The 144,179-nt window shown below is 39.4% G+C and overlaps 1 protein-coding gene across 1 annotated transcript; it reads left to right on the forward strand.

Moving 5' to 3' along the window:
• The first annotated feature begins 19,870 nt into the window (after nt 1-19,870).
• On the forward strand, nt 19,871-87,393 carry WIF1 (WNT inhibitory factor 1). Its single transcript, XM_027595839.2, has 10 exons — nt 19,871-20,402; nt 20,894-21,033; nt 60,830-60,938; nt 69,490-69,630; nt 70,558-70,653; nt 71,639-71,734; nt 75,706-75,801; nt 82,518-82,613; nt 83,327-83,422; nt 86,526-87,393. The coding sequence occupies exons 1-10, from the start codon at nt 20,255-20,257 to the stop codon at nt 86,645-86,647; spliced, it is 1,140 nt and encodes a 379-aa protein (XP_027451640.1). The 5' UTR covers nt 19,871-20,254; the 3' UTR covers nt 86,648-87,393.
• The last annotated feature ends 56,786 nt before the right edge of the window (nt 87,394-144,179 follow it).

The following is a 144,179-nucleotide window of genomic DNA, read 5'->3' on the forward strand; positions in this document are numbered from 1 at the left end:
CTGGCAGGGTTTTGAACAGAGGAGTAAATGACATATTCTGATTGAGACTGTAAGAGGATCCCTGCTTGAAAACATATGCCATCCAGTCATATTCAATTTATCTTTTAAACCACTTTAAAATCTCTCTCGGGGTGTCTGGCTGGCCCAGTCGGTAGAGCATGCGACTCTTGGTCGTAAGTTTGAGCCCCGTGTTGGGTGTAGAGATTACTTTAAAATAAAATCTTTAAAAAATAAATTAATTAATAAAATAAAATCTCTCTTGGCATAGTCACAAATTTATAGTCATAAATTTTACTTATAAAGTAAAACAAATAAAACTGTCTTAGTGTTCATAAAAGTACCTGGCTTTTATAGTAGTTGCCAAATAACATTAGTGTATTACCATGGGTAAGGTTTTGTGTAGTTTCAAAAAAATATAGGATATCAACATTATAACAAAAAATGCTGTATGTTTAAAGTGGTATAGTTGGTAAAATTCTGTTTAATATTATCCTTCAGTTTCTATGGAAATTTATTGAATGTTATCTAATGAATTAGAGAAGAATATGCATAGACATATTTTTCTGACTTCTGAAGATCAGAATAATGGCTTAAATTAATATGACTTATCTACAAAACCTTGTCTGAGATTGGAAATAATACCTATCTGTGATAAACTGTATGAAAGTCTTATATGGGTGGTAAATAACAGAGAAGATGGAAGTTAAATGACAGTATCTTTTCTATACTGGGATCATGCCATTTATAGTAATTCTTTGTGAAACGTTTTATTATCATGTAAAATATATGACATTTTCAATATGACAGTTTTCTGATTGCTTCCCTTTTTGCAAAAAAAAAGAAAAGAAAAATATTCTGTGAATAATGAAAAACATTCTTTTCTATTCTGGAGTATTTGGAAAAACTAGCTATAAACGTGAAGTGCAGTACAGTGTTTCAAAAATGCAGTAACTCTGGGAACTCTATAAAACTGAAATCCACCCACTGCCTTCCAGAACCTAATATCTGCATTCATCAGGGGAATCATTAACCTTTTGTAATACCTCTAGGTATCATTATTCCAAAAATGTAGTATTATAATCATTATAAGAGATTTTTAGAATAATAGAAAAGGAAAAGAGAAGATCTGTATAGCATGAGGTTGATAATGCAAATCCACAGCAAAAGCTATTTTGTTTCAAAATGGGTGACAAATAAATGATGGGTATATTTAATCTACACAGAAAAAAATTGTTTTAACATAGTTCTCCTTTTTCAACTTTTAATGTTTTGTTATGAAAATGTCAATTATATACATAAGTAGAGAGAATAATATAATGAACTGCCATACATCTATCACCCAGCTTCAACAATTATCTCTGCTAATACTCCTTGTCCTGAAGTCAATTTTCTTTGGTATTAATAGAGCCTCTCCAGCTTTCTTATGAACAGTGTTTCCTTGGCATATATTTTTATCCATCTTTTTACTTTTAAACTACCCAAGTCTTCATATTTAAACCTTTTTATTTTTGGAGGTGGCTTTGCTGAGTCTTTCTTCTTTAAATTCAATCTGATAATCTCTGCTATTTAAATAGAGTATTTAGACATTTATAATTAATGTAATTAAAGATATGGTTAGTTTTAAGTCTACCATTTTGCTATTTATTTTCTACTTGTTACATCTGTTCCAGATTCTTCTTCCCCTCTTTTAGGTTATTTTTTAGTATTCTACTTGATCTCCATTATTAGTTTATTAAGTATACCTCTTTATTTTATATTTTAGTGTTTTTTCTAGGATTTACAACATTTATCTTCAACTTAGCACAGTCTACTTTCAAATAGCATTTTGCCAATTTACATATAATGAAGAACCTTACATACATACTACTTCTGTTCCCTCCCTCTCATTTTTTGTGTTATTGTTGTTATACCTTTTACTTTTACATATTATAAACTTCACTATGCATTGTTATTTTGGCTTTAAAGAGTCTGTTATTTTTAAGGAGATTTTTAAAAAAGAAAAGATTATTTTATATTTATCCATATATTTAGCACTTCTGATTTTCATCTGGTATAATCTTCCTCTCATATTTCTTATAATGCAGGTCTTCTAGTGACAAATTTTTCAAATTTTGTTTAAAAAGTTTTCATTTTAAGTTATTGATGGATGTTTTCAACGAATATAGAATTCTATATTCTGTTTTGTTTTTTTTTCAGCACTGAAAATCCATTTCTTTCTAGCTTGAATTGTTTCTAAAAAGAAGTCTCAAACTTATTCCTCTGTAAGTAATGTATCCTCTACTCTCTGCCTGCTTTAAAGATTTTTCTCTTTGGGACACCTGGGTGACTCAGTCATTAAGTGTCTGCCTTCGGCTCAGGTCATGATCCCAGAGTCCTGGGATCGAGCCCCGCATCGGGCTCTTTGCTCCGCGGGAAGCCTGCTTCTCCCTCTCCCACTCCCCCTGCTTGTGTTCCCTCTCTCGCTGTGTCTCTCTCTGTCAAATAAAAAAAAAAAATCTTAACTAAAAAATAAATAAAGATTTCTCTCTTTGTCGTCTGTTTTCAGCAGTTTGGTTGAGATGGGCTTTGGTATAGTTTTATCTCTATCTTACCTGGGGTTTGTTGAGGCTCTTAGATCTATGAGTTTATGGTTTTCATCTAATTTGGAAATATTTCAAACATTTTTTTTCAAATATTTTTTCTTCCTCCTCTTTCTCCCTCTGTTTGGAACTCCACTTACATATACATAAATATGCTTGATACTGTTCCACAGATTGCTGAGACTGTTTTTTTTTTTCCAGATCTTTTTTTCTTCTCGGAGTTTCAGTTAATTTCTAATTCTGTCTTCAAGTTTATTGATCTTTTCTTCTATAATAAACTATTTTCTCTTAAGCCCATTCAGTTAATTTTTTATTTCAGATATTGTACTCTTTAGTGTGCAAGTTCCAATTGTATCCTTTTTATAACTCCCATCTATCTCTTTATTATATTCATGTTTTCCTTTAAATGCTTGAGCATATTTAAAATAGGTGCTTGAAAGTTTTTTTCTGTGAATTCCACCATTTCTATCATTTCTTGATCTTTTTCTATTGACTCATTTGCCTTATAGTTTGTGTATAACCTTTTCCTGCTTCTTCACATGCCTAGTAATTTTTTATTAGATGCTAAACATTATGGATCCTAGGTTTTGAATGCCAGATTTTTAATTTTTTCTCTAAAGAGTGTTGGATATTGTTTTGAAGGGAGTTAACTTACTTGTAGATTAGCTTGAGTCTTTTGAATCCTGCTTTTTAGCTTTGTTAGGGTGAATCTAAGGTGCTCTTTAGAGCTAGTTTAACCCAATCATTAAAGGAATATCCTTCTGTGGTCCCTACCAAGTACCTCAGGTGTTCAGTGAGGTCTCTTCATTTTTTTGGTTAGAACTCAAATGTCTTCTTACTCTGGGTGAGCTCTGGAAATTTTTCAGTTTATAGCTTCCCAGGAGTTCTTTAATCAGCCTTATAAAATAATTTCCCCCTATGAATTTTCAGCTGAGTATTCACAACAGACTCAAGGGGACTTCTATGAAGATATATGTGTATATACATGCATGTATATATATGTACATATACACAGATGTAAATGTACATATATATGTATTTATCTGAACATTAGAACTGAGTGTGAATTCAAATGATTTAAAAATAAAAAAACTAAAATGTATTTTATTGACTGTAAGCTGAACCATGGATATGAAGGCGAGATGAATATATTGATGCCCACACTGCACATTCTAGCATCTGTGGCCCACGGTTAACCTTCAGGTGGTACTTCTATTACATATATAATCTCTCTTCTAAGTCCTTTGCTTCACAAATTCCATCTGCTTCAGTGCCCCCAATCTCTGCCTTTTCAGAGACTACTTTGCTTTACTTGGATTCCCTCTCCCTGCTCCATAATCATGAAAGTGCCTTCAGAAAAAAAGCCAGAGTGATCATTGAGCTTCAGTTAAATTTAACTGAATTTTTTTTAGGGTTTACATACTTGTGCTTCCTGCTGTTCAGTATCTTAAGACAGATGTTTCTTAATTTTGTCCAATTTTCTAGTTGTATGCACCGGGAGGATCAGTCCAGTATGAGTTACACCATCGTAGCTTGCAGAGGAAGTTTCTGTTTCAATAACTATCCACTCATAGCCACTCTTATTTCCTCATACTTCTACCTCTAATTCCACCCCTCCTAGATATGTTCTAGAAACTACCGACTTTAAACTGATGGTGGAGGGGATGATTGCAAACCTAACTATGAGTGACTGAAATAGTAGTATCGCTTGAAGGCTGACTGTGTGCCACAGACGCTAGCACGTACAATGTGGGCATCAATACCTTCATCTTGCCTTTAAATCCGTGGTTCAGCTTACAGTCAATAAAGTACATTTTTAAAATTATTGAATCATCTGAATTCACAGTCAATTCTAATTTTATCATGAAGCAAATTTATTAAGTGACAATTATTTGGTTCTTCTTTTATAAAGCAATCATACTGAATTTGAATGACAGATTCTTAGCAAAGGTATTAATTAATGATTAAATGTTATTATATTCTTGTTACTGATTCATGTAGCTTAATTGGCTGAATGGATGTTAGGCAAGAAAATTTTTGAAGAGCTAATAATGCATCATTTTGACACCTATTATTTGGATGTGATCCAAATTAAGGCATTTATTAGGTAATGTTCTTCCTTTAACCATTTTAATCCCCTACAATAAGTGAGCTAAACATTTCTACACGTTAAAATTTCCCCAAGCAGTTTCAGAAGGCTGCAGAATAAATACTATAAATGGCAAAAAACATTTAACACCCTAGCCCAAACACTGACCTATTGTAAACACCTTATACAAAACACAAGAGACTTGTATTTTCTGTCAACAGAAGTGATATTACAGTACACTTTTCTTCTAGGAATGTGAGTGGTGATGTTATTAAGAAAATGATTAATTGTATTTTATTTTTGCTTTCTTAGTAAAGTCAGGTGGTAATATAATGTGAATACTGGTATTTTATTTTATTTTACTGTAGAGGTGTAATGCTGGCTATGAATGGAAAAACTTAAGAATTCACAGTATTCTTCCTTTTTAGCATAAACTAGGGAGGCAGTGTGGTGTAGTAAATGATCACTAGAATGAAGTGGCTAGGTTTTAATCCTAACTGATAATAACTTGCAGGCTTTTGTTGAGGTATAATTTGTGCACCGTCATGAATTCTATAAAAAGGATTTTTTTTTCTCTCCACATATCTGAGAATAAGAATGAACAGTTCACTCATGAGAGGTAGGAACTGTACTATGGAGGCATGAATGTCATCAGAGATTTCCATGGCTTACTTCAGTGATTCTCAACACTGGAAACCAATGCTACCATTTTGATTGTTTTATTTTCTGTTTTATTTGTGTTTTCTTCCCACCACTGCCCCCCCCCGCCGCCCCATTTTTAAACATTTCACAATTTATATACAGTAAAGCTCACTTTTGGGGGCGTATATTTCCATAAATTCTGACAAATGCAAACAGTTATGTAATCATTACCACAGTCAAGATTCAGAACAGTTAGGATGCAGGGGTGGCTCAGTCAGTTAAGCATCTGACTCTTGATTTCAGCTCAGGTCATGATCTCAGCATCCTGAGGTTGAGCCCTGCCTTGGGCTCCATGTTGGGCATGAGTCCTGCTTGAGATTCTCTCTCCCTCTCGCTCTGCACTGATTCATGTAGCTTAATTGGCACCTGGGCTCTAGGAATGTAAGTGGCGCTCTCTCTCCCTCTCTCTCTCAAAAAAAAAAGAAAAAGAAAAAGATTCTGAACAGTTACCATTGCCCCTCAAAAAAAATTCCCTCATGCAGCCCCTTTGTCATTAAACCTTCCTGGGAACCCCTAGAGCCTGGCAACCTTTGATGTGGTCCCTGTTTATAGCGATTTTCTAGAATGTCACATAAACGGAATCACACAGTAGATAGTCTTTATAGACTGACCCAGAGCTGCCGTCTTATAATAGATATTCTGTTATTTCTCCTTTTCTATCCTCAAATAGAATACAAGGTAAGATTATCTACTCTGACACATATAATTCCAAATAATAAATATAATGTTCTAACATATGGACAAAGCAAAAAGTCAATTCGAACATAAAATGTATTTAAAATGGAAATAATTGAGCACAACTATTCTAGACCTAATGAAGTAATCAGATGCTTGCATCTACCTTATGAAGGAGTTTGGTTTTATGGGAAGTAGGAAAATCAGAAGCTATTATGTATAAAAAGTACAGGAGAATGAAAAAAAGCAGAGGTATGATGCGATTTTTCCAAAATGTGAATAATTCTTGATAAAGATCCAAACAAAACCAAGCACAATCTTACTTTTCACAGAATCTTACTATTCCCATAGTTGCATTTCTGGAAAATTCATTGTGTATTTAAAACTGCGTTTATATGTAGGGGCGCCTGGGTAGTTCAGCTGGTTAAGCATCTGACTCTTGATCTCAACTCAGGTCTCAATGTCAGGGTTGTGAGGTCAAGTCCCACGTGGAGCCTTCTTAAAAACAAAAAACAAAAAAACTGTGTTTATATGTAAAGTGGAACTAGATTCCTAGCTTCAGATAATTATAAAAGTTTTCATTATATTATATTCATACTTATAAGGTTTTCATCTACATGAATCTCCATTGGGGTAATCAAAAAATGTGTAGGCTGTGGCACAATTCACATGTGGCCCTGTCTCATGCATAACAGGAAAAATATTGTCCCTGGCTTATACCCAGTAGGAGCCCAAAGTACACACCAGTCATTGTAACAACCAGAAATATCCCCACAAATTTCTAAAATGACTCCTACTGGGTGGCAGTTAAGATTCACTGGCCAAGATGAAGTATCTCTCATACATCCAATACTCTCATCTGGGATCAACCTTCACCAACCTTTTCATTACCAATGGAATTTTGCGGGTAGCTTCATGTTAGGAAAGGAATGTCTTAGACTGCTAACTTTTGTATTCTAGTCTCCAGAAATATACTCCACATACTAGAGGTTAATAAATTATCATTTTGATTGATCCCAGTTCTGAGTGTGTTTAGCCTGAAACAGTCTCTGAGATCCTGATTAACTTGGAAATAAAAAAATTGAGATTTGTCTACACAAAATTAACTTTCAATTTTGTGATGACTATGCCAACTTTTTATCCCCTCAATAGGTCTTACATTCACAATTAGCTAATCTCCTTTGAAATTTTAAATGTGTCTTTTTAAAAATTCACAAGTGTGGTGCCTGGGTGGCTCAGTTGGTTAAGCGTCTGCCTTTGGTTCATGTCATGATCCCAGGGTCTTGGGATGGAGCTCTGCTTTGGGCTCCCTGCTCAGCAGGGGAGTCTGCTTCTCCCTCTCCTTCTGCCCCTCCTTCTGCCCCTCCCCCTACTAGTGTTCTTTCTCTTGCTCACTCTCTCCCAAATAAATAAATAAAATCTTTAAAAAAATAAAAATAAAATTCACAAGTCAACATTTTTCAAGATTACTACAAATGCTATTTGGTATTTTACCTAAAGGAAGACAGTCACACAATCTGGCATTGTTTGATTTTGATTATTCCCATGAGTAGAAAGAAAATGTATCACATTCAGGTGGTCCAGGGAAAGATACCTCAGGAACCTTGAGAATTCTCATGAATGAGTACAAGATAGGAGAACTCAAGTCTTATTGTGGTTATTGGTTATCAATGAGGTAATTTCCACAATATATCTTATGAAATCCTCGGTTTTTAAACAATAAGTTTTTAAATTATGGATATAATTTTTTTATATGGGAAAGGTTTTTAGAGTCACAATGCTCTCTAAGATCATATGCAATGCTGCTAAGCTTGCATGGATGATGAAATAAGACTTATGTCCTCATTGTCCATTAATGGTAGTTTTTATTGCAATATCCAAAGAGCAGAGTAAAATTTGCTCCTTGGGAATAAGTTATATGACTCCATATAAATTAGTAATAGATATCCAAGGTATTCATGCTATTAGAACAGCCTGAGTTAAGAGTAAATTTGTGTGGGCTCTCTGAAGTAACTTAGAAGAAGCTAGTAACTTATAAGAAGGAACCAACCATAACTGTTTGGATCCAAATACTGCATTAAATCTTTCAATGTATACTTAACAGACACTCACAAAGTACCTATTATATTTCAGACACTTTAAAGCAGCAGTATTTCTTTTTAAAAAAATTTAAATTCAATTAATTAACATATATTGTATTATTAGTTTCAGAAGTAGAGTTCAGTGATTCATCAGTTTTATATAATATCAAGTGCCCATTACATCACATGCCCTATTTAATGTCCATCACCCAGTTACCCCATCTTCCTTTGCCCCTCCCCTCCAGCAACCCTCAGTTTGTTTCCTATGATTAAGTCTCTTACGGTTTATCTCCCTCTCTGATTTTGCCTTGTTTTATTTTTCCCTCCCTTCCCCTATGATCCTCTGTTTTGTGTCTTAAATTCTACATATGAGTGAGATCATATGATGCTTTTCTTTCTCTGATTGACTTATCTCGCTTAGCATGATATCCTCTAGTTCCATCCACATTATTGCAAATAGCAAGATTTTGGTTTTTTTAAGGCTGGGTAATATTTCATTTTATATATATATATATATATATATACCACATCTTCTTTATCCATTCATCTGTCGGTGGACCTCTGGGCTCTTTCTATAGTTTGGCTATAGTGGATATTGCTACTATAAACAGTGGGGTGCAGGTGCCCCTTCGCATCACTACATTTGTATCTTTGGGGTAAATATCTAGTAGTACAATTGCTGGGTCGTAGGGAGCTCTATTTTCAACTTTTTGAGGAATCTCCAGACTGTTTTCCAGAGTGATTGCCCCAGCTTGCATTCCCACAAACAGTGTAAGAAGGTCCCCCTTTATCCACCTCCTTGCCAACATTTGTTATTTCCTGACTTGTTAAATTTAGCCATTCTGAACAGTGTGAGGTGGTATCTCATTGTGGTTTTCACAATGGTTTGTATTTCCCTGATGCCAAGTGATGTGGAGCATTTTTTCATGGGTCTGTTGGCCATTTGGATGTCTTCTTTGGAGAAATGTCTGTTCATATCTTCTGCCCATTTCTTGATTGGATTATTTGTATATTGGGTGTTGAGTTTGGTAAGTTCTTTATAGATTTTGGATACTTACCTAATAAGACTCTTGCAAATGTTTTTTCCCATTTTTCCCATTCCGTAGGTTGCCCTTTTTGTTTTGTCGACTGTTTCCTTTGCTGTGCAAAACTTTATATCTTGATGAAGTCCCAATAGTTCATTTTTGCTTTTGTTTATTTTGCCTTTGGGGACATGTCTAGCAAGAAGTTGCTGCGACCAAGGTCAAAGATGTTGCTGCTTGCGAAGCACATTCTTGTTCATATACATTTTATGCATTTCTAATTATCTCATAAATTCTCAGAAGTAAAAATTCTTAAAGCATTTGCCTATCTAAAATGCTGATACAAGATAATATATTACTCTTTGGAAAGACTGTACCAATTCCTACTCTCAACAACAGTGAATGCTATGAATTATTTACATCTTTGTTCTGGTGAAAGGTAAAAGAGAGTATCTCATTATTTGCATCTCTGTAATAACTAGTGAAGTTGGATATCCTTTAAAATATTAAATGACCATAGTTTTTCATTTATTTGCATGTGTATGTCAATTGCCTGGAGATCTGCCCATTTTTCCACTGGGATATTCATCTCCCTCACCTAAATTTTGGTAAGAACTGACTTATATTAAAGATTTTAACCTAACATTTTCCCTTCAAGATATCATTTATGTATCAATGTTGTTTCTTGTATCACTAAGCATATAGATATATAGATACACATATAGATATGTATCTACATGTATACAGAAGCCATATAAATGTATTTGGCTGAAGAGATAGAAATATATATATCTTTGGTACATATATACAATATATGGATATCCTATATATCTTTGATGTTTTTGTTTAGAAAGATTGTCAAATGATCACCTAAATTTTTTTCTAGAATGTTTATTAACTGTCACACTTTTCCCCCAAGGTATACAAATAGATGTCTTAACCCCACCCCTTGAGGCTCACCAGACAAAAAAAGGACTCAGGAAGGAAGGAGTGAGGATTACTTGGTGGTGGTAGCAGTCACATCCCTACTGATCCCAAACAACCCTGTCAAAAGGGTGGGTGAGAAGGGTGTGATTGCTCCTACTCTGGACAAAATGGCCTCATCAAAGCTGTGTGTCAAAATCATCTTGCTTGCTACCTTTTAAGGCTCATTCTGAAATAAAATCCTTTATATAGTATTTCTGTTACTCATGGAACTTTCCATTGCTTCAGCTATCTATATTCTAGGATGTCTATGTCTGTAATAACTGGCTGGGTGTGGGAATGAGTGAAGGACTAGAATTCAGATTAGCATAAAAATCACACCATCAAGAGTAATGTGGGAGGAAGGTTCATAATGCTCTAGAGACTTCAGAGATCAGTGATCACAACAAAAAAACCCTCCCTCTCCTCTGCCCTGAGGGTGGCCTCGGATGTATAGGTGAGCAAGCAGCTCTATACCCAGGTCTTGAGTCTTAGCTATTCACTTAGATCACTATGACTAGAACTCATGAAATACCAGCTACTAGTGGGGCTTTGCAGTTTACGGTATGCTTTCACATGACTTATGTGGTTATTATTGAAACAACATTTCTCGTTAACATATCAGGGCATTTTTTTATTATGTTTTGTGTGTTTATGTTGCACGTAATATATTACACAGAAACACGGTTCTCTTGGGCTTTTTTCACTTGAAACAATATTTTCAGCCATTGAAAAGTATTTGAAAATGTCATTTATAAACATTTCTTAGAGTCTTATTTTTGAAAATGGAAAAGCAAAGAGAAAAAATTTTAAAAGGCTTATAATCACATTACCTTAGTCATTTCTATTAACATTTCAAAAGGTAGAACTCAACTATTATATGTCTAAAAAATATCAAATGATAGAGAAAAGAAATACAATAGAAAAAGCCTCTTTCCCCCAAATCTAACTAACCAGTAGTTCCCTTCTCTAAAGGAAACCGGCATCAAGTTTGCTATGCATGAGAAACTTATGGTGTGTGTGTGTGCGTGTGTGTGTGTGCGTGTGTGTGCCTATGTGAGCATGCTACTGTGTCTTTTTTGTGTATACATGTGCATCTGTGTTTAAATGTTTGTGTGTATATTTTCATGTACATTAAGGAACACATACTATATACACTGCTTTGTATCTTGCTTTCATAATGAATCTTGAGAATTTTCATAATCAGCACATACAGAGCTTCCTTTCTCTGGCTAAAAGCTGCCTGATATCCCACTCCATACATGTACTGTAATTTGTTTGACCAATTTCCTATTAATGCGTATTTAGATTGTCTCAAGTTTTTTGTTTCTTTGTCTTTGCTATTACAAGCAACAATACAAAGGATATCTTTGTAAATGTATTTTGGTGTTTTTTTCATGTATATTTGTGGAATAAATTCTCAACAGTGGAATTAGTGAGTCAAAGGGTATATGCATTTTGAATTTTTGATGCATATTGGGAAATTAGAAATTGTTCTCCAAAAAGGATGAGTCAACTTACACCTTCATCAATATGAGAGTTATCTCTTCCTACATCCTTGACAATACTTTATATTTAGTTATTTTTAAATGTGTCTAATTTTTAATTTATTTAATTTTAATATCTATCAATATTTTATATTTATTGTTTGGATTTACACTTCTTTCATTATAATTATAAGCACCGCTTAGCCTTTTGTACTTCTGTTTCTGTAAAACAGAATTCTATAGTCTTGTCCATTTTTCTACTAGATGACATGCTTGCTGGTAAGCATAAGCATTTTGGAAATTAAAGAAGTTGTTCCTTTGTCTCTCATATGTTTGCAGACTTTTTCCCAGTGTATTGTTTATGGTGTAGCTATTTTTATTTTAATTCCTACATAGACTACTTAATATACTTTTTAAAAAACACTTTCCTAAGTCAAATTTATTTATTTATTTATTTATTTATTTATTTATTTATTTATTTTATTTGACAGAGAGAGACACAGCAAGAGAGGGAACACAGGAAGGGGGAGTGGGAGAGGGAGAAGCAGGCTTCTCACTGAACAGTGAGCCCGATGCGGGACTCGATCCAGGACCCTGGGATCATGACCTGAGCTGAAGGCAGATGCTTAATGACTGACCCACCCAGGTGCCCCTTAAGTCAAATTTATATATCTTTTCTTTTATAGCTTTCAAGTATCTGCTCATAAAGGTCTTCCTGCTCATAAAGGTCTTCTCCATTTTAAGCTTATAAACACATTCATCTATGTGCTCTACTCGATCTTTTATGATTTTGTTTTTTTATATGGTATAACAATTTTTAATTAAGATTTTATTAAAACATAATGCACATTAAAAAGCGCACAATCATAAGTGTGCAACTTAATGAGTTTTCACCAAATAAACATTCCCATGTAGCTAACATCCGGATCAAGAAACAAAAACATTATCAGCATGTCAAAGCCCCCTTTATACCCCCTTCCAATCATTACCACCCTCCAAAGGTAATCCCTTCACCCTCTTGACTTCTAATATCATGCATTAGTTTTTCTTATTCTTGAATTTTTAGTAAATGGAATCATCCAGTATGTGCCCTTTTGGATCATTTAGCTCAACATGATGTCTGTGAGATTTATCCGTGCTCTGTGTAATTGTAGTTTGTATATTTTCATTCCATGTACAAATAATAATTTATTAACTCATTCCACTGCCAATAGATAAATTTGAGTTGTTTCCATTTGGGGGCCAAGATAAATAGCGCTGTTATAGTCTTTGGATATATTTATACACTTTTTTTTTTTTTTTGGCTAGGCTTATTTCTAGGAGTGGAATTGCTAAGTTGAGCTTTTGTAGTTATTTCCAAATGGTTTTCCAAAATGATTGTACCAATTTATTCTTTTGCCAGCAGTGTATGCTTTACATCCTAACCAACTTTATATAACCTTTTTTTCATTTTAAGCATTCTGAGGGGTGTGAATTGCTTTCCCACTGTGGTTTTAATTCACATTTCTCTGATGGCTAGTAATGTTGAGTAGCTTTTCATGTGTTAATTGGCCATGTAAGCATGCTTGTTTGTGAAGTGCCTGTTCAGGTCTTTTGCCCATTTTCTACTGGATTGTTTATCCTTTTTCTTATGGATTTATAGAAATTCTTTATATATTCTGGATAAGAATCCTGTACATCCAAGTATCTTCTCCCACTCTGTGGCTTGTCTTTTCACTCTCCATGCTATCTTTTGATAAAAGAAATTCTTAATTTTAATATTGTTCGATTTACCAATTTTTTTCTCATTGCTAGTGTCTTTCGTATCCTGGTGAAACATTAATATTTTTTTATTTCTTTAGAAATTTTTAAGGAGATTAATGAAATTTAGTTGATATAATAAACTGCACATATTTAAAGTGTATGATTTTTAAACTTTGGCAGTGATGGGTAATGTACATTATCTAGATTATGGTGATAGTTTCATGATTGAACATACATGTCACAACATCGATTTTAATGCTTCAATAATATTTCATCCTATGAAAGTGTTCTAATTTGTTTCTCATTCCTCTAATATTGGGCAGTAAAATTGTTTTCCTCTTTTCCCCTATCATAAAAAATAATAGCCGTTAAATGTCATAGAGATGAAACAGCATGTATGAACAGGAAATAATGGATATGGTTTGTGGAAGGCAAGATGTGCTAGGTTGCTTGGCAATGCCATTATGTGAGGGAAGAAGAGCAAGAGTGTTGCATGGGATGACAAGGAATGCTCAAGCTGTGCTGTGCTTCAGTAATGAGCTGTCATGTGTAGTGATGTACAGTTCTGAAGTGATAAAGTATGCAAGCAGCATAGCAAGAAGTGCTGGCCTAGCGTGGTGACAGCTGCCTACTTTCGGAGAAACTGACTGAAGCAGGAAAGAAAAGACCTTTCTCCCTTCTTAAAAATGGTTTTAATTACAAGAGCATTTGCTCATTTTTTTAAAATCAGGGAATATTTGTGCATCAAGTGACAATCATGCCCCAGACCCAGTTCCACTCCCTATCGACAACCCCTGGAAGTATTTGGTATGTAACCAAAATACTTTTTTTTTTTTTTTTTTTTGCGCCTGACGTGTACCAGTTCTATGACTAGGACTGTGTCTATATTGGAAAATTGTGAATCTGGTGGACGATGGATGTACACACAGCTGGTAACACAGGTAACACTTGTCTCATGCAAGGATGGAGCTATAACACGCAGGGGAGACACCAAAGCAGAGAGGGACAGAGTCATCAGACTCTGCTAAGGGGTGGCAACAAGGTGACCTTCATAGGTGGGGAGGATTAGGATGGACATCAAAGGGGAAGCAGAGGACAACATGAGGAACAGCGTCGGCGTGACGGGCAAGGTGCGTCTTGGAGCATGGTATGGTTCTGCCATGAGCAGGGAGGACAGCCGCCATGGGAGATGGTTCTGGAAGAGTAGGTGGGACCAAGACAGAGGAAGGTCCAAAGTACAGGAATAGGCAAATCATTAAGAGTGTTTCAGATGTGATTTGGGTACCAACTTTTATAAATCCAGGGATTTCATGAGCAAATCTGGGTTCTCATGAAAGCCTGGAAGGTCTGGTATCTTGAAACCTTGGCTCTCTTGTGACCACATTTACTTATGACTGGGTGGTGGCTGCCCCTCACCAGGACAAGCATTCTCCTGTCTGCCCCGGTCCTCACCACTCCCTACCGTGTGGCCCTTTGTCCGCATCCCTCCCGTGCGACCTGCCTGCCGTCCATGGGAGGAGAGGCCAGTGGAGTGTGGGGGATTACCACCGAATGTGTTTAGGAAAGTCTGTTGAGGCCAGCGAGGAGAAGTCTGTAGCCTGGAGTCAGTGAGGGGGTTCCTGAAAGAGTCCATGGAGAGGGCAGGGCACGAACGGGGGCAGAAGCAGGAGAATGGGAGGAAGGGCTGACCGGGAGCGAGGGAGTGAGGAGGTACGTGCAGGACCCAGGATCCAGGATGGCAGGTGGAGTAAGTCAGGAGGCAGAGGAGAGGATGGTGAGCTCTGCTGGGGTGTCTGTGGAGTTTGAGGTGCTGGGGCAGGGGCAGCCCGGTGAAAACGCATGGCAGACATTTTCTGTGAATAGTTTTAAACACATACAAACATGTACATATATACACATTTTTTTCAGACATTTTCTGTGAATAGTTTTAAACACATACAAAACATGTACATATATACACATAAACATTGTTTTTTTTAAAAACAGGACTGCTAATAAAAATAATGCTTGGCAACTTGCTCTATTCACTTACTATCTTGTGGTTCCCTTTCCATACCAGGGTGCTACAGGTGTGCCTGCTCCCCTCCTTCTCCAAACACAGCTCAGGATGCAGCTGGTAGGCCCCGGTCTCAGTGCCAACACCTGGAGCTCTGGTTGAGCGAGCCCACGAGGCAGAGTGAGCAGCAGAAAGACAGCTTGCCTGGCAAGTGGGTGGCTGGGTACCGACAAGAACCTTCTTTTCGGCGGGTTTTGCCCCTTTCCCACACAACCGCACTGCTAGGATGAGTGCTGGTTTCAGCCCCCTCAGGCACCTTCCCCCTCTTTGTCCCATTGCCTCTCCTCTAGTCCAAGAGTAACAAACTCAGAAGCCTACAGAAGCCCAGCAAGTTAAGTAAATGAGTGAAGCAGGCTCAGTAGAAGAGTGTTAGAACTGTCAGAAGTGGAGCCCTGTTTGAATGGCAGCCACTACTCACACCACCACTCACACACATCCCCTTGTAAGGGGGGAATATTGCCAGATCTCTAAATTTTCCTTGAAGAAGTCATGAGAAGCCAGGAAAAGTCTTAAGAAGCTAGAAATCCAAATTTTATGAGAAATCTTTTGATTTTCAAAAGTCAGCCAGCCAAATGTTTTGGGATGTACTTAGGTCTTTACCTTTTCTTTTTAAAATAAACTTTATTTTTTAGAAAAGTTTTAGACTTACAGAAAAATGGCAGATAGTTTAGAGAGTTCTTGTCTACCCTTATACCCACATTTTCCTAATACTGGTACAGTAGATTGTCACAATTAAGGAGCCAATATTGATACATTAATATTAATAATTTATTCAGATTTCCTTAATTTTATCTAATGCCCTTTTTCTGTTCCAGGATCCCATCTGGGATACCACATTACATTTAGTAGTCGTGTATCCTTAGTCTCCTTTTGACTGGAACAGTATCTCAGATTTTCCTTGGTTTTGATGACCTTGACAGTTTTGAGGATTATTGTTCAGGTATTTTGCAAAACGTCCCTCAGCTTGGTTTTTCTGATGTTTTTCTCATGATTAAACAGAGGTTATGGGTTTTCAGGAGAAGGCCACAGAGATAAAGTACCATTCTCAAAACATACCAAAGGTACATATTACCAACATGACATATCCTGGTTGATGCTGACCTTGGTCACCCAGATGAGGTAATGTTAGGTCTCTCAACTGTAAATGCACTCTCCACCCCCCCTTTTTGTACTGAACTCTATGAAAGGAAGTCACTACTCACAGCCCACACTTAAGGAGTAAGGAGTTGTGCTCCGCCTCCTTGAGGATGGTGTTTCTCCATAAGTTACTTGGAATTCTTCTCAGCACAGTCTTGCATAACCAACTTCTACCTACCTTTCTGGCTTCATCCGGCTGCTCCTTCTCTCCCCCAGTCCAAGCTCTCTCATGCTACAAACCTGTACTTGCAGGTGCTGGGTAGTACCATTCTTTCTCTCATCTTTGTTCTTGCTATGGCCACTCTCTGGGCAGAGATGTCCCATGGCTTCCTCCCCCTGCATGTTCAATTCTCTTTTAACCTTCAAGATTGCTCAAATACCCAGCACTCCAAGAAGTCTTTCCGGAACCCAGTCTATATTAGGGGACTTTCCTCTGTGTCCCCAAATACCCAGTGCATGTCTCCATCCTGGCATTCATCCATCGCTATGGTTCATTCTTTATATCGTCTCCCTATTAGACCAATATTTTGAGAGCAGGAGGTGTCTTTTTACTTTACTTTGACTTGTCTTTCTATCCCCTGTGCGTATGCAGTCCATACATCAGACACCAGTGTTTTTTGAAGGAATGAAATAAAAAATTTACTGAATTCCAGATTAAGATTTCTTCTTTGAATTCCCAGTCCTTCTGTCAACACCCACCATATTTTGCATTGCATTATGATTACTTGGGTGCTTGTCTTATTCATTTTAATATCTCCAATACTCTTCAAGGGCTGAGATCATGTTTTGTTTTTCACACGGTTTCATGATTTTTTTTTTTTTGCTGCTGTTGTCTTTTCTGTAATTTTTTTAGGACAGTGTCTTGCACAAAATAGGTATTTAATAAATCTTTGTGGAATGGCTGAATGAGTTAATGAACAAATAAATGAATCTGCCTAGGAATGTAGCTGATGAGAATGGATTACACAAGGAAAGGCAAAATAACAGTCTCGAAAATGAGTGATAGAATTTTTCAAAAAAGAGATTTTTATTTTGAAGTAATCTCTACACCCCACATGGGGTTCAAACTTATAACACCGTGATCAAGAGTGGCATGCTCTACCCACTGAGCCAGCCAATAAATGGTAGAACTTTCATACCGAATGAGGTTGATTTGTAATACCACCTAGCACATTATTTCCAAATTTTTATCACGTGAAAATAAATATTACCTTTAATACAGAAATTTGAAACATGACTGTATTCTAAATGAAAAAGCCATTTTGCTCCTTAACAACAGAGAGTCAAGCCTGATTTAAGTCTTAGGTGGCCCTTCCCCCCAAAATAAGATACACCCTGTTACTCTTGGAAATAGCTGACTGGTGTATACCATTATGTTCTTTCCTTCCCTTTAAAATCCAAGGAACTCAAATCCAAGATTTTTTTTTAAATAACATGTTTTTCTAACTGTAATTAAATCTAATTCTTTCTAAGTGTCCACTGCTAAGGAGACGTGAATAGAGGGGGCCTCACTCAGAGGAAGTTGAATGGGGAGGGAATTTAGCCCCTCTTTTTCTCTACCCAAAAGTACACTTTATGAATATTTCCTACTTAGTATTTGATTATAACAGCCTGTAGAGGGCCTCCTTGCACCAAGAGCCATAAGGGGTTTGAGCACTGCTAAGGAAAAAAAAGTTTCAATTATGACCACACTTTCAGGAATCAAAGAAAATGTCTATTGTGTTTTGAAATTATCTTTAATTGAGAGACAATTGGTATTAAAATGTTAAAGGGCTCTAAAGATTGCCTAACGTATGTGAATACACTATATAAAGGAATAATTACTGAAATGAAATCAAAACTAATAAAATGTTTGAAAAGAGGTAAATATTTTCATTTTAAAGGAAGAATGGCTGTGAGACTTGGGACCTAATTATGATTTACTTATCAGTACGAGGTATAGTGGGTAAAAGAATGGGCTCTTCAATCAAAGTTCCTGGGGTTTGAACCCTGATTCTGCCCCTTACCAGCTGGGTCACCACAGGCAACTTACTGGGCCTTTTGGAACCCTGCTTCCCAACAGTAAAATGGAAATAATAACAGTACCTACTTAAAAGAGTTGAGGATTAAGTAAGCCTTTAAAGTACTTATAAAGTTTGACATTTCAAGAACTATGTCAAGTTCTTGACATAGACAAGTTTGAACTTGTCTAATTACTTTTAAAGATCAACAGTTGTAAAGTCGAAAATATTTCATAATTGGAAATACATATTTTGTTCTTTTTAGTAACTTCTCGTGACCTAACATTTATTTAACTAAATGCATGCACAAGTTCGGCTTCTCTTCTGTTGTTTGTTTGTTTTCCCCTCTTGAGGTGTCCACTACTCTACAAAGGACTGAGTGAAACACCACACCCTAGACACTTGATCCTTGGGCATTTGTCGCAGCATCTGGGTGCTAAAGAACAAAGAGAAGTAAACAACCCTTTTCTGAGTCTGAAATCTAAGGTTTTTTGAGGTTTTGTGGTTTTTTTGTTTTGGTTTTTTTTTTTTTTTTTTTGAACCTTTTGCTTCCGTTTTCTTTGCGCAGCCAAGGGATTAGGCAGGGGGCAAGTTAAATCCCTTCTGCTGGGGTCGGGTGGCTATGTTCGGCTGTAGCCCACTGCCAGCCCACTACTCTTCGCATAGACAAGGCCAGAGCTTTGGTCCTGCCTCCAAGCGCCTGTGATTTCAGTACCACCGCGCGTGCCTCCAAGTTTCTGGAAACCTCAGCAAATTTAAGAGCCCCCACAGGGTCAGGTACGCCTGTCATCCAGCGTCCAGGGAACTCTTCCTGGCGCCGCCGGGTGGGCATGGAGAAGAGCCTCCCCAACTGTGAAAGCACCCTCTTTGCCGCCTGACAAGTGCGGAGTGGAAGCCCTGCGCGCCGAGCCAGGCCCAGCGCCTGCCATCAAGGGCACCCCTGGACCGCGGGTCGGGTTTTACACGGATGGCAACGCGCCAAGTTATCAGCGTCGAGCGGCTCAGAGAGGAATGGTAGCGGCGGGAAGGGAGAAGTGGAGGAATATGCGCCTTCCTTCGGCACCGGCATAGGGATGGAAGTCGTCGTTATCCTCATTATCATCCCTGTCCTCCGCGCTTAATCAAGCCGTGCGCGTCAGCCCTCCGCGTTTCCCTCAGGCCCTGCCTCGCCAAGCAGGAGGCAGAGGCGAGGGACGTCCCAGGGGCCCCTCCCGACGCCCCTCTTCGCAACCGCGTACACCACGCGCCCCCTTCGCTCGCGCTCGCACCCGCGCCCCGCGGCGTGGACGCGGCCTCCGAGGGTCCCGCGCCGCCCGCGCGCGCCCCCTAGCGCCCCCCAGTGGCGGCCACCTGCGCCTCGCCACTCCTTGCTCGCACCTCATTCGCGCGCCCTCCCTTCCCGCTCTTCCTCTCGGGCGGTATTTAACCCTGGGGCTGTTGGCCTCGCCGTGCGTGCTGGCATCTCCTGCTTTGCCAGTCTTGCGTCTCCGCCGCCCCTCTCCCTCCCGCGCCCCCTCCGCCTCCCCGCCGGCGCCCGCTTTCCCCTCCCACCTCCTCTGGCTCTCGCGGGCTCTCTCGCACCAGAGCCTGGAGGCGGCACGCCCGGCCGTCTAAGCGGGCACAGCTTTGGCTGAGGGACGACTTACCGGCCGCAGGTTGGGTAGGTGAGGCAGAAGGAGGTTCAGCGGCGAGAGCCACCGGGAGGGCGGTCCTGAGGAGCATGGCCCCGAGAAGCGCCTTCCCTGGCGCCGCGCTCCGGCTGTGGAGCATCCTCCAGTGCCTGCTGGCGCTGCGGGCGGAGGTCGGGCAGCCGCGGGAGGAAAGCCTGTACCTCTGGATCGATGCTCACCAGGCGAGAGTGCTCATAGGTAAGGCTCCCGCGCCCACTACCTTCCCCTACCTGTGTCTTCGCTCTCTGCAGCGCTTCTGTTAAAGGAGAGATGCATGCATTTAAGTATGTTTTTACAACTTAATTTCCAGGGAAGGTTGCTCCCCTCCACCTTTTAATCAGCTATTTTCCACCTGAAAGCGTATGAACTTCTGTCTCCAGAAACCTAAGCTGATCTAGTGTTCTGATCATGCCTTTGCTAGTTTCTACAACCTTATGTTTTAGGGTGAACCCAGCGCTTGTTAGCACCCGGTGACTCCCTGTCCACTCCCTTTCCTGAAAGTATGTACCTGTTGGCGCTGTTCTTATCACATACAGAGGAAAATTAGTTGGTACCCAGACAGGTGCTCTGTGTATAGAAATGGCCCATACCAATTCTTTAGTGTTCTTTTTGCGTGCGTTTTCTGGTTTGGATTCTTTTAAGTTTGCCTAGTTTGACGGGTTTTTTTGTTTATTTATTTTTTTAAACAGGATTTGAAGAAGATATCTTGATTGTTTCCGAGGGGAAAATGGCCCCTTTTACACATGATTTCAGAAAAGCACAACAGAGAATGCCAGCTATTCCTGTCAGTATCCATTCCATGAATTTCACCTGGCAAGCTGCAGGGCAGGTAAGTACTGATAACCAAAAAGGGTGGAGAAAATTACCTTTTAATATTTCCACCGCCTGATGGCAGGTAGAAGTAATACTGTGTAGTGTGTGGGCTGGTACATTTTTACAACTTTGAAGAGTGATTTCTCATGTGATTTCCAAAGCAAATAAAGAATTAACTCCTGTTTATTTAAACGTGTCACATAAACTAAAGATTCCCAAAAGAAAAAGGTAAGCAGTGTCCCTAAGCTTGCTATTTTGATATGACTCCGTGTCTTCAGGCTGCTAGAGACAAATGCCAACATCACTTCTTTCTATGATCATTGACATTAAAATTTAATGTAATATCTATGCCAGAATAAAATATGTAAAACATGGGGAAAAAAACCGAAAAAACCATAATATCTAAAAGACTCTTTGCCATAGTATATACCAATCACTTTTGACGTTATTTATACTTTACAACAAAATAAAATCTGTAAATATTTTTGACATTGTGCATTTGAAAAAATTTTTGAATGTTATTCACTGGAACAGTGTAAATGCTACATATTTCTGGTTGAAGTTCACAACTTCAAAAAGTGTAAGAACATTTATAAAATATTGCAGGCTATTGGTTTTTTTAAGTACCATTTAAAATACTTTCATATGGAAAAAGAAAACTACAATATATTTTTATGAAGAACTATTCCTTTTATTTTACAACATTACCATCCTTTGTATGTTACCTTTTGTACAGTTCCAGTAATACATAAATGACCTCCAATTTTGGAAAGAAAGGGAGGATAAATATTATATGAGTTTAATTTCTTTTGTGCAGTTGGAGAATTTACTCTAGAGGACAAAGGGTAAGTAGTAAATTCTTTTGCTCTTCAGTTGGTAAAATGTGTCCACTATGAAAATCATTGTAACTATAATTAAAATCACATTTTCAGGTCTTTTTTTATTCTAAATTTACTTAAATGGTTATTTTCATGAAGAATGTGATCCAAAAAACACTTTATAAAAAGTAATTATTTTGAATTGAAAAGCCACTTTGGGTCCCTCTAATTATCTGTTATATTTTGGGTGACCATGACCATTTTAAATGTCTTTTTTCCCTCAGGTCTGTTCTCTCATATTTTTTTTCTAAAATAAACCAAATCTAGACCCATCAACACTTCCATTGTTGTAAAAAAAAGAAATAGATGTTTTGGGTCCACCAGAGTTCATAACAGGAAGGTCATCTATTCTAATACCCCCATTTGGTAGATAAGTTCACTGAGGCTCTTATTGCTCTAAAGAGATTATTCCTTGTATTCCTATAATTCCCTCTTCATACTTTATGGACAATTAATTTTGGAATAGTGCAAAATCAGTAATAAAGCAATGGATGGCCTTTTACCATCTCCTTTCTTTTCACCTGAATCTATCTGTGTTTGACTACCTGGCAGAGGAGATCAGTATTAATTCTGTAGTTTTAAAAAGGATATTTTCTTTCCCTATTCCTTTATGAATTTATAAGAACCGTTAGACGATAGCTTAACTTACACCCCCTTCCTGGCCGAAAGGGTTTGGTAACTGTAGGAGAAGCAGAAAATGTCAACAGTTCTCATTTATTTATTTTTCATATGCATTTGTCTTCTGGAGAATGGAATTTGAAGCAAAGGCTTAAATGCCATGTCATCTCCCCTGTCGCTTTATATCATAGTGCATGTTTGCAAGCACTGATATATTGTTGAGTACAAAATGAATTGCGAATCAATCTCAGCAATGTCCCTTGTAAAGGATTAGAGAAGATATTGGGGCTAGCATGGAGATGAAGCTTCTAGCATCTTTCTCTCTTTTGTTTAGGTGTTGATCACCCTTGTGGATTATCTCATTACACAAGACAATGTTAGGACCTCAGTTCAGTTATCTTGCTCTTTATGCTTGGTCTGCTCTGGATAGGTTACCATAAGTAACTACATGAACTCTGGTGTCTGTTTTAATTAGTTGGGAGGGTAAGTGAGGCAGGCAGGATCTACACAATGCCAAATAGCGGGACATTGAAAAATATTATTTAAATTTTATTTATTTTACTCAATAAAGTTATGTGACTCTGGCAGCATAATTTTTGAAATGCATGGAAATTTTGAAGATGAGAAAAATAATCACTTCAATACCAATTAAGTATTTTGAAAGGCATCTCTGGCTAAAGCCAAACCACATCAAAACATCTACATGGAAAATGAAAAGTTCATTCCATTATCTAGTTATTTCATCCAAATAATATCAAACATTTAGGATTTCAACACAAGCAAAAACACACAGCTGATTAACAAAATTTTTTAAACTTAATATTAAAGCGTTTTGGCAACACGTGGAGAAAGTTAAACTAACTTTAGGATTGAAGACCTAGAGGCAGTAGGTGTTATCTCCTTCTAATAAATTATTAGTCCATTAACCCAAAGTATTCTTGGGGCCATTTGAAATAACTTTTATGTTCTACTTCAAACAAATGCAGATAAAAATTACAGTGAGATTCATTTCCCCACATCAAGTTGGTCAGGTTTTTAAGAGTGTTTTGAGTATGTGGAAAATGGTGCCTGCTTGTATGAGGCTGATGCCCCGTTAGGCTTTTTGCAAGACTATTTGATTCTGATAGCAAAAAGCTTGATAGACATCCTTTAACTGGGAAATTTTACTTCCAGAAATTCATCCCAAGGAAATAATTATGGATATTAATAAAAATTTAGGTGCAAGACTGTTCCTCATTGTGCTATTTATAAAAGTAAACATGGGTAGAATTTAGAGGTCCAGTGATAGTGGCAGGAGAATGCAATGAAACATTAATAAGAGTATTCTAGACATCAAAAAAAGAATATTCTAGACATCTACTCACTGCCGTAGAAAGATATTCATGACAGATTAGGTCAACAGCCTATCACAGTATATTCTCTTTGATTCCATTACAAAATATGTAGGCAGACATAGGAATAAACATCTGATGTATCAGAGGTTTTTTACTGATAGGGAACTAGGAAGCATTTTGAACACATTTATGTTCCTTACATATTGGTAAATATTGCACTCAATACACTGTATCTTCAGCCTGTAACCTCTGATTCTCCAAGGTGTCAACATTAGTTACATCTGTGCATATTACATTTTTATTTTTCCGCAATGAGTGTGTATTGATTTGTAATTTCAAAAACTATTTTACATTAAATGTGTGCAAAGCGCTATACTTTAGAGTTTAAATTTGCATGATGTTCTACATTATAAATAATTTACTTATACTTATTACCCAGTATCATTTTTACAGCATAAATCACTCAACAAAATGGTAAAACAAATGCTTTTCATGACTGATCATAACTACAGAGCCCAGATAATTCACTAATGCTTATCTGATTCTCACCAGATTCTTTCAAGATCCCTAAAAATCTGCCTAGGAAGGCTTTCCTGTCTGAAACCAGATGACCTGACCTCTTTCACTGAAATCCTCATTTTCCATAGAAAACCCTGTCTCTACTCTATCTCCCATTTAAAATACTCATTTTCTGACATGGCCCTTCTCAAGGCCTTTAGATCAGAGAAGAATTTCTATTAAAGAGGTTTAGGCTTAAGGGATTTTTAGTAATTAAGGGAAAATACCCTTTATTGTTGTATATAACTTTTAATAGTTGATATTTTTCAATGAGGCATTCCTTATTCTAATTTTTCTCTAAATTTGGGACAGGTAGGGGCCATGAGTTACCATTTTGGTTTTCTAAATGATGCACTAATTAAACATTTTATTTGGAAAACAACCCTTTCTAAAATTAATGGCTTTCAAATAAAACTTTAATGAGAAGTTTTGTTAGACAAATCTGAATTCTAATATTAGGACACCGCTGCTGATTTCCATATGAACCAATTTGGTTCCAGGCCAAAATTTTTTGTTTATATAGATCATTTAAATAGATTTTTATTTATAAAGATCATATAGACTTGATTTTAGTTACTGTAATATAATCTATCACCTGCATATAGATGCTAAGGTACTATGAATCTAGTACCCAGTGAATTGGGCATCTCTTTTTATGTTGGCTTTTTTTTTTTTTAAGCAGTGGTGATGGATTTATGCTGAGCCATTTGTACTAGTTTTCCAAACTTCTTATGACCAAATGCCTGGATTTCTGAGATGGTTGGCAAGGGTTGGGGTGAAATTGGTGTGTATGGAATAGAAATTCTCTGGGTGAAGATAATCAGCCAGTATTAACTTCCATACCACCACGTGGATTACCAAGCAAGCTCTAACCATCCAGGTCCAGATCTTAAAGTAAGCTTGTTTTCATGTATGGTGTTCACAATTCTTATAACTACTGGAAGTCAGTGATAGAGCCTCATTTTTCTCAATTGCAGGATGTTTAAAAACAAAACTGAAAAGTGTCATTGTGGATACGGGAAAGGAAGAGGAGAATTTTGTCTGATGCCCTGGGAAGTGGGTGGTCACATGTATATTTGAGAAGAATTGATTATTGAGTTAAACTGCAGAAACATGCTCCTTTGTGTTATATATCACCATAGAAAACAAAATACTACATATACTGAAGGTGCAGTGTCTCGAGTGCAATATTTATCAATATGTAAGGAACATAAATGTGTTCATAACTCTTCCTAGCTCCCTATCAACTAAAAAACTTCTTGAGGGCGCCTGGGTGCCTCAGTTGGTTAAGTGACTGCCTTCGGCTCAGGTCATGATCCTGGAGTCCCGGGATCGAGTCCCACATCGGGCTCCCTGCTCAGCAGGGAGTCTGCTTCTCCCTCTGACCCTCTTCCCTCTTGTGCTCTCTATTTCTCATTCTCTCTCTCTCAAATAAATAAATAAAATCTTTAAAAAAAAAAACTTCTTGAGTTATTTCAAACTGCCAGAAATAAGAACAATAATAATACAAGATCAAGTATAAGAAAAGCTCAAGAACTTTACTGGGATAGTGGTGTCTTCATGAATGATTCCAGTCAGTAGCACCCAAATTCAGCTTTAAAATGAGGAAGGTACAGTTGGCAAAAAGAAAAGTCAAAAACAGATCATTTTCCTGAAAATAGACTCATATTTTTGTGAATTTTTTTTAAAAACTGGAATCATTCTACTGACATGTTTCTGTAATATGAACTAGATAATCCAATTCTGTCATTTAAATGCCCCTAAAGCTCCAGATAGCTTGTTTTTGCAGTATAGTGTTTGATATGATGTCACACTAGTCCCATTAAACTGGCTGTAGTGTGCAGTCTCACATTTCCCACTGGACTGGTTGAGGAAAGCAGACCTGTATGAAAATGTTTCTTTCCTTCTTTTCTCCCCCAACAAAAATGAAAGAAAGGCAATAGAGAAGTGAATTTTAATTCGAGTACTTCCTCTCCCTCTTCAAAGGAACTGCCAAATACCCTTAACCATCTTCTTCTAATTCCATAAGTTATGGTAACACTGATTATTATTATTTAAGTCCCTTAATGTGTACTGTCTGCATTTTTTCCTAATGGAGTTATGATGGTTTGGGTAGTTACAACCCAAGTGGTTGCATACTTTCATACTCCTGGGGTTGGCCATCATACCTTTGCAGTGGTTTTATGTCATCAAATGGAGGAAATGCCTCAGTTTTTGACCCCTGGTCCATGGTTTCAAAGTGGGAATGTGAATATGTTTACATACTGTGGGCATGATTTTTTTTAAGAAGGTACTCATATCAAAAACACCGCTTTAAACTTTTAATGTTTAGATTCTGCTATGCTGTGGTATTTTGCATTGTGGTGTTGTGGACATGCCACTAGGGATCAAAGAGTAATTCTGCAGAGAGCCCATTTCATTTAGCAAAGCAGGCATGTGCCAGCCATCTGTTGTATCTGCTGATAGAAAACAGCAGTAAGTTTCTCAAACTTTCGCCAGAAAAAAAAAAAAAGCCTTTATTGCTTAGAGGAGATGAGTTACAAGGTACCTTGTAAGCCACATCTGGTTCTATAGCGATTTACATGGCACAAATGTAAACTCTGCTATGTCTTCCGTACACGGTGGTATAAAAGGCGTGTAAACAAGCCCTTCACCGCTATCCTCTGTGTTTATTACTGACTTTAAAATGCTTGCAGAAATAAAAGTCTTTTAAATTGTTGTGGTGAAGTGGAAAGGAATGATATTCAATAAAGCATTTTGTTTTGGATTAAACTCATTTCATGTCAATGTCCCTGATGTGTTGTGAGAGGAAAAGTTTAAGGGATTAAGAGTTTAGTGAAAATGTTCTTCATCCTGTAGCTGGATCTCTGGAGGAGACACTGGCAAGTCAGAACTTCTTTTGCTGCAATAATTTAGCCAATATGCCCCATTTGCCAGCCTGGGAGTAACTTGGTTACATTGCTGTGAACCCTTCTTGGATGGGGGGGGTCATTCTCCCCTGCAGTGTTTCTCTGCCTCAAGCACTCAGTCAATCAACAAACATGGACACTGAGTCATAGAGCACACAAAGAGGAATAAGCATGGTCCCTGCCCTCAGGAAGCTAATAGTCTAGGAAGCAAATATTCATCATACTCATCCAAATGAGTTAGAAAGTATAGGATTGGTTGAGAGCACAAAAAAGCCACTCTTTTCCCTGCCTGGAGGAACGAGAGGCAGGAGCTCTTCACTGAGCTCACTGAACAGGTGATGTCTGAATTGATTCCTCAAGGATGTGGAAGCATTCATCAGACCAGCAAGAGAGGAAAAGTACCTTCCAAGTGGAGAGCTCAGGATGTTCAAGTGCATGGACGTCTTAAAGGGGAAGGCATGTTCTAGGTGATCATGAGGGGCCTTGTATCCCATCTGAGAGGTCATGGAAATTCAGTGAAGGGGATGTCAAGGTCAAATAATGGAGAAGTGTTCTGGGGGAGGAGAAGAAGGTAGAAACAATTCAGGGAGATTTCTCTCTTCTCTGCTGTGAAAACAATAGACTCAACATTTTGCAGGTTTGTCCCAGGGATATATTAAGTAAATTTTTGGTTTATGTGTTGGGTGGACAGTGGCTTTTCTACAATCATCAATTAGCTCTTCTTTCTTATTAAACTTTTGGAAAACTCTGTAATGGTTAGTCTCAGCTCCAGGTTAAATTATCTTTGGCAATTAGGGTATGGAACTATTAAAATATTTCATTTTGTGAGTGCATAGAACTTCTAAAAAAATCAATTTAATTTTCTAATAGAACTAGAACTTTGAATTTAATGTAAAAAGAAGCTTAAAAAGGAAAATAATATGTTGATTTGTGAAAGAATTTATTAAGCATCTATTTTCCACTCCCATACCTTTTTAAGTATCATAAAAGTACAATAAAGGTATAGAAATTACATTTGGCAGGTGATGCTGCCTTCCGTTTAAATGATGAAAAGTGGACACTGGACATAGATGTATTTAAAATAAGCCTTCTTCTTCAAGTATTAGACTTCTGAAACTTACTAAAGTCAGGGGCTTCCAGGTGGCTCAGTCAGTTAGGCATCTTGACTCTTGATTTCATCTCAGGTCATGATCTCAAGGTCATGGCATCGAGCCCCGTATAGGGCTCCATAATCAATGGGGAGACTGCTTGAGATCCTCTCTCTCTGCGCCTACTCTCCCCTCCAGGAAACACACACACACACACACACACACTTTCTCTCTCTCAAATAAAGAAATAAAATAAATCTTAAAAAAAAAAACAAAAAACCTTCTAAATTCATAGGACAATTTCTGTTCTCTTTTTTTCTCAGACGTGGATTTTGTCTTCTTTTTGAATTTTATAGACGAATGTGATTAAAGAATTCTTGAAAATTGTCAGGCATCCTTTGAAATGCATTTACCTGAATCAAACTCATAGAGCAGCTATGTCTTGTATGAGCCTGAGACAGGACAGATTCAGGATTGACTTCTTAGCTGACAATATGAGGAAGGGCATGAACATAGTTCTTGCTTCAAGGCTCTTGGCCAGAACACAGTTCATATCCTAGGGAGGCAAAACATGATTAAGGACCAATTCTCTGCCCTTGAGAAAATTGGAAGCTAACTGGAGAGGCAGGTATATACGAACAGATCATCCTAGTAATTGCTGGGAAGTGGTACTGTAGCAGCACTAGGACATTGTCAGCTTATAACGAGAGCACAGAGTGCAAGTAACTCCAGAGCTGAGTCTGACTATTGAGTTAGCCAAGCAAAAATGTGGAAGAGGGGATGTTTTTAGGAAAAGGAAACAGCTTAAGGCAAGGTATAGAGACCAGAAAGACATTATCTGGGAACCAATACTTTGGTGTGGCTGGTGTGTATGTGCAAGTAGGAAGTAAAGAGGTAGGCAGGGGCTAAGTCCTAGAGGACCTTGTTCAGCATGGTAGTGCATCTGGGATTTACTCTACAGACAATGTGGGGTCAGCCTATGAAAAAGTATAAAGCAGAGGACAGTAGCGTTAGAGTTATCTATTTAGATCCTTGTGTCGGGTGATGGAAGATAGCTTTGAAGGGGCTTGACTGCAAGGAGAGAAATCAAGGATAATAGGATACAAGATCAGGGATGAAGAGAAGAGAAAAATGGATTGGGGAAACATTTAGGAGATAAAAATCCAAAAATCTTGGTGTGCTAGAAATAAAGAGCATCTCATCTTCTCCACTGTCTGCTTCATTAACTTGGCAGTAGCCCTGTTAGCCTTTCTGTCCCCTACCCCCAAGCTCATCCTTCCTGCCCCAGGGCCTTTGCACACGAAGTTGTCTCTGCTAGAATTCACTCCCGCTAGATTTCTGTGTGGCTTGCTCACTCATTTCCCCCATGCATGATCAAATGTCACCTCCCCTAACAGCTTTTCCCTGCCTCTCCTCTGTAAAACAACCACCACCACCCTCATTATTCTTGAGTCTCCTTCTCTGCTGTTCATTTTTATGGCCCTTAGAATAATGATTATACCTGATTATATTTTATTTTAATTGTTCAAGCCTCCCATTCAATGTAAGCTCCTGAGAACAAGGACTTTGTCTTGTTCACCATGTAACTACTCCAGGTCCTAGAACAGTTCCTGACACACCATAAGCAGTCGATAACTATTTGTTGAATGAATTAATACATAAGGTAGATCCCATTATTATTCCCATTCAATAGATAAGGCGACCGAGGCACAGAGGAGCAAGAGAAACATAGGTAGTAAGTGGCAGAGCTGGAATTCAAACCTAGACAGCGGAGATTTAGAGTCCTTGCTCTGGTAAGTGCTAAATAGAGGTATGATCACAGAGTGGGAACACAGAGGAGGCAACAGCTAACTTTGGCTGAGGAAGGAGGGGAAGGCTTTGCCAGAGGAGATACAACAATTGAATTGGGACTTGAAGCTGTTTAATCAGCTGAGACAGAAGTCAGGTGTGTAGGAAGGAGGGCTATCACAGGCAGAGGCAAAGGATCTGTGCAAGTGCATTCTGGGAGAGGCTAATGGTGCCCTAGACAGGGACTGGATGTATGTATGCAAGGGAAACATTGGAGGTCAGGGCCAGGGGGGCAGTATGTGTGTGTGTGAGGAGATGAGGCTGGATGTTTGGGAAGGGCCAGAAGAAGAAACAGTAAAACCCGTGGAAAGGTCACTTAACCCAATTCTTTTACCTATAAGAAAAGCAGTTTTGATTACCTCTAAATGCCTTCCAAATTCTAAAATATTATGATTCTATCTCTTAAGTGAAGTATCTTCAATCATTTAACATTAATGGTAATACTTTCATTCAAATTGCAATACCTGTTTCCGTTTTTTTAAATCAAGGCAGAAAGATTCTTCCTCCAAAATTGTCTTATTTGTTGTCAAATTTAAAAAAGTTCATCTCAGAATACTCATTTATCTATTGTATGTCGATGATAATAGTCAATACTTGCGTAACACATACTCTTGGCCGGTCACTTTGCCATATACTCTCTCATCAGATCTTCACAGAAGGCCTGAGGTAGGCACTAGTATTGTCCTCAGGTTATAAATGAGGAAACTAGGGCAAAAGGAAGTGAAAATATTTGCCTAAGACCATGCAGTATATATGTTTATATACTCAGAGATCTTCCTGTGATAACTTCTGGAATGTCTTCTCATTCAAAAAAACAACAATTCAAAGAACATTTATCAAAGCTTACTATGTGTTAGGTTCTGAGAATACAAATTTTAATTGATCTAACTGCCTTCTAGGAATTCACCAGCTGGTGGTGAAGACTGTGGCATATAAGGCAATAACTGTGTTGAGTTCTCAGGGCCTACATGTGCCGCTGGATGGGATTTCTTTCGTTGCATAAGGTAACCTGACCAAAGTGGCAAATTCAACCTGCCCGAGTTGAAATCCAGCTCATTTCACTTGTCAAGTCTGATAGCATGCCACAGAGCCACCTCTGTCCAGAGGGGACACTTCTACCTAATTTGCACAGAGCCTTCATATGGGCTAGGTGGTCCTCATTAAATGCCCTAAGAGAAGTGCTATGGGAGCATAAAGCCAGAGGGTTTTGCCATTGATCAGGTAAATTTACAATTACTTATATTCTGAAGAAGATATCCCAGAAGAGGTAACATCTAACCTGGGTCATGAAAAATGTTCAGCAGGCAGAGAGTGGCCAAGACAGGTGGGGCTGGACTAGGCATTCTGTGTATACTGAATGACCCATAGGAAAGTACACAGGATTATGAATCATTGGTGTAGTTGGAGAAGAGCTATCAGTCCCAGAAAGCTCTGGAAGATTATGATTTCTGTGTGCCATAGTTGACTTATCTTATGGAAAATAGGGAGCATGATATCATAGATGGTAACGTCATGTCTGCATGAAAGATAACTTTGGTGGCGGAGGAAGGGTAGATGCTGGGGTGCCTGGCTGAGGACTAGGAACCAACTAGGAAGTTATTTAAGACATTACCAGGTGACAAGAGTGTGAAAGAAGGTGGGCAGTGGGGAGGGGGAGGAAGGAGCAGATTCCAGAGATGTCTGTCAGTATAATTGACATGTGCATGTTATGGAAATGAGGGGCTAGAGGATGACTCCCAAGATGGATGGACAGATGGTTGGATAGTTACGTCTTAACTGAGAAATTAATTACAGGAGCAAGAGCAGAACAGTTTGAGGCACAAAAGCAGTGGGGTCCATTTGGAAATGTTTGAACATGGATTTTCTGCTGAACATTCAGATGGCAGAATCTGGTATGAATTTGAAAACTTGAGTCTAGAGCGAAGATATGAGATGTAAAATAGAAAGACTGATTTTGGAGATTTGGCGTTTTTCTTCTGTACCTCCCTCTCTTCCTTCCTTGTTTTGACCTCAACTTGGTAAGTATTTGAGGACCTACCTAATGCCAAAGCTTGTGCTGAATGCTAAATATATATATATATATATATATAAATTGTATATGAAGATTGCCCTCAAGGAGATCAAGCTTTCCCTCAGTCTAATGTGACAACAGAGATGAACAAAACAACAAGAATGCAATATTAAATGTGTTATAATTGCACAATGAACAAGGTGCCTAACTCTGTTGGGAGAGGTATGAATTAATCTACATAGGGTTCCTGGTGTTCTTCAGGGTATAGCCTGAAACCTGTAAAACTAATATATGCATACTTGGAACAACTTCTCTGCTCACCTTCATGGCCTTTATGTACTTGACATTAGTTGGGCCTCATGTATTTTGCCTCCTACTTGCCATTGTTATTATTATTTTTTGGAAATGAATATGACAAATGTCGCTATAACACTAGGTGACAGAGAAAGTCATCTCTCCAGAATTAAGCGTCTCAACTACCTTGAGGAAACAGTCTGTGAGGGCTGAAGATAGGCCTGAATAAACCTACGCCATAGGGTTTGTTAGGATGCCTCGTTCACAAGGGCTAGTCAGTATGAATCATGCATGCACCACTAGGGGGGTGATTCACATCTGAAGTCAAATCCACGCAAATTATCTCCTACTTAAGGCAATACCCAGATGGATCCCCAATACACTTGTAAAATTACTCTGATATCTACCTTTTGAGGACTTAGTGAAGCTATTTAATTCCTGTCATTTGTAACTACAATCAGTGTTCCTGTTTCCAGTTGGAACTTAAGACTTGGAAATTACACTTATGTTGCTGTCACTTACAGCAGTAGCCAGCAGGTGGCAATGTAAAAGTTATTTCTTTATGGAATTTTCCACCTCAACATTTCCTAAGGCTGTGGGGGTGCTCTCTGTCTAACAGAGACCAATTTGTGGGGTACTGTGATCTGACGTAACTCATTTCAAAAGACCATTTATATATGAAGTAAGTTAGAAAATAAACTCTCTCAAATTCCACTAAAAGCATTATGACTCATCATAGATTTGAGAACTCATCCTAAATAAATATAAATGTGAATGATTTCATTTTACACATATTTTCTATTTCTTCCTTTTAAACAACTGCTCGATTTCAGGCTGGAGTCAAGCTTTGAGCATCTCTCCATATTCATCCAGTGTCTTCTTTGCCTTCCCTGGCTCTATCTTCAGGTGTCAACAGAATAACAGGGTTCGAAGAGATCCCAGAGCTCCTCCATCCCATCAAGCCCAACGTTTTCTGAAGCATCCATGAATCGTGGTCTCTCAACCTCTAGTTGAACATGCTCAGTGGCATGAAACTTACTAGGGCAGATGTTACTGAATACTTTTAATTGTGTTACTCAAAGAAAGTTTTCTTCATAATGGGTTACCACCCACCTTCCTGCTGTAACTTGCATATCCCAAAACACTAACAGTCTGTGGGCTCCCATTTGGAGAGTTCTGCCTTGCATGTATACCCTGAAGTCCACTGACTTGTCCTCTCCATTGCAGATGTAGGGTCCCTGGTTCATTTACTCCTGCTTCTTCCCTAGTGAAGACCAGCTATTTCTGTGAGTTCTTAGAAGGACTCTGTACTTGCCATCCTGGAGGGAGATGTCTTGACCTCTGCTGCTACAGTGCGGCCCTGGTGAGACCCGCCTGTCAGGTGTAGATGCAGCCTCTTCATGCTCCCCAACATATAAAGACTCAAGGGGCCAGAGAGGGCTGTGTTCTCCATGCGCCTCACAGTCTCATAGCAACTTGGTGTCCTGTGCTGAAATGGGCAGTCTACCCCTTTCCTCAATTTGACATTGAACGTTGCCACCTGGCACTGAAAACAGCATGACTTCAGACCCTTGACCCCCCCTGGACACCAACATTAATTTCCTGCAGCCCATGTCCCCACACACCCCCAATTTCCTCAGCTCCTTCCCATGAGCAATTTTGCATTTCTTCAACCTTGATTCCTAAATATGTAGCAAAAGTATAAAATTATCACAGATGGCATTTACTGGTACTCTACTCTTTATATTCTGATGAGAGTTAATTGCCAGAATTGGAGATTACTTCTAGAATTGTGAAATCATCTTTTAGTTTATAAAACTTGTGTGATAAACTAGAGAAGGGGAGGAAAAGGGAGGAGGGGAAGAAAAAAGGAAAATAACTAACACTTACTATGGTATCCTATGTGCCAGTCATTGTGCTAATAATCACTTTTCATCACTATCTAGTTTAATTCAACAACCTAGGAAATAAGTGCTACTACTATTTCCATTTTACAAAAATGGCAACTGGGTTACAAAAAGGTAATGCAAATTGCCTAAGGTCACACAACTAGTGAGTAGTGGAGCCAGGATTTAAACTCAGGTAATCTGACCCCAGAATCCATGACGAAACAGCAACTTGAACTCTTTAAAATAGAGATGTTCCTGAATTGGCACCTTTATTCTTTAGACATTCTACTGCATGCACACCATGTGCTGTGGAGCATGAGTTAGATAAGGACCCTGACCGATAAGAGCTTTCACTGTTAAAGGAGGCTAAAATAGCATGGCTTTTGTAAATATTGAAATGGCTCACTCGAAACTGTCATTTTTAGTAGGTTAAAATAGATAAATTTCATGTGATTTAATCTAATAATAAGAACTGACATTGATTAGATATTTACCATGAGCCAGCAGCTATTCTAAGTAATTTATATGGATTATCTCATTTAATTCTTGGACCAACTCTGTGACATGAAGATACTATTTTTATCTCCATTGAAACAAATGAGAAGACTAAGGTGTGGAGAAATTAAGTAACTTGCCCAAGATCATACCTTAGTCATTTGCAGAGCCTGGGTGTGAACCCTGGCAGTCAGATGCCAAAGTAGGGATATGGATGTATATATTGTTTCAACTCTATGTTATACAAGAGTAAGCCAATATGTCCAGCCAAATCAATTTTTAATGAAGCAGCTTCATTTAGAGAGTCCTACCTTACAAGGCAAATATCAAATTAACTAAGTCAAGATCTAGTTCAGAAGCTAAATGAAACGAAAAAGGCCATTTGACTCCAGACTGGTTGAATGTCTCTGGTTCTCAAAGTTTGATCATTAAATGTATCTGATTTCTTGGGTATCTGCAGGCTTGAATTTGGAGAGTTTTCATTGCCTGTCCTATGTTGTCTGGGGTTTGAGGGAACACTTACTCCTAAAGTGAGGGAGACATTGCAAATTGGTACAGCTCTCTTGAATTAAGGTAAGAGATTTCTAACACTCCGCTAATAGCAGTGACACCTTTCTATATTGCACTTAATAGTTTAAAACAGGCTTTCATTTGTTGCATTGAGTTCACTCAATCCTCCTAATAACTGTGAAAAGTCAGGCGTTGCTGACATTGTAGATAATTAAATATGAGGAATAACTGTGATAATTTGAGATGAATGGCCTTTAGCCCAATGTAAAATGATCCAAATCTGATCTTTAATAGCTGTGCATACTTCTGTGATGCACGAAAAGACTTGTGTTTGTGATTTTATAGAAATAAATTTGCTTTTTGATAAAAATAAATAAAGGCCATTCAATAAATACTATTTAAATTATAAGGAACCATTTTCAGTGGAAAATATAAGTGGATTACCATTCCATGCCATGGTAAGTATAGAAATAATTACCCTTCATCTGTTTTCATACTTGGTATTTCAGATATTTGTTGCCATCAATTCCTTGAGAAACTGCATAGCCAAGACTTTTCTGGAATGGTATTTACATGATTGTAGAAAGCTGCACCCTTAATATAAAACCCTTCACGTTAAGCGAGGTGATTGAATCTGCCCCTTTGAGAGGGACATGGGGCCAGGACTAGGGTGAGTGAGATAAGTGAGGCACTCAGGATGCTTGTGTGAACCTAGGAATAAGTCCTCCATAAGTTTACAGTCTGCATACCTTGATCCCCTCCCCCTGGTCCAGGCCCTGACCACACTGGAGAACATGATGTGTGATGGTTCATGTTATGTGTCCCCTTGACTAGGCCACCGGGTGCCCAGACATTTGGTCAAATATTATTCTGGATACATCTGTGAGGATGTTTTTTGGATGAGATTAAAATTTGAATTGGTAGACCGAAGGCATATGGCACCCCCCCAGTATGGATGGGCCTCATCTGATCAGGTGAAGGCCTGAGTGGAACAAAAAGGCTGACCCTCCCAACAAGCAAGAGGGAACTCCTCCTGCCTGACTGCCAGCAAACTGAAACACTGGCTCTTCTTGGGTCTTGAGCCTGCCTACTTTCACACTGCCTCTCCTCAGTCTTCGGCTTGCCAACTGCAGATCTCGGGCTCACCAGCCTCCATAATCACATGGACCAGTTCCTTATCTATCTATCTATCTATCTATCTATCTATCTATCTATCTATCATCTTCTATCATCTATCCTATTGATTCTTTCTGAAGAGCTCTAACACACTGTTTTCTGTCTTAGCTGCCCAACAGGAGGAGAAGTTACTATCAAAGAGAAGCAAACAGCAGCACGGGCCAAATCTTGATCAACTTAAATGCTTGGGGCCTTGGTTTCTTCAAGTCCCAAAAGGAAATCATTAATTTACTTCTTACACTGGCAGCAAAATGCAGTGGCATAATATGTACAAAGTACTTGACACACAGTTGACACTAAAAAAGTGGGGTCTTCTCTTCCCTTGGTATTAATGAGCTGTTAGTGCTAACTGGGAGCCATGAGGCCAAAGAAAGCTAGTCAGCCAGATCCCACGCTAGGGAGCGTGCTGGCGAGGTGCCCAAATTCCACGATAAGTGATGGCATCCCAGTCTCTGAACTCAGAGCCTCACACTGGCTTCTGGCTCGGCTCCCACACCATCTATGTGGGACCTCAGAAAAGTATTTCACTTTCTTTCTCATCTGTAAAATAAGGGTTCCTTTCAGTTCTAAAATGTCTGTGATTTATTAGTCGTTATCATTTCAGCCTTGTTCTTGGTTCTGTGTTTGAATTCAAATCACAGGAAGAAAACAACTTGGACCATACCATTAATTGTAACAAAAAATAAAACAAACTTCAAGCAGAATTAACTTTTCAAAATACTTTTTGCCTGAATAATGCCAATAAAATCTACCGAAATCTATTTTATGCAACTTTTATCGGGTTTTCCTATTAGCTTGACTTCAGTTCATTCAATTTGATGAATAAACTGATTTTAGGGGTTCAGCGTTCAGGCAGGTAGACCAGACAGCTATATTACTCATATTTACCCTTTAAGACTTTTTTACTAATGATTATTACTAGTAGTATTTACCCTCTAAGACCTTCTTCAAATAGTAGTTCCTTTCTAGATACTCATAATGTTTTATTCTTTGCTTGGCTCTTTACGAAGAACTGAGGAGCCAAGCCTGAGATTTTGTCTCACTGTTACAAATTGAGGGTTTTATATTGCAAACTGTCTTTGTAGTAATTATAACTTGCAAAACCCATTACTCACTCAGTTACATAAACTGGACTTCATTAGAGTTGGCAGTACTTAATTTCCTGGGTATAACTATTTCTTTTTATGAATCCATACGGAGTTTTAAGTTCATTACTTTTTTCCATCATAAACTAGTACACCCTCTAAAAGTCTCTGGAAAATACAGAAAAAGAGAAGGAAGAGTGGGAGAGGGAAAGTCATGTATAGTTAACTCACATAAGAAAATGTTAACATTTTGGTGTTTTTCCACCTAGTGTTTTTCCATTCAAGCAACAACTTGTGCCCCTTTTTGTTCGTTGTTTGCTTAAGGACAGTGAGGCAGTTTCCCATGTTATTACATATTCTGTAAACATGATTTTTTTTTACCAGCTACACAATATTCTGTCTATTATTTAAATGTTCTCCTATTTAGATTGTCTCTAGATAATTTTTCATCATTATAAATAACACAGTGAAGAGCAACCCAATGCATAAAACTTTTTCCATGTTAGGATTACTTCCTTAGGACTGAGTTCTACAAGTGGAATTTCTGAGTCAAAGCACCTGATCATTGTGCCGCTCTTGGCACATCCATTAATGCTGAATGGCTTGCAATGGTTACTCCATACTTTCAACAGAATTATGCAAGGATATCCTTTTTGGTATTCTTCCGTGGCTTATTTCTAAACCTCTAAATGAAGCTTTCCAAATGGTACTGGTGGCTGTTGATTTGTGCCTGCATTTTTAAGTTCTGACGAGTTTATTATCTCAGCAGGAATTTCATACTGTAGGGGGCAGTGAGGGATCAGTAAGTGGCTCTCCTACTTTTCCAGAGAAAGAGATGCTAGGTCGGTCAAGGTAAAAAACTACATAGGGATGATTATTAATTGTGAACACAGAACTCTTCAGATATATATTAATTTCAAATTACAATTACAAATACAAAACTAGAGGGTGATTTCCAAAGCTTAAAATAGGTCATTCCTTTTTAACATAGCAAGGAAACACATTTTCTATTAATTTTAAGTGACTATGAATACATATATAAGTTTTTCTGCATGTTTCATGTACATATGTAGATATATATATTTATTCAGAAATGTTTTAAAATAATGGTGAGTGGAACATTTATTTCTGCACATGTACTCTTTAAATAAATTTTTTACATATTAAGTAATTTATCCTCCCAACACTCAGTGATAGAATTTTCTCGATTTTCAAAGGGACAGAATAGAGAAAGATTAGCAAGTAGATCAACTTCAAAGCCTAAAGAGCTATTGTCATCAGTGGCTAGAACATAGCACTTTCTAAGAGGAAGAATGGCATGTTTACTACATTATTACTACAAAATAAGGAGACTCTGAGCAAATAAATATGCCTTTATAGGTGTTCCATAAAAGGGAAAACAAATTAATTTGCTGATCAGAGCTCCCAGAGCTGTGTATCCAAGTGGAAGAAGGAGAAAGAGTTGATATAGAGAATTCTTTAGAGAAAAGTACTCAGGCATCTAAAGAGCTGGTTTCATCTGACCCAGCGGTCTTGATGTGAGAAAATATTCTGCATTTTAGACCTTGAAGTGTCTGTGAGCTTGTCCTGAATTTGCTCTCTATGGGATTAAGTGGTTCAGGGAAGAAAAAAAAGCCTGGTAGGTAGACACAAATTATTGTTTATAAACTGCTGGCTTCTCTGCTGCAGAGCATCTTCTGTAGCCACTTCAAAGACAGGAGCTCTCCTGGACTTCTTTGAGCAAAATCTCCTGCAGCAAACACCTGGCAAACAAAAGGGAAATAGGCAGGTCTGATGGAGGGAAAGCATTCTCACTCTAAGCAATCTCATCAATTGGTTATCAAAATGTGTCTCTGCATTTTGAAAACATCAGAAATCGATAAAGGCAAAAGTGTGCATCCAAGGATATCTGTGCAGCAAATTTCCAGGTTTGCATGTTTCTGGGAAAACTACTCATTAGGTCCTAGGTCGTAAGAGCATAGAACTAATATACTGAGACTTTAACATTAAGAGCTGACTCTTTTTTTTTTTTTAAAAGATTTTATTTATTTATTTGAGAGAGAGAATGAGATAGAGAGAGAGTGAGCATGAGGGGGGGAGGGTCAGAGGGAGAAGCAGACTCCCTGCTGAGCAGGGAGCCCGATGCGGGACTCGATCCCTGGAATCCAGGATCATGACCTGAGCCGAAGGCAGTCACTTAACCAACTGAGCCACCCAGGCGCCCTCTTTTTTTTTTTTTTTTAGATTTATTTATTTATTTGAGCGAGAGAGAGAGATGGGAGGAGTGGCAGAGGGACAGGGAGAGAGAATCTCAAGCAGACATAACACCGCCCCTCTTAGCCAGGAGCCCGACATGGGGCTTGATCTCACCACTCTGAGATCACCACCTGAGCCAAAACCAAAAGTCAGATGCTTAACCCTGCGCCATCCAGGCGCCCCAAGAGCTAACTCTTTATTGAGCCCAGTTCTCTATCCAGTTATCTATGCGGAATGAACTCTGCTATTCTCTAATGCTCAAGAGGGACTCTGTGCTAAACCCTGGAAGGATTTGTCAAGTGCTGCCTCCACTCAGAATCACAAACTCTCAGAAGGGAAGGGAATTTTAAAGGTTCCTTCAACCTCCTTAGTTTTCAGATTAGAAAACCAAGGACTAGAGGTGATGATAGAGTTTCTGAGGATCACAGAGTTAGCAACAGAGCTGGCAAAAAAAGCACGAATCTTCTGATGTTATGGAACCTGACTGGATTGCCCAAGGGAAGAACCAAGCGGCACCCGGAGATCTTGGAGGATAGGAGGTTTATTTAACGCAGGGAGGCTCAGAGGAGCGTGGTCTCCAAAGGTCTGAGCCCTGAGCACAAACAAAGGGGGCAATTTATACACTTCTACATCCGCATACTTGGCACTTTTGGTGTGTGCGCGAAGCGGGGCAGGGAGAAGAACCTGGATTGGTGCACACGGGAAGCAGAGCAGGGAGACGAACTCGGAAGAGCCCCAGGGCAAGGACTGGGACTCTCTCGCAGGCTCAGTCGACCATCTTAGGACACAGATCTTCCTTATCGCTGACAGCCAGAGCAGAGCTTTCCACTTTGTTTCAGTCTGAAACTTAAGTCCGTAAGAAGGTAACATCACCACATCACAATTCAACAGTCCCATAAAATGTGTAAGGAAAGAATTGCCTGTAACTTTTCTTCCAGAATAAAGAATAAGAAAGTCTGTTGATCTGTTTTTAGGTTACACAGTCCAGTAAACACACATGCACACACACGCACACACACACTAATGTGAAATTTTGAGGCAAAGCTGGATGGGTTAGTCATTGCTCTGAAGAGCAGGATGAGGCAATAGCTGGATAGGGCACTGCACAGTTCTGGCCATGATACATTACCCAGCACCAGTGCCCAGGACGTGGTGGGGATTTAACAATGGTAGTGCCCCAAATCTCAGGCTAATATCAGGGTTGGGTTCTTTTTCTCTTTAATTTTAACATTAGTGTAATGGAGACAGTGGTAGGGAATTACCATGGAAAGCATGCCGAGCCAGTCCTGATGGATGGGCCTTAGAAATATAATTTAAACTCCTTGGCCCTCAGTTTCCTCAAATGATCTCCTAGACTTTTTCCAGCTTTAAAGTGTCAGTTCCCCATTAGAGGGACTTTGTGAAAAGACTGACCTGTTCACAAACCTCTCTGAGGTCCCTTATTGTGGAAATTCCAACAGTATCAAAAGAAATACATACACAAATTTTTCAATGAGATTTGGAAAGTGTTTATTGCCAGATAATATATATCTTTAAAAATAGCATTGTTTTTACATGACTCTGAAATTTGACCTGACCCTGTGCTAACCTGTTTCTAAAAGCCTGGGCTCATAGGTTGGCTTTTGTCTTCCATCCACTGCCTATGGAGGAAGAACGACATGATGTTAGCACAAAGTGTGCTGACCCTTTTATCTGTTGTCCTTCTCTTAATTCACTGGCTCTTTGGAGATGAGTTCTTTCCCCTAGAATCCACCAGTCCTATCATTACAACCCCTTTCCTTCTTCTTTCTTCTTCCATTTAATAAACATGATTTTTCTCCATGGTACTAGAACTTCTATTACTTCAATTTCCTCTAATATCACCCAAAGAAATATGGCACAACTGAAGAAAATTGGGGAAAAACACTAAAGAGGGAAATACATAAGAAAAATTGCCAAGAGGATTCTTTTAAAAAGGCTGATGGAAAGAGTACTATGGAAATATTTACTCTCTGGGAGGAAGATAATTTAAAAATAAGTGTTAAGGAAGGATTTGAGTTTTTGGAACAAAGAAACTTTGGAAGGATCAGGAAGAGTAGTACAGAGTAGCAGGAAAAAATGATAAAGCTCAGGAGTGGAAAAAGTAGAAAAAGAAGTAGACAATATCCCAGCCCAGAGCAGGAAGTGTGAGGAGGGAATGCTGCCTGGGAAGCTGCTTGTGAATACAAGAGTCTTTTAAGGTCAACAGTAGATTAGCTGAGCAGGAAGGGATCTCAGCCCCTCACAGGAAGCATACAGATCAATCTCTAACTACCTTCTGTAAGAACTCTACCATCATCTTTGGCTATCCAGAGTTTGATCATTTTGATGACCCACATTTTGTCTCCATCCAGAATCTTCCTTGCTACAGTGAAATCTGGTTTCTTTTTGATATACTTTTTAGGACTTAAGAACAAGAACCAAAAATTTATTTACATCAGAGTAGGACTGGTTGTCCAGAATGATATGTAAATAACAACAAAACAACAAAAAAAAACAGGAAGAACTATAGACAACAATGAACTTGGAAAAGTAATCAATCAATTTTCAACAACACTCCTTCATAAGATTTTTAAAATGATGTCAATAAACTTTTTTAAAATTTCATTTAAATTCAATTAATTAAAATATAGTGTATTACTAGTTTCAGAGGTAGAGGTCAGTGATTCATCAGTCTTATACCTGTGATCATTACATCACGTGCCCTCCTTATTATCCATCACCCAGTGACCCCATCCCCCCATCCACCTTGCCTCCAGCAACCCTCAGTTTGTTTCCTATGATTAAGAGTTTCTTATGGTTCAATAAACTTTTGATACGTTTTTCTAAATCTTTCTGATTCATTCATATCATGTAAAATAGATAGTAGTCCTTTTTTTAAATTTCCAATTCTTTTTTTTAAATTGAAGTATAATTAACATACAATGTTATTTTCATTTCAAGTGTACAACATAGTGGTTTGACAATTCTCTACATTACTCAGTGCTCACCATGATAAGTGGAGTCACCATCTGTCACCACACAACGTTATTACAATCTTATTGGCCATATTCCCTCTACTGTGCTTTTCGTCTTCATGACTTACTTATTTTACAACTGGAGGTTTGTGCCTCTTAACCCCCTTCACCTGTTTCACCTATGGAACCACCCCCCTCCTGTCTGGCAGCCACCAGTTTGTTCTTTAAACAGATACTAGCATTATGGCTAATGCCTGACACGAAGGAAGAATTTTACACACAGGAAGTTTCGTAATCAAGTTGACATTTCCCATATGGCAGAAAATTGCTAACTTATCTTCAGTTTGTGGTAAACTATGACTTTCCAGATCTGGTTTCCCTAGTTTCAGTTGCTCCATTATGCCTCAGGGGTTGGCCTTTTGTCCCTACAAATTTAATTCTAGTTTTAGTGTTGTCATATTTTAATTGATTAAGAATAGAGTCTTCTGTCTTCCAGAGTATTAAGGCCCACTTAGTTTAAGAAAGTCTACAACTTTTGTGAGCACCTTCACATTTTGTTTATAAAAGTCATGAAGAGGAATATCTGATAGATTAGTTTCCAAGACAAATCTGAATGAAACACCACCCAGTACATACACCCAATATGTACCAGGCTGATGTAGGTTATGTTTTGGGTGTTACATAAACTCTTAAACCGATTGTTTAGCTATCCCACAGAAGAGTAAAGGTTGGATTTCCCAATTGTGGGAAAAAATAGATGTAGACTCTCTATTGCTTCTTGTCCTCTCTTTTGAGGAAGAACATTAATTTAGTCAGGCATTGTTTATTTCTTGTGACTCTATGCTGGTATCTAGGTTATTCTTCTAGGTGTGAGAGCTATGAAAACAGATACTGATGCTGAAAGGTCTACAATTTCCAGAGCCATCCTTTTTTCTTTTTTGCAAAAAAACAAAAAACAAAACAAAGCAAAATGAATTCAGGAGACTCATTTCTCAATGCTTTTTAGTTTCCACACACTCACACAAATCATGATTTCGATTATATTGGTCTTGCTGATTTGTGTACATCTGGTTTTCCCATTGATCTATTTCTTTTCCTCTTTATGTAGCTTGTTGTTTTCTGTCACAACTGGGCAGAAACTGGACCGAAACCAGCTCACTCATACTTTCTTAAAAAACAGTCAATCCAGGGACGCCTAAATGGCTCAGTCAGTTAAGTGTCTGCCTTCGGCTCAGGTCATGTCGCGGGGTCCTGGGATCTAGTCAGGCATCTGGTTCCCTGGTCAGCAGGGAGCCTGCTTCTCCCTCTGCCTGCCGCTCCCCCTGCTTGTACTCTCTCTCTCTTTCTCATTCTCTGACAAATAAGTAAATAAAATCTTCAAAAACAACCAGTCAATCCAAAGATGTTAAAAGCTTGATCCTTCTCCCCTTTGGTGTACTGGTCTTCTTTGATCATTCTTGCGCATGCGCGTGCATGTGTGTGTCTAAGACTTTGAAAATACTTTTATAAAATAAATTTGAGCAGTTGAAAATAGATTGGTAAATAGTTACAGTCTCTGCATTTAGGAATTACATATAGTCAAATAGAGGGAGATATGGAGCCAAACATGACATTTTAAATGTAGATGATACAATGAATGCATTGTGAGTCAGTAATTCAAATTTTAATTTGAAAGCTAGTAACATATTTACAGGTGAAGAAGTTTATATAGTGACAGTAGAGTCACAAAGATTACTTTAATGGTGCTATTTTGGACTGAGGAATCTAAAGGTGTATGAATTGGCTGGAAATTAGCTTTGGCAACACGCAGGGTAACATTAGTTTCAGGTATACAACATAGTGATTCAACAAGTATGTATGTTATGTTGTGCTCACCAGAAGTGTAGCTACATCTGTCACCATAGAACACCATTATAATACCATCAATTATATTCCTTATGCTGTACCTTTTATTCCTGTGACTTATCCATTCCATAACTGGAAGCCCATATCTCCCACTTTCCTTGACCCATTTTGCCCACCCCCACCCTGCTCTCCTCTGGCAATTTTCAAATATGTTCCAAAAGAAAAACGAGTTCATGGTAACAGGTAACAAAACTGAATAAGGTAATAGTGAGAGGGCTAATAATAGTTGGGAAAGAGAGGGCTAAGATGCAAAAATAACTCTTTTGATGTGTCTTCCCCCACCTTTAATTATTGGTTTGGGCTTTATATACTCATCTCTCTTTAAAGATCTGATGTTTAGTCTAAAAGGATGGGACTCATCTTTCCTTGGATATCTTTCACTCTGTCAATAAATGTTCCTTCAACTCAGACTTCTTGTTTGTCCCATTCAATCTATCAGAGAACTCTACTGGTTTGTTTTTAACTACTGTGACCATGGGTGAGGTACTTTTCTTCCCAAATCTTTTCTTGCGTGTTTACTGCCCTTCCTCCCAAGGTGAAGCCAATTAAACTACACTAAACACTTACATTTTAAATTTAGTAGTAGTGTAATATAGCTTAACGAGAGAGGGAAGTAAATTTCAATCTTAGATAATGTAGATAACAGCATAATGGCTTCCTAGCCATGTCCCAGTTATTTGAGAACATTACGTGAGAACATGCCTTTGCTAAGTGAATATATTTTCTACTTATGTTTTTAACCATCATTTGCTGGAGGTCTTTCCCCCCCTGAAATATTTTTTAAAGCACACAAGCTGCACAATTAAGTAAAAAGTTACTGGCTTTGATTAAATTGCTTTGCACAAATGAGTATCTATTGGATTTGGAAGAAATATTTATTTATCCTTTTAAGCTTTCCAAAAATCCTGCCTGTTATGTACCCACAACCGAGCTCAGGGCGCTGAAGAGTTCAAGGCTGACAGTAGCTGTGAAAAGTTTCATAGCCTTTTAAGAAAGTTCAACGACTATGTTTGGGGAAGAAATATATGTATTATGCAAGACGGCTAGCTAATGCAGAGATTGTAACATATGGAATTCATAAAGGTCCAATTACAGGACCGTCACTGTTTGCCATGGTTTTAACTTATGTAAGTTATTGATTATACTTTCATGAGATCATAATCAAAAGGTTATTCTTTGGTAATGGTGTGTTAGAAGAGCCTTATCCTGAACTTCAAAGCCATCCTCAGAGCCCCAAGAACAAAGGCTGAGAAGTTTGAACCCAGGCCAGAATCAGTCTGTATGAGTTAACGATGTTCCAGACCATCCAGGAGCCGAATCAACCCTTACACGTGCATGAACTTTCTCTCATCACATCAGATCAACAGTCATCACTAAAAGATGACAGTTGAGTCAGCTTTAATGTGCCTTTTCTTTTTTTTCTTTAATGAATCAGCCTGACTAACTATGGTGTCTGCTCGCATCTGCCTCGTACCCGTTTATTTTAACTGTAAAGTACTGTCATTCACTGTGCTCTTGGGAGAGAGTCATGGTCATTAACTAGGTTTACATCCAGGAAGGGGAATTGAAAGTACTAAAGAATTTACAGGAAATAATTCTTAGATACGAGAAAGCCAATGTATAACTTAATAATTAAAAAGAAATAAAGGAGGGTTCCTATTTGTGCTAATATTCTGGCATGTTTGAAGTAGGCAAAATAGAAAAACCGTGAGGTTACAAATGGAAATACGCTGCCCGGTCTTTGGATCCTAAGATCCTTATGTAAGGACCCAAGGGCTTATTACACCAAATAAACAAGATGCCACCGTGTGTAATGACATCCAGCAGTCTTTACTGTTTCTCACAGCAGCCCCTGCAAAACCTGTGGTGTAGGCTACTTTCTCCCTGGGCCTTTGGATGACTCCTCAGGCAGATCCTGGACTTTCTCTAGTTAGCCAAAGATAATAAAATGTCCTCCGATTACTTTCGTGCTAAGGTTATTCTCATTTCAGTAATTAAAATATCCGCTCCTGCTTAGTACTTAAAATTCCAATCTTCCTTCACAGTTAAAACTACCCCCCCTTACCTTAGCTGCCGCCTGGAAGGCATGCTGGCTGACTCTTCTCCAGTACCTCTAGGGCAGGAAGGCTGGGCTGCAGGTGGGGGGGCATGGAAACCAGAGACAAGAGGTAAGAGACAGGGCATTGGTGTCACCTACAGTGTTTCCTCTGGCGCCAGATGATGTGTAGAGCTGATCTTGTTATTAAGAGCACTTTCCTGGGTTCCTCCACTGGGCGCATCTGACCCCTGTGCCTGTGACAGGGTGCTGCTTCCCGTCCCGCTGAATGCTGGTCACCATAGTGCCTGGCCTGCTCTGGTCCTGCCACCACTGGCTTCCTTTGTTCTTTACTGAATGTGCCAGGTCCCTTCACACCTCAGGGACTTGGCGCCGCTATTCTTTCTGCTGGCGTGCTCTTCCTTTCGATATTTGTTCAATTATTTACAAGTTTTCTAACACTCATACTTACCTACGTGTATCGAAATAAACTTTTCTGATAAAGACAACAATGGAGAGTATGTTTTTTGGGAAAAAAGTACTGGTTTAAGTCAATAGTCTTTATTATCTGTATTGTCTAGTACAGTGTTAGGCAAGGTGAGTGTTGCAGAAGTCTTAGTCTCTGGCTTCGAGAGACTCTGATAATAATACTACTTGTCTGAACTTATGAAAGGAATAAGATTAAATAATAAGATAACATAATAATAAAATAAAAATAATTTTAAAATAAATTAAGGTCAATGTTTTAATCTCCTACAACCAATTTCTTGTATTAAAATCTGAATAGAGGGCGCCTGGGTGGCTCAGTTGGTTAAGTGACTGCCTTCGACTCAGGTCATGATCCCGCGGTCCCGGGATCGAGTCCTGCATCGGGATCCCTCCTCGGTGTGGAGCCTGCTTCTCCCTCTAACCCTCTCCCCTCTCATGTACTCTCCCTCTCTCTCTCATTCTCACTCTCTCAAAATAAATAAATAAATCTTTAAAAAAAATCTGAATAGAAAGGAATCATGTGATCAGTGAAATTGTGGTTAAATTATACAGGGCTAAAAAAAGGGTGGGAGGCACCTGGATGGCTCAGTCAGTTAAGCGTCCGACTGTTGGTTTCCGCTCAGGTCATGATATCAGGATCCTAAGATTGAGCCCCACTTCAGGCTCTGCACTGAGCATGGAGCCTACTTGAGATTCTCTCTCTCAGGGAGCCTGGGTGGCTCAGTCATTAAAAGTCCGCTTTTGGCTCAGGTCATGATCCCAGGGTCCTGGGATAGAACCCCGCGCCAGGCTCCCTGCTCAGCGGGGAGTCTGCTTCTCCCTCTCCCTCTGCTGCTGCTCCCCCTGCTTTTGCTCTCTCTCTATCTCTCTGTCAGATAAATAAATAAAATCTTTTTTAAAAAAAGAAAGTCTCTCTCTCTCCCTCTTTCTCTGCTCTTCTCCCAGCCCCCACCCCCCCACACGCACGCACCCACTCTCTAAACAACAATAACAAAAATTATACTGTGCTTATATTTCCAAAAACATGTTTGATTTTCCTTCTTGCCTTTTATGCTATGAATCAATTTCAGCCAACTGCTCTGATCGTGGCAAAGGTTTTTTGTTTTTTGGTTTTTGTTTTTATGTTATGTTAATCACCATACATTACATCATTAGTTTTTGATGTAGTGTTCCATGACTCATTGTTTGCGTACAACACCCAGTGGTCCATGCAGTATGTGTCCTCTTTAATACCCATCACCAGGCTAACCTATCCCTCCACCCCATTCCCCTCTAGAACCCTCAATTTGTCTCTCATGGTTCATCTCCCTTTCCGATTCCCCCCCCCCTTCATTCTTCCCTTCCTGTTATCTTCTTCTTCTTCTTCTTTTTAACATATAATGTATTATTTGTTTCAGAGGTACAGGTCTGTGATTCAACAGTCTTACACAATTCACAGTGCTCACCATAGCACATGTCCTCCCCAATGTCTGTCACCCAGCCACCTAAAGTCAATTAACTCTAATTAATTCATAACAAAAACTTTTCCAAACTGAAACATAAACAGAAGGATGTCATTAGGTTAGCTGACCTTTCTTTCTTCATTCCTTCTTTGATCCATCCAATAAATAGTTATTGAGCACTTTCAATGTGCAGGCACTACTCTAGGTACTGGAACCCAGCAGTAACACAGAGTGATGGCCCTTGTGGAGCTTACATCCCCTGTGGTGCAGAGAAGGAGACACAGAAATTCTTAAATGTTTAAATGAACATATATCAAGTGATGATAAGTGCTAGTGAGAAAATAAAACAGCAAATAAAAATATGCATGGTGGGGGGTGCTGTCTCAGAGGGGACGGCCAGGTGAGGCTGTTTGGATGAGATGCCATTGAACTAGAGAGGAATAAAATTAATAAGGGGTCAAGCTATGTGGCTATCTGGGGGAAGAGCACACCAGCAGAAGGCATAGTTCATGCCAGGTCCCTCCGATGGGAGTGTACCTGGCGCATTAAGGAAGCAGCAAGGAGGGGCACCTGGGTGGCTCAGTCGTTAAGCGTCTGCCTCTGCTCAGGTCATGATCCCAGGGTCCTGGGATTGAGCCCCACGTCGGGCTCCCTGCTTGGTGGGAAGCCTGCTTCTCCCTCCCCACTCCCCCTGCTTGTGTTCTCTCTCTTGCTGTGTCTCTGTCAAATAAATAAATTTTAAAAAAGGAAGCAGCAAGGAAGCTGGTATGGCAGGACCAGAGAGAGTGGGGACCTACAGTTAATGAGCATCCAGCCCGAGGGGAAGCATTACCCTATCACTTACGATGTGTTATTCTGCATGAATTAAAGCTCATTCATTCAACACAGATACCAATATGAGGCTTTTTTTTCTTTTTTAAAAAGAATTTTATTACAGAAAATTTCAAACATAAACAAATATTGACAGAACAGAAAAATAAACACCCATTTATCCATCACCTAGATTCAAGAATCATTAATTCATGGCCAACCATGTCTTATCTACACTCCCTACCCGTGACCCCCTCCCATAGTATTTTGGAATGATCTTAGGTATCATGTCACTTTATCTACAGATATTTTAGTATGTATCTATAAAAGATTAAAAAAACTTAAAAAAAACCCCTCAAAACCATTAAAAATAGTTCCCTAACATAATCAAATGTCTAGTTAGTGTTTAAATTTCCAACTTCGCTCATTAATGTCATTCATTTTTAAAGGTTTGTTTATTTGAGTGAGAATCCAGGTTAGGTGCACACACAACCAGGTGGCTGGTTGATAAGTCTTAGTTCTCTTTTAATCTGTAGGTTTCCCCTGTCTCTCTCTCTCTCTCTCTTTTTTTCTTCCTTCGGATTTTTATTGAAGAGACTGGGTGTTTGGTCTATAGTTTCCCACAGCCTGGATTTCACCGATTATATGTTTGTGGCATATTTTACTTGTCCTTCTATCCTCTAAATTCCCTGTAAAATAATAGTTAATAAGACATTTCTAATTTGTTTTAAAGCTAAAGAAATATCCTCCCTCTCCCATTCCCCTGGCTTGTGTTCTCTCTCTTGCTGTCTCTCTCTCTCTCTCTCTCTCTCGGTCAAAATAAATAAATAAAATCTTTAAAAAGGGGGGAGGGCACTTGGGTGGCTCCGTCGTGTTAAGCTTTCAGCTCAGGCCATGATCCCAGGGTCCCGGGATCGAGCCCCGCATCGGGCTCCAGCCCCGCATCGGGCTCCCCACTCGGCGGGGAGCCTGCTTCTCCCTCTCCCTGCAGCTCTCCCTGCTTGTGTTCCCTATCTCGTTGTCTCTCTCTCTCTCTCTCTGTCAAAATAAATAAATAAAATCTTTAAAGCTAAAGAAATAAGATAATTCCAGTAAGAGATGATTTACCTATTTTTTTTTTTAGGGTACGACTAGTTTGCCTCAAAGCTTGTATTTATTTTTTTTTAAACAGGTTTTGTGCCACAAAAACTGTTAGTCACTGGGGATTCAAATAAGAATAGGCAAAGGCCCTTCCATAGAAGAGAGTTTAATGGGGAAGACAAATAAATAGACTGTTCTTGGAAGCACAATAGTAAAGATAAGGGGGAAAGTATAGGAAAGAAGGCATTTTTTGAGTCATAGACTCCTTTAAGAATGTGATGAAAGCTAGGGTCTGCTCTCCGCAGAAAAATAGTCACATACATATGAACACAAAAGCTATGGATTCTCTAAGGGTGCATGGGCCCACATTCAGAACTCTTTTTAAGGTGCCATTATAGAAAGAGAAGCATGTGAAGGTCATTAGGGAAAGACGGATGAGAGAAGAAGAACGCACAAAGACTGTTGCTACAGACAGGGCAAAAAAAAAAAAAAAAACAGTTGATTATAATAAAAAATTTTGGAGAATATGGATAGATGGAAAGTGCTCATTGGATTTAACAATTTGGACGCCATCTGCAATCTTTTATGAAGACATTTTAATAGTGATAAGGACAGGGGCGCCTGGTTGGCTCAGTTGTTAAGTGTCTGCCTTCGGCTCAGGTCATGATCTCAGGGTCCTGGGTTCCAGTCCCCTGTCAGGTTCCCTGCTCAGCGGGGAGTCTACTTCTCCCTCTCCCTCTGCCCTTCCCCCCATCATGCTCTCTCTCTCTCTCTCTCTCTCTCTCAGATAAATAAATAAAATCTTAAAAAAAAATAATGATGAGGGCAAAAGCCTTACCATAGTGAGAAGATTGATGAGCAAGATCATTGAAGCCATGAGTATAGATCTCTCTGGAAGCATTGTAATGACAGGAAGGAAGAAAGATAGCCTGGTAGAGACAGGGTTGGGTTTTTAACCTTGTAATCATATTAATATACATGAAGGAAGATGACATTACTGTTAGAGCCAATCTCAGAGGATATAGGAAGGAAGCAGACTGAATGTAAATGTCGGCTGTTTGTAAGTAGATGGAGGGAAGGTTGAGAGAATTCGTATCTAGCAATCTCTGTTTTCTTTGTGAATTGGATATTGTCATCAATTGAGTGATGATAGCAGGGATGGGGCAGAGGACTTTGGGGAAACTATGGAATTGTTGTGTGTAGGAGTAGGGAGAGAATAGGAATGTTTAAAAGAATTGCTCAGGCGGGGCGCCTGGGTGGCTCAGTCAGTTAAGCATCCGACTCTTGATTTCAGCTCAGGTCATGATCTCAGGGTTGTGAGACTGTGCTTGAGATTGTCTCCCTCTGTCCCTCCCCCCACCCTTCTCCCTCCCTAAAATAATAATAATAATAATAATAATAAAACAAAGAAACAAAAGAATTCCTCAGGGGTATTAGAGGGCAATTCAAGTTGGCCACATAGATTAGCCAGTCCTCAGATTATGGATTTTCATCATCAGTGTTCTCCAGGAAATTGCTTCAGTTCTGCCTCAGTTTCTTGTTTCCTTAAAAAGGTTGAATAACGCATGTATGAATAACAGTTTTAAAATAGCAAATATCTAGAGGAATTTAGATTAAAAGGGCTGATGACGCTGTATGTTCTAGGCAATCACTTTTTCTGAAGTATAAAAATAAATTTATAGTGATGACTGCTACTTGAATCTTCTTCTGGTAACACTAGTTCCCTAAATTTTTAGACTTTGAAAGGCTGTAACTGTGAAATTACAGACTTTTCTTTTCTGTTTAGTTCTTAGATAGGAATAGAACAACTGGTCATTGGATGATATCTTATAACATAGTATTTTGATATATGAAATTGTGATTATAGGAACAGAGAAGTCAAATTAAGGCATATTTCGTATTTACCAAATAGTTCAAAACACAAAGTCAAGAAGGAAAGTCTTTTTTTTTCTGTTTTTTTATCAAGAAGTAAGTTAATACTGTCCATGTGGATTCAATAAAAATATATTAAAGAATTTTAAAAAACTACCTGAAGCTAAGACTTAAGAAAAACATGACCTAATGTTAAATATTTTGAAAGTCATCACTGAGAATCTACTGATATTTCTAAGTCAGTTAAAAATTTCCAAACACTTTTTATCAATGGAATGAAATAAATCTGTATCTCAGGAGATAACTATACATTATAAAGAGCTCTGAAAGAAATGGGACATTAGTCTTGCCTCTTTGGAGCTACTTATATGTGTTACACAGATTTATTTGGACATTTTATAAAAGTCATTCTATCCTAAAAAATGTGATGTGCTGAAATATACCGCCATGTGAATTGCACAAAGGGGAGACCAAGGGAATGAGATACTGATGAGGAATAAGTGCACTACATGAGGTGTAAGGGTAATTGCTCAGTTGTGAAATTATTATCCAAGACAGAGCTCTTAGCGCATTCTCTTCCCCACCCCGTATACCTGAATACCCAGTGACTGCTTCTGAAGCTTTAAGAAAAGAAATATTCAAATATAAATCTTGAGATGAGAAGAAAAAACAGAAAAAGTATTCCTTTTCCATTTTCAAGAGCTGAAATCTCCTCTCACCTCCTCTAGAGCACCTGCATTCATACCGCAGCCTTCTTAGCCATCCCACATTCGCCAGTAATTGGCGTCCTACTCTAGGAGAAGCGCACAGCTGTGCTCCCGAGGTCTCTTTTCCCACACCTCCTGTTTGGACTGCTCCGGGTGCACAGAGTGCCAGCTGCACCCCTTAGAGCAAAGTTTTCTTTCCTCAACCCCTTTCCTTACACCACCCCCATATTGTCCAATACTGTCCTTCTTGGTGCCCGGTTTTGGGGTTGCCATTGACCCGTACTTTGCAAATGCTTCAATTAGGGCGGGCTTACTGTGAGGAGGAGGTCCTTATCCCCAGAAGCCTCCAGGAATAAAGAGGAATGAAGCTTTCAGAAGCCTCACTGCTGCCTACGTTGCCCTTCCCGTGGAAAATTTTGGCAATCTGGTGAAAGCAGTATGCTGAAGGGGTGCTGTATTTCTAAGAGCCTGATTTGTCTGCATACTGATACCCTTTTTCTCCGACTTTAGAAGAACTAAAAAACAAAACAAAACAAAACTCTTTTCCATTCCCCAATGTTTGGCTTTTCTACTTGTTACCCGCCCTCAAAAAAATAAAAAACCCTAGCTTTTGGTTTTATCTAACACAAAACAGCAATATAGTGCTCTATTACATTGCTTTTCTATCTTTAGGAATCTTAAAAGAGAGTGACTAGCCAGCGATTTGTCAGATAGCCAGGTCTGTTTCTGGTTTGCATGAGCAATGGTGATTCCAAACCGTAGGAGGAAAATGATGGAAAATGTCTTGGATATTTCAGATTCATGTGAAGCCAAACTGTGTGATCTCCTGCCAGTTTTAGTTTACAAAACTTTCATGGTCCCGGATGTGTTTACTTGGACTTTAAGTTTTAATATTACCATTATATTCCAATAGCTTTACTCCCTCAACCCAGCCAGCTAACTGTGATCAATGGCAGTGTGGATAAACCAATTACTAGAACAGAAGGACGCGGCTGATGGAGATTCTCTCCTTAAGTAGTGTATATTTCATTATCAATTAAGCCAAGACCAGTGAGACAATTAAATAACTACTCTGCATGAGAAGGAGGTTTTCTTTTTGTTTTGGAAACAAGTTCTTCTTAGAGCCAGTTTCAAAGGGAAGGCATGAAAAAAGTCTTTGTTGATATATCACACTTTCCCAGTGACACTGTAATTGCATATTGTAATTTGCAGAAGGCAAAATTTATATAAATTTATATACAATTTTACAAAATTTATAAACTTAAAATTATATAAATTATATATAATTAAAATTATGTATATGTAACTTATAGAAGAGATCAAGTCTTTTCTGGAAATATGAACCAGAAGAGCATTGGACAATGTCATGTTTCAGAACTGGACCTTATCCACATTATCTGCTTATATTTATGCTGGGAGCCTCGTTGCCAAGGTTTTGTCCCTAAATAAGCATAAAACAGTTACACACTACACAGAGGTTGGCTGGATATCAAATGTCAATATTCGTTTCATTGCTCTTTTTTCAAAAATGTTCTCTATTCTTTATATATGCTGTGGTGACTGGCCACACAGCAAAGTAAAAGAGACTCTTTGGACCCATAAAGGTAACTTAGCACTTGCCGAAACAGAAAAGCTGATGTCCAGTCAGTAAAATCAGAGGCTGATGCCATTTCACCATAACAATGTGAATGGAATGTTCTGGAATGCACTGGGCTTACGCATCTGGATGCTTCTCAGTAGGTCATTCATTCATTCAGCAAATATTTATTAAATACCTGGTTGTACCCAATGCTGAGTGAATCTCCAGTAGAGTGGCGGGGGGGGGGGGGGGGGGGGGGGGAACATAACCCCATCCTTAACCACAAAGGATCCAAACTGTACATGACAATACATGATATACACATGTGAAAAGTTTAATAATAATACAGGACAGTATATGTTTAAGGGCCACACTGGTTTGAGTCCTACTGCAGGCCAGTGTAGGTGAAAACACTGGAATATAGGTATGGGTATGGTGTGTTCAGAGCAGGCCAGCAGAGCTCCAGAAGAGGATCCCTGTTGGGGAGTAGTCTGAAATAAAGGAAATTTGGAGCCAGACTGTGGAGGACACTTACCAGGCTGAGGGCCTTATCCTAGAGATAAGGGGTAACAGGACAGCATTGCGATATGGCAAAACTACTGTTTCCATTAGATATATTGGCTCATCTCATGGCAGAGATTTTAAGGAGGAAGGCTAGAAAGATATTTCAGAAAATGTTATAATAAGGCCAACATGAGGAAATAAGGGCTGGGTTAGGGTAGAAGCAGTGGGCATGAAAGGCAGGGACAGAATCAAAAGATTATACAAGGAGAAAGGAGAAAACTGTGGTGTCTGTCTGGCTGTCAGGAGGTGAGGTAGAGGCAGGAAACAACAATGACTCAGAGGTTCGGTACTTTTGTTACTGGAAAAATGATAATACTGTTGACAGATAACAAAGACATCAAGTGAGGCAGCTGATTTGGGAAGGTAATGAATGAAGCTCCGTGCACACAAGCTTGGCCATGAGGCAGTGGGAATGGTTCTCGTTGAGTGAGCATCATTGCCCCAGAAGGAAACAGTTCCATCTGTGCAAGTGCCTGAGTTTTATGATAGAAAATAAAGAGAGAAGAGCTGAGGCCTGAGTCTTAGCGATTTTTAACGATCAGGCTGAGGGGAGGAGGGTTAACAAGGAAATGCAGGAAAATCACAACATGGGGGAACAATCAGCAGAGTGTCCCAGCATCCAAGGATAATGAGTTGTGAGTTTGAAGGATGAAATTTTGCAGGGAGGTGACAAAAAGAATGCCCAAGAAGAATGTGAGATCTGGCAATTTTTGGTCTAGACATTCAGGCGTCAGATTATTTTAAGCATCGGCTGTGCTGATTCGTTTTGTTTGGGACTTTAACTTCCAACTCTTTTCCTTTCCTGCTTACTTCAGTAGATTTCTTCTTGCCCTTCGCATACAGTGTAGGAGCTATTTCAGATCACACTAGTAATGCTTGTACTGAATGCCCAGCTAATCTGAACACAACACAACACAACATAATGTATGCTATGATACCAGGTTCTCGTGAGAATTAGATGAACAGCGACCAGAGTTTAGTAAACACTCAATAAAAATTATTTGTAAATTTTCAAGCTTTATGGCATCTGTATGCTTTGTATCTGTGAATCACCTGAAACTTTCTTCAGGACACTGATACCTTTATTGTTCCAGTGCTCCTCATGAACACTTAGGTCAGCATCATGATACATGAAGTTAAAAGAGATTTGAGAGCCATGGTTTTATGAAGAACCTTTGATTCTTAACTCAGAGGCTCCTGTAATTATCGTGCTAATAGATTAATTATGCACCACAAACCCAGAACTTCAAAGATGGAAAAGAAATACTGGATTCTCTCTGTTCCTCCCCATGGTTAATGCAGTTCTCTGCTTCCTTTCTCCGTGTCTACCCAAGAAAGAGTGCCAGAGTGAAGGCCTTCTGAATTGTCCCATTTTGCCATTTAAATGATGTCTTCCTCTCTTCTGGAAAGAACGACCTTAATATTCAGCCAAGTTGCTTGGAAGCAAGTTAAATGGCCTCCAGCACTCACTCCTCTCTTGATAATATTTGGGTGTCCTTTATACTTCTCCATGAAAAGAAAATTTACTGCATGGCAAGCCAGGCCAGCAAGGTTTTTCAGCAACTTAATTTAGAAGTGAATTATTCTCCTGAATAGACCCATTCTTTGTTTGAATACAGGCAATCTTTTCATGTGCTTCTCAAATAAGCACGCTACTTACCTCTACCTGAGTTTCCACTAGTGTCTTTTAATAAAACAAAATGTACTTTTCCCTAATAGAGTTTTCGTGCTCTCCAATATGCCACCTCCCTGTTACAGTTCATGCTCTGAGTTCCTTTTATCTAAGTAATAAATCTACAATCTGTGAAACTTGTTCCCAAACTTGAAAGCAAGCTCGCTGTTCTCTTTGGCATAGAATTTAGGTTTTATTTGCCCCCAAATAAGTGTTTCCAGTGGAGAGGTTTGAGACTAAGACTGTTTATGATATTATAAATAAAGTAAAAACGGAAAGTTTTGTCTAGAACTTAAACTATGACATTATAAATCTATCATTTATTTCATCTGCCATTTTTCTTTGGCTTTGAGGGAAATATTTTAGCCTTTGAACTTAATACTTAAGTTAAATGAGGAATATAGGTCATCTCTACTACATGGTAATGATAAATGTTTTATAGAAATATTTATATGGCATAGGTGGTTTTGGTAGTTCTGTTGATAACGACAAAATGAAACAATGAAAGAAGTCAGTGTCAAGATCAGAGACAAAGGGTTGGTCAATTTCTAAGTAGTTTTCAAATTGGAATTTTTAAGAAGGCAATGAAAACAGTAGATGGACAAACCCCCTTAAAATATATATACCAAGTATGAAGGAAAGCGTAAAATTATATATCTCAGAAATTACAGTATCATTAGCATCTTCAAAAAGAAAGAACAACAACAAAAAAGAACATTTCTCTGGAAACTGCCTATTGCTGATAAAATCCAAGCAAGAAACTGTTTTGACCAGTTCCTGTCCTGTGATACAGTCTTAGAATTTCAGTAGAAAAACTGATATTTACTGATTCTCAAAGAAATCAAAGGCACACCCTAAAACCTTTAGTGTGAAATTTGTTATTGATAAGATGAGAATATTGGCTGTCCAGACAAATCCATTAAACCTAGCTGCATAATGCTAAGCAGTCATGCCAACGCTAATTACAAACTCTCTGACACTGAATGTAATGGATTCCGAGCTTGCTAGCCTACTTGATGTGGCCATAGTCAAAAGCATCAACAGGAGACCCAGAGGCTCTATGGAGTTGTTTCTGGACCCTGAGTGAAATTCTTTCAGTTCCACATTCTTTGAACATCATCAAAAGTTTTTGAGAGACACATTCAGAATCTACTTTATTACTACATGCTGTTGTCTTAAAGCACACTTTCAAGGAGGGACACCCGGATGGCTCAGTCAGTTGAGCGACCGACTGCTGATTTTGGCTCACGTCATGACCTCAGGGTCTTGGGATCGAGGCCCGTGTCAGGCTCCGTGCTCAGCACAGAGTTTTCTTGAATTCTCTCTCTCCTTCTGCCCCTCCCCGCCCCTCACACTGTCTCTCTCTCTCTCTCTAAATAAAATCTTAAAAAAAAAAAAAGCACACTTTCAAGGAGACAAACAAGAGATAAATCAAATTGTTACATGAGCAGAGTCTCATGAAGTAGAAGTCCAAGAAGAATATTTCATCTATGATCAGATCAGAGAATTATACAGATAGAGCCAATGATTATCATCAGCCACACAGAACTGAAGCAAGATATATAATTAATGTTTGTTTTTAAATAAATATATTTATTTCTCTATAAAAGGCATGGAACCACTTGTAGAAAATTTGGGAAAAAATCAATTAGCATCAATCCTACACAATCATGTTTTAATATGGGTGGCTAGTCTTTCATCCTTTTTCTTATTAACACACACAAAACTTTTTAACTTATATTTAATTGTATTTTTATTAGTGCCCTTTTAAAGTGTATCACCCATATAAATGTAAATTTCACTTATAATGTGATGAAGTTTGAAGATATAATTATGGAACAGCAAATGACAACTTATGGTATTTGAAGCAATCTAGCCACTGAGATGTTTTATTTTCAGCATGCTTTATTTAGTATAGCATGCTCTGTCCACTCAGCTCTTTTCCAAGTGTTCAAAATAAGTCTTGGGACGTGGTATGCATTACACAGGTGTTTGTTATGTTATTGTTTGCTAGTTGTTATTACTGTACTTAGTAATACAAATAACCCAAAGTTATTAATTATAAGGGCATACAACACTAAATCCTTTCATAATGAAAACTAAAATAGGTTTTAGAACAAAATGTTAAGTGATAAACATGATTTGGTAAGGCACAGAGATGGTGGAGGTCATTTAAAACGCTTGGATTCATGAAACACTGAGAAGGAGCCCACTTTTAATAGTTGTTGGTTTTACTGCAGGGTCAGAAATAATGTTCTCTTTTTCAAGGGCATTCATTCCAAATTGAATTACCTTTCTTGATGACACTCCTTTCTTTGATCAGACTTCTTGTAATCCTCTGCTTTCCCTCAAATAGGGTAGGAGTCGACCGTCTTAAAACTCTTTATCTCAGGGCCCTTCTGGTGAATGAATTTAATAAAATTAATTCACGAAACTTTGTTGCCCATCTAAGGACCCCGCATGGTGGTCATCTGGAACACTGCCACAACTCAAAGAAGGGGCCGCAGTGGGAGTTTAGTCAGTTTTCCTGGGAAACCAGGAAGTGTTTCCTAACACGCTGCAAGTGTCGCCCAGTGTCCCCACAGCAGCTAAGATCACCCCTTTGCGTTATCATCCTCGTATGGAGTCCTTAGTACCTAATACGTTGATACCATAACATAAGGCAAAAAATTGTGTGCATGTCTACCAGGTAGCTCTTAATATCTTCCATACTGGGAGATAAATTTGATACTGACTATAAGAAAGACCATATTCTGTTTTAAACGTCGTTCTAGCCCATGTTTATGTAATTCATAATTTAGTTGATTAACCCATCCAAATTCTGCATATCTCTACAGGTAACTGCAGAGCCACTCAGCTCACCTCTCATTTTGGCATCTGCACTATTTATTGATTGTTCTTTATTCCCAAGCAAGAACACATTGTTTCCATCACAAATCCTTTGAATAACCCAGTTGAGAATCAGTTAAGCATCAAAGCTCTCCAGGGAGATTATACTTCAGTATTTTCAGAATTTCATGACTATCCAAGTAGCAGGAACCATTTTCTCTACTAGACTTAGTGGGGAAATGAAAATGTTTACAATGTAAAATTTTACAGCATGTTGTCAACTTGCAATGGTGTTTTTACACTTTTAGGCTTTTCTCTCCAGAATTAAATTGAGACCTTAAATGTAAACCTGCCAAAGGGAATGATACTGAAAAATAGCTATTCACAGCAAGTTCATTACATTTTGGACTTTCTTATCTTCTTTTGCCAATAGCTTACTGCTTTCGTTATCCCTTATATATTACAGCTTTCCTAATTCTGCTCAAAAGACTCACCTCAGCTTTGAAAAGAATTAAAAAATGACCCAAGAAGCGGAGATGGATTTTCTAAGGACCAGTTGCTGATTGTTCTGACACCACTTGTTTCCTTAAGAGCATTTTTTCTCAATCCTTTTAAGAGACAGCAACTAAATAATATTGTTTAAGCTAAAAAGCTACTTTATGGATATTTTGGATAGCTGTTATTAATGTTTTTAAAGCATCACTTCTCTCCACACAGAGTCTAATTCTAGTGTTCTAAAATCCAGAAGGGGGAGTTATGCCTACACAGTTTTTTAGATGTCATGTTTTCCAGATTTCCTGTAGTGAAAAATGTCACTCTCCCATCAGAGGAGTAACCAGTTAAGAAATGCCTTCTCACCCTCCATGGTTCCCATGGTACTGATTGTCAACGCCTTTTGTTGCAGGCAGAATACTTCTATGAATTCCTGTCCTTACGCTCCTTGGATAAAGGCATCATGGCAGACCCAACCGTCAACGTCCCTCTGCTGGGAACAGTGCCTCACAAGGCATCAGGTGGGTGGTCTTTGCCTCGGGGTGGCGGGGGGGTTGGGGGGGATGCTTACACTTGAAATGTAATGGTGATGGGAATAATATTCAAGATCCAGAAGTCACCCATCAGGGGAGTCATGGAATGTTTTCCTGAAGAGATCCGATAATCTTAGGGCAGCTTGATTATTATGTCCCTCCCTCCTTTGGGCAAAAAAATTAGGATGGGGGTGACAAAATGGCTGTTTCCTAATTTGCTAAAAACTCAACATAGCCCCAGTTCATAAGCGATTCCAGATTAAAAAAAGAAAGTCACCACATGAGATATATCCGGCCAATAAGTATGAATTATTGTAGTGCCCATAAGCGTGGCAAAGATGCAAAGCAAGTGAGTGGGGGAATATGGGATACATCGAGAAAAACTTCCCCCAAATGAGCATTGTATTAAATAGGAATTTGAAGGAGTGCAGAGACATGGAAAAGTGGAAGGAAAGGGTTAATATTCCAGAGCTAATCATCCTTCTCTGCTGAGAAAATATAGTATGGGGTATTTGTTTAGAGCTGTTCGGCCTGCAAAGTAGGAGCTCATGCCTTATCCAATTTGAGTTCTGGGAAGGAGTCAAGGCCAGAATTACCACTCCATTCTACAAATTAGAAAATTAAGCCTTCTGAGCCTTCGCTGACTTTCCCAAAGTCATATATGAGTAATAAGCAGTGGAGCTGAGACCAGATTTCATGACTTTCAGAGAAGTACAGAGATCGCTTATGTTAACATGGTCAAATACATGTTCATTTCTTTCTAGTCTATGAATATATATTTTTCCATAGTTGTGATAATATTATATATTTAGTTTTGCACAATGGTTTTTTTGTTTTTTTGCTTTTAACATTTTAACATAAGCATTTTCCCATGTCATTTTAGATTTTTTCAAAAGTTGTTTTTGATGCCCCTATTATCGATTTTATAAACATACCCATAATTGGTTTACTCATTCCCTTATTGTGTGTTACTTAGATTGTTTTCAGGGTTTTCATACTAGAAATGTCACAATAAACATGTTTTTAAAGTAATAGATGGTCACTGAGTAGGAGGCCCTGTTTGTCTTATTCACCACGACTGCCAACACAGGGCCCAGCACAGAACAGGACTTCACAAAATATTTATTGGATTAATGTTTGTACCAAAATCTTAAAGCTCACCTCATTATTTTGTTAAATAGATTCTTAGAAGTACAATTATTGTGTCAAAGGACATGAGCTATGAACATTTCAAAAGGCTTTTAGAACAAATTGCCAAAATGCCAAATTACTTTCCACAAAGGTTGTGTCCATTTGTACCCTGGCTAGCAGTGGGAGAGGGCCTAGCTCACCATAACCTCATCAATGTGGGTTATTAATCATGTGAACTGTTTTACTGACTTAAAAAGTGAAAAGAGGTTTCTTAGTGTTCTTTTATTTGATTTTTTTACTCCAACTGAGGTAGAAGACATTTTCCTGTATCTATTAAATGATGTAAAACGTCTATTGATCATGCTCATTTTTATACTGAAAATATAAAATAATTTATTGGCTTGCAAAGCTCACTATATATTAACTATTTACACTTTCTGGCATATTTTTCAGTTTATTATTTATTTTTTTAAGGTGGGGATATGCAGAATTTAAGTCTATGTGATCAAAACTGTCTTTCCCGTTGTCATTTTTCTTTTCTTTTTACTTCTGTGCTTGGAGGTTAATTCTTATTCCAAAGAGCAGTTATGTGATAATTTACACATGCTTCTAGTATTTTATCAAAATTTCTTTTGGCAATAGTATGAGGTAAGGCTCTCACTGAATTATTTTCCTGAGTATTCAGCTTTTCCAGTGTGAGGGGTTGAATTGATTCAAGATATGCCTTTTATTTCACATTAAGTTCTTCCATACAAAGAATTTTAGAATTTACTATTTGTTCTAATAGTGCAATATTTTTAGTTTTATATTTTTAAATAACTGATATCATAACCCTGTCCTTTGTAAAAAAAAAAAATTAGTCTTATTCTCTTAGCAGAATGTTAGAATAACTTTGATATCAAATGAAAATCTCAATAAGCACTCATATAAATCTTTGCAATAATTGGGAAATCAGATAGCCTTGAAAAGTCCATTTTCAGGTTGCAATCATCTACTTCCGGTGGATCTCTATTATCACATCCCAGCACTAGAAGTGCTACAGACTAAATAAGCAGAGTTTTTCTCTCTCTCTTTTTTTTAATGCTTCAGATATCTAAGCAAATCTTTTTCTCATTTTTTTATTTTATTTTATTATGTTATGTTAGTCACTATAGATTACATCATTAGTTTTTGATGTAGTGTTCCATGATTCATTGTTTGTGTATTACACCCAGTGCTCCATGCAGTACGTGCCCGCCTTAATACCCATCAACGGGCTAACCCATCCCTCCGCTCCCCTCCCCTCTAAAACCCTCAGTTTGTTTCTCAGAGTCCATAGTCTCTCATGGTTCATCTCCCCCTCCGATTCCTCCCCTTCACTTTTCCCTTCCTGCTGTCTTCTCCTTCTTTTTTTTTTTTATTTAACATATAAGGTATTATTTGTTTCAGAGGTACAGGTCTGTGATTCAATAGTCTTGCACAATACACAACGCTCACCATAGCACATACCCTCCCCAGTGTCTATCGCCCAGCCACCCCATCCCTCCCACCCCCCACCACTCCAGCGACCCTCAGTTTGTTTCCTGAGATTAAGAATTCCTCATATCAGTGAGATCATATGATACTTCTCTTTCTCTAAGCAGAGTTTTTTCAGTTTTCTGGCATAGGTACCCATGTAGGTGTAGATAGCAAGAGTGAATTTGGGTTTCTCTTGGGTCATCCCAGTGTTGAAGTTACAACTAGCAGCCCTTCCAGAGTATTTGCTTCCAATCCAGATGGGTTTGGGGTTCTAGGAAGTTCCTATGAAGGAATGAGGCCTTGAATTCTGGAGATAAACTCACCTGAGATTTGTAGCCCCAAGGCTATGGATATCCCATTCCAGACTCATGGGCATCCCTATTCCACACAGATGGCATTGCTACTGTAATCACATACTGCTACATCACGGAGACAAGAACATTCTTGGAGCATGGCCATTACTCATTCTCATGCCATGTCACACTGTGTTTCTTTTTAGTCAAAGATAATTTTTTTATTAAATTTTCTTGATATTTTTGGCTCTTTCTTTTTAGAAGCAGTCAGGAATAAAACAAATACATAATATATCTCTCAATTTCCATTTTATATTCTTAAATTTTTCCTTTGTCGTTTTCTGATTATTAAAGGAATACAAGCTCATTGTAGCCCATTAAATAATTAAATTAATTATACAGTTACACCTGCTCAACTTCCAATAAATCTTGCATCTTTGGGTTTCCAATTTAATGCTTGTATCCTAAATCTTCCCAGCCTTATTCATTTTAGTGTCTAGTAAAAAAAGCTTACTGAAATTCTATTTCTTCAGATATTGAAACAATCCAATTTTGAATATATGATGTGACAATATTTTAATACACCATGCTGAGATAAAACTTCAATTTCTAATAATCTAGAATCTTTATAAATAATAAAAGTTAGGGAGAAAGTAATTGATGCTTTGGACAAGGTAGGAGTAAAAAGAATAAGCCTTCTTCTGGGCTGAGGTGACTTGGGCATGTGTGTGTGTGTATGCGCATGCGCGCGCGCACACACACACACACACACACACACACACACACACACACACACACACACACACACACACACACACACACACACACACACACACACACACACACACACACACACACACACACACACTGCATGTATAACCCCACCCCCCTGCATATAGGGTTTTGAAGGCAGATGTAGGATTTGTTCACAGAAATGCAGGTGCAAGAAGTTTATGGGAATTTTAGCTCATTGCAGGGCAGTTATTCATTAGCCTTATTAGCTCAGTCCCCACAGTAGGAGCAGTAAGGGTACCCTGAATTATTAAAAAGTAACCAAATCAGTGTGTCTTTGCCCCTAAACATCCAGGTAGTATTCATTATTCTACTGGTCTATTTTAATACCCTCACGCTGCTAACTTGTTCTTTCATCCCCCCAGATTCCTCAATGCCTAAACATTGCATGAAAAAGAAAACTCTTGATCTTTAACAGTTATGAAGTGCCTGCCTTCAGGCGTCTGAAGAAAACAAAAACAGGAAATACAAACTGCAGGTTGCTTCAGTAAAACTGGATAACAAAAAACAGCAGTTCCCATCAAGCCAAGGCTTTACCTCTTTGAACACTATTTCTGTCAGACCATGAAACCAACAGAGCAGGCTTGTTTCTCAACCAAAGACTTCCAGGAATTCCATGTCTAGAAATTTTTCAATGGGTGCTAATGCTGGAGGGACCCCAGACCTTAGCAGAGAGTGAAAGCCCAGGGAAGGGGCTCAGTATTTGCTGAGAGAATGCGGCCAGCACAGCTTGGGGCACTGATGACTATATTGTGATCTTGTGATCACAGCGGATGGTGGTCACGTGGTGCCGCGGATGCGCGCGCTCTCTCTCCTCTCTCATCACTTCCCTCGTCAGAGCAGTGGCTCCCATGACTGGAGGCCCCCATCCGAGTGAGGAAGAGGAATACATTGACTGTTTACTTCTATATAAGAGTTTGTGTGCAATCAGCTGCACATCAGTGTGTACTTGAACACCATGTGAGATATGTTCAATCTGCTTTAGTTTTTCTGAGTTGTGTTAATTTCCCTCAGCTTCAGTTATACAATCTAGACTGCCCTGGAATTCACATCTGGACTAATTTCATCTAGCTTTTGGTAAAAGTGGCCCTCTACTCATATGCTTATTGTTGCAAAAACACAACGTAACTATCACATTTCTGTTATTCCTTGTAAGGAGGGCATCTGTGCTTTTTCTTAGAGATCTCTTTTTCTTTGTGTGTGTGTGTGTTTCTGCATGCACACTGTTCATGCCTTATTCTCTGTATCTCCCCCTGTCTATGGTGAATTTCTGTCTATTTATGTGTATGTGTGCTGGTATGTGTGCAAGTGTGTGCCTGTGTGTATAAAGGTATATGGGTGTGTCTCCCACAAGGTTTATCTCTGTCAGTGCCTGGTTTGTGATGAACATGCTAGGCGCTGAAATTACAAAAACGAATAAGATATGGTCCTTGCCTTTGAAAATCTCATCCTTAGCGAAGGATGCAGAATCATAATTAAATCATTATATTATAAGCAATCATATACAGAGGTGTTGGTGAAATACGTAAGTGAAATGATTTAGGCAGGGGGTGTTAGGGAAGGTTACAGAGAGCAAGTGCTGTTTCATTTTGGTCTTGAAAGATGAGTAATAGGACATTGGACAGAAAAGAAGAGAAAGAATATTCTAAGCAGCAGCATGGGGGTATGGAGTCAGGACAATGCAGACATATACCACATGTTGAGGAACGGAAAGAAATCTAGTTTGGGTAGAGCACAAGTTGCACAAAAGTCAATTACTAAAGCTGAGGCTAACTAAAGTCAGGTATTGTTTTTTGGTTTTGTTGTTGTTGTTTTTATTTGGGGGAAAAGGCAAAGGGAGAGGGAGAGACAGAATCTTAAGCAAACTCCCTGCTAAGCACAGAACCCATTGTGGGGCCTGATCTCACAACCCCAAGACCATGACCCAAGCCGAAACCAAGAATTAGACACTCAACTGACTGAGCGACCCAGGCACCCCAGGTGTTTTGTTTTTTTTTTAAGCAAATTTTTTGGGAACATTTTAGAAGGTATAATTACAATTCTTATTACTTGAATGGTCTTATAGATAAAATTTATAAGCAGAAAGGAGGACAGGTAGCATTTGCACACAAAAAAATAAAATTTCTATTTCATGTTTTAAAACTGAAAAATAGGCAAGTGTAATTAGTGTAATTTATGTATCTTTTATTAATTTTTACTTTTATTTTAAGTTAATTCACTGAAACTCATAAACTAGGTACCTCCTAACTTTTAAACTTTCTTTCCTAGTTCCTTTCAAATCATTCTGTATTGAGATTCAGACCATAATTATGTTGACATATGTCCTGTTTCAAAAGAGATAGGTGTGTGTTGGTAAAACTATTCCACCTGGGCTGAGGGAATTTGTGATGTGTTCACTTTTAATCGAAGTTGCATTTGTTAAGTTGTGATTATAAATATGTAAAGAAAATAAGCACAGTTTTAAACTTAGAGTGTTAGATCGTTAAAAGATGAAGAAGGAAAATATTTCATATGAATATTAACATGAATTGGACATAATTTTAAATTAGTACAATAATTCTTAGAGATAGCTTTCCTATTGGTTTACTAAGAGAATAAAGATGCTACATCTTTAGTTATCTGCCAAGATTGCCTGAAGTTTTTCATTCAAAAATATAAAAGACTTTTTTTTCTTTTGCATTTGACAGAATTAGGCATAACTATGCCACATGAGTGAGTGCTTTGATGAGTTTTGTTGTTGTTGTTGTTGTTGTTGTTTTTGAGAGAGGGAAAGAGAAAGGGATGGGGCAGAGGGAGAGGGAGGGAGAGAATCTTAAGCAGGCTCTATACTGAGTGCAGAGCCGGATGCAGGGCTTGATCCCATGACCCCGAGATCATGACCTGAGCTGAAACCAAGAGTCCGATGCTCAACCAACTGAGCCACCCAGGTGCCCCAAAAGTGCCTTTTTTAAAGAACTAAGTAGGCTGGCTGAATAAGGTCCAGGAAAAAGATGCACCTGGAAAATAATAGTTAAGCTGATGACATGTGGTGAGAAAATTCAGAAAGTTTTATCTCTGAGAATCCTTTCAAGTTCTTCCATCCTTTTATGCCTCAGGGCAGTTTATTGACCTCCCCGTCCATGCAAAAGATTCGTGAGAACAATTAACAAAATTTTAGAACTGAACCAAGTGAAAATGCGCTGGAAGAGTTAACAATTGAAAGAAATTTGTCAACCCTTTTGCTTCTTTTTGAAATGGAAATCCCTACAATGGATTTTTGTGTTTTGTAAATTGGCATTTTCACGTATAAGATCTCATTAAACCAAGGCTTTCGGCGACAATTTTACTTTGAAACTTCAGACACAATTTTGGTTTTCTCTCTTTTTTTACTTCTGTTAAAATGTCTAAATACCATTTAATTGATTATTTGCAATGCTCAGATCTTAAGATTCAGGAGAACTGGAAATCCGTATTATTTTGAGAATGGCACTTTAATAAACACAACAATGCCAAAGCCTTGAGAAGGGTTTTGGTTGTTAAGCCCATTAAGGTTATATGACCAGGTTGTGTGCAACACCTTATGGAAGAGCAGACCAATTTCCAAATCATTCCTTCTTATAAACCTAGGGGGAAGGTTTATGAAAATTCTAAAGGGAAAGGATTTTTCTTGCCTTGGGATGATTTCCCCAAGCTTGGCAGTAACAATAACTGGCCATATAGAAACAAAATAAAGCAAAATTTCAAATATTTACCTATTAGCAAAATTTATTCCTGTCTATAAGGAAGAACTAGAGCCTATTGGATCAGCTAGATCAGTATTCCCCAGTGGATATGTTATGATAATCCAGTGGATTTTAGAAATTTACATAATCGGGGGCTCAGTCAGTTAGGCGTCTTGACTCTTGATCTCAGCTCAGGTCTTGAGCTCAGGGTCCTGAGTTCCAACCCCATGGCAGGCTCCATGCTGAACATGGAGCCTACTTTAAAAAAAAGAAGAAGAAGAAATTTACATAATCGATCTCTTAGCCAATGACCTGGTCCATTTTCCACCCACTGACTTGTGGGTATTCCACAATTGGTGGTCTCCTTGCTCTCCCAGTACACCATCATCATTAGTTGCCACTCTTTGCTAAGTCAACATCTACATACTCCCAAGTGATCATTACACTCACACACACACAAAAATGGCTCATTCTTAGGAACCTAAACCATTAGATATAAGCTTATGTTATCACACCAAACTCCCTTCTAGATCCCCAAGATATGAACACTTCTTAATATTAACAAATAGCCTGAGAAAATATTAGCTTTACTAACTCAATCCAATAACCGGAATCTAGTCTGAGTCGTAGAATATTTCCAAAGAAAATATTGTGTCACTTTTTACAGAATAAAAATAAACTAGTGCCTATGGGTCCTTATTTAATAGATTCTGGAATACTGTTTTTTAGCTCTTCTTGGATTATATGGAGTCTGGTGAAGGTGTCCACAAGGTTTCTTTCCCTAATTAATCAATCTGTGCTACCTATTTGCACCTTTAATTTTTAGAGAAAAACTTTTTTTTTTCAAGATAGTAAAAGCCCAGACTAGGAACAAAATATCCCAGATTCCATATTAGGAGGGCACAAATTAATGAGTCATTCATTCTTTCTCCACCCAGCATGATATGTAAGTTCTGTGGAGAATGCCCATATGATCAAAATACAATCTCTACTCTGGTGGAGATACAAGAATACCAAATAATGAAAGTGAACATTTTTGCTTTGCTTTTTGTCTCTCTTACCAAGATTTCTATATAACTGGAATCAACTAGATAAACTGTTTCTCTATATTTGCTTTTTCCTTAGTTGTTCAAGTTGGTTTCCCGTGTCTTGGAAAACAAGATGGAGTGGCAGCATTTGAAGTGAATGTGATTGTAATGAATTCTGAAGGCAACACCATCCTACAGACGCCTCAAAATGCTATCTTCTTTAAAACATGTCAACAAGGTAATCAGTGATCACCACCAAGAGAAGGCTCATAAGGCTGTGATGTGGGTAAAAAGATGATAGATAGATAGATAGATAGATAGATAGATAGATAGATAGATAGATAGATGATAGATAATTTTTTGGTATTATTATTATAACCACACCAATGGGTGGAGGGGCTGGTTACTACAGGGTTCAGTATAGTACTAAGAGATTTTCTCTTCTGTGACACCATTCACAATTTTAGGAACTCCCAATACCCCTTCAAAAGCTCTCTCTTCTACCTCTCTCCTTCCCCTCCTCCAACACCATCTTTGGGAGTCCCCAACCTCATAGCAAGGTTGCCAGTCATTACCAGCTACTACCATCTATTAGGGCAATACCACTCATACCCCCACCACAAGCTTGGTGCTGCTGACCTCCCCGGAGGACAGGGTACCACCATCACACCAGCAATCTCTGCCAGACAAAGGCATCTCACCCTGATGCCCATGTAAGCATGAAGGCCTAGATTTTTTTCCCATCTTGATACAAGCTTTTCCAGCACAGAATTTAAGCTCTGGAGGCTTTCAGTGCTCTAAAGATGAACCAAAAGGCCATTCCACCCTCTGAAAGTGAACATTATGGGTCTTATCATTTATTTCAGTGTGCATTTAAGAAGGTACAATAGATTGATAGGTGGGGATGAAGGCAGAATAAAGCTTGCTTTGCCTTCTTCCATGAGCCCCCTACTGTTGGAAGTAGAATTGAGAGAAGAAAGATCTGACTTTGATGAGGATTTAGTGAAGCACAAGAGGTATAGAGAGAATATAGGCAGAAGTTATCAATATTCAGTAAATGATGATCATCGGTGCGCTGGGGGGAAAAGTCACCACGAACCTCTTCGTGCTCGCTGTAATTCACCCAACAGAGGTGTCCATATAACCTTGTTTCTTATTGGTGAAGCTGAATGCCCAGGAGGGTGCCGAAATGGAGGCTTTTGCAATGAGAGACGCATCTGCCAGTGTCCTGATGGATTCTATGGCCCTCACTGTGAGAAAGGTAAAGAACGGAGAGAGCCAGCTACCCTCGCTTGCTTCCTAGTGAAATTGGTACACAAGAGCCCCACATATGCTTTTTTAACACAGTCCTTGGAATTATTTTTGTGGTCATATCATAAGGATTGGTAAAATCTTAAAGAGCCACAGAAGAGCAGTTGGAACGTACTTCTAAGAGTGGTTTTCTGTTAAATCCAATATATGGTGACAGGGGCAGATGTCAGCTCAATGTTTACATTCTTTGTGGCCACTACACACCCCCCATCCCTAATTCGCTATTATATATACTATGCTTTGGCATAATCTTATGAAAGGTTTGAAGTTTTTCTCCACCACTTACATTGGATTTAAAAAGCTAATATTACAATTGATTTGACAGTATCTACTCCAATTAAAAGTAGCTTGATTCACAACTAAGTCTACGCCTGAGTTAGGAAGTTGCTATAAGGCCAAAAAAAAAAAAAAGTGAAAATCATTTGTATTGTAAGTACGTCTATCTCAGTGAAATTACTGTTATACGAAAGAGTTAAAGAGGAAAATGTGGACTAACCTCGGGATGCTCAAATACCAAGAGCTTATTTGATGAGAGTGAGCAAAATATTTTTCATCTTCAAGACATAAGAATTTTTCTTGTCTGCATATATTTTAGAATTAGAAGATCTAGGAAATAGGGCAAAGAAAAATATTTACAGTCTTTAAGAAGGCCATGTCTTAGTCAAAGTAATGATTCTAGACAAATTTTCATCAGCCACTGAAATGGAACAATTCCAAAATTCTCTTCTATGAAACTGGTAAAAAAGAAAAAAGACCTCATTTACAACTCATAAATAATGTTTAATATAGCAACCCTGTATCTCTAAAGACTTTAAAGCCAACCACAAAGATCAAAAATGTAGAGCTATTGTATTATTGATATTTCCAAAATGTTCCTTCCCTAAAGCCCTACTTGGCCTTAATCAGAGCTCTCTCTCTCTCTCTCTCTCTATTAGCCCTTTGCACACCACGGTGTATGAACGGTGGACTTTGTGTCTCTCCTGGGTTCTGCATCTGCCCACCTGGATTCTATGGAGTCAATTGTGATAAAGGTAATAGTTTCTTTCTAAGAACAAGGTTCCTTTTACTTTTCAAATGTTTAGTTAAAAGAAGTATATTTGATATATCATCACTCTCTGTAATAGCTCTGTAAATAGGGTGTAACACTTCATTGGCTGCTACAATAACTTTAACCCCAAATTTTAGTGTAGTTGAACGCACTTAAAGTTTGTTTGCACTCATAGAATGCTCCAGTGCAGGAATCCCTACAGTGGGCAGGGCAGCCCTTCACGCTGTGATTCGGGGGCCCAGGCACCTTCCGCCTGTGGTCCCGCCTAGAGCTCTGGAGCTCTCTGGAACCAGTCAATGAGCAGAGAAGGAGATTGGAGTAGACACTGCTTTAAAAAAAAAAAAAAAAAGAAAGCCCTGTTCCAGAAGTGATCCCCAAAATTTCCACACCTATTCTGTTCCATGGAGAGGAATTCGCCTCGTGTCCCACTAGGTGTCCACCCCAGATGCGGGCTGGAGAGATGTCATCCCTGGCTGGACAGCTCTCTCCCACGGACAACTTGACGGGAGGGGAGCATGGATTTTTGTGTGCCACGTGGGGTTTGGGTATGTCTTAAATCCGTTTTATGGGTGAGCTTCGAAGACTGCAATTAAAGAACCTGCTCCACATTTCCCAACTGACCGGCGATTCAATGATCTGCTCACAGAGGACAGCCCTGAGAGATGGTTTCCCTCCTTCCTGTGACGTAGCATCGTAGCCAGGCTTACTCTCGGAAAGTGGGTTCAAACTTGCACTCATAGAATGCTCCAGTGCAAATACTCAATGGCCACAGGCTTTACGAGATACCTATTTGTTTTGCCTGGTTCACATCTTTTATGGGGAAGAAAAACTTAAATAATATTGTGCAAAGTGTATGTATTTAATGACATTATCCTTGTGTCAAAAATGCTAATTGCATAAGTAGAGCCCCGTTTTATAAAATAAATACATGCCGTGAAAAAGAAAGATGTGTTAGTTTTGATAAGTGTCTCTTTAGTGATCATGCAGTCAGCACCAATTAAGATGGAAATGAACCGCTTTTTAAAAAAGAAGGAAAGGGACGCCTGCGGGGCTCAGTCGTTAAGCTTCTGCCTTCGGCTCAGGTCCTGATCCCAGGGCCCTGGGATCGTGCCCCACATCGGGCTCCCTGCTCCACAGGAAGCCTGCTTCTCCCTCTCCCACTCCCCCTGCTTGTGTTCCCACTCTCGCTGTGTCTCTCACTGTCAGATAAATAAAATCTTTAAAAAATAAATAAATAAATAAAAATAAATAAAGAAGAAGGAAAAACTCCAAGAAGAAGCCCTCAGCATGAGTCAGACGAATAACTCACAGGTGTCTGCTCTTTGATACATAAAGTACTTCCCACCATTATCTGATTTTACATTCAACAGCCTTTGGAGATTTGTGAAGTTGTATCTGCTTCATTCTCCGAGAAGCAAGATGAGGTTTACGGAGCTTCAATAGCTTGACCCGAACTCCCACCTTCTGCTGGACTGTGTTGTCACTCGGGCTACCTGTTAGGGTCTCCATTCCTCCACAAGTGACTCTTTCTCTGGGCTGACTTGATCTCTCTGTGGGTCACACTTTCCCCGTCTCTAAATTGGGAATTAAGCCACTGCCCCGGCTCCCCAGCCCCAAGCTAATCGAGATAATATGCGAGACTATCTCTACCTTTTATTTTTAAGTGATGTAAAACTAGAGTATTTGGATTTAACACAATCTTAAAGTTTGGATTCATAAACGTTAAGCATTAAGGACAAGATAAGAACAGCCAGTGAGTAAAAAAGTTTCCTTTTTTGTCGAAATTTAGCACTCAGCATCTGCTCTTCCAAAATTGGGTAATTCTTGACACAGAATTAAGCTCAGATTATCACAAAACTGTTAGGAAATAGAGCAAATCCTTCGGAGATTTGGATGAAGAACTCAGGAATGAACAGGTTTAAAGAGATCATCTGTGAGGGCTGCTTACTGAGATGTGATTGTCATCGGTGTCGTACAATGAAGTATCAACTGTAATGGTTTTCTAATGCTACGGAGTCACAAACACTGCGTGGTCACTGTCGAAGGAAAGTATGTGTATTCCAGTATGCTTTACATTTTGTAATATTTTACCTTTCAGATGAAAGATTTTTCCCTACTTGTTAGACTCCAGTAATTTTATTATTATTATTCTTATTCTTTTGGAAAGTCTGTTGAAATTCCACTTGGTCTCATTGGAGATCTGAGAATACTAAAAAATAATGGTTTTTACTACCTCAACAAAGAGATGCATTTATCATCCAGGAGGGAGTATAGAGCTTCTGAAAAATGGTTTAATTACTAGCACAGAGCTAGAGCTGAGCACAACATATTTGAAGGAACATTAAAGATTAACTTTCAGTGGCTCTTGAGACTTCTGTTGCAAACTTTAGGAAATGAGTAGTTAAGCCCTGGCCCGGCATGCCCTCAGCCCCAGTGAAAGTTACCTGGTGTCTCAGGTTCATTTTCCTAGTCCAGAATCATTGCACAAGAGAAAGGTAGAGAAGCTTGTAAAGTATTATACAAATACTAAGAGCATGGCCACATTCTTTAACTAGCTTTGTCATCATTCCGTGACTTCCAATTCAGCTCCCAGGTTCACTGCCTTCTCTTTGTTAGAAGGGATAGTGCCCAGAGGGCTCTGGCCAAGCCGACCCTGATCCTGATGTTTTCTCTTCTCTTCTTAATTCCCCAGGAGAAACAGGGACAAGTGGGGAGACAGAATCACACTTGCAAAAACAACTAACTGTAAAGCCTCAACAATCCTAACAGCAAGTAGCAAGGAGGAAGGCCAAAGAGCTGGTTCTCCTAAATCCTAAATTCTCTACCCAAATGCTGCCGCTCCCCTCTGTATCGGGAGGCTGGGTTTTCCAAAGCAATGGGGCATTGCCTTAAGGCGGGAGATACTTGTGATTTTAAACAAAAAGCTCTATCATTTAAGAAGCATGATATTTGCAGAACATGGCGGTTGGACTTCTTTTCCACAAAGAAAGCATACACATAACTTTTGGATCTCCTCTCTGATTTTCCTACTGGAAGCTTACTTCAGCGTTTGTTCATCTGTAGCCAGCTTTGGCCTGTTTTATATAGGACAAGAACAAATAGGCCCTATAACTAGAATTGCTGAGACTCCAAGCTCTCGTTTTCCTCTCCTTTACAGAAGGAGCCAACTTGTCTATTTTTAGCTACTAGCTCTACCCTCGTCCCCATTTTTGTCCTCCCTTTATTTTCGGTGTGAGTAGTGAAATTCCAGAAGTTGACACGAAGACAGGGTTTAGGATGAATCACAAACAGTAGGATTATTACCTGGGAAATCTAGTTAACTGGACTCCCACAATAATCTGTCCAAGTAGCTGCTGCCATTCCCCTGCGAATGGGACCTGAGGAGGATTGACAGTCTGTCCTTTTCCGGACACCAGGACTCCCTCCTCCAAATGTCCTAAAAGTGTGTTTTTTTAAATCCCTATTACATAAGATGAATCTCTGTTCTCATTCTGAAACAAACAAAAAAAAGTTGCTTTCTCCTTTGCCAGCTCCTAGTATTCATGGCCTCTCTCCCTTTCATCCATTCTAAAGTAAGTCTTCCCTTTTTTACTCTTCTTTTAGCTTCAGAAAATATTTTAGGGGGTTTATAGGGTTCTTTTTTTAAGGGCATAGATATTTACAAGAAAATAAAAAAGATAACTTTTTTTACACACCCTGCCTTTTTTCTCTAAGATAGAAGCCCCCAGAGGGAGAATAGTGTATAATGTGTGTGCTATCCTATTATGTTGTTGGAATCTGCCAATGGTCAAGCAACCGGTTACAATTTTGGCATTTGCAAAGTGGCTGACTTGTCTAAGTAAATGGGCAGGAGGCAGATGTCTCGGAAGTATCACCCCACTTTAAGTGAAGTTAGATTTTTTTTTTTTAAGATTTAACCTGTCTAATGCAATTTCCCGTTATCCATTCTACTAGCAAACTGCTCAACTACCTGCTTTAACGGAGGGACCTGTTTCTACCCTGGCAAATGTATTTGCCCTCCAGGACTAGAGGGAGAACAGTGTGAAATAAGTGAGTATTGACTTTCTGCATTCTCTTCGTTTCTGGGGCAGGGAGGGGAGGCAAGGCGGAGGGAGCCTCAATACTCCACCTAACCCCATCATTTTATCAGTGAGGAAGCTGAAGCCCAGATACAATGAATAGCTTATCAAAGGTCTCAGGCCAGTGGTTTCTTTACACCATTCATTTTGGCTAAAGGTGGGGCAGTGTGTGCCATAGCTCAACTCAGATGACTCCAAGAACACACTCTGACTCAGTTACATCTGGGTTTGGGTTGTTCGGCATGTTGCGTTGTTTCTTGTTAGTGAGTTTGTCCCCTTCTCATTGTGCAGAGCCCCTCGCTTCAGCCTAGAAATGTAGACCAGAGTTTTGGGACAGGTGGATTTGTTTATCTACCTGCAGGCATAGAATTTCTTCCCTGAGTTAGACGGAACCAGTGACCTATCTAAGAGGAAAGGATAGATTCAAGAAAAAGGGAGAAAGGGTGGCACAGCAATAAAAAAAAAAAAAAAAGAACAAACTAACAGCACACACAACACGAATGAATCACACAGATGTTAAATAAAGGAAAAAGTGCACACTGCACGATTCCATTTTTATGAGGTTGAAGAAGAGGCAAAATTAATGGATGATAGTAGAAACCAGGATGGTGGTTGGGGGCACAAAGGAACTTTATGGGGTGCCAAAAATGCTCTATATCTTGATGAAGTGTCACATGAGTGTTTATTTAGGTAAAAAAAATAAATAAATAACTGAGCTGTAAACTTAAGATCAATGCAGTTATGTCTTCATTGTGCCTTCATGATGTTTGTCATGCTTCCATACAAAGAAAGAAAAATTTAAGGATGGAATGTGGTAGGTAATCATTGTTTTCAGAATCAGGATATCAAACTGCTTATCCTGGCTCTGCCACCTACCGGCGGTGTAACCCTCAGCAAATCACTGAAGCTCTCTACTAAATTCAGCAATAAGCCAACTGCCTCCTAGATTACTTTATGATCCAGAAGACAGAAGACACCAGCGCTCTGTTCAGGAAGGAGCAAAAAGACATGAGCATGTCTGCTAAGGGTGCCGTGTTCCTGCCTTTCTGGAAGTTCTGGAATGTAGCATTTTCATTTCCAGCTGTATATTTTTTAAGATTTATTTATTTATTTATTTATTTATTTATTTATTTGAGAGAGAGAGACAGAGATAGCAAGAGAGAGCCTGAGTGGGGAGGAGAGGGAGAAGCAGGCTTCCCGCTGAGCAGGGAGCCCGATGCGGGTCTCTATCCCAGGACCCAGGGATCATGACCTGAGCCAAAGGCAGACGCTTAACCGACTGAGCCACCCAGGAGCCCCAGTTTCCAGCTGTATTGTATCTGTAAAATACTGCTGTATTTAGTACAACCATAGTTTCTGAAGTGGGTTGCAGTGGGCTCAAAATTAAGTAACATTGACTTCCTAGTTTAACTTTCAATCTCTAATTTATTTGTGAGTTTTTGTACTTTAATGAGTACTAGATGAGGTAACCATTTTTGATAGAGTTCAAACGAAACACCTCTGAAGTTTCCATAGAACATGTAATTAATTTTCAGGATGTGGTTTCTGTTCTTATTAACTACCCTGCCCTGATAAAGATATCTCTGAACAAACTCCCCTCAATTTTCTCCCCGTACTTACTCTCAGACTTCACATACTTCGCTAGATCAAATTTATGAATCTTTGTTCTTGGGCTCATTTCTCTTCATGTAAGTATGTCCTTGGGTTTATGAAATTTCCAGTGACAGAGACAATGATTTCTATTCCTTTTTTCCCTAACTGCACCAAAAATCAGGTCTTTGAAGGCTCCTGATTATCCCTATCACAAGTTATGCTCAAATTCCTCTAGGAAATGTCCTGTTTCTGTTACAAGAACCACATTACTAAGAAAATACGGAATTGGGTCTTGAGTTGAAAAGTGCCTCTAATATAGTAGAGACAAAAAGTTGAATTATGAATTCTTATTTTAAAATTGAGATGTAACTCACATACCATAAAATTTACCATTTTAACATATGCTATTCAGTATATTCATGAAGTTGTGCAGCATCATTTCTGTCTCATTCCAGAACATGTCATCACCCACAAAAGACACCCTGTACCCATAAGCAGTCACTCTTCATTCCCCTTTCCCCAAGATACTGGAAACCACTAGTCTACTTTCTATCTCTTGAGATTTGCCTATTATGAACATTTCATATAAATAGACTCATATAACATTTGCCCTTTTGTGTCTGACTTCTTTCACTTAGCATGATATTTTTGAGGTTCATCCATGTTGTGGCATGTATCATTACTTCCTTTTAATTGCTGAATAATATTCCATTGTGTGGATATACCAACCACCTTTTGTTTATCCATTCATCAGTTGATGGACATTTGGGTTGTTTCCACTTTGGGGCGATTGTGCATAAACCTGCTGTGAACATTAATGTACAAGCTTTTGTGTGGACATATGTTTTCAGTTCTCTCGGATATATTCCTAAGAGTGGAATTGCTAGACCACATGTTAACTCCATGTTCGATTTTTTGAGGTACTGCCAAACTGTTTTCCAAAGCCACTGTACTATTTTACATTCCTGCCAGCAATGTATGAAGGTTCCAGTTTCTCCACATCCTTGACAGCACTTGTTATTTTCTGTTTTTTTTATGAGATATATGTTCTGATGTTACTTTTATTTTCATTTCCCGTGGCCTCTATCAGGACTAATATCTTCTCAAACTTCACTTTGACTTAATTTGAGATACTCTTGCCAGTTAACAAATAACATCATGGTTAGAAATATCTGGATGTATAGATTATACATTTACCCTGTTACTTAAGGTTCATAGACATCGCAAGGATCTTCAGTGAACTTTCAGTTAAAAAGCTTACGTGGATTATTTATACTGTATTATAAATGAAGTTTTAAAATAACTTAATGGTTCTTATTTTTATAAAAGTCCTCTGTAAAGTAGTGAAAAGAAGGGGCATGTGCATCCCGATGTTCATAGCAGCAATGTCCACAATAGCCAAACTGTGGAAGGAGCCCAGATGCCCTTCAACAGATGAATAGATAAAGAAGATGTGGTCCATATATACAATGGAATATTACTCAGCCATCAGAAAGGATGAATACCCACCATTTGCACTGGCATGGTTGGAACTGGAGGGGATTATGCTAAGTGAAATAAGTCAAGGAGAGAAAGACAATTATCATGTGGTTTCACTCATATGTGGAACATAAGGAACAGAGCAGAGGACCACAGGGGAAGGGAAGGAAAACTGAAGGGGAAGAAATCAGAGAGGGAGACAAACCATGAGAGACTCTGGACTCCGGGAAACAAACTGACGGGTACAGAAGGGAGGCGGGTGGGGCGATGGGGTAGCCAGGTTAAGAGTATTAAGGAGGGCACCTGTTGTGATGAGCACTGGGTGTTATACACAACTAATGAATCATTGAACACTACATCAAAAACTAATGATGTACTATATGTTGGCTAACTGAACATAGTAAAAAAATAAAATAAAATAAAAAATAAAATAAAATCTATGGGACTAAAAAAAAAATAAAAGTCCTCTGTATAAAATGTCCTTTATTAAAAAAAATTTAGAATACTAAAAAAAAATTTAGAATACTGAATAAAACAATTAAAAATCACCCATAATCCTAAAACCTAGAGATGATAGTCATTGACACTATCATAAACCATTTTTATCTGTTTTCTATGTGAAGCAGAGTCATACATTTAAGTTATCCTACAATCTGATGGGCAGAGGAAGTTTAATGTCCTTATTTTGTCGATCCCTAACTCATCGTCTCGCTGGACTCATCCACTGGTTATAGTAAAAATGTTAACATATAAACTTAGTCAAATCTATTTGCCTTAGGCAATGCTTAGTCTGTTTTAGGTATGCTTAGTCTGTTTTAGGTATGCTTAGTCTGTTATCTTTCAAGTTGGCTCACTTTCCCACTGTCCAATGGATAGAATTTGTTGCAAAATATTTTCAGGAAAAGGAAGTCAACATTAAAGACACTTAGAGGATTCTGATTTTTAAAACAATCAGACCTTCATGAGGCTTTGGCTTCATAAGATTTGATGTGGAATGGCCTTGGGACAGTCACCTGTAATCACATTTCTGCTGTGTGATAACCAAGAGAGAACATCCTTATTCCTGGCTGTGGTGAACCTAAGGACTCTCACTTCCCTCTGACCAAGAAAACAAAAAGACCCATAGAGCCAATGAAAAGGTTCTCTCCACCAGTCATTCTCTGTGATACCCCTGGCTACCAAGTTCACCTCTCATTGAACGTGGGGAAATTTGGGCTCACCAAGTATTTCACAATAAGTACTGTCTTTTCTGCCACATAATTATTGCCCCATGTCTTGTTTACTTGAAAAACCCAAGTGCATGGCAGAGTACTGTGATATGATCCAATTTTGTACGTACGGTGGGGTCATATGGTTCATTGATACAAATGGAAATTCAGAGTTAGGCATTCCTTTCCTTTAGGTAAGAGTTGGGATCTTGACCAAATAGTAAACACTATTCTTTGTATCCAAACCTAGCAAAAAGGACCCTTTTGGATTTTTAATGGTCAATGAAAATGTGGTATTTTATTATTAAGGTTGTTTGATGCCTGTTTCTAGAACATCCCTGCATCCAAAAAACTTAAAGGTATAATGGTATTCCAGGTTTTTGAGAGACTCTAACATCTCACTCTTATATCTGTATTGTCTGCACAATGACAATGGTCGATTTATACATGAAGAAAGTCCTTTTGGATAAGTTAAAAGAGAAGTAAAGTGTTTCAGCAAAATAATTTGCATATGGAGTTCATGTTTATCAAACATAGTACTTGCTGGTAAAACATACAGTAGCTCACTTCTTTCGAAGGCTCATTTGACCATAAAAAGAGGCGCTTAGAGAATAAAAGGGGTGTTGTTTTATGATAAAGATTTCGTTTCTTCTCCTTATGTATTGAGACCTTTGTAGTGAGTGTTCTGCTAAAATGTAAAAAAAAGAAAAAGAACAACAATAAAAAAACCCGGACCCCTCCACTACCAAAACCTAATGGCTATTTGCTCTCTTTGGAACGTCATCATGCCTGCCACAGGATGCGGTCTCAGCTCTGGGTGAACAATCCTTTTTCTTCTACTTCTTCAAAACTTTCAGCCTCAGGGTGGCAAATTCTAGATTGCAGAGGGAGAATAAATAGCTTCTGGAATAAGAAGACAATCATTATATCATTTTTTACATTTAAGGCCCCACTCCAGCTCTAAAATCCTATAACCCAAAGAGCTATGAAAACGTTAGCAATTCTCATTTGGCACTGACATAAAAGAAAGAATGATGTATTGTGAGGATCTAAGACATTCTAGAAAAAAGCACAGGTGTGGTATGGGGCCCCTTTGGTGCCCTACCTCATATCTCTTCTCAGCCCGCCTTTCACTCCAGTCACTACTGGGGGAACCTGTTTTGCACAGGCATAACCTGATTGTACCCCATCTTAACTGCTCCATGCTTCTCCTGCTTGAGGCTCCTCTGAGTCCTACAAAATCAGTCTGCGCTCACATAGTGGCAGACTGGAAATGTGAGGAAGTCATCCCATAGGGTGACCCTCGATTAGTGGGAGACAGGTGCCAAAGAACAAATGCTCCCCCTCTCCCTTCTTAAGAGTGACTTTAAGGTGCAGTCTCCATGGCTCCTCAGAAGGACCCTGCAGGATAGAGCCTGGGTGCCTACAGTGATGACCAACCCACACGCACACTTCTGTGTTGGCTTTTCCTCCTTCCATTCTTTCCTCTCCTTGTCCCCCATTTCGGTTTCCTAGGATCACTTTACCAAAGAAACTCTCTGCATACAAGCCTTGCTCTCTGGAGCATCCTAGGCTAGGAAAGATACTGCTGGGTACAGGTGTAGGCCTGCTTTCAGAAAGAGTAACATGCAAAGTCAGAACTCAGAGAAAAGAGCACTTGGCGACTTATTCACATCCTAACTTGTACTGTATCTTAAACTACAAGGGTTTATGAATCAGAATTTTATTCTGTTAATTAAAAAGTAACATAAATGTAGCATGTGGGCAACACATTTATTGTAGCAGATATACATTAAAAATCACAAGTAAAGGGCGCCTGGGTGGCTCAGTTGGTTAAGCGACTGCCTTCGGCTCAGGTCATGATCCTGGAGTCCCGGGATCGAGTCCCACATCGGGCTCCCTGCTCAGCGGGGAGTCTGCTTCTCCCTCTGACCCTCTTCCCTCTCCTGCTCTCTGGCTCTCATTCTCTCTCTCTCAAATAAATAAATAAAATCTTTAAAAAAAAAAAAATCACAAGTAAAAATACTGAGTGCATTTGTTCCAACTCAAACAGTATCAAAGCCAGAGCAGGTCTGACTAAGTGGGAATAGCTGCCATTTAAAAGCATTTATCCTCCGGGCGCCTGGGTGGCTCAGTCGGTTAAGCATCTGCCTTGGGCTCAGGTCATGATCCCAGGGTCCTGGGATCGAGCCCTGCATTGGGCTTCTGCTCAGTGGGGAGCCTGCTTCTCCCTCTCCTTCTCCTGCTCCCCCTGCTTGTGCTCTCTCACTCTGTCAAATAAATAAAATCTTTAAAAAAAAAAAAAAAGCATTTACCCTCTCAAATCCCTGCAATTCCTTTGAAAAATGTGATGACCTCTGAATGAAGCACTGAGTTCCTTGCTTATTTGCATTCCCCTCTGTTTCAGGCAAATGCCCACAGCCCTGTCGAAATGGAGGTAAATGCATTGGTAAAAGCAAATGTAAGTGCTCCAAAGGTTACCAAGGAGACCTCTGTTCAAAGCGTAAGTACCCATCCACAGAATCAGCCCAGGCTTAGGGATCTCCTCCTACACAACTTCTGGACCTACTGCATGTTGCCTAAGCATCACAATGAACCTTTCTTCACGGACATCTGTGTTTCCTTTATCTAGAACAAAGACATTGTCTGAAACCCATGCATGTGAAAACACAGACACATTCACATGCAAGCAACTCAGCTTTTTAACTATCCGGGGTTTTCTTAAGGAAAATGAGCTTCCATTCCAGCAGTTTCCGAGTCCTACTGAGCATCTTTTGTGATTGAGAAGCATCAACTTTAGTTTGCCATCTCTCTTGGGCCTTTTTCCAAAAAGTCCCAAACTGACTTATAGCTGGAGATTGGCTTAGAAAAAACAACAACAACAACAAGGAATGAAGCCCAAAATAAAACACATTCGTTTTTTTTTTTAAAGCTCTTTTCTTTTTTTTTTTTTTTTTTAATTTGAGACAGAGAGAGAGCACAAGTGGGGAGGAGGGTCAGAGAGAGAGGGAGAAGCAGACTCTCCCGCTGAGCAGGGAGCCCGATGTGGGGCTCGATCCCAGGACCCTGGGACCATGACCTGAGCCAAAGGCAGATGCTTAACCGACTGAGCCACCCAGGCGCCCCAATAAAACACATTCTAAAGAACTGCAGGAAAAGCAGCTAATTCTGAACAATGAAAGCTCAGAAAACACTTTCTATCTCCTCCGATTCTAGCTGTCTGCGAGCCTGGCTGTGGTACCCACGGAACCTGCCACGAGCCCAACCAATGCCAATGTCAGGAAGGCTGGCACGGAAGAAACTGCAATAAAAGTGAGTGAGTGGAAGGCGTTGGGAGAGCCCACCTCTAACTTGTCTTGGCTCCTGGGGCTAGTGGATAACCCATAGCTCAGCCCTGCTTTCCGTGTTAGTAAAAGCAGCTTCCCCCTCTCTGCCTCCTCTCCTCGGTGCTCCCCCCTGGCCCCCTCAACTCTTTAAACCTTTGAGTCTAAGTTTTAGTGTCTAAGGGCAATGCAGCTGTGTAAATTATCAGCACATCTATAAAACAGCTACGCGGCTCTTTTCTAAGTGAAATCAGTAATTCAGGTTGATTTGGTCATACAGTGTGGTAGCTATGAAAGAAATAACAAGTATAAGAGTTTAAACCAAATATATAGATCTATTTGGCTATGTTTTTATCCTTCAAGATCTATCTGTGAGCATATAAAACATGAAGAATTTTGCTCTTTTAAGATCATTAAATGTTATTGGTTATGGTATATTTTAAATAAGATCTTTTGAGGCCAAAAAAAAAAAAAAAAGAAAGAAAGAAAGGAAAGGTCTATGGAGTATGGGAGAGAGCTTATACTGGAGTTGTGCTTTTTAAAATAAATTTACTGACTACCCAAAATGAGCTAGCTGTAGAGATGATAAACCACTGGCCTGTTTTCGACACAAAATGAAGCTGGTTAAATTCAACCATTTCATTTTGATTGATATCTTCTCTGTTCCAAGCAGGAATCCAGGCGTTGGAGACCTGCCAGTGAGCAGACAGAAAATGCCCTGCCTGGTGGAGCCCAGGTTCTAGCGGGAAGGACAGTCAGTGAGCAAGGGAACGAGCTAAACATTGTGGTTTTGGTACATCTGGCAGCTAGCATTCCATCTCCTAGGTGTGGGCCCAGCTCCACTTTTCCTTTGAGGGAAGGAAGGCTTCAGTCATACAATAGCCTTCAAATGCGGAAGTTCAGATTGTGCCTGTCACAGTGAGTTTCCAAAATAATGGACACAAATGGAACAGATCACCTTCACATCCAATGTTTTTCTAGATCCGCAATCTCCAAAGGGTGGTCCATGTAGCCCAGGGAGTATGGAAATGATCAGTTAGGCGATGGAAAAGACGGATTTGATGATAGTTTTATATTTTATGTTATTTTATTATATTTATATATAAACATATATAAAAATATATTTACATATCTCGATCCCAAATCTCTAATTTTTGTGCATATTTTGTAATGTTCACATTATATTATTATGATGTATACCTAATATATTTATATGTAGGTATGCGTGACTTTTTATTTGTTAGTTTTAAGGCTGGTTGGTGTCTGGCCTAGGCTACACTAAGCCATTGACTGGAGTCTTGTCAGGCGCTAAATTGACTAGATGGTAGATTGAATTGGCTTCAGGTGGGTGTAGCTTAACAAGTTAAGCTCCTCTGGAAAATAATTCTTTCCCCAGATAGTAATGGCTGAATGGTATCCCTGCAGGGACACACTTGGGGGAAGCTTTTGGGGGGCTAAAAGACCTGTGGAAAACTAACCATTTCTAGAGACACTTTGGGAGAGAGTAAACCAAATCCTTATGCCACCCTTAACTCAGGATGCAAGTAACTTTTGAGACATCCTCGGGCCTAGGAATGGGCTGAGGTCACACTATTCATCCCAGGAGTCAGTTACAGAGATCTTCAGGGACCCATATTTGGGACCTGGTGACCAAGAGTGATGGCTGAGAGTACAGCAGTCACGCCTCCAAAAAGAAGGCAAGTCAGGGGCCCTTCGGTGGCATCGATAAGCAATTCGGACAGGTCCACCAGCCCCCACCCACCGGCACTTCTTGACCTGCTGCTGAGAGTTTTGTCATCAATGTACCTTCCTCAGATCAAGGCGTTGCCTCAAGAATATACCCCGGTGCCTGATTAAAATGCAAATGTGTTGTCCAACAGAGGCCACCCAACCATTTTGTACATTAGCTTAGAGAATCAGAAAGAGGTTTATTTTGACCAGGAGGAGGTGACGAGGAAGCGCCGAGGCACGGAGTTCTGCTGAGAACAGACTCCCAGCGAGGTGACACTCTGGGAGGTCTCGGGCACCCAGACATGTTACTGGGGAGGAGGACATTGGAGACAGACTTCCCGGCTGAGGCTCACCCTCGCCAGCAGGGAGGTTCGGGCTTCATGGGTGGCGGGGAGAACAGCAGGGTAGGGATTTACTCCAGCGCATTGTTGGCTCATGTTCTGGCTGTTCCTTGAGCTACTAGCCTACATACTGACAATTCAAAGAAACACGTTCAGGAACAAAGTATTCTGTTCTCAGTAGTTACTTAATGGCATGCTTGCATTAAAAAACCACAGGGAACAAATGGAATGCCAAACTCGACTCTTAATGCACAGGAAGATGGAGGCAGATTTTTTAAATGTGATTGCCGTCTTGGATCCGTTTTAGGAAATCAGTAGAAATGAGTCAGTGCCCCAAGCACCTCCAGAAGTTCACAAGTAGGAGAAAGGGAGGTCTGAAGCTATGGAAATTAGTGCTACCGTCCGCTTAAACTAAGCTGCAAATGGATAGATGCTGGCCATGACTGAAACTGACAAATCCCCACTGATAAGGAACCCACTCAAACCATAACCCTTCTCTAAAATGTATCATGGAAGTCCTTACTTCTTACAAAATTCCCATTTTGTATAAATGCAATAGCCACACTTGATTGTGTGATCGATATGAAGAGTGGGGCGTGTTCTGGATCAATACAATCGAGGCTGGTTTTGCAACTCAGTGAAAATGATCAAATCCTATGCAGGTGCATCCCTGCTTTGGGGACCTCGGTGCCACATCCTTACCAGACCTTGGGTGGAGAAAATCCTTCATTCGAGCACATCCATCCAAACTTTGCATCAAGAGTTTCTGCATGGCCAAAATCTATACTGAGTCAGAGCTTCGATGGAAGCCAGATTTGATGGAGTTCCTAAAATGGGTTTCTTTTTTAGGAGAGATCTTGAACCTGTAACATCTCTTCATTCAGGTGGCTTTTTGTGGTGGCTGTGGTCTTTCACTCTGGGTTGAAAAGGGAAAATGGATTTCATTTGAATGGTTAATAATGAATCTGAAGAGCCTGTTTTTGTAGTTTCTTTTCTTTTAAGCTGTGAATAATTTTACAGGGTACGGAGCCAGCCTCATGCACGCCCTGAGGCCAGCAAGCACCCGGCTCAGGCAGCGCACGCCTTCACTTAAAAAGGCTGAGGAGCGGCAGGACCCACCTGAATCCAATTACATCTGGTGAACTCCGACATCTGAAACGTTTTAAGTTACACCAAGTTCATAGCCTTTGTTAACCTTTCATGTGTTGAATGTTCAAATAATGTTCATTACAGTTAAGAATACTGGCCTGAATTTTATTAGCTTCATTATAAATCACTGAGCTGATATTTACTCTTCCTTTTAAGTTTTCTAAGTATGTCTGTAGCGGGATGGTATAGATTTCTTGTTTCAGTGCTTTGGAACAGATTTGATGTTATGTCAGTTGATCAGGTTAAAATTGTGTCTTTTCAGTTGCGTAGCTGGCAAATAATTTCCAAAATCACAATGCACTCGTGGTGTCGAGGGGCTAGGGAACACTGGAGAAGGTAAATAGAACAAAAATGCATAAATCAAGGGTTTGGATGGAGCAGTTAACCGCATTGAAGTTACAACATTTCTAATTTTACTGTCATGTGTTTAGACATTTGTCACATTTTTTAAATTCCTCTTGTTCTTAAACTCTCAATACAATATATTTTGACCTTCCCATGATTCCAGAGAATTCAGTATTGAAAGAATGAAAGAAGAAAGAAAAAAAAGAAAGAACATTGTGGCAGTGGCATTTAACAATATAATATATTGTAAACACAATAAAATAGGGAATATAATGTATGGACTTTTGGCATTGGCTTGAAGCAATATAATATATTGTAAACAAAACACAGCTCTTACATAATGAACATTTTATACTGTTTGTATAAAATAAAGGTGCTGCTTTAGTTTTCTGAGGGTTGTATGGAGTGGTCTGTGCATGTGCTATCTTATGGAAATAAAGTCGGTTGCAGTGAAAACTGCAGTATCATAAAAAAGAGAAGATATTCTATTCTCTGACCTAGTCTGGCTCCCCAGGCCCACCTGGGGAGCCCTCTGTCCCTGCTCCAGCCACGCAGCGCTACACTCTGGGCACTGCCTAAGACCTTCCTAGGTTTGTCAGCTCCCATTTAGTTGGCACTGCTTTCAAGAAGTCCTCTCTAACTAGAATGTGTTGAATAGCCCTTTAGTGGGAGGCTTCCTAAGACTTTCTAAAAGTGTCAGAATGTGGCAAATGACAGGAGCTGCCTACCATTTATTAAAAACCTGTTGGTTCCCAAGAACATGATAGCGTGTTGTCTTACAATCCAGTGAGGAAGGTATCATCGTGCCCTTTTATAGATAAGAAAACTGAGGTAGGGAGATACGTAGCAATTTACCCAAGATCACACTTGAGAGGGACAGGTTTGAATTCATGTCACCTGGCTCCGAAGACTTAACACTAGGCAGTTTCCCCACCTTCCTTTTGCTCAGCAAGTGCAGTAGAACACAAAACTCCACAAATCCCAGGCAGATACTTTCCAATATATTTTAGTCTCCTCATTCTCCCAAGGAAATGTGGACTTTATGTTATAGATAATCTAAAGCCTATACGTTTCTCTTTGGGCGATGGCATAATGACTTGTGTGGTTCGGGGATGTGACGTGTTATGGGAAGTGACCAAGGGAGGGGCTGGAAGCAGAGTGAACACGTCTTATTGTGGCGCTGGGCCACGGCGGTCTTCCTCCTCCAAGTAGCCAGAGCCCAGAATGCAGCTTCTGCTCACGTAGACTTGGCGAAGCAGGCCAGGAGCCAAGGAGCTCACCCTGGGGATCCCAATATGAGAACCAACTGATTTAAGACTTGGAACTAAAAGTCCAGATGTTTGATAATGAGGATTTAAGACGGTGACAGAAAGTTAAGTTTGGGGATAGGATAATAATACTAATAGCTAACACTTAAATAGTACTTAGCTTATTCTAAGCACTTTACCTCATGGATGAGTAATAAAATGGCGGGGAAGTTAGACTGAAGGCAGCATGATGAACCACAATAGTCAACATTGATCATCTCCCAACCATTTGGACTCTACACTCCATTAGAAATTTCTGAGCACATACTCCTACATGTGACTATTATTTATTTACATATTTAACTGGTATGCTTTATAAAAGCCAGAAACGTGGAAGAGATAAAAACATGAATAGAAGCTCTAATGTTTTCTCCACTCATCCAGAAGACAGTTTTATGTACGCCCTGGAGTACACAGCCTCACAGGAGAACTCAGCCTAGGAGGAGAGAGAGTAGGATCCAAAATGGCTTTAGAACCAGAGTCTGCACTCAAGAAGGACTTCAAACGTAAGCAAGGGCCTGGGTCACTGACTGAATGTAGGGTTCTAGAGAGGAATCTGAACAGTGATGTAAGTGACTAAGAAGGAAGAAGTACGGGCAGCGGTGAGGGTTTCCAGAGATGCTGAGTTTCATACTGAAGATGTTGAGTTTAATGTGCCCTTGGGACATCTCGGGGGAAATGTCTGATAGGCAACTGGAAATACTGTTATTAGGAGGTTAGTCTGATAATTTATTGATTATTAGTTTTACTATAAGTGAATAGTACTAACTCTATATTAAATTACTTTTAATATCAATATACATAACAGCTTTATTTGGTGAGGTGCAGTACAATTCACCTGTGTTTTATTGTGTCTTTACTTTGTTTTAAAGATTTTATTGATTTCTTGGAGAGAGAGAGAACTCACGAGCAGGGGTTGGGAGGGCAGTGGGAGAGGGAGGAGCAGTCTCCCTGCTGAGCAGAGAGTCTGATGTGGGGGCTCGATCCCAGGACCCTGGGATCATGACCTGAGCCGAAGGCAGACACTTAACGACTGAACCACCGAGGCGCCCCTTTATTGTCTTTAGATCCTGTATAGTTAATACCATTTGCTGCTTTCCTGTTTCTATGTTTATTTGTATAACAATATAGCCTTTACTATTTGGCAGATTAATTGAGCACTTCCTCCCTCTCTCCCCCATATGTATTATGAATCTTCATCCAAAACGTGCCCTTCGGTTACTTTGTCAATTTCTGTAGTATCACAACAATGGAGGCCAGCTCTTGAAACAAAGGCCAATAATAAGGAATATGAAATAATTGCTGTTACTCTTATGAAGCAACCACAAGAGAGGAGAAGGGAGAGGAAGAAGAAAAAGAAGGAAGAGAAAGAGGAGGGGGGGCGCCTGGGGGGTCAGCCAGGTGAGCCTCTGACTCTTGATTTCAGCTCAGGCCATGATCTCAGGGTCATGAGACTGAGCCCTGCTTTGGACTCCGGGCTGAGCCTGGAGCCCACTTGGGATTCTCTCTCCCTCTCCCTCTGCTCCTGCCCCCACCCCTGAAAGAGGAGGAGAATATTTATATAAAATACTTCTAAACAATAATTTAAAAGCTAAAAGAGTAGGGAGTTAAGGTGGCCTGAGAAGATGTATACTGTTTGACAAGATAAAATAAGTAGGAAAAATTAGGCAAGAGGAAATAAAGGCTAAACAAGAAAATGGGCCCGGGAATGAAGTTAAGACAGAAGGCGTACGGGAACTCCTGCACACTTGTGAGAGGTATGTGGACAGCACATTTAGCTCTAAGTCCTGCTCCAGCCACCTCAAAGAGGAAACCGGCGCTGGTTATGAGTCCCAAAGACTATAAACCCAAAAACTAATCAGTTCCTCAGGAGAAGTTCAGCTATATAAGGCACTTACATTATTAGGGCTCGATCAAGGTAGGAAGGTCTGTGGGAAAGCTGCTCTGGCCTCCCTTCCCGTCAATAGTCTTTAAAATAACTCCTCCACATTTATTTACAGAGGAGCTGCTTAAAGACGTTTAAAAAAAAAAAAAAAAGGGTTGCTGACAGGGTTCAGCTTCTCATCCAGTATCCCAGGCAATTTGTCTCCGGTCCTAAAATTCCATGCCCCACCCAGCAAACAAAAGATCTCCAGTTAAATCCAGCCAAGATGCTCAGAGGGAAGTTTATGGAGCATACGGCTACTTGATCATGCTCCTTGAAATTCCTAGCACCTCCCCAAGTGGCTTCTCCAAACAGTCCCTTTAACTATATATAGTACTCCTCCTAAAGCAAGTTTTGGTAACGGGATTTTTTTCTCATCTCATTCCCTGTCCGGTGACCCTTACGATGCAATTCTAGCTTGCTGGGCTAGGCAGCGCCCCGGCTGAGCTAGCCCTTCTGTCAGCTCTCATTGATAGTGGAGAGCAGTGTCTCCCGGGGGTTCTCGCACGGAGGCCCAAGGGCCATGCGTGACGCATGCTCTCAGGAGTATCGACAGAGTAACCACAGATAGCACTATTTCTTTCCATGCTCGTCAAGAAGGTGCAAATCATCACAGTGAAGGGTAGTTTCATGAAAGCTTTTCTACCAAAGTAAGGGAGGAAGAGGGCATAGGGTGAGGTGAGCAATTTTTAAATTAGTTAAATGAGAAACATTGCCATTTCAGAAGAATTTCCTGAGGCAATAAAAAAGAAAGACAAGGAAAGAAAACAAAGGACTATCCAAAGACAGGAGTTTCATCATCATAATTTTTAGGCAGTTTATGCAAGTGGTGCAAATATAAAAGTTTAATAAACCTATTGAATAAATGTCCTCCATATGGCTCAACATAAAAAATAGAAACAGTCTACAGGAAACTGACATCATAAAACAAAGTACTCAGGTGTTCGGTAAGACTTTTTTTTTTTAATTCTAATATAGACTCCAGTGGAAATTGATTTTCACCTATTTACTGGTTTATTGTTAATAAGAATCTAGGAATTACAAATGAAAAATAATTTTTATTGAGCTTTGGCATTGCAAAGCTTTTCCCAGGTAACACATTTCCCTTCCTGATCATGTTTGGCTGGCACAACTGTTGAAATTACCTGACATTTCTCAAAAGTCCAGACCAAGAGAAAGCCTTGGGACGACAAATAATCCATACAATCCACAGGAGGACCATTGAAGGTTGACTCACCACAGAGTGAATATCAACTTCCCATTCTGGTGACCATGACACTGAGCATGGTGTTGAGGCTGCGTCTGGGGCCATAGGTGGGAGAGAAGAGCAAGAGGGAAGTGGAGAGCCTTGGTCAACAATAATCCAAGAGGAGACTAGCTGTCTCATTGGAGGGGCCCAGAACAAGATGAAAATATGGGTCCCCTTGTTCAAAAAGCATTAAGAATATCACCATGGTGAGCACAGGGCATTAAGCCCGGGGTCTTTCTCCATGCAAGGGCTGTGTGCAACTGCACAGTTCGCACATCCATGAAGCTGGCCCTGTCCGGGAGCAAGTTCTTAGGTCCGTGGATAAGAAAGCCTAGGTAAAATGCAAAACATCTGCCTCTCCTTGGGCACTGGCCAGATAAGCTCTTTGGTGCCTGTCCCTCTTTCAACTTCAAAACCCAAACCTTGAGAATGGAAGACTCATTCACCATCAAACCAGGTAAGTCAGTGACCATTTACTGAATGGCTTTTGTATTAATACTGCAAACACAAAAATAGGGAAGAAAATATGGGGTAAATTAAGGGGACAAAATGTATTGCTTTATACTTCAGTCCAATCAAGTTCTTTGAACCTCAGTTACTGCCTAAGAAAGAATTTGTAGCTTTCAGTTAGAGCTCACAAGGGAAAGATATTTTTCAGAATTTTGTGAACAATCTATTTTAACCAAAGCGATAATCTTGGGTTTTTCCAACTTATAACTGCTGTTCTTTATTAGAAGACAGAAAGGCAGAGACCTGGCTGGAATTGGGATCGAAAGCTTTGTTTTTGAAATTAAATTCATCTCCACCCAAGGAAGCTTGATTCAGTGAAGAGCCTTATGACATTCTCCAGAAACCCCAAAGACAAATATCCCCAAAAGCCCTCACTTCAAGGAAACACCCAAAACTAATTTGTGATTATTTTCTACTTTGTAAAGATGAATATTTGCTCCTCTTTAAGCCTAAAACACTCTGGGAAGGAGCAGAAGCGAAGCCAATTATGGGCCCCTAGTCCATTGGGCGCCATGTTGATTAATCAATCCTTGGCTTGTGTCACAAGAGCTAAACTCCAAGAATTTAAAAGCCACTCTGCTTTTCAGTCATGTGGATATTCTGCCCTGGCTTGTTTATTTGGATTACATACTACTTGGTTTCTAAACTGAACCCAGACTGGGAAGGCAGCATATGATGAAGCCGAGATGGGCCTTAAGGTAGCAGTCATCCTGGCTTCACATTTAAGACACCCTTGAAATGATGATGTGAACACAGGTTATTCCATGACAACTTGTCTCAGTGTAAGTGGCTACAAATGTGCTAAAGGAAATTACTAGCAGTTGTGACTTCAGGAAAAAAAAAAGGGACCTTTGAAACAAAGCGTCTGGTTGAAATTGAAGCAAGTTCTAGCTTCCCTGGCCTCACCCAGCGTCCACTTCTATGTGTGCACCAGTCCAGGGTGACATTCCTCGGAGGGACATTACTGAGAGTTGTAACAGAATGGAGTAAATAGGAGAACCAAGAAGGTGGTGTTCTGGTGATGAACTGGCCAAACACGGAAGTAGCATTCCAAAATTTCCAGAGAAGCTTTCTCTGGAAATTTTGGTTCATGGCATCTCTGTCAGGGGGTTATTAGTTCAAAGGCAAAACTGAAGCTAGGGTTTGCTGAAGATCACAAAACAATTTATTATTGCTAATAATAACCCCTGGTGTGGGGATTCCAAACTCATTCCCGAAGAACACCAATTGTCCAAGAGGTTAACATGATGTATGTGAAAACGGGATTCTGAGGCCAAGTAAGTCTCAGAGATGGGTAGTTCCATGAAATCAGGAAGTTGTCTTTCTAGTAGTGCTGCCCAGAGCCTTTACCACCCTATCGTGCGTTGTGCATCCCCAAGAGGGGACTAATACGCAGCCTTCCCCAAATTTACTTCATCAAAGAGAACTTTCTTCCCTAAAGCATTTCCCGGGGAATAAAATTTTACACAGCAGTTTGTGGTGCACAGTCCCAGAATACTTCGGACTCTCTGAAGTTGAGTCTTTACTACACTCTTTTTTTTCTTTAGAATTTTTAATGTTATTCTATCTGTTTGGAGCTAATTCAAGGAAAACTGAAACTTACAACTTATAACACAAAGAACTTCCAGGTTAACTAGTGAATCAACTGGTTTTATGTAATTTGTTTATTTTTCCCCTACATATTCCAGAATAAATTGATCTGTTAGATTCTAGCTTTACTCACTTAAAGGAGTATTAGAAAAACACTTTAATTATTCTAAGTATTTTAAAATTAAAATAAAAGTTTACAACTTATGGAACTAGTTTCATCAACAAAGGATAAAGGGATCATTATAATGAATTCATTTTCTAGGGGTTTAAGCAGCATCCGACATTGAGGGAGCCCGTGTGAACTACCCAGCTAAAGCACTTCTTTAAGTCAGTTGTCTTTGGACTGTGTTTATGGTGATTCATAAATTCTTGATCTCCACATTGCTTCTTAACTATTACCCAACTTTAAATCAGAAGTGGAGATGTCAGGCAGAGAACAAAAGGTCACCATCTAAAAACTAACAGGGAGCAGGGTGTAACAGGAAGAACAGCAGACTGGAATGAAGAGACCCAAGCTTCAACTCTGCCACTGGCAGGCTGGTGGTTCTTACCCAAGATCCCCAAAGTGGGGCTTAAGCTAGATGCTGCCCTCCTCATGCCACTCTGGGCCTTTTCTTTATTCCTAACATGTGGCTCCCAAGCCCAAAGTGCTTTGAATGCATCAAGCATTCTGATAAAGAGATGGAGAAGCTATCATCTCCTCCATTTTGCTACCAATTCGGTGCTGTTCTTGGGTGCCCAGGCTCTTAAATTTGAGTCTCTTCTAACAGTAATTAGTCATCCCTGGGGACAAGAGAGGATCCTAGGTTAGTGCCAGGGCTTTCCCAGGGTAATGGGAAAAGTACCCTAATTTCAGCATTTATAAGAGCTCAATAGTCAAAATAATAGCAGTAGCAGTAGAAATCAGCTAACACTTATATACTATTTGCTGTGTGCTGGGCTTTGGTCCAAGTTCCTTATATACATTAATTTAAATAAACTGGAGTCAGTTTATACCAGCTCGTGAGAAAGTGTCAGTTGTTAAGTTTTTGGGAATTTCTGAGCTAGTTGTTAAACACAGCCATGATTAAATAATTAAATAAATTATTTTTAAAAACAAGGTTAGGGGCGTCTGGGTGGCTCAGTTGGTTAAGCGACTGCCTTCAGCTCAGGATGATCCCAGCGTCCTGGGATCGAGCCCTGCATTGGGCTCCCTGCTCGGCAGGGAGCCTGCTTCTCCCTCTCCCTCTGTCTGCCGCTCTGCCTACTTGTGCTCTCTCTCTATCTCTGTTAAATGGATAAATAAAAATCTTTAAAAATAAATAAATAAATAAATAAATAAATAAAATAAAAACAAGGTTAACAAATGCTCAAAATGAACCTCTCCCTAATTATTTTACTACATTTTACTATTATCTACATTCTTGAGGTTATTTCAGTGCATTGTAACTGTGTTAGAGGAAATATTATGTCATGGTACACTACTGTACATCTCTTTCCAACTCCATATTCAGTGATGCTACCTTGAAGCCTTCAACTTGTCCATGGAGGGAGCATTTACACCACAGAGATTGGCAAATGCTACACATCAAGAGAGGTGGGTGTTAAACCTTTACGATTTAATCCTTACAAAAACTTTATGAGGTTTGTACAATTATTATTTCCATTATTTAGTTAGGGATCCCATGCACAAAAAGGTTAAATGACATGCCCAGAGCCACACAGCTAGTTAGTGGCAAAGCCAGTCCTTGAACACAGGCAATCTGGTTCCAAAATCTATTCTATGATTATAGGCAGTTACATTGGTTTGGGTACAACAGAAAATAAAGTACACTCAAAAATGGCTGATATATAATTCCTTCCCAGATGGAAAGAAAAAAACGTCCACTATATAGTAAGGGCAGTCAAACAGAGTTCCTAGAACTTCAGTGGCTGAAAATGAATGACTGAATGAATCTGTGAATGCACTTCATCCATTTCCAAAGGAATTGGAAACCTCTCTCTCTTCTGGATCCGGGCTTATGTTTATGACCTCTCAGTATGCTGTGTTTCAGCTTCTACTCTTGCTCCATTCAGCCACCATTTTAAGCAATTAATTGTATTAGTTTCCTGTGGCTGTTGTAACAAATTATCAGAAATTTAGTAGCTTAAAGGAAATTTATTCTCACTGTTCTGGAGGCCAGAAGTCCAAAGTCAGTGTCACTGAGCTGAAATGAGGTGTTGTCAGGGCCATACTCCTTCTGGAAGATGGAAGGAAGAATTTGGTGTTTGCTTCTTCCAGCTTTTGGTAGCTGTCAGCATTCCTTGGCTTGTGGCCACTTGTCTCTCTGCTCTGTGTTCACATAGTCTTCTCCTCTGGGTATCTGCATGCAATCTCCCTCTCCCCCTCTCCACTTCTAGTGGTACTTGTGACAGCATTTAGGACCTGCCTGCCTATTCCAGGAGGCGCTCCTCCTCTCAAGAAGAGCTCCTCCTAACATCTTTTGCCATGTAAGATCATATTCACAGGTTCCAGGGACGGTGACGTGGGTAATATCTTTGGAGCCACCATTCAGCCCACTACAGCCATCATCATTAATGACCACAATCCTATTCTGTGCTGATGGTTGGAATTACAAGGGGCTACAAGCAGCATTGTTGTCTGCAAAAAGTCTACAGCTTATAGAGAAAGAACTCATACAAAGAAGCAATCACATGGAATGTTAAATTGGACACTGATGCGGAAACACTTTGGCAGTTTCTTAAATAGTTAGATATCCTCACCATATGATGCAGCAATTCCATTCCTCGGTACATACCCAAGAGAAATTAAAGCATACGTCCACACAAAGACTTACACAGTAATGTTCAGAGCAGCACTATTCATAATAGCCAAAAGGTGGAAACAGCCCAAATGTCCACCAACTGGTGAATGACAAATACAATACGGTATATACAAAAAATGGAACACTATTTAGCAATAAAAAGGAATGAAATACTGACACATACTACAACACAGATGAAGTTCATGCTAAGTGAAAGAAGCCAGATACAAAAGATCGCATTTTATATGACTCCATTTTTATGACATGCCCAGGAAAGGAAAATCTATAGAGATAGAAAGCAGATACCCGGTTTTCTGAACCTGGCAGGTGGGAAACAAGGATTGACTAGTGACAAACAAGAGGGGTCTCACTGGATAATGCAACTGTTTCAAAACCAGATGTTGGTGATGGTTGCACAATTCAGTAAACTCACTAAAAATCATTGAATTGTACACTTAAAATGGATGACTTTTCATGGTACGCAAATTATACTTCAATAAAATTATTTTTTTAAGTAAATAATAGCATAAGACTACATATGCTAAGGGTAAAGTGAATGATGGAAAGGTTGAGAATTCTACTGACAGAGCAAATCATCAGACAAAGCATGATCTTGGGCTGGCAGATGAGCAAAATTAGGGAGAGGACCTGCCCAGGGGTGCCATGGAAAAGGTTAGGTTTGGGTCTAGCCTCTGAGGTCAACAGTGTCATACTTTCTCTGCCTCTTTCATGGACCTCCTGCTCACCCTCCCTTGGCCTGCTGCCTAAAGGCCCAGGGGTCCTGTGGTCCAGTGCACTTCTTCCACCTTAGCTTGGCCCAAGATGGGTAGCCTCAAAACACGTCACACACACACCCCCCACTTCCACATATGTAGCTCTGAGCCAAGCTTGCTGGGACCTCCTCCCTCAGAAGAAAGATGTTCTGGGAGACAATCTAGTCGGAACCTTCCAAAACAGAATGATGATCCATGTCCCTTTGGATCCATCCTACAATATTTCCTATGGGCTTTCTCTCAAAAAGGATGACAGGAAGCTCCAGGCTTCTGTTGTTTAGCTCTGATGAACCATTCACATTGTTGCAAACATTCCGTAAAAATGATGATTTTCCATATATTTGGAAATAAACCAGGCACTCTACCCTAACCTCAGCTTAACTAAGAAAGAAATTTTTCTTTCACAAAACTATTAGTGATTAAAAAAAAAAAATCTCTGAAAGACCTTAGGACAGACTTCGAAATTAGATATCTACTGTCAAATTGCAATCTAACAGGATTACAGGTTAGTCTTTGGTCTCAAGTCACATGTTATAAATGTGTGAAGGCTATCATTTGGGGAAATACAGTTTATAATATATACTCTGATGATAATCTCTCTGGGGCCCCAAAGATGATAGTTAACCACTTCATCAGCTTGATGAGGGGATAACACGGAATGTGCAGGGACCAGCACACACAAGGTAGAACCCAATAAATGATGATGATAATGGGTATTATCACTCTTTAAATAAAAAGAAAAAGAAGAGGAAAAGTAAATACCCAACAATCATTTGAAAGGTAAATGATATTTAAACCAAAATGGGACACCATTTTTCAGTCATTCCAACACAGTACAAGTGTTGGAAAAAATGTGAAGCCACAAAGCCACAGGAATGACCATCCACTGCTAGTGGGGCTATACACTGATACGACCAAGTTAGAAAGGGGTTTCACATTATCTTGAAAAGTTGAACATACACAGCCTCTAAGAAACAGCAATTCCATACCCCAGAGAGACTTTGCATATAATGCCTCAGGAATCATTAGCAAGAATGTTTGAAGCAATGTTGCTTATAATACCAAAGAGTTAGAAACAGCCCCACTGCCCATTGACAGTACACTGGATAAATAAATGGCATATACGCAAACAACGAATCATGGAACACTACATCAGAAACTAATGATGTAATGTATAGTGATTAACATAACATAATAAAAGAAAAAAATAAATGGTATATACACAAAAGGGAATACTATTCAGCAGTAAAAACAAATGAACTATAGCTGCAGAAATCAAATATTGGTGAATATGAAACACAATGTTGAAGTGTAGAAAACTACACACAGTATGACTCCATTTCCAAAAGAGACAAAATTAAATAATATGCCATTTGGGGACACATAAAAAACAATGGTTTCTTTGTGAAGGTGCTGAGCATAGGGATCGGGAGGAGCTCATTAGGGTTTCAAAAGAATCTATGTTGTACCATTTCTTAAGCTGGGTGGTAGGTTCGGCTGTTTATTTTATTTCTCTAAGCATAGTATCTTGCTATGCACAGATTATTCCTAATAAAAATAAACCCTAATATTCACAACAGAAAAATCAATAATAAATGTGATCAGGTAATCCCCAAAAGAAGATATGTCCATGACTAGTAAACCAATTTTTAAATCTTCAAATTTAGTAGCAAATAGTTGTAAAATTTTTTACAGTAAATTTTTTAAATGAGTAGTATTTTTCATCAATCAGATTGGCAAAGGTATTTTTTAAATAATATTTAATGCATACGTTAATGCAAAAAGATGGACAGTTATACTGTGCTGCTCAAAGTGTACATCAGAACAGCTTTAGGGCGCCTGGGTGGCTCAGTCAGTTAAGCATCCAATTCTTGGTCTCGGCTCAGGTCATGATCTGAGGGTCACGAGATCTCAGGATAGAGCCACGTGTCAGGCTCACTCTGGGCGTGGAGCCTGCTTAAGATTCTCTCTCTCCCTCTGCCTCTGCCCCTCCCTTGCGCTCACTCTTTCTCAAAATAAAAAAAAAAAAAAAGAACAACTTTTCTAAAAGGTTGCTAAACAATACCTATCAAGAAGGCTTAGCATTTGTTTCTTGGACTCAGTATCAGAAGGTCACAAGAGATTCAGTCAAAGATTTAGATTCAATACAGCATTGTTCACAATAGCCAAAAATGCAAAACCTTTATCCATTCATTTGACAAACATTTACTGGACACCTACCATGTGCCAAGTATTGTTTTGGGCACCTGCAATACTTTAGTGAACAAAGTTGACAAAAATCTTTACCCTCATGGAATTTACATTATACAGGGAAGAATCAATACTAAACAATAAACTTAGTAAATAGCTAAAGTAAAATAGTACATGAGAGAATAGATGCTTGAAGAAAAAGAAAAAGCAGAACAAAATAAGAGGGATCAGGAGTGGCTTTCCAGCCAGAGGAGGAGGAACAGGTTGCTTCACTAAGAAGAGGACATTTGAGCTAAGTTTCAAAGGAGGTGTGATATCTAGATAGTGGGTCCTTGGGCACTGGAGGCAGAGGAAACAGCTGGTGCAGATGTCACTCAAATGACAGCCTGTCTGGCAATCAGAGAACAGTAGAGAGTCTAGTGTGTCTGGAGAAGCCTGAGCAGGTGGAGGAGTAGGAGAGGAAGCCGGAGACCCAAGAGAAAAGTGTGCGGGGCAGTTATGAAAGGCTTCAAAGGACTTAACTCTCAGCAAAATAGGGAGACTTTGCTGGGTTTGGAGCAGAGAGCCATGCTGTGTCATATTTTTCAAGGATCCAAGTGTTCAAACAATAAGGAAATAACTAAATAAATTACAGTAAATTTGGTGCTTGTTTATAGTAAGAGCTCAGAAAATATTTAGAGGACAGATGACTATAATGGAATATTGTACAACCATTAAAACTATAACTTCAAAGAATATTCAGTGACCTAGGGGCACCTGGGTGTCTCCATCATTTAAGCATCTGACTTCAGCTCAGGTCATGATCCCAGGGTCCTGAGATTGAGTCCTGCATCGGGCTCCCTGCTCAGCAGGAGAGTCTGCTTCTCCCTCTCCCCTCTGCTCCTTACCCCTGCTCGTGCTTTCTGTCTGTCTCTCGCTCGCTCATTCTTTCTCTCAAATAAATAAATAAAATATTTTTTAAAAATATTCAGTGACCTGGAAAAATGCTTATCACGAACATTAAATGAAAAAAAAATCTGATTAAGAAGTTGCATGTACGTTGCAACTCCAACTTTGGAGATAGATAACAGAAACAAAAGTAGATAAAAATTATAAGGAAATACCATCAAATATGAGATGGTTTTAAGTAATTGGTGAAATTATAGATGTTTTCATAGCATTTGTATTTTCATGTATTTCTGAATTTTCTATACTAAAACATATTACTCTTATAATAGGAACAAAAAATAAATGCGATTTTTTAAAAACCTACCACAACTACATGGTATGACTTCTAGGGTGAACGTCTGGAAATATGTCCATTGATCAGAATCATTAGATTTGTTCTGGGTTCGTGGGAAAATGGAAGGTGTTTGATTCATTGGCCGAATTTAGCAGCAAGCAGCCTGTAGTTCATCAGCGTGGCTGTCACCAGTAGTTCAATAAACCCATTGGAATCACTACAGAAGAATGTCTAATGGGATCATGGAAACAATCTGGCTGGTAAAAAAAACACATGATTAAAAAGTCATTACATTATCTACCAGGCAGGAGAAGAATTGCCTAATTTAACCACGAAAGTCACTACAAAAGACCAAAATAATTACAGTGTAAATGGATACCCAAAATAAGGGTTCATTTGATTTTAATGATACCTTGAAAGAAAATTATGGGTGCAGGGTGAGTTTGCCAGAATCACGTAAAACAGCTCATTAGCACCCTTACTGGACTGAATTGACTGCTCGTTCGGATCTGAGGCAGCACCCTGTCCCCCCCACCAACAACCGGAACTCCTTCTTGTTAATTTCATTCTGGTGTCTGGGTCTGCTGTCTTCAGATGCCTGCGACTCACTGAAGGCATGCCGGAGGACAGGTTTCCCCTGAGATGCAGCTCCTTTTAAGTTCCTACAAGGCTCAATTTGTAGCAGCATTTCATCCTTCTGTAGCCAAGAACATGTTGAGCCATCAGAAAAATGTGGTAATTTGGTCCATGAGGCATATGGAGTGATGAACAACAGTCCTGAAGAGAACCCGAGGTGGGATTTCCACAAAACATTTGGAATGCTCCCAGAAACTTGCTTTCCCTTCCTAAAAAGAAGGGTGGGTGGCTGCCCTTTCCTGAAGAGCTGGAGCATGTCCTTGTACAAGGGCATCTTCAAATCCAAAGCGTCTTACCCAGCAATGACGGCTGCAGAGCTAAGTAGTTGCTCATTTACTTAATCAGGTGCTAAAGTTCAAAGGGGAGTCAGTCCCTGCACTAAGTGAATCGGGGGCACCTGGGTGGCTCAGTCAGTTAAGCACTTGCCTTCAGCTCAGGTCATGGTTCCGGAGTCCTGGGATCAAGCCCTGCATCAGGCTCCTTGCTCAGTGGGGAGCCTGCTTCTCCCTCTGCCCGCTGCTCCTCCTCTCTCTCCCCCCGCCCCGTCTCTCAAATAAATAAATAAATAATATTTTTAAAAAAGAAGTGAATCATTGCAGAGGAAAAGTGGATCATTTGTTACCCTTCTACAGGACAGAGGGTGTTGTGGGAATACAATGAAGAGGCCTGAGCTAGGGAGGGGAAAGGTGGTTATGTTTCCTTGGACAAGAAATGCCTCAAGTTAATTCCAAACAAGTTAGGTGGACAAGAAGACAATGGGATCGTTCATATGATGTCTGCCACAAAATACTCTGAAAATTAGCCCAATATTGCTGGGCTTTATTGTTATTGCTGTTGTTTTGTTTTTATGAAACCAGCTTTTCCCTCTAGTTACAATCCATGCTCAGCATGAAGTTCTTGTATTTCACTGGTTTGAGATGACAAGTCCTACAATTCCCAAGGTCGTGTTAAAAAAAAAAAAACACTCAACCTGAGTAAATTTTAAGATTGACTTGGCTTTACTCAATGATTCATGAATCAGCAGCATCCCATTTAGCAAGCGGAAAAGAGCTCCCAGGAGCTATACAAAATGGAAGACTTTCTAGGCAGAAGGAGGCAAGGCAATGAAGTTGTTCTAGGAAAGAATGGATTGGTTCAGGCAGGGTCACTTGTGGAAGAAATGTTGATAACAGCATTGCAACGGATGTTCTGTGTTAGGACCCCTGATTAAGCATCTCAAATAGGAAAAAAGGCCCAAAACCTGGCCCCAAACTCCTGAGGAGTGCCTTCGGGTAGATAGGATCTTTCTGAGGTAGAAAAAAATGAAGGACCCTGGAAAAAGCAGGAGTGCTGTGTGGGTGTGATCGGAATGGGAAGGCAGTGCCACTGGAAGACCCACCAGGCCAGCTCCCCGGGGGTAGGGGTGGGGTTTGGGGGGGAGGGGTGTAATGGAAATAGAATGCCGTCCCTTCCTCACCCCAAACCTCTCCACAGCAACAGTGTAGCCCAGCTCTTGGGTGTGACCAGGGTCCCTCTGAAAGAAGGAGTTGTGGCAGCCTGGGTTTTCCAGCGATTCTCCTAACTGAGAGCTACAAACTAAAGGCAGGGTCATCTTCTCACTGAAGCCATTACCCGCCTCTTCCATCCTCCTCAACCAAGATGGATTGGCCAGGGTTACCTGAATTAGTAACAAGACTTATGGTAAATACTTCCCTGAAAACTATGATAAAAAGAATCAGATATTTCTCCTTACTGGTCTGAAGGGATATCTCTTTCTCAGTTAGAAGTCAAAGGATATGAGTGAACCATCTAAATAGCAGAATATGATAAGTGTTTTAAACAACTATGTTGACTGCATTCTTCTGGGCCAAAAGGTGGGGGAAACCTCTTCCGCCCCCTCCTTTCCCCCTCCTTTCTCTTTCCTTCCTTTCCTGAAGAATTCACTCCCAAAGCCATGAGGTGGGGCAGACCAAATATATTAAGGATGATGGAAGCCAAGTCTCTCCTTGTCAAAGGAGGAAGCTACAAATATGAACCTTGAGATGTTGGCATTGAATTAGAATCAGGGGTATGGATGTGAACTCGTGGTTTTCCATATAAAAGCTAACTATAGAAATAAAGATTGTGGGGGGCGGGCACGTGTGTGTGCGTATGTGTGTTACTCCTTGGAAAAATGGCTCATTCCCCGGCTGGAGCAGGAAAAAACAAGACAAGCCTGGAACATCTTATGCTGGGAAACACAGCACTCAAAGAATGATTAAGACATGTCAAAGGACACAGAATCCAACTTGAAGGGGGTCCATTGACCAAACTGAGGGACAATTAAATTAGAGCATCTAATGCAGTATAGCCCACTGAATACATAGGAAGGAAACGAGGAGTCCTTACAGACTTAATAAACGAATAAATTGAAAGTTTGATGATGAATGGGCTATTTACATAGTTTCAGATTAATGCCCCCTGAATACATGTGAGTAACTATACAGTAGGGAAGCCAGGTGCACACCACCTTAATCACATCATCAAAGTGAACATTACCAGTCACTGGACAAATTAAAACCCCGTGCATCCAAGAGGATGCCATGCAAGAACATAGCCTCCCTTCTGTGACTTCCCTGCCAAAAAGGAATAACCAAAATCTAATCATGACAAAACAGCAGACAAACCCAAATTGAGGGACAGTCTACTAAACAACCAGCCTATAATATTTTAAAGTTATGAAAATCAAGGTAAAGATTGCAAATTTGCTGCCGGATAAGGAAACCAAAGAGGCATGATAACGAAATGGCATGCATCATTCTGAACTGGATCTCTTCGCCATGAAGGATGTTTATTGAGGCAGCTGGTGAAACTGTAGCGGAGACTAAAATGTAGACCGTAGTGACATATGTCTGTTCATTTCCTGACTGAGATGGTTGTACGGTGCCCACAGAGGGCAAAGTTCTTGTTGGTTGTGTGCAATATGCATTCAAGTATTTAGAGATGAGGGGCATCAGGTTGGCAACTTATTCTCAGCCAGTTCAGAAAACATGGTTTTTATGCAAAAACCGATGGTTTTTATGTCATCGTTGCAAACTTTCTGTAAGTCTGTGATTGTTTACAAGAAATTTTAAGTATTTTTTTAAGATTTTATTTATTTATTTGACAGAGAGACAGAGAGAGAGCACAGGCAGGGGGGGCGGCAGGCAGAGGGAGAAGCAGGCTCCCTGCTGAGCAGGGAGCCAGATGCGGGACTCGATCCCAGGACCCTGGGATCATGACCTGAGCTGAAGGCAGCCACTTAACCGAATGAACCACCCAGGCACCCTTAAGTATTTTTTTAAATATGTCCTGTGATGACAACGAAAATACCAGACAGCAAGGCTCTCCTACAAATACCAGAGGGCCTGGCTGTTCTACCCACTCTGAGTAAGACAGAACCTTCTGGAGCTGTTCTGTGGGTTCCTCCAGAGCAGCTGGGTCTCTACCCTTGAAGTCTGGTTTTCTCTCCACCATGGAGCTCTTGTCCCAGATGATTTACCTTTGTGATTAGCATGGCTTCTCCAGGCTTAAAAATCCATCCTGTGCTAAAGAGAACTTAAAATACAAAAGGCCAGGCACCTGTTCATTGAATTTCCTTTGCCAAGTAGCACAGAATTGTTGCTACTAGCTGACATCTGTAAGCTGTGTGCGTACAGTGGCTCACTGGTCAGAAGCCAAAACTTCTGAAGGACGACAAATGGCTGGTGCTAGGACACCAGGAGAAAGCTATTCCTTCTTTTATTTTCCATTGAACAAGTATTTATCAAGTAGTTAATTTGAGCCAGACATTGTGCTCAAAGAAGGGGACAGAGCCAAGAATAAAAACCCAATCTTTCTCCTCAAGGACAGTACAACCTAGGGTACTTTCTAAAGATCACATTTTCTATATTGAACAGTAACATATACACACAAAGCATGCAAATCATAATTGTACTGCTCCATGAATTTTCATGAACCAAACACACCTGCATAATGAGCACCCAAATCAAGAAAGAGAACATTACCACCTCCTAGAAGCATTGTTGCTCTTTCCAAACACTACCACTCCTCCCTGACCTCCTGATTTTTAGCAAAGCCTAGTTTTGCTGGCAGATCTTCACTTTTAAAGGAGATTTCAAGGAGGACACCTAAGTCCTGGTTCTTCCAGAATGGAATTTCTCCTCCTGGGGACCCGGATCATCCAGTGCTAACATTATCTCCTTGCACAGTGACTTGATTCTGCTTCTCCATAGTGCTGGGATTTGCTGATTAATGGTCATAATTTGAGCTTTGCCTGGTATGGACCTGGATGATAATACCCCTATGAAAGAGGTTGAGCAGAACTGCTGAATTTGGTTGCCAGCAGGGGGTCCCTTTCTTTAGACCAGATGCAACATGGCAGGATACAGCAAGCATCCATCTCATACAAAGGCCTAGTGGCAACCCTGCATGTATGAGTTGTTTGGGTTGGCAAAGTGAGTGGAGAGGCATAGGGAGCTTTATCCATGGCAATTCAATTCATGGGCTTGCACGATTCTCAGGCATCCTCAAAAGAACCCAGCCCTTGCTTCTTTAATAGGAGGCCTTAAGAAATACCTCCCTAATTTCCCGTGGTGGTGCTGCCCCCTTGGGGCTGCTCACTTGTATGTCAGAAGATCCCACCTCTTCTCAGGGACTGTTAAATTCAAGTGCCCTTTCATTTGTGTAAGAGAAAGCCCCATAGAGCTCAAAAGGAAGGAGGTGTATATCCTCAGCTAGGCCAGTTAAAGTATCTCTAGTTTTTAAAGAAATTTTGAGCGGTTGCAGGGCTGTTGAACCCCTCTCATCCTGAGGGCTGCCCAGAGACAGAGTCCATTCCTCATGGAGGTCAGTTTCCTCCTTCATCAATCATTTCCTCACATTCTTCTCTTTTCCCTCCCACTCTGACCTGTTCTTTCTTTTTACTTTTCTCTTCTTTTCCTTCCTATCTGTTTCCTCTCACTCCATTATTGTTTCTAAGGCTTCTACTTGGGTCTCATCATTTGCAATCATATAAAGAACAGAGAGAAAGGAAGACAACTCTTCCTCCAGAAGAGTGGTAAGAAGGAGGAGAACGCTCCTATAGATGGCAATGTTCCGTCACATGCATTTAGCAAATAAAAACTAGAGACACATATTGCCATTGCAGGGAAAGAAAAATTTCTCCTCTACATTTGGGTCTTTGGCTGGGCCTAAGAATTAAACTGACATGAGACAGATTAACAGGAGGAAAAGCATACAAGTTCTATTTTTTTATACTTGTACATTGGAGCCTTCACAAAGAAAAATGAAGAAGCAAACAAGCAGCTAGAGTCAAACACTTCCACATGAAGTTAGACAAGGAGTACTAAATTGTGAGCACATGACAAGGCAAAGGTGCTTAGGCTTGGGTAGTTAATTATGGAGAGGCGACTAGAAAGATTGGATTAGTTTAATAGGTTTGTTTGCACAAATTTCTCTTGGCCTCGGCTCCTCATCCCTGGTGATTAGAATGTTTCCTTTCTTCTCGTGTAGGTGGGACATCTTCCACTTGGGCAACCCATCTCCTGCTTTCAGGAGGAAAAAGGAAGGGTGCCCTCCACGCATCTGCTGTTTCTCAAGTGTCTTTAACTCAAAATAATCAATATGCCGGAACAGCGTATTTTGGGGGTGGTGTCTTCTAAACTCTTTCATTGTATAGGAAATGTTTTACATGACGTTTTCCTTTTAAAGAGAATTTTGAGGAAGTTGCCAGAAGGGATGACTAAGAGTCCTGTCCATGGGGAGGAATAAGATGAACTTCAATCTATAGACTATTCAATTTGAGGGCATTTCCAGAACTTAGAGGGCCCTGAAAAGTCATCCAACCCAAAGCCTTCATTTTACAGATTAGAAGGCAGTCCCAGAGATGCTGATCTGCTTAAGGTCGCACAGATAGCCAGTAGCAGGAACCCACATCTGAAATGTCCCAGTATAGTGCTCTTTCTGTTGAGAGTGTTCTTGTAAATTGGAAAAACACACAGACCAACTTCCTCATAGGTGTCCTGCTGAAGTGGCAAGCTTCGCCAAGTTGAAAAGTTAAAAATTATAGTATCATTTGTGAAAGCATCCAACAGAACTTAATCCAGCCTTCAGAAAGCACGATATAAAGGAATCCTCTTCCTTACTACCTTAAATTACGGGCAGCACATTTAGCGATCTTTCCCTAACTTGTTTAGGAGGTGTTGAAACTTTTCCGAGGAGTCCTATCTTTTTGTCTTCCTGTGGTTTGTTTGAAATTCATTACCCTCTTTCATCCTCTGTGATTCCTTTCTCTCCCTCCTCTTTCTTGGCCCTTCTACCCCACCCCAGCCCAGGTCAAATCTGAAGGATCTGCTAGGGGAATATCACAGTCACCAAGGACTCATCATCATCATCAAGATTGATCCCATATGGTGTCTACAAAGATGAGGGGTGAGGCCACGGTGCTTGCAAACTCCACAGGGATGATGTGGGAACACAACCCCTTTTGTCTTCATTCCCAACCCCTGAGATGAGCTCAGTCTGCTAGAACCAAGAATTTCTACTCCCCTGGCTTCACTAGAGCTTCCAGCCATGTTTTTTCCATTTCTTCAACTGCATTTCAAGAGCAGTGGGATTCAGGGGTTTGAAAAGCTTTTAAAAATACATTTCATGTGATCTCGTGCCTACAGAATTCATTCTCCAATTTACCTTTGAGCTCTTGCCTATTCTTACTAATTCAATTGTTCCTTTTGTGTCTATAAATTATATTTGGATTTTTTTTTCCTTCCCTCCAGTTTGTTTAGTTCCCAGGATAGAAGAATTCTCATCTCAGGCTCTAATTACAGCCCCAGCACTAATCTATCATTTGTTTCCAAAATGCTTGAAGAGGTGTCTCACTGAGTTCTTCCCTTTCAAGCTGGCCTCTCAGAATGTTAGTGGAGATTTCCAGAAGCTTCTTCCATTAACCATGTGTTGATTTGAAATCTGAATGTTTTCCCCCAAGTTATGCGCTACAATGGAGGCAGGGAGCCACAAAAGACGAAGCACACGCCAACATTATCCTTATAGCACTGGTGCTTGAAGCTTCTTGTCTTCAACTACAAAATGACAGCTATTAATAAAATTTGAGTTTATTTCTTTTAAAGAAAGAAGTGACTTACTGTCTGGTTTCTTCTCATCATCTTTGGCCAGCTGTGTTTGGAGAAGCCAGGAAAGACTTGCTGAAGAAGGAAGATCTGTCTGGTTCAACTAATTGCTTGCCCAGTTACCCAAGCATTACGACTCATGCCAATGGCCACAATATTGAAGAATCAGCCAGAAATGGACATGAAAGAGAAAGGAAACATAAAAGCAACTCTACTCTAGTAAACTGCATGGCATTCAAGGAGGGGAAAGACAAACAACTCAAAACACAACCTTAAAATGTGCTCAGCAAGAAACAAACTGCCCACTGGGGGCCTCTGGAACTTCCTTCTGAGGCAAAGTTCAATTATACACTGAAGTACTGAAGGCCAGACCATGGTGAAGGAGAGCAGGCTCTCTCACCTTGTGGAATGCAGCTATGAAAAAGATTTATCACGTATCTGATGGGCTTGCCACATGTCGAAGACTAACTTTTATTTTATCAATTTTTCCCTTTCTTTCTCCCCACGCTGACACACAAAAAAATTGTAATTGTGGTGACAGGAAAATGTCTGTAATAATTTTAACATATGCAAGATTACCCAAGAGGTATTATCATATGTAGGTGGTTTCGGAATTTCATTAATCCACAATCTAGGAATGTGATATTGTATAGATTGTACTTCTTTACAGTACAAAGACAGTGAATTCTTAACAGACACTAAAGGACAGTCCTTCTTTTTCCAGCATGCTCCTCACATTTCTCCAGCTGAGTTGTTCAAATGCAGAAAAGTAACTTGTTGGATACTCAGCTACCAGCTTCTTATCCAGATCCCCTTCAGAAAACAAGTAAATTCTGTTTGCATGAAGCTTACAAAAAATAGGATTAGGAGCAAGACATTATATTAAATTAACTGATTGGGCAGGAATGGCCTTGTTAATTTCCCTTTGTTAGATTTGCTCTACAAACTTCAATTTCAAAGATGTGAAACATATATATAGACAGTTCAACTCAGTGATATGAGTTGAACTGTCTCTGCAGGGTAGGCCAGGCAAATCCCTGCAATGAATTTCCTGGGATGGCCATTTACAGCTGTCTTCTTTTTTTTTTTTTAATTTTTTATTGTTATGATAATCACCATACATTACATCATTAGTTTTTGATGTAGTGTTCCATGATTCATTGTTTGTGCATGACACCCAGTGCTCCATGCAGAACATGCCCTCTTTAATACCCATCACCAGGCTAACCCATTCTCCCACCCCCCTCCCCTCTAGAACCTTCAGTTTGTTTTTCAGAGTCTATCGTCTCTCATGGTTCGTCTCTCCCTCCGACTCCCCCCCCCTTCATTCTTCCCTTCCTGCTATCTTCTTCTTCTTCCTTTTTTTTTTTTAACATGTATTATTTGTTTCAGAGGTACAGATCTGTGATTCAACAGTCTTGCACAATTCACAGTGCTCACATAGCACATACCCTCCCCAAGGTCTATCACCCAGCCCCCCCCATCCCTCCCACACCCCACCACTCCAGCAACCCTCAGTTTGTTTCCTGAGATTAAGAATTCCTCATATCAGTGAGGTCATATGATACATGTCTTTCTCTGATTGACTTATTTCGCTCAGCATAACACCCTCCAGTTCCAGCCACATCATTGCAAATGGCAAGATCTCATTCCTTTTGATGGCTGCCTAATATTCCATTGTGTATATATATATATATATATATATATATATATATATATATATATATATACCACATCTTCTTTATCCATTCATCTGTTGATGGACATCTTGGCTCTTTCCACAGTTTGGCTGTTGTGGACATTGTACAGCTGCCTTCTTTATGTAAATATTAAGTAAGAATGCCCCACTTTTTTAGGAAAAAAAGCATCTGTTACCCATAAGCCCTTGTGCTTTTGAGCTAAGTGCCACTGTTAACCTGCTGTCACCTTTAACCTTCTTTCTCCTGGAATGCAATCTCTGAGTGTCTTTTTGAATCAAGGCCCAATGTCAAATGAGTATCTTCTTGCTCCAACCTGACTCATTGAGGTTCTGCCAATGGAACAAGCATAGATCTGAATGTAAACTAGAAATATTTCACCATAATTCAAGACTAAGTGCAACCCTTGTCGAGAATTTAGAGATATGAAGAACTACAGAAGGGAATTTAGCTCATCACCTTTGTCACTATAGACCGATGCTCAAATAATCCCCAAAAGGTTTCTAAATTTTTAAAAATGAATCAGTAGTTATTGAGTGCCTCCAGTGTCAGCAAAAAAAGAAGTATGAAACACGTCTTTGCAAAAGGAGTTAAGAATGTAATGGTAAAATGAGCTATATAAACAATTACAGACAATTGCGTGATCCTGCCCCACTTTCATAAGCTCCCCTACTGTAGTCACTACTGTCCCTCCCCCCTGTCTCAATTGGCTCCAGGCGTGCTTATCTCCTTGCTGTGTGCAAATCAAACCCCCACCTTAGGGCGGTTGCTATACCTCTGCCTGGAGCGTTCATTCCCCAGATGTTCAAATGGCCAACTCAGGCATCTCCTTCAAACCTTTACTCAATACTTTTTTTCTGATTGGGGCCAACCCTGACCATTTATTTAAAATTGCATCCTGCCCTCCAACCCTACACTCTCCCTCCTACTTGCCCTTCTTTCTCTTTTTCAGTAACATTTATGATCTTCTAATATACTATATAATTTATTTATTTTCTATGTCTATTAGTTCTCTCCCCCCTCCTCACACTATGTATGGGGAGAATGTAAACTTCATAAACACAGGAGTCTTTGTTTTGATCCCTGACATATCCTGAGTATATAGACTAGTACCTGGTATATTAGAGGTGTCCCATAAATATTTCATGAATGTATAAGTAAATGGCTCAAGGAAGCAGAAGACCATATAAAAAACAACCATAGAGGCATCCAACAAGAAGTAGAAGCTCCTCCTTTGCTGGGGACATTTTGAGGGAAAGAAAGGGAATAACACAAAGTGGTCAGACTGTAGAGCCCTGGCTCTTCCTCAGGGGTGAAACCCTGTGGGAGAGAAGAACTGTGTGGCTGTAGCAACTCCCATGAGACACTGGCAAAGAGATTTTAGTACAAGTCTCTGGGCATAGCTTAGGAGAGTACTTTCCCTGCCCACATGCTTCTTAGGTTCCCCCTGTGCCCAAGGAAGGAGAAAAAGAAGGAGTGAAAACCTTTGAAAAAAAAAAATACAAGTACTCAAAAGACACTGAATTAGACCAAAATTGGCTATTTTAGACTATTTTTTAATGAATTACTTTTATAGATTGATAATTTTAAATGTTTTTCCCACCACCAATAGGAATGAGGCCTATCATAAAAAATAAAGAAAACTACTTTAATTATTGGCACATCTGAGTTGTAAGACATAAACTCAACCCTGCTGCATTTGTTTATGTCTGTCATTAAGCGTCATGAAGAAAGGTCCTATCTATTTTGTTCAATGCTCTATTCCTAGCATCTCGCATAGTGCCTTCAATGTGGTAGATGACAAATACCACTGGTTGATTGGATCAGTGGTTTTCTTAAGAATGAAGCAATAAATTCATTCTGTATGTGTTCTGGGGTCAAACTGCCTGAGTTCAAAGCCCTTGCTTTGCCAGGAACAGTGTAGACAGTGAAATAATCATATCTTTATCCTATTGTGGCAGAATCATTTATTGAGATTCTAATTTGTATTTTATTGTCATATTTTTTCTATCCTATTTGAAGCATGTGGACAGAAATTCATGACTCTGAGCCTCAAGGGAGATTTATGTTGAAAGACAGAAAGGTTAAAATGTACGCCAGTCAGCCTGGCTAGTGATGAGGATGCCTCCTCCACCTTGGTGATGTCAAGGAAATGGCGAGTTCTCAGAGAAAGAATGGACTACATGGCCCAGTAACTACCCATTCTCAAGGGGCCATGAGGATCTGGATGGTGAAGATATCAGTAGCAGTGACAGGCTGAAGATTAGGGGCACATTTTCTATTTTCTAAGAACCACATAAGATTTTTTTACAACCCTGGTAAGACATGTGGGCCCTCTTCATTGAGCATAAATTTCTTGCTGTCACAGCATGGATGTGGGGGTTGCTTCTGAGTTAGATTTGATTTGACGTAAAGAAAACAAAGACAAGTGGCCTCTTTTCATACCCACACTTATGGAGACGTATTCACATCATTACACTATTACTTTTAAAAACTTACAATTCTAGAAACATAGTGACCCCAAAGTTCCTGCAAGAAACTTCTCCATGAAAAATTCTAAATGTCTCTTGGAAGTTGGATGAAGGGGGCACTGAGTTCAACTTGACCTCTTTCTAAAGTCAGCACAACATACTCCTGGGAGAAATCTCACCAGAGCTCAGTGTTGGGAGTGCTCCTCCAGGCACCCCTGGTCAGTGTCTAGGAGTTTGATCCGCTGTGGTTTGGGTTCCTGGGGTGGAGACTCTGGTTGGTAACATGAATGCTTCTCAAATAGTTCTGCTCTCCAAGGAGCTTGGGAGGACATTTTCCAATCTTCACAGTTTCTTTCACATTTATTTGATTTTCAGACTTTAAGCCTAAATCCTATAATCATACCCCCACAAAGCTAAGTTTTTGAGTTTAACTGAAAATTGCATTAAGTTTTTTAAAAAGTCATTCTCTACATAGAAATGAATTTTCCCTCTTCCCAGGGCTCAAATGGGCATGAAGAATTTCTTTAATTTAATAAGTGCTTTACACTTAGCTTAAGATGAAACCTCAAAAATATGTTTCTTTTCCTTCAATTAATAATTACTAGAGTCTGATCAGTCTTTGAAAAGATACTTCCTGTCTCCTCCCACAAAACCTTTTCGACATTGTACTGGGAGTTCTAGCTACTGCAATAAGATCAGAAAAGGATATAAAAGAAATACGGATTGAGAAGGAAGTAATAAAACTGCCTCTGTTCACAGATGATATGATCATCTATGTAGAAATTGCAAAGAATCAACAGAAAAACCTACTGGAACTAATAAGCATTATAGCAAGTTTGCAGAATAAAGGTTAACATACAAAAGTCAATTGTTTTCCTATATACCAACAATGAACAAGTGCAATTGAAATTGAAAACACAATGCCATTTATATTAGCACCCCCCAAAATGAAATACTTAAGTATAAATCTAACAAAATATGTACAACATCTATATGAGGAAAACTACAAAACCCTGATGAACAAAGTCAAAGAACTAAATAAAGGGAGAGATAGTCCATGTTCATGGGTAGAAACACTCAATATTGTCAAATGTCAATTCTTCCTAACTTGACCTATAGATTCAATGCAACCCCAATAAAAATCTCAGCAGGTTATTTTGTGGATATTGACAAACTTATTCTAAGTTTATATGGAGAGACAAAAGATCTAGAATAACCAACACAATATTGAAGAAGAATGAAGTTGAAGGACTGACACTACCTGACTTCAATACTTACTGTAAAGCTACAGTAATCAAGACAGTGTAGTATTTGTGGGAGAATAAACAAATAGATCAATGGAACACAATAGAAAGCCCAGAACTAAACCCATATAAATATAGACAACTGCTCTTGGACAAACGAGCGAAGGCAATACAATGGAGCAGTCTTTTTTAAAAACAGATAGTCTTTTCAACAATGGCATCGGAACAACTGGATATCTACACTGAAAAAAAAACAAAAAAAAAACAAAGAATCTAGACACAGATCCTATATCCTTCCCAAAAAATGATCTCAAAATGGATCATAGACCTAAACGTAAACCATAAAACTCCTAGAAGATAACATAGGAAAAAACCTAGATGATCTTGGGGATGTTGATGACTTTTTAGATATAACACCCAAGGCATAAGCCATGAAAGAAATAATTGATAAGCTGGATAAAATTAAAAACTTGTGTTCTGTAAAACATAACATTAAGGTGAGAAAATGAACCAAAGAATGGGAGAAAATATTTGCAAAAGACACATCTGATAAAGGACTATTATCCAAAATGCACAAAGAACTCTTAAAACTGAACAATAAGAAAACCAACAACCCAGTTTAAAAATGGGACAAAACAGGCATTTCACTAAAGAAGAAAAACAGATAGCAAATAAACATATGAAAAGATGCTCCACATCACATACCATCAAGGAAATGCAAATTAAAACCACAATGAGATACCACTACATATCTATTAGAGAGGACAAAATCTGGAACACTGACAATACTAAATGCTGGCAAGGAAGTGGAGAAACAGAAAATCTCATTCACTGCTAGTAGGAATGCAAAGGGGTACAGCTACTTTGGAAAACAGTTTGTTGGTTACTTACAAAACTGAACATACGCTTACTACATAAGCCAGTAATTGCACTCCTTGGTATTTAACCAAAGGAATCCAAAATTTATGTCCCACAAAACCTACACACAGATGTTCATAGCAGCCTTATTCATAACTGCCAAAATTTAAAAGCAATGAAGACATCCTTCAGTAGGTGAGTGGATCAATAAACTGTGGTACACCAGACAATGTAATATTATTCAGCACTAAACAAAAATAGACTATCAAGCCATGAAAAGATGTGGAAAAAACTTAAACTGCATATTACTAAGTGAAAGAAGCCAATCTGAAAAGGCTACATACTGTATGATTCCAACTATATGACATTCTGGAAAAGGGAAAACTATAGAGACAGTAAAAAGATCAGTGGTTGCTAGGGATTGGCAGGGTGGGAGTAGAGGGGAGGGATGTATAGACAGAGCACAGAGGATTTCTAGGCAATGAAAATACTATATGATACTAAATCATGGATACATGTCATCATACATCTGGCCAAACCTATAGAATGTACAATAGCAACAATGAACCCTCATGTAAACTCTGGACTTTGGGTGATTATGATGTGTTGAGGTAGGTTCACTGATTGTAACAAGTCTACCATTCAAATGGGGGATGTGGTTAATGGGGGAAGCTATGTATGTGTACAGGCAGAACTATATAGAAAATTTCTACCTTCTCAATTTTGCTGTGAACCTAAAACTGCTCTAGAAAATAAAATCTTAATAAAAAAAACTGAATGTGGCCCTCAAAAAATACTTCCTTTAAAAAATCCCTCTTTATAGGATTATTCACCATGACCAGGTGGGATTTATTCCTAGGCTGCAAGGTTGGTTCAACATTTGCAAATCAATCAATGTGATACAACACATTAATAAAAGAAAGAACAAGAACCATATGATCCTCTCAATAGATGCAGAAAAAGCATTTGACAAAGTACAGCATCCTTTCTTGATTAAAACTCTTCAGAGTGTAGGGCTAGAGGGGGTACGTACCTCAATATCATAAAAGCCATCTATGAAAAACCCACAGCGAATATCATTCTCAATGGGGAAAAACTGAGAGCTTTCCCCCTAAGGTCGGGAACACGGCAGGAATGTCCACTATCACCACTGCTATTCAACATAGTACTAGAAGTCCTAGCAATCAGACAACAAAAAGAAATCAAAGGCATCCGAATGGGCAAAGAAGTTGTCAAACTCTCACTCTTTGCAGATGATATGATACTTTATGTGGAAAACCCAAAAGACTCTACCCCAAAACTGCCAGAACTCATACAGGAATTCAGTAAAGTGGCAGGATATAAAATCAATGCACAGAAATCAGTGGCATTTATATACACCAACAACAAGACAGAAGAAAGAGAAATTAAGGAGTCGATCCCTTTACAATTACACCCAAAATCATAAGATACCTAGGAATAGATCTAACCAAAGAGGCAAAGGATCTGTACTCAGAAAACTATAAAATACTCATGTAAGAAATTGAGGAAGACACAAAGAAATGGAAAAACGTTCCATGCTCATGGATTGGAAGAACAAATATTGTGAGGATGTCAATGCTACCTAAAGGAAACTACACATTTAATGCAATCCCTATCAAAATACCATCCACTTTTTTCAAAGAAATGGAACAAATAATCCTAAAATTTGTATGGAACCCGAAAAGACCCAAAATAGCCAGAGGAATGTTTAAAAAGAAAAGCAAAGCTGGTGGCATCACAGTTCCGGACTTCAAGCTCTATTACAAAGCTGTCATCATCAAGACAGTATGGTACTGGCACAAAAACAGACACATAGATCAATGGAACAGAATAGAGAGCCCAGAAATGGACCCTCAACTCTATGGTCAACTCATCTTTGACAAAGCACGTCCAATGGAAAAAAGACAGTCTCTTCAACAGAAGGTGTTGGGAAAATTGGACAGCCACAGGCAGAAGAATGAAACTGGACCATTTCCTTACACCACACACAAAAATAGACTCAAAATGGATGAGACCTAAAAGTGAGACAGGAGTCCATCAAAATCCTAGAGGAAAACACAGGCAGCAACCTCTTCGACCTCAGCCGCAGCAAATTCTTCCTAGAAACATCTCCAAAGGCAAGGGAAGCAAGGGCAAAAATGAACTATTGGGATTTCATCAGGATAAAAAGCTTTTGCACAGCAAAAGAAACAGTCCACAAAACCAAAAGACAACCGACAGAATGGGAGAAAATATTTGCAAATGACATAACAGATAAAGGGCTGGTATCCAAAATCTATAAAGAACTTATCAAACTCAACACCCAAAGAACAAATAATCCAATCAAGAAATGGGCAGAAGACATGAACAGACATTTTTCCAAAGAAGACATCCAAATGGCCAACAGACACATGAAAAAGTGCTCAACATCGCTCTGCATCAGGGAAATCCAAATCAAAACCTCAATGAGATACCACCTCACACCAGTCAGAATCGCTAAAATGAACAAGTCAGGAAACAACAGATGTTGGCGAGGATGCGGAGAAAGGGGAACCCTCCTACACTGTTGGTGGGAATGCAAGCTGGTGCAACCACTCTGGAAAACAGTATGGAGGTTCCTCAAAAAGTTGAAAATAGAACTACCATATGATCCAGCAATTGCACTACTGGGTATTTACCCCAAAGATACAAATGTAGGGACCCGAAGGGGTATGTGCACCCCAATGTTTATAGCAGAAATGTCCACAATAGCCAAACTGTGGAAAGAGCCAAGATGTCCATCAACGGATGAATGGATAAAGAGATGTGGTAAAAGATACAAATGTAGGGATCCAAAGGGGTATGTGCACCCCAATGTTTATAGCAGCAATGTCCACAATAGCCAAACTGTGGAAAGAGCCAAGATGTCCATCAACAGATGAATGGATAAAGAAGATGTGGTATATATACACAATGGAATATTATGCAGCCATAAAAAGGAATGAGATCTTGCCATTTGCAACGACGTGGATGGAACTGGAGGGTGTTATGCTGAGTGGAATAAGTCAATCAGAGAAAGACATGTATCATATGACCTCACTGATATGAGGAATTCTTAATCTCAGGAAACAAACTGAGTGTTGCTGGAGTGGTGGGGGGTGGGAGGGATGGGGTGGCTGGGTGATAGACTGTGGGTAGGGTATGTGCTATGGTGAGCGCTGTGAATTGTGCAAGACTGTTGAATCACAGATCTGTACTTCTGAAACAAATAATGCAACATATGTTAAGAAAAAAGAAAAAGAAGAAGACAGCAAGAGGGGAAGAATGAAGGGGAGTAAGTCAGAGGGGGAGACGAACCATGAGAGACGATGGACTCTGAAAAACAAACTGAGGTTTCTAGAGGGGAGGAGGGTGGGGGGATGGGTTAGCCTAGTGATGGGTATTAAAGAGGGCACATTCTGCGTGGAGCACTGGGTGTTATGCACAAACAATGAATCATGGAACACTATGTCAAAAACTAATGATGTAATGTATGGTGATTAACATAACAATAAAAAAATTTTAAGAAAGATGTGGTATATATACACAATGGAATATTATGTAGCCATCAAAATGAATGAGATCTTGCCATTTGCAACAACGTGGATGGAACTGGAGGGTGTTATGCTGAGTGAACTAAGTCAATCAGAGAAAGACATGTATCATATGACCTCACTGATATGAGGAATTCTTAATCTCAGGAAACAAACTGAGGGTTGCTGGAGTGGTGGGGGGTGGGAGGGATGGGGGGGCTGGGTGATAGACCTTGGGGAGGGTATGTGCTATGGTGAGCGCTGTGAATTGTGCAAGACTGTTGAATCACAGATCTGTACCTCTGAAACAAATAATGCAATATATGTTAAGAAAAAAAAAAGAAGAAAAAGATAGCAGGAGGGGAAGAATGAAGGGGAGTAAATCGGAGGGGGAGAGGAACCATGAGAGACGATAGACTCTGAAAAACAGAGGGTTCTAGAAGGGAGGAGCATGGGGGGATGGGTTAGCCTGGTGATGGGTATTAAAGAGGGCACGTTCTGTGTGGAGCACTGGGTGTTATGCAGAAACAATGAATCATGGAACACTACATCAAAAACTAATGATGTAAAGTATGGTGATTAACATAACAATAAAAAAATTTTTTAAAAAGAAAGAAACAGGGAATAGACTCTACCATTTGATGGAACAGGCTGTAAAGTCACATTGCAATGGGCATAGATAAAGAGAACAAAGAAGGAATGCAGTTATTTTTGCAAATAATCTATCACAGTAACCTCTGAACCAAAGATGTTGACTTCTCTTGTCCGCATTTGTTTCTGATCTCATCTCATCTTCATTGTTGTATCTTGTGCCTCTTTATTCCTTTATTCATTTATCCATTTATACAACCAATATTTAAGGACTCACTAGGATAATCAGGCACTGTCCTACATGCTGAGAATACAAACATGAATAAGGTAGTCAAAATCCCTGCCCTCCCCTGTGGGGTTTATATTCTAGTGAAAGGAGATAGACAATAAACAAAATACATAAGTAAATTTTATGGGTTATAAATCCTATGGAGAAAAATAGAGCAGAGAAGTGGAATAGGAAGTGCTGGGCATGTGCATTCTTAAATTGGATCATCATAGTCATTTTGTGAGACTTGAGAAGGAAATAGAAGGAAATATATGTGTTCAATCTGCTAAATTTAATCTGCAATCGCCCCAATGAAATATCAGGCATCCTTTAAAAATTATGTTAAATGGGGCGCCTGGGTGGCTCAGTCCTTAAGCACCCGGCTTCGGCTCAGGTCATGATCCCAGGGTCCTGGGATCGAGCCACACATCAGGCTCCCTGCTCGGCGGGAAGCCTGCTTCTCCCTCTCCCACTCCCCCTGCTTGTGTTCCCTCTCTCGCTCTCTCTCTCTGTCAAATAAATAAATAAAATCTTTAAAAAAATATGTTATAGGAGACTATTTGACTTTCATTCAAGATATATTAGAAATCTATGTTTTCAGGCACCCTCCCTACTCTAAACACACAGCAATGATAGATAAAATATAAAAAGAAAAAACAGGCAGTCACATTCAAACAGAAGATCAGCAGATCTTTGTAAACCACAGACAGAACAGAAACACAAGCCAGAAGGTAGGGTGAAGTTGTAGATAGTCTGGGACCTGAGCCAGGTTCACTGCTCAAATCCAGAGACTGGAGTATAGTTTCCTGTCCTTAAAAAAGACTGAAAATGCTTCAATTAACTACTTCCTGAGGCTGTGCCTTACTTATACCCCCTTATTTATGATAGTAGGAGAATGCAGATATAGCCCCAAATCCAGAACCAAGTTACCCACATGCTTGGTGATAGGATTCTCTTTTTAGTATCACCACAGGGCTGGAGCCCAAACCCCAACATAAGACCTGCTCTGCATTAAGGATCCCTGGAGCATTGGATGGAGGCAACCACAGAATGACTACTGAGGGTGGGGTGAGCCCAGGGAGAGTGAGAGCAAAACTAAGGAATAAGAAGAAAAAGAACACTCTAATTCAAGATAATCCTACCTACCAAAATTCCAAAATTGCAGAAACTAGGAAAAACAGTCAATAAAATCTACAGTTAAGAGATGATTAAAATCAGTGCAAGCAAAATAAAATTGAACTATATAAAAATAACTTTAATATAAGTACAGACAGTCCACCACGTACAATGGTTCAACTTACATGCTTTTTCAGCTTTAAGGTGGTGCAAAACAGATACACATTCAGTAGAAATCATATTTCAGATCTTGAAGTGATATGTGGTATGATGGCCGCGTGATCACAAGGATAAATAACTGATATACTCACAACCATCCTGTATCCATACAACCATTTTGCTTTTCACTTTCAGTACAGTATTCAATAAAGTACATGAGATACTCAACACGTTATTACAAAATAGGCTTTGTGTTTGATGACTTTACCTAACTGTAGCCTAATGTAAGTGTGCTGAGCACATTTAAGGTGGGCTAGGCTAAGCTATGATGTTCAATGATTTAGGTGCATTAAATGCATTTTTTACTTTTGATATTTTCAACTTACCATGGATTTATCCAGGCATAACCCCATGATAGGTCAAGGAAAATCTCTATGTTTATGGTCCTTAAAAAGATAAAAGAAGTCATAATAACTATAAAAAGAACAAAGGCATTTGGTTATATCAGTGAACAAAACAGGGGGGAGAAAAATCCTTCCCCTCACGGAGCTTCATTCTAGCAGGGGGGAAAGACAAATGGTATATCGGGATCCCCCCCCCATGAAATCAATCGCACACTCAAAAAGGGTGAATGCACATAGTTCAATAACTCTTTAGAGGGTATGATAAAGCACCCAAGTCTAGCAACAGGAGGAAGCTATTACCAGAGGCTTGAAAAGAACAAACCACAGCATTGCAGAGAGGTGAGAATTCAGAATTTCCCACAAACTTAGAAAAAGACTGATTTTTATAGCCATGGCAATAAGTAGCCTTAAAAAGAGTTTTAAACCAGTTCAAATGATCATCAAAAACCCACTTCAGGGGCACCTGGGTGGCTCTGTCAGCTAAGTGTCTGACTTTGGCTCAGGTCATGATCCCTGAGTCCCATGTCCGGCTTCCTGCTCAGCAGGAAGTCTGCTTCTCCCTCTCCCTCCGCCCCTCCCCCTGCTTGTGCTCTCTCAAATAAACAAAATCTTAAAAAAAAAAAAAAAACACCTCAGTTCGGTGAACATGCTTTTGCCAGGCCACCACTGTCAGACACCCATTCTGAAAGTCAGCCAAACAGCAACAGACCCTCTCCAGTGAACACACCCCTAAGGATCAACAAATCAACAACAGTTTTGTTGAGTAACAATACAGATGAAGCCAACCCACTAGAGCTTCTGAAAGTCCACCAATCCCTCAACAACTTGCTTCTCCAAACCTTATGTAAGATCAGTAGTTTGCTTGGCTTGAGGACACTGTGCTGACCAGTCTAGTCTTCTTTGACAGAGGAATTGGGGGAAATATACACCTTGAACTCTCTCTCTCTTCCCAACACCCAATCTTTTGATAGTGCCTTCTTGGCTAAACTCAACTAAAAGCCAGATAGCAAGAAAGATTTGTTGAAACTGCCCATAGATTGCAGCTTCACAGGGCACAGAGCAAGGTGGATAAGGGTGAAGAATGGACCTCAAGGAGCAAAGGAAATTCCCAGCATAATAACAAACATAACAAATAAGTAAATTATATAATCAGAAGGTAACAGAACAGAGAAAGTGAGGCTGTAAGTATTGGGCAAAGGAGGGAGGAAAGACTGAAGTTTCAAGTAGGATTTTCAGAATAGATTTCACCAAATTCACATTTGAACAAAGACTTGAGAGAGGTCAGTGAATTAGCCATTCATATTTGGGGGAAGGGTAGTCCAGGCAACAGGAACAGCTTGGGCAAAGGCCCTATAGCAAGAGTATGCCTGGCATACTCCAGCTCCAGTGGCTGGAGTAGCATGAGAGAGGAGGAATAGAGTAGGAAATAACCTAGGAGATGGAACTGGGAACCAAATCACATAGGTCTTCAGAGGCCACTGAAAAGATCTGGGCTTTGTATTCGTTTGCTAGGTCTGCCATAACAAAGTACCACACGCTGGTTTGGTTCAACAACAGAAGTGTATGTTCTCACAGTTCTGGAGGCTAGAAGTCCAAGATTTCGGTGTTAGCAGAGTTGGTTTCTTCTAAAGCCCCCTCCTTGACCTGCAGATGGCTGCCTTCTCGCTGTGTTTACACGGTCATTGTTTGGCTTTGGCCCGTGTGTTATCTGTGTCTTAATCTCCTCTTCTTTTAAGAAACCAGTCAAATTAGATTAGGACCCAGCCATATCATCTGATTTTACTTTACCATTTTAAAGACCCTAACTCCAAATAGAGAAACACTCTGGGGTGCTTCAACATATGAATTTGGAGGGACATAATTCAACCCATAACAGGCTTTTACTCTGAAAATGGGGAGCTGCTGGATGGTTTTGAACAGATGAGTGGCATAATTTGATTTATGTTTTAAATGTCCCCTCTGACTGCTATTTGGAGCTTAGGCTGAAGTGGAATGAAGATATGACTGGAAGCAAGGAGGCAAGGATATTTCAGTAATTCAAGTAGAATGTGATGGTGACTTGGTCCAGAGTGACAGCAGTAGAGGTGAGAAGAGTCAGATTCAGGATACATTTCTAAGGTAGTAAATGGGGTTTCCTGGTGATTGGGATATGGAATGTGAGGGAAAAGGTGGCATCAAGCATGATGCCAAGACTTTTGGCTTTGGCCCAAGCAACTGGAAGAATGGAACTGCTACAATTGACATTGGGGAAGCTACAAGAGGAATAGCCTTGTGGAGAAAGACATAAGAGTTTAAATTTAAGTTTAAGAGACATATAAAGTCTGAGATGCCTTTGTACTAGACATTCAAGAGGAGATGGTAATAGGCTGTTGAACATATAGGTCTGGAGTCCAGGAAGGAGGTCTGGGTTGGGGAAATAAATGTAAGTCATCAGAACATAAGTGATCTTTAAAGCCATGAGACTAGATGAGGTCAGCAATGCAGAAGAGAAGAGACCAAGGGTTGGGCCCTAGATCAGTGCAACATTAAGGTTTAGAAGGAAAGGAGGAACCTACAAAGGAAATAGCAGCCAGTGAAGTACACAGAAGATGAAGAGAGTACTGGGTCCTTGAAAACCAATGAAGAAAGTTTGTCAAGGGGAAGAAGAAGCTACTGCATGAAATGCTACTGAAAGTCAATGTTCAGATCATTATTAATATAAGCAAGGCCCTTTGATATTGTCCTATAGCTCTTTTTTTTTTTTAAAGATTTTATCTGTTTATTTGAAAGAGAGAATGAGAGACAGAGAGCACGAGAGGGAAGAGGGTCAGAGGGAGAAGCAGACCCCCCACCGAGCAGGGAAACCCCAATGTGGGACTTGATCCCAGGACTCCAGGATCATGACCTGAGCCGAAGGCAAGTCACTTAACCAACTGAGCCACCTAGGCGCCCCTGTCCTATAGCTCTTGAATGTCCTGTTCTATGTATTCACTTTTTTCTCTTTGTGTTCCAGTTTGAGTAATTTCTATCAGCCTATCTTCAAGTTCACTAATTTTTTCCTTAACTGTTTTGAGTTTATGGATGAGCCCATAGAAGGAATTCTTCATCTCTGTTACTGTTTTCCATTTATGTATTTCCACCAATTCTTTTCCTATTGTTTCCATCTCTAAGCTGGATTTAGCCATCTTTTAATGCATGCTGTCCAACTTTCTCATTATAGCCCTTAACATATTAATCATAGCTATTTTATATTCCCTGTCTCATAGTCCCAACCTCTGTGTCATATGTGAGTCGGGTTCTGTTAAACACTTTGACTCCTGACTCTGGTGTGTGTGTGTGTGTGTGTGTGTGTTCTTGTTTCTTTGCCTTATTATGTTTTGTTGAAAGCCAGACATCTTGTATAGGTCAGTAGACGCTAAGGCTACTAGTTTTTATGCCCACATAGGGGCGTACATTTCCTTCTGCAAAGTGTTTAGTGTGGGGGAGTTGATCAATCTAGTCAGGACTTGAGCTGAGTTTGTGATTCATTGTTACAGTTACCTTCAGTGCACCGTGAGCTTTGAATTCCTCTAATATTACCCGGTGTTTCAGTGGGTGCTGAATTGTAAGAGGTTTGTTCCTGAATGTGTCTGTTCCGCACAGCTTTACATCTTCCCTTTTCACTGCACCTCAGTACTGTTACTTGTTAATTGCACAAGCATGGTCTTATTTAATTGTACAACTGGTTTTTTTCAGCCTGGTTTTGGATCCAGAGGAAGACTATCTCAGTTGTTCTGCTCAATCTTCAACCTTAGGCAGGCACCATGACCCGTGGATTTCCAAGACAGGGCCATTTCAGTGATCTTACCCACCCTCAGCTGTGGGGCTGGGACCAGCTCATATTCCTGCTCCTCCCCCAGGAAAGGACATTCTTGGCAGCCCCCTTCCAAAGTTACACTGGGTTTCTCCAGTGCCCTAAGAGCACAGTGTAGTGACCTATGGCTTTGTTCCATGTGAGATATGGGGGAGAAGGACTTTGTACCTTTCTTACAGGGGTACCTGTTCCCCTCCCCAGTTCTGCACCATGATGGAGGTTTTCTTGGGATTCTCATCCTGCCCTCAATCCTTTTTATGAGTACTTGATGAGGTCCATGGGAAAGAGCCCTGAATTGAATTCCCCTGTGTCTGTGGCCCCTGAGGTTATATATTCTGTAACTAGCCCACATTCAACCTTTAGCAATTTGTTAAAAATCTTAGCCAAATTTTACATACCAGTGGATCTGCCCCTATAAACAAGTGCTTGACTTTCATTGCTTTTGGGAAGCCCTTGTCTTTCTTTAGATTTAAGGTTAGTTGATTGTTCTGTGACCTTACTGCTCTGATTGGGTTCAAGAAAAGCTGTGAATTTTTATATTGGTATTTTTGTGGTTGTTAGAGTGAGAATGATGTTCTTTCTAGCTTCCTATAACCTACACAGAATCTAGAAGTCCTGTGTCATTAGTCTTTAACTGTGTGACTTCAGGCAAGTCTTTTATTCTCTGTGGACCTCAGTCATAGGAACAGTGTGCTAGAAAATCTCTAACGTCCCTTCCAACACATATATCCCATGGCTTCAGTAAACAAAACAGCTTCCAGAGAAACTACAGTTATATACTTACCTCACTGTTCCCTATCATACCTGCATCAGCTAACTGTATAGAAAGTAGTAGAATACAAAAGAATTCAAACTCAAATTCTATGTAATAATTTCTATCAACAGTAGAGCTAAAATCATAATATGGCCTGACTTCCTAGATCACCCTCTATTCACTAGCTCCAAGACAGCAAACCAGTTTCAATTCAATGAGTAGCACAGGAATTCTGGAACTCATTTTCCCCTTAGTTAATTGTCATCTCTAATAATTATTTTCTTTCATGCTGAACTCTGTGGCTACTTTAACACATTCTTGGATGGATCCACTAATCTCTCATGTTCCTGTCTTCCCATGATCTTTGGCAACTCCGAAAAAGCCTAGAAGTTATTCCTGCCAGAAAGTATTTGTGTCTCCCTGATTCTACAGCTTAGATTGTGGAGTACTTTATCTTGAGGGTAACTGTTGGAAAGGCATGAAAGGTAAAATCCCATGTACCAAATCCACCAATTTCACAGCCTCTCTGAGTCCAACATCACAAGGGGAAGTCTAAAAGGTGGTCTTTTCCTCCTCAGATATTCCAACTTGAACAAAAAGAGTTTTTATTTCATTTATTTTTTAAAGATTTTATTTATTTGACAGAGAGAGAGACAGTGAGAGCAGGAACACAAGCAGGGGAAGTGGGAGAGGGAGAAGCAGGCTTCCCAGCGAGCAGGGAGCCCAGTGTGGGGCTCGATCCCAGGACCCTGGGATCATGACCTGAGCCGAAGGCAGTTACTTAATGACTGAGCCACCCAGGTACCCCAAACAAAAAGAGCTTTTAAATCCACAAACTGGCCCAGCCAGAAAACAGCTTCACAGAGTTCCCAAACTGTTGACTGTTGCATGGCAATATACACATGGCATTGATGAATCCTTGGCCTGGCCTTGCCTCCAAGTCTCATACAATTGATTACTGGATTTTACAGACCAGAGTTGGCTACTACATAGAAGCCATCATCCTAGGCTCTGGAGAGCTTTGCCTCATGCCTGTCCAGCTGCTCCTTTTCTATTTATTTTCATGTCTTACTCAAGCCCCTTCTCTTTTGTAATTGATGACTTTCCAGCCTTAATATTTAGCCAGGGGAATTAAGAGATAACTCAAGGCAATGATTTCATTGCTATGGACTCAAAACACTACAATTACAGAATTTTATGGTTTCTCCCTTCTAGATTCCATTCCAGTGGAGTGTGAAATCCAATGGTTGTTAGATGGCAGGAAGCTGAACTGGGCACAGGGCTCTGGACAGAGTGACAGCTTGTTGGCACAGCTTCACTACCTAGAGAATGAGGGAGCCACACACTTTCCCTTTAGAGAGGCCTCAGTGAAGACAAGTTTTATAAAATGTCTTGACATTCAATTGGTTTGGCTTTTCTCTCAAACAGTCCATTATGTGCTGAAACAATGCTTCCTTTCTTTTGATTTATAGAACTTGTTTAAGATTTGTAAATTTCCTGGACCAAAATTTTGTGACCTACTTAAGCTTTTTATATCTTTTCTATACTGTCTCCAGCCCTTGACTTCCAGTCTTCTCTTTTCCCAAATTTACATCTGACAAGCTAAAGATGGTGACTCTCCCATGGTAGAAGTCTCTCTACTGTAGAAAGTAGACCAGTGAATCACTGAGAGACCAATAAGCTTTATTTCAAATTAGGTTAGACACAGTAAACATTTACTTCAGTCTGATATGTAATGTAGACTCCAGAATACACTCTCTTTCATGTGACCCTTCCACATGGCCCTTAGAACATACACTCATGATACAGCCAGAGTGAATGAGGGAAGAGGATCAAATCTCACACACATTTTCCAACAGAGGTATACGAAGTGGGGTTTCCTGAACACTAAATCCTGAAAGGTGCAGAGCAGAGTCCTTGCTAGGGTAAGACTAGAAACATAAAGAAGAGAGAAAAGGAGCAGGAAGGAGCAAAAGAAAAAGAAAAAAAGGGAAAGTATTTTTGAATTATCTACTATGTGCTTGACAGTGCAATGCATTGACCTTCGTCATCAGGAGACAGAGTGAAACTTAGAAGTCAGGCATATTGATTCAAAACTTGGCTCTGCCTCCCATCAGCTGTGACAACTTGGGCAAGCTACCTAATGACTTCGTGTCTCAGTTTCCTCACCTTTGAGGGCTAATGTAAGGATTCAATGAGGTAATATCAGTTAAGAGCACAGAACAGTGTCTGGTGGAGTAAATAACAAACATATGCTGGCTATTATTGCCAATCATCACATTTAGTCAAATAATTTATCACAGATCCAAGAGAGAAAGTGTTTCCATCCAGCACATGGGCTGCTCATTCACTCACTTATTCAATAAATATTTATTGGACACACTTTTTATTAGACAGTCTCTCTTCTAGGTGCTGGGGATACAGCAGTGATCAAAACAGACAAAGCCCCTGGTTATAAGCAGCTTTTGATCTTGTGTCCTTGGAAGCTGACTCCTTGGAAGGGAAATGCTTATATATTCCTTTGAAATGAGAGAGTTTTGTGTCAGAGAGAGGAAGACTGAAGATCCAAGTTTGAGAATCGACATAAGATTAAAGCCTTCAGTCATTTATAAAACACAGTAGTTAAGTAACTTGATCAAGGACACACAGCTAATAGGTTACTTTTTCAATTATAGCCCCTGATTTACAAAGTCTCTTTGTTTACTGAGCTATCTGAAAGGTCAACTTATCTAGTCAAGACTACTAAGTGATTTCTGTCCTGTTGCTCTCTCTGATTCTGCCTTCATTTTAGTCCTTGAGACCTGGTTCTTCTCATTTCTTACTGATCGTGTGAGTCACCCCGTATCCTTTAAGTCTTCCCCCTACCCTTTTAGGTTAACAAGCTTTGGTTCTGTTACTTATGATCAAAAATCTCAGCTGATAAATCTTCAACAACTAAAAAAGTGTTGAGGTCTCTCCATGCCTTACAGGAATGAGGGGGAGATCTGAGATGAAACTGGAGGCAGAAATATGAAGTTTTTATAGGTATTAAAAAGAATGCTAAGCTTTATCTGAAGAAAAACAGAAAACTGTAGTTTTAAACATGAGTGTATTAGTCAGGATTCTCCAGCAAAACAGAACCAATAGGAGGTAGATAAATAGATAGATAGATGATAGATAGATAGATAGATAGATAGATAGATAGACAGACAGACAGATAGATAGATAATAGATAGATGATAGATAGATAGATAGATGATAGATAGATAGAAACTTATTATGAGGAATTGGCTCATGCAGTGAAGGAGGCTGAGAAGTCCCAAAATCTGGCAATCTGACCTCTGCAAGCTAGAGACCCAAGAAGCTAGTGTGTAGTTCCAATCTGAGTCTAAAGGCCTCAGAACCGGGAGCAACTATTGTCCGAGTCCTAGTCCAGGGGCAGGAAAAGACTGATATCCCGGGTCAGCACTCAAGCAAAGAGAGCAAATTCTTACTCAGACTTCATTCTATTCAGGCTCTTGTTGGATTGGATGAGGCCCACCCACATTGGGGAGGGTACTCCACTTTACTCAGTCTACAAACTCAAATGCAATCTCATCCAAAACATCCACACAGACACACCCAGGATATAATATTTTACCAAATATCTGGGCACCCTGGGCCCTGTCAAGTTGATACATAAAATGAACCATCACAATAAGGGAGACACCAAAGATGGTTTCAGAATTTCTCTTTGGAAGTACTTAGTGATGACAACTTGATTCAAAAGGAAGACCAGTCTTTGAGCTCAATCTGCAGAGCAAGCACTCTGCTTATTAAGATGTGTGTGTGTGTCTATAATACAGTTCTGGGGATGATATTCACAAGAAGCTAGAGGTCTCCAGAATATACCCATGGTGGCTGTTGTGAAAATACAACACTTGGACTGCCTGCTATGGGAAAGTAATTGACACATAGCCCCAAGTGTTGTGTTCTGAACCTATTACCATGTTCAAACTAAGGCCATGCTTCCCATGATCACTCTCAGTCAATGACAGAGTATAACAAGGACACTAATGCAGACCCATTCTTGTAAGACATGGGACATGATAACAGTTTTGACTCATAGACTCCTCATCAGCCTGGTAGAAACTTTCTTAGGACTACAGACTAAGACTCTTTCTAGCCAACCTTCCTTCCTTCCCTCTCCTTCAGAGGGATCAGGCCAGTATCTCTGCCTGAGGATTCTCCCCATCTCCTTCAGCTCCTCCCCTTTTCCCCCCACTAAATTCTTTGCATATTTCACTTACGTCTTGGCATACGCCTCTCAGAAGATGCAAACTAATACAACTCAGGGATGTATCAGATTACCATTTTGGAAAGATCACTGCGGAGGCTATGAGAGAATGGATTGGAGGAGTGTCAGAGGATCTGGGAAGACCAGATAAGAGGTAATATCAATAAGCCAGGCAAAAGTTAGTGTTCCTTGTACCAAGGTGATGTCAACCCAGGTTCACATTAAGCACAACAGATACCAGATTTTATGAGGGATTTCAAGTTTCAGTTTGCACCTGCCTATTTCTGGATATAGGGCTCCTTACATGTTACCAGAGGGTAGGAAGGGAGGGTATGCCACTTTACTCAGTCTATAAACTCAAATGCTAATCTCATCCAAAGCGTCCACACAGATACACCAATACACCCAGAATATATTTTACCAAATATATGGGCGCCCTGGGCCCTGTCAAGTTGATACATAAAGTGAACTATCACAATAAGGGAGACACCAAAGATGGTTTCAGAATTTCTCTTTGGAAGTACTTTGTGATGACAACCTGATTCAAAAGGAAGACCAGTCTTTGAGCTCAACCTGCAGAGCAAGCATTCTGCTTATTAAGATGTGTGTGTTCCCAAAAAAAAAAAAAAAAGATGTGTGTGTCTGTGTGTCTATAATACAGTTCTGGGGATGATCAAGATCTATCTAAAAGAAGGAAAAAGCATATTTGGAGGGCTTCTGTACCCACAGCTAAACCAACTTAGTGAAAACAGGCACTGGCCCATGGAATTTGGGATGGTTTCCCTCAACTAGTTTTAGAATATTCTACAATTCAGGTCATGTTTAAGTTTCCAGCATTATGAGATTTTTCAGTGATAGGGATAATAGTATAGATATTTGGGCCACTATAACCAGAAAGGGGTCAGCATTTCTACTATTAACCCTTTATTTCCAGAGCCATAAAATTGCTGAAACATGGCACACGAAGTTAGCCACAAAAATTTTCCAAATTCCCACAAAGATTCCATCACTCCATTCTTAAAAAGCAAGAATAGAAATGTAAGTAAAAGTTAGTTTAGAATTCACTTAATTTAAAATGGTGACTTTTATTATACAATCAAACTTGGTGAATGAAAATCTTCATGTGAAGAAGCAATGGTTTTCTAGAGGTATTCCATCAGAGAGTCACTAAAAAATGTACATTTGGGATGCCTGGGTAGCTCAGTCGGTTAAGCATCTGCCTTTGGCTCAGGTCATGATCTCAGGGTCCTGGGATCGAGTCCCGCTTCGGGATCCCTGCTCAGCAGGGAGCCTGCTTCTCCCTCTGCCTGCTGCTTTCCCTACTTTTGCGCTCTCTCTCTTCTCTGACAAATAAATAAATAAAATCTAAAAATAAATAAATAAATCTATAAATAAATAAATAAATCTATAAATAAATAAAATAAAAAATGTGCATTTGTTGAACCAATTGCTGCTCAATTCAAAGTTTTTCTTGAGATCATTATATCAAGACTTTTATACAGCCCTTTATTTTCTTTCTGGGGGAAAAAAAATCCTTTGAAAAGCCATCACCACCTCTGATTCCTAAAGATTATGTATGGAAATGCTGAATTGAATCTCAAAAAAAAACAAAAAACAAAAAATGGGAAATGAGGGCAAAAATCTTGACATCCAATGTCTCACACGAATGCCTTTGAGTTACTTCTTATTCTCATCAGAGAATGTCCTTTAAAAAAAGAAAGTGAGTCTGCTATTTCAGTCTGCTATTTCATTCTTCTTTCACGTTCATGTGGAAGTAGCATCTTAACTGACATTGCTACAGCTAAATCAGCAAATATATTTTAAAGCTCACTTGGAGGCCGGGGTGACTCAGTGGGTTAAGCGTCTGACTCTTGATTTCAGCTCAGGTCATGATCTCAGGGTCGTGAGATTGCACCCCAGGTAGGGCTCCAAGCTGAGCATGGAGCCTGCTTGAGATTCTCTTTCTCCCTCTCCCTCTGCCCCTCTCCTGGTGTTCTCTCTCTTTCTCTCTCTCTCTCTCTCTCTCTGAAAACAAAACAAAACAAAACAAAAAAACCTCACTCTCCTGATGGATGGGAAGCCATTTGACTAAAAGTTTCAGTAGTGCCTTGATGACACAACAGGGAAACCTCTCACACTGAGCACTGGGGCAAGGACTCTGGAGGAAGTTGGAGGCCCGGGTGGGGGCTTCCACCTGCAGGTAAAATAGGTGTTTGCCATTTCCTCAAATTCCTTGAGACCACCCACAGGCATGAAGGATGGTGAACAAAGCCCGAGGAATGGAGACTATCTTCAAAAAGTGCTTCCTGGAAGATTTAAGGGACAATAAGAAAATAATTTGCTGGTTTCTAAATCAGCTGACATGGCTTTTGATCATTCAGATGGGACAGTTCTGCCTGGAAGGGATCAATCTTTTTTTGTTCCAAAGACTAACACAGATACAAATCAAAGAAGGTGTTCTTTCAATAAAGGAAATTCCAGAGAGGATGCCTAGGCTTAATTAAAATATAACCCTTTGTTTCAAGGACTCTTCTTTCCTTTGCAAAAGGAAATGCACTCTCTGAAGAGGCATGTGCCAGGACTGGTGAGCTAGGATTCTTCAACAAGTAAGGATCTGTCTACATTTGGGGCAGCATCTTAGGAAAGCCTTCAAGGGAATCATGCCTGGAGTCCCGTCTGACTTAACTCATCATCACAGTCCTTCATCACAACATAATGAGTGTTATTACTTCCTCATGTGGCCTGTGGGCTTCGTTAATTAAAGAATGGAAAGGTAAGTAGTTCCAACCTTTTGCTTTTAATTAATCAAAAGATGTGTTTTCCATCTTCAAGTTGCTGGGCAGCAAGTAAAGTATTTAGTCTGCCTTCCAATACCCAAAAGCGTTCAGTGAAAAAACTCAGCAACTGGTTTGAGATTGTGTAGACAACATAGTAGATGACTGGCTCTCCTTTTCTTTGTAAAATTTAAATCAATTGTATTGGTCAGACGACTGCCTATAATATAGTAGTATCTGAAGAAAAATTAAAGGTTGTCCCGTATCATTTCATCAATATAAATAAAACTTTCCTAAAGAAGAGATCCATATCTTAAACTTTGTGGGTATTTGTCACAGTACTAGGTAATCAGGAGGCACTCAACACAAGAAAATAACTGGAACAAACATTTATTGGGTGTCTATATAATGCCAAAAACTCATGCTCTTTTTGTTAAACTATGCTGCCTTCCTGTTCACTTGATTTACTGAAACTTCTAGCATTGGGGTCATTCTTCAACATTAAAACATCCTCTCCACTTTAAATAGAAATATATTACCTGGAAGGAAAACACGTCAACATTAACCAGCATCACACATTAGCGAAAGCAGCACTTCAGAGAATGAGCAGGGCACTAGTATATTTCCTTTTGGAAGAAAGTTAGGAAAAGCCTGGAACATGGGGGCAAGTAGGTTTTAGCTAGTGTGCCAGCCCTCCACAATTAATGTTGACTGCTGCCCAGAGCTCTGTTTTGAGGAGTCTGGAGGCGAGGAGTCTGGAGGAAAAGAGTCTAAGCTCTGTAGGAAAAAGAATTGCAATTGCTCAGTGATATCTGCTTTGCTGGAGGCTTGATAGTGAAGAGTGAAGAGCTGTAGAGTCCTGCTAAGAAACCTGCCCGGCTAAGCCACTGAGAAAGAAGTAGAGGTATTAAGTGAAAATTGTCCCATCTCTTATTCAAAACCCAAATCTTTTTTTTTTAAGATTTTATTTATTTATTTGACAGAGAGAGAGAGAGAACACAAGCAGGGGGAGTGGGAGAGGGAGAAGCAGGCTTCCCGCTGAGTAGGGAGCCTGATGCAGGGCTCGATCCCAGGACTCTGGGATCATGACCTGAGCCTAAGACAGACGCTTATGAGCCACTCAGGTGCCCCCAAAACCCAAATCTTTTACGTTTACCTCTGTAAGAGAATCTCTCAGCAGAGAGGGAGGGAACAGAAGACCAGAAAGCCTCTACCATTCACTCCTTCCAGATTCACTTTCCCATTAGAGATATCCTCATACCATGGTGGCCAATGAGAAGTCAGGCCATGCTCCTGTCCACTTAATAAATACTCTAGCTCATGTGTAGACATGTGGCCCTTCCCTCAATAGCCCATAGCATGGCTGAAATAGTCAGTTTATTCAAAGAAGTCATCCCTGAGAGGAGCTGGATGCTAATAAGTATATAGAACAGAGACTTCTTAAACAATTTTATGTCCTGGAAAACTTTGGCCCTTTGGTGAAGGCTGTGGAACCCCTTGTCAGAAAATGTTTTCTGGTTTGGGTTTTTTTTTAATTAAATAATTTTTTGACTATAGTTGACACACAATGTTACATTAATTTTACATGTAAACATAGTGATTCAACATCTCTATATGCTATGCTTACCCCAAGTGCAGCTACCATCTGTCACCAACAACACTGTTATAATATCACTGATTATATCTCCTATGCTGTACCTTTTGCTCCCATGACTTATTCATTCCATAACTGGAAGCCTGTATCTCCTACACCCCTTCATCCATTTCACGCCCCCCCACTCCCTTTCCCTCTGGCAACCATCAGTTTATTTGTATTTATAGATCTGATTCTGCTTTTTATTTATTTGTTTATTCATTTGTTTTGCTTTTTAGATTCCACATATGAGTGAAATCATATGGTATTTGGCTTTCTCAGCTGACTTATTTAACTCAGCATAATACCCTCTAGGTCCATCCATGTTCAGAATAATGTTTTTAAATGTGTAAAATAAAGGATTAAAAAGGAAACTTGTAATATTTAAATGTGGTCAGCAAAATATTAAAATAAAATATGATCTAGTAAAATATGGGCTTCTTTATCAATATATTAAGTAACAAGACAATATATTTAAAGTACAGGCAAGTTAAATTTTATTTTTTAATGACATTGCAGTGTGAAGGCTATTGGTCTTTATTTGACTTGGAACATTGAACTTTGAGGTGGCCCTTAGCTTACCTCCTTCCACATATTCATAAGAAATACAAGAAAGCAACATAGATGTCTAGATCACCAGGATGAGTACACCACCCTCAGCGTTTGGTGGTTGAATGGTCACTAGGCAGAGAGCTGCCCCATTTTTGGCCAACTATATCAACTGAATGTCTATAGATCCTGTGCAGTCTACCAACAAATGTAATAACAGTCACAATTTCAAAGTAGTGATGAGCATAAAAAAATATTTAGAGATGTCTGAAACCATAATGTGGTATCAAAATATCTGTGATTTTTATTGTTGAAAAAGCCATTGATACAGCCTAAACTTCTGAGGTTTGTTGCTACAGTGGAGTGAATTAGTAGACCTAACTTTTCATCCTTTTTGTATTCACATTTTTTCTTTGTGACCTTGCAATTACTCTCACAAAATGCAGAATGTACTTTTTCACTCTAGGCTTTAGACTCAGCCACGTGACTTATTTTGGCCAAAGCTATAGGCAGAAGTGATTGTATGCCAATTCTGAGCCTAAGCCTTAAGAAACCTCATGTGTTTTCACTGTTCTTAGTGCATTCTCCAAAACCATGGGAAGGCCTAGACTAACCCAGTGTCTAAGGAGAATAAAAGACACTTGGCATAGAACTGCCTAACCAACCTACAAAACTGCAGCAAAAAGCAGAATCAACCAGCTGAGCCCACTCTAGATTAGACAACCCACTAATACATGAGTAAGATCTAACTAAGATCAGAAGACCTATTCCAGATGACCTACCAATGCATGAAAAATGAATGTTTGTTGATGTATGCCACTGAGATGTTTTGTGATTGTTCTGCAGCAATAGCTGATTGATAGACCAAATGCATAATTTAAGGAAATGGGAAATTTCAGTTAGATCCTGTGTGATTTAGTTAGAGGTTAATAAACATTAATATGTAGTGTTTTCTTTCTTTATTTTAAGATTTTATTTATTTATTTGAGAGAGAGAGAAAGTGAGAGACAGAGCACAAGCAGAGGGGGAGGGAGAAACAGACTCCTCGCTGAGCAAGGAACCAATGTGCAGCTCAATCTCAGGACCCCAGGATCATGACCTAAGCAGAAGGCAGACGCTTAACGACTCAGCCACCCAGGCGCCCCAATGTGTAGTGTTTTCTAATTCAAGTTCACAAACCCTTCTAAAGCAGAAAGGGCACCCACAGCATAACTTTCAAGTTCTGCTAAGATAACTGAGACTCCAGAATGGTGCCAAAATAATATTACTGAAGCCTGAGGAAGATATAAAAATAAATATAACAATAATCCTAAAAAAGATGAAACCACACGCTGACAGCAACAACAAAAAACTAGTTAAAACTATGTTGTTAATGTTTTATAGTAGATTTAAATTTATTTATAAAATTTTTAAAATTATTGTTTATGTTTTTACATTTTTGTTAGACATGTAAGTTAAATAAATTGAGCATTAAACAAAGTATAAATAATTGTGGCTGTTGCTGTCCACATTAAAAACAAAAGCAAACACAAAAACTCTGAGCATTAAAAATCTGTCACTACTTTTCTCTGTGTTTAAGCCCAATTATTCTCAGTCCTCCTCCTTCTGAATACTGATGGAGTAGAGTTGAGGGACACCTTCCCCCTTCAACTCAAACATTCACCTCCTTCTCTGGTCTAGGAAGAATTAACAGGAACAATTATCCATTTTAGTTAAATTCTTAACCCCCAAACACAAGAATATCATCTCATTCTCATGTCCAGGAAAGGACTTTCACAACAGACCATGGTACAGTTTGTAAAGTCTGGGCTACCTGTTTTAAAAATCGCCATGTGTGATGATTATTTGTATGTGTCACCTTGGCTGGCCAGGGGGTGCCCAAATTAAATATTATTTCTGGGTGTGTCTGTGAAGGTGTTTCAAAAAAAGATTAACATTTGAATCAGTAGACTCAGTAAGGCAGATTGCCCTCCACAAGGGTGGGCATTATCCAACCCATGAGGACCTGAATAGAACAAAATGTGGAAGAAAGAGGAATTTGCCTCATTTGCCCCTTTTTTCCTGCCTCACTGATTGAGTTGGGATTCTCATTACATCTTCTCTGAGTATCAGACGAGGAGCTACACCATAGTCTACCCTGATTGAAGCCTTCAGACTGAATTATACCACTGGCTTTCCTGGGTATCCAGCCCACAGACAACAGATCATGGGACTTCTTAGCCTCCATAATTGTGTAAGCCAATTTCTCATAATATATACATATATACATATATACATATCCTACTGGTTCTGTGTCTCTGGAGAACCCTGATTAATATACTATGTATGGAGCACCAACAAAATGGCATAGTCACTCTATACTAAGATCAACTAAAATCTTTTCATTTCTCTCAGTTTAATTTGATGCAAAGATCAGGCCTCTACAAGAGCAAATGCTTGAACCAAAAGACATGCATGTCCTAAGTGTAATCAATAATTTTCAGGAATAGGACAGCTTAAATCCAAGTTTAGGGGTAAATTATCTAACTTTTCTGGGTCCCTCTACAAGCACATTCAAATAATATTACCAACAGAAATTTGTTGGAAATCTTGCCCAAACTTCCATTGCTCTTATTCAAATAAGAACTGGGAAAAGACTGAAACATCTTCTTAAAAGCATCCATGAACTAGCAAGAAAGTAAGTCATAGTTAGGCCAAAACAAAGTGAAAGTAGGAACACAAAAAGTTAAGGAGAGCACAATAAACATCTTTTACCTTGAAAACATTTATCAAATCAGCTGATCTGAGCATTAGTTGTCAAAACCTCATAGGACTTAGAAGACAGGAAACAAGCCCTAGAGATTTCCTAAGGTAGGTGATATAATGGGAGACCTTATTTACAGTGTGAAGATTCCCAAAGGCCTGCGCTCTCAGTGTAAGGATAAAGTCTAAACAATAAACCCCATTTGAAAGCACTGAAGAGAAAATACCTTCCAACATTGGTGCTAAATGGGGGGGGGGGGAGAAAAGAAATTCTTTTTGAGAAGTCACCCCATAAACCAGCTCTTATATATAATTGAGCCTAAATTTATACCAACTGAATGGTCTAAAGGACCTCAAAGTAAGAATTTAGTTGACAAGGGACCAGACTCTTAGTGCCCTCAAGTATGTGGTAGAAATAAATGCAAATTCACATTGGAAGAGCCTCAGAGAATTCCAGTCTAGAAAAATGAGCAGCTCTCAGACAAAAAACCCCAAACAAAACAAAACACAAAAAGGAACTATTAGCAAGAGCCAAACGAAACCACAAACTGCAGAATCAGATCCTCAGTGACTTCAGATACTGGAAACATAACAATCACAATATGAAATAAATATGTTTGATATATTTCATCTAATAGAGGGGAGTCTGGATAATGGGATTAAGAAGCAAGTAGAGTTTTAAAAGAATAAAATAGAACTTCTGGAGGTGAAAAATACACTAATTGAAATTAGAAATACAATAAATGGTTTCAACAGCATGTAAGACATAGCCACAGAAGGAATTAATACATTGGAAAACAGAACTAAAGAAATTATCTAAAATTCAGCCTAAAGAGAAAAGAGATAGAAAAGATGAAAAACAGATTAAAATACGTAGATGATAGAATTTTTTAAATATTGAAAGATTATAGCACTTACTGTTATTCAGATATGTGGACAAGATAAAAAATATCCTGAGCCATTCAAGGTCTCAGAAGAATGGTCACACTAAGACTCACATTGAAGAAAGGTTATCAATAAAATACTTAAAAAGAAAAAAAAATTCAAGAGATGTTGTATAAGATATATGCAGTGAAGTTATTTTAAAATCTTAAGGAAAAAAAAGATATTCTACTGAGAAGTTCAAAGGCTACACACTTTGTTTGAATTCCACAAATTTTAAAAGAAATTTAAAATTTGGAATGAAAAAACCATCATACACCCACAAATTTCAATATACTAGAGACCAACATTAGGCACTCATCAGGCCATTGACTGACTTCAGAATAGGTAAATATTATGATTTTTAACTATAAGATAAATTTATAGTAAGATAGATGAATAAATATCTTACTAAAGTTTTTATTATTTAAAACAGTTTCATTTGAAGAAAAGAAAAAGAAAAAATATATATACACAATAACCCGTAATTAAATTTTTAGATAATATAAAAATGATGACATCAAGGTGGAGAAAGGCAGGAAGAAAGTTTTAAGAGCATAAGCATATGTAGACTTTTCATATTGCAAGACTTATAGAGGTCTATTTTCTTAAGTAAAAGGTATTAAAAAGAAACAGAAAAATTGGAGCAAATGGAAATGACAACCAAAGCAATAAAGACAGATCCAATATATCAGTAATTGCAGTAGGTGTAAATGGACTAAAATTGCCAGCTCAAACTTAGAAATTGTCAGATTGGAGTGTGTGCGTGTGTGTATGTGTGTGTGCACATATGTGTGTAATAAAAGCAAAAATGAACTATTGGAACCTTATCAAGATAAAAATCTTCTGCACAGCAAAGGAAGCGATCAGCAAAACTAAAAGGCAACCTTCAGAATGGGAAAAGATATTTGCAAATGACATATTGGATAAAGGGTTAGTATCCAAAATCTATAAAGAACTTATCAAACTCAACACCTAAGAAACAATAATCCAGTTAAGAAATGGGCAGAAGACATGAACAGACATTTTTCCAAAGACATACAGATGGCCAACAGACACAAGGAAAGATATTTAACATCACTCATCATCAGGGAAATACAAATCAAACTACAATGAGATACTACCTCACACTTCTCAGAATGTTTAAAATTAACAACACAGGAAACAACAGATGTTGGCAAGGATGTGGAGAAAGGGGAACCCTCTTACCCTGTTGGTGGGAATGCAAACTGGTACAGCCACTCTGGAAAACAGTATGGAGGTTCCTCAAAACGTTAAAAATAGAACTACCCTATGATCCAGCAATTACCCACTAAGTATTTACCCAAAGGATACAAAAATACTGATTTGAAGGGACACATGCACCCACCCCCATGATTATAGCAGTATTATCAACAATAGCCAAATTATGGAAAGAGCCCAAATGTCCATTAACTGATAAATGGATAAAGAAGATGTGGTATATATACATAAAATGAATATTACTCATCCATAAAAAGAATGAAATCTTACTGTCCGTAATGACATGGATGGAGCTAGAATGTATGATGCTAAGCGAAAGACAAATAGCATATTATTTCATCCATGTGTGGAATTTAAGGAAAAAAACAGATGAACACCAGGGGAAAAGAGAGAGGCAAACCTCTCTCTTAAGAGTAAAGAGACTCTTAACTATAGAGAACAAACCGAGGGTTGCTGAAGGGGAGTTGGGTGCGGGGGGATGGGCTAAATGGGTGATGGGTATTAAGGAGGGCACTTGTGATGAGCACCGTGTGTTATATTTAAGTAATGAATCACTACATTCTATTCCTGAAACTAATGTTACACTACATGTTAACTAACTGGAATTTAAATAAAAACTTGAAACAAACAAGTAATTGAATTGTCTACAAGTAATAGAACTCCATCCCCAAAGACGATTTAATGATGAGAATGTTTATAATCAAGCACAAAAGTCCATATAGGAGACACATCAGCATGTCTGCTTTGCCCCCAAGCTAGCTCCCCTTATGATCACAAGATAGCTCCTACACTTTCAGTCCTACACTTCCAGTCCTGTGCAGACACAACCACATACTGCAGCAGCAGAAGCCTCCGCTTCTCCTCTGGGACCTCTTTTAAAGAATAAAAAAATTTTCCCAGAATCTTCCCAGCAACCTCTCATCACCTTTCATTGACTAGAATTTTATCTCTTGTTCATGTCTAAATGATCTCTATCAAGGATAATGGGAAAACAATGACTTATCAGGATTACCCCAGTTGCTGAGAGATGGGAACATGTGAAGGATGTACATCATAGGCGAAAGGTAAACACTCAAAGAGAAACTGAAACTCTATTAGCAAGAAAAGAGAGAGAGAGAGAAAGAGTTGTTATGTAGGCAATCAAAAATGTCTGTTACAAATGGGGATAAGAATCTTTCCCACAGGACTGATGTAAGAATAATATTTGAAAGTCCCTAGAAAGTGACCCAAGGAAGGCATTTCATGAATATTATTATTCCTTCCCTTTTCCCTTTTTTTTTCATTTCCTCCATTTACAGTCTTGGCTTCTCTTTCTCTCCCCCATGTATTGGTTTAGGGTGTTAGAACTAGAGTATGTTAACCAGCAGCCTGGGAAAAGTCCCATGGTGCTCACTCCACCCCTGTGCTGACAAACTGTAGGTTACCCTCAAAAGCCACAAAGCTGATCTCCAACTGCCTTCTGGGCATTCCAGCTGAGAGAACAGTGAAATAGTGTAGAAGATCCAATTAGCAGTAGCCTGGTCCTCGTGAGCATGTACTCACTACTGTCCAATTATCATCCTGTACAGTCAATTTATGTGCAGGTTTTGGTAATTGCAGATTTTCTGTTTAGTCATCATAATAATTTACACTTAAACATTTTGTAGGTTTGTTGGACAATTAAAGTGACTACACATGCAGTTAGAGTTTCAAATTAGAGCCCTGTAATTCATATGCACACACATAATTTTATGGAGAGAATAGCATAGTTAACACTGTGAATATAATGACTTAAAATACTAAGTATATCGACTACAGCAAAGTAAAGAATCATTATTTCCTTTTGCCTGATGGACTTCTGTAAACTGACTTTATAGGTTTGGGAGGTTGGTTTTACCAACATAATAATAACAAATAATAGTTAACCACTTATTGAAAGCTTGCCAGAAGCCAAGCACTCTTCTGTGTGCTTTTACATTTATTAAATTTAATTTAAATGGATTTATTTCATTGAAATGAAGACACTGAGACACCAGGATTAAGTAATTTACTCAAGATCACAAATATTAAAGCCAGAATTCAAACCCAACCAGTCTTCCTCCAAAGCCAACTCTCTTAATCATGTTCTAATGAAAACCCGATTGTTTAAGAAAGCTTGAGTTACATTTGCTAATGCTTGCAACACTGAGTGAACTCAGTGATGGTGATCTACTAATGGCATACCCAATCTCTCTTTCCCTTCTCCACTCAGCACACCTGGAGAATTATTTGGTATCTATTACCTCTGTCATAACCTGCTTTCTCCACCCTTCCTTCTCTTTCCTTGACTCCAGTTCATTCACCATTTTTTAATTCACACACACACCCCAAGTACTATCCCACTTTGACCCAATAGCTCCTGCTCAAAGCTTACCTCTCATCTATTGTACCCCTTAGCATGCAGCCTGGAAAGGATGAAGCCTCAGGGGTGACTGCTGGGTCAGATGGATGAAAGGAGATTCATCTTTCAAGAACATAGCTGCTAAGAAGTCAAGGCATACTCATCCTACCATTCCTAAGCGGAAAGGAGCCAGGTTAATCTTCAGCTATCTGAACTTTAGGGAGCTGGAAGCATGGTATGAGATGAAGACATACTGGATTCTGTTCCCCCTCCCCCACTACCCCAATGTCCCAACATTATCTTTGCCATTTTTCCAATCTAGAATGTTTTCCTGCCCCCTTTTCTATTCATGCCCTTCCTCTACTTCCAAATTGTGTATGTATTTAATTTCTCCAGGAAAATTGAAAAGATGAACCTAGAAAGTGCATTGCATTAAGGAATAGGGAATAAACGGAATTTTAAGAGTCCCTTCAGAGGCTTGTATCACTCTGAGTCACTGATCTATACAAGTGTAGGTGATCAAAACTAACAAAATCATTAAAATTAGTCACCTTATTGGGGCGCCTGGGTGGTTCACTCTGTTAAACGTCTGCCTTCAGCTCAGGTCATGATCCCAGGATCCTGGGATCGAGCCCCACATCAGGCTCCCTGCTCAGTGGGGAGTCTGCTTCTCCCTCTCCATCTGCCTCTCTCCCAGCTCATGCTCTCTCTCGCTCTCTCTCTCTCTCTCTCAAATAAATAAAATCTTTAAAAAAAAAAATGAGCCACCTTATCACCCAACCTTACTCCCCCAACACTATGTTACTACATTGTGCTTCACTTGCCTAACTAAAGCAAGTGAGATTCCAAACAGTTCTGGGTGTAGCCCTAAATTTTTTAAAATTAATCATCTTAGGGCACCTGGGTGGATCAGTCAGGTTAAGTGTCCATCCCTTGATCTCAGCGTGTGTCTTGATCTCAGGGTCATGGGTTCAAGCCCCATGTTGGGCTCCACGCTGGGCGTGGACCTACTTAAAAAAAACTATAAAAATTAATCATCTTAATACAATGTGGAAGTATGGCCCTTTCGATGGTTAAAAGATTACTGAACTATGAATATAGGTGAGCAGTTCTGCAGTTGCTGGGTAGAACTAAGTTGCTCTGCAGAAGGAAGGACAGTTGTAGGGCAGGGAGAGGAGGCTGTAGAATCCAGTGCAAGGGAAACCAGAGCAGAAACACTAGATGATGCCAGGAAAGTAGAAAAAAAAAAAAACTGATTTGACCTCAGCTTTGCAGAGACTGAAAGAGAGAAAGGTCTGAAGGGATTTTTGAAGTAAAATAATATCAAAGTGAAATACTTTGAAGTGAAATAACATTGAACTGTGCAATGTCAATTACCCTCATCTTTTACAAAATATTCAGGAAAATTAATATTGCTGGCTTATGTTCTGATAGTAGAAAATTCTTTAACATGATTGCAAAGAAGTGTCAATACCAGCTTCCAAAGCAAAAAAAGGTGAAAAGAGAGAGACAACTTGGGGACAGATGACTTACTGGTTATATGTATAATCATAAAAGCAATAATTTTCATTTCTTTGAAGATTAATCTTCCATTCCTTACTTGACATTCATTTTCTTCTATCTTCTTTCTATACCCATGACACCTTTATTCTCTCTTTATTTTAGCAACAATCACACTTAAAGATAATGTACTTACATGTGCCATTCTCCTCCCCACACACATACACATGCATGAATGCATACCCACACTCAAATGTGATTCTGAGCTTCTTGAGGGTAAGAAAACTATCTTACTAATTTTGATGTACCCAGTCCTCTGCTTGCCTATAACACAGTAGACATTCAATGTATGTTTACTCAAAAATATGAAAAAACAGAACTTAAATAAAACTTTTAACTCTATACAAAGGACTTCCACAACCAGTTGGATTGACTTTGAGCATGCTTTTGTCATTCATGTTGAATGTAATTACCTGCATTTGTAGGGTCCTTCCCATTTAGCAATTTGGGGGCAAGAAAAGCATCTTCTGTATCCACAATGCTTTTCTAACCCACAAACACAGTGGTCAGTCTGAAAAATCTTGTAGACCAAATCTTTGTGAAAGTTAGGAGAAGTTTTAGGAGAAAGATGGAATAGACACTCCAAATATGATTATAAATGTGCTGGACACCCCCCACCCAGATTAAGAGAAATTATATGTTTTACTAAAGCACTGATGAAACAGATTTCAGAATCCCAGTAGAATTATGTGGGAGTGGTAGAAAATATTAGCTGTCATCCTGTATACATTCTCCTCCTCTTCCTTTAGTGCTAGAACACCCACCATCACCACCATATTTAGCAGGGCTCTTAGTCCCCAGTTAGACACTACAATCTCAGCATTTTTTGCAGCTAGGTGTGATCATTTGACCATATTATCAGTAGCATAGTATGAACAGAAGGACGTCTTCT

This window comes from Zalophus californianus, chromosome 9 (assembly GCF_009762305.2).
Source record: "Zalophus californianus isolate mZalCal1 chromosome 9, mZalCal1.pri.v2, whole genome shotgun sequence".
Classification (NCBI taxonomy): Eukaryota; Metazoa; Chordata; class Mammalia; order Carnivora; family Otariidae; genus Zalophus; species Zalophus californianus.

Excerpts from the sequence above, each read along its gene's own strand:
- WIF1 (XM_027595839.2), top strand. The coding sequence starts at position 20,255 with ATGGCCCCGAGAAGCGCCTTCCCTGGCGCCGCGCTCCGGCTGTGGAGC. Across the intron at positions 75,802-82,517 it reads GGGAGAACAGTGTGAAATAA|GCAAATGCCCACAGCCCTGT; the intron begins GTGAGTATTGAC and ends CCTCTGTTTCAG. Across the intron at positions 83,423-86,525 it reads CGGAAGAAACTGCAATAAAA|GGTACGGAGCCAGCCTCATG; the intron begins GTGAGTGAGTGG and ends ATAATTTTACAG.